The sequence below is a fragment of the Neoarius graeffei genome, chromosome 7 (assembly GCF_027579695.1).
Source record: "Neoarius graeffei isolate fNeoGra1 chromosome 7, fNeoGra1.pri, whole genome shotgun sequence".
Taxonomy (NCBI): Eukaryota; Metazoa; Chordata; class Actinopteri; order Siluriformes; family Ariidae; genus Neoarius; species Neoarius graeffei.
In genome coordinates, this window is record NC_083575.1 from 24,000,382 (window position 1) to 24,122,881 (window position 122,500).

At 42.2% G+C, this 122,500-nt stretch overlaps 2 protein-coding genes across 4 annotated transcripts; both read right to left on the bottom strand.

Annotated features, from left to right (window-relative positions):
• Positions 1 to 17,023: 17,023 nt before the first annotated feature.
• Positions 17,024 to 42,990, bottom strand: LOC132889176 (uncharacterized). Of its 3 annotated transcripts, none has more exons than XM_060925427.1 (5): positions 42,745 to 42,990; positions 37,810 to 37,964; positions 29,814 to 29,944; positions 25,898 to 25,972; positions 17,024 to 17,600 (listed from the first exon to the last, which is right to left on the bottom strand). In XM_060925427.1, the coding sequence occupies exons 2-5, from the start codon at positions 37,886 to 37,888 to the stop codon at positions 17,259 to 17,261; spliced, it is 627 nt and encodes a 208-aa protein (XP_060781410.1). In that variant the 5' UTR covers positions 37,889 to 37,964; positions 42,745 to 42,990; the 3' UTR covers positions 17,024 to 17,258. The 3 variants fall into 3 exon arrangements, with proteins under 3 accessions (XP_060781410.1, XP_060781409.1, XP_060781411.1); XM_060925426.1 differs by having other exon boundaries at positions 42,709 to 42,990; XM_060925428.1 differs by lacking the exon at positions 25,898 to 25,972 and having other exon boundaries at positions 42,709 to 42,990.
• Positions 42,991 to 59,483: 16,493 nt separating this feature from the next.
• On the bottom strand, positions 59,484 to 117,276 carry LOC132889175 (interferon gamma receptor 1-like). Its single transcript, XM_060925424.1, has 7 exons — positions 116,766 to 117,276; positions 75,964 to 76,096; positions 74,200 to 74,375; positions 73,777 to 73,910; positions 67,159 to 67,330; positions 65,007 to 65,137; positions 59,484 to 62,072 (listed from the first exon to the last, which is right to left on the bottom strand). The coding sequence occupies exons 1-7, from the start codon at positions 116,806 to 116,808 to the stop codon at positions 61,731 to 61,733; spliced, it is 1,131 nt and encodes a 376-aa protein (XP_060781407.1). The 5' UTR covers positions 116,809 to 117,276; the 3' UTR covers positions 59,484 to 61,730.
• Between the last annotated feature and the right edge of the window lie 5,224 nt (positions 117,277 to 122,500).

Genomic DNA, 122,500 nt, shown 5'->3' on the forward strand with positions numbered 1-122,500 from the left:
CCTCCTCTGACACGTCAAAGCATCCGCCATATTGGAAAAGACTCCCCATGGGTATTTCTCAAAGTTAAGGATGCTTCTTTCTTGGTAGGGCAGGTCCTTCAGAGGCTATTCCTTCAGAGGCTCAGCAAGACTCTTTTCGAGCATTTGGAGAACACATAATGGAAAAATGGAACAGTGTAGCGAGTGTGCATCATTGAAAAGGTCCCACCTTGTCCGTAGGATCATGGGTGCTTTAAGAGCGCCAAGGATACATACACACAGGCAAACTTGAACATTTTCTGAACAAAGAACTCACTCCTTTGTAGAATTCAAAGGATCCTAGATATCAGAAACGTTCTTCGGTGGGATTCAATGATGTGTGGTCATTGAAACACAGCTGTTGAGGATCCTTCCTTGGCATTGAGAAGCACCCAGAGTCACATAAGTCCAACCCCTGTCCTACTCGAGTCAAGTCAAGTCATTTGATTTATACAGCACATTTAAAACAACTTACAGATTGACCAAGGTGCTTTACAGAGTTAAAACATACAACGAAAGTCACCAATAAAATTTCACCTCCATTTGTTTGTTCCCAATGTAACTCAAAGTAGTGAACAGATTTTTATGAAATTTTGAGGAAAGGTGGGCCATGGAACCATTTTTTCAGGAATTTTAAACCTTTATTCTTCATATATACATGACAGCACAGTGAAATTCTTTCTTGCATTTAACCTGGGGGGGGGGGGGGGGGGGGGGTAGCACACATACCCAATAGGTGCCTTGCTCAAGCCGAAAGAAGAAGAAGGTGTTCATCACAAGAACAGTTTCTTCCCTCAGGCTGTCTCTGTGATGAACTGCTAAAATACAGATTCACATATCAGTAATATCACTTGCAAAATATCTGCACACTCATACTGTCATTCTGTGCTCACTGTTACTTATATTTATATTTATTTAAATTTACTATTCATCTTTGCACTATGCACCATATTGCACCAAAAGGGAAATCCTTTCTGTGATGAACAGCTAAAATCCAGATTCATATATCAGTAATATCACTTGTAAAATATCTGAATACTTATACCGTCATTCTGTGCACACTGTATACTTTATATTTATTTAACTATTCCATACGTGACTTACCTGGCTTACTTTGCACTATGTACCTATTTTTGTTGTTGTTGTTTGTTTGTTTGTTTGATTTTGTGTCTACGCTTTTTTTTAATCTGTTTTGTACTATGAGAGCTAAGTGAACCGGAGTCAAATTCCTCGTGTGTGTCCACATACCTGGCAATTAAAGTGTTTCTGAGTACAGTTCCAGAGTCTTGTAAAATTGTTGTCAAGGTGCATTGAAGCTGCTGATTCTTTTGTCACCTGTCTGGATTTGAGTTATAATAAGAATCATTAAGCAAACTCAGTCAGTAGTACTCAGTCAGTAGACGTTGGAGCGGCTCTTCCTCAGCCTCCTCAGACCCCAGGTACAACATGCCCAGGACTGTCTGCAGTTTGTGTACCGGGCAGGTGTTGGTGTGGAAGACGCCATCCTCTACCTGCTACACCGAGCCCACTCGCATCTGGATAAGGGAAATGGCACAGTGAGGATCCTCTTCTTGGACTTCTTGAGTGCCTTCAACACCATCCAGCCCCTATTGCTTCAGGACAAACTGAACAGGATGCGAGTGGACCCCTGCCTGGTCACCTGGATCTCCAGCTACCTCACTGACAGGCCGCAGTACGTCAGGCTGAAGGACATCACGTCTGACACTGTGATTAGCAGCACCGGAGCACCCCAGGGCATGGTGCTGGCCCCTCTTCTCTTCACGCTGTACACCGCGGACTTCTGCTACAACTCGGAGCTGTGTCACATTCAGAAGTTTGCCAATGACACAGCCATCGTTGGGTGCGTCAGGGACGACAGAGAGGAGGAGTATAGGAGCCTGGTGAGGGACTTTGCTGTGTGGTGCAACAGGAACCATCTGCAGCTCAACACCTCGAAGACCAAGGAGCTGGTCATTGACTTTGGGAGGTCCAGACCAAGATCACGACCAGTTCTGATCGAGGGAGTCGAGGTGGAGGCTGTGGATTCCTACAGGTACCTCGGGCTGTGGCTGGACAGCAAGCTGGACTGGACTTGCAACACCAAACACTTATACAGGAAGGGACAGAGTAGGCTATACTTCCTTAGGAGGCTGCGGTCCTTTAACATCTACAGGAAACTCCTGTGGATGTTCTATCAGTCTGTGGTCGCCAGTGTCCTGTTTTATACCGTGGTGTGCTGGGGGGGGGCAGCACATCCAAGAAGGACACATCCAGGCTGGACAAACTGATCAGGCGGGCCGGCTCTGAGGTCGGCATGAAGCTGGACTCTCTGGTGATGGTGGCAGAGAAGAGGTCTATGGACAAACTATTGAACATCATGGACGATGTTCAGCAACCAGAGGAGCCTGTTCAGTGACAGAATGCTCCTTCCCAAGTGCAGGATGAACAGACTCAAAAACTCCTTTGTCCCTCACGCCATCAGACTGTACAACTCCTCTCTGAGGGGGAGGAGGGGTAACAGGAGGACAGAGGACAGGAAGGAGCAGTAGCCTAGCCTAACAATAAGCAATACCAGACAATGTGCAATATAAAGTGCAATATAAAATGCAATATCTCTCCTGCTGCCCCCCCTTTCCTTACCCCCTCCTCTCTCTCTCCCCTTCCTCTCTTCCCCATATCTTATTCTTTTTATATTTGTATGTGTAAATACTTAACTTATTTTAATTTATCTAGAAGTTTTTCTCTATTTCTTTTCTCTGTTTATCTGTAATGATGCTGCTGGAATCTTAATTTCCCTGAGGGAACCCTCCCAACGGGATCAATAAAGTTTTATCTAATCTAATCTAATCTAATCTAATCTAATCTAATCTAATCTAATCTATTACAGTAGTACAGCCTAATACAACCTAAAAAAATGAATAAACATTACTCAATGACATTATGATATAGTCCTGCCTTAAAGCAGCATTATGCAATTTTTTTTTTTGCTCATGGACTCCCCCTACAGTTTTGGAGTGTAATTCACTTTTACACCACCACTGTAAATAAAAATCGTGTTTTGAGCTCCGCTCATGGATTTTACACAAATATGACTGCATAATTTTACTTACTGTGACATCAGAGATCAACAACAACATACCACAAATAATAAAAAAAGAAAGACAAACTTTTGCTGATATAATGTGGAGTTTGTGTGTAATCGATGTGATACAGGCAAATACTGCCCATGATGGGCAGTGTAATTTATTACAATCCAGTGTTGTAGTCGAGTCACTAAACCTCGAGTCTGAGTTCCCAGCGTTCAAGTCCAAGTCATTAAAAAAACTGAGTCGAGTCCACTATTGATCCAAGAACAAGACTCCAACTGCACCATTTGACGGTGGCTGTTTCAGCACCATTAACATTAGCTTGTTCCTGAACATGACGTATGAACAGGTGAATGTGCTTCTCTTTGTCAGGGAGTGTGAAGTATTCTGTCAGAGATGGTCGGGAAACGGATGTAAGTGTAGAAGGTGTGTTTATTAATACAAGTGAAGAAGGTAAACAATCCAGAACGGCAGGCAAAATCGTAAAACGGTGAAACAGGCAATAGGTCGAGCGAGGCATGAACAGGCTATCGTAGACTCGGCAGAATCAAAGACGAGAAAAAGGAAATCGGGGATCAGGAAACCAAACAAGGAAATACGGCTCAGTAATGTGTCAGCAACGCAACTCAATACTTCGCAAAGTAAGTGTGTTTTCACAGTTTTTATATAGGCATGCTGATTGCGCCTTAATCCTGTGCAAGTCGTTTACGGTGCACATGCTGTCCGGAGCGCGCCCAAGAGTCTATCTGATGCATGCACCAAGGTGTGCAGGTGTGACACTCTTGCACGAAATTAGTACAAAATTAATGTGGATATAAATATCTTATGCCAAATTATTATGGCATGTTACAAAAAATAAAGAAAAAAATCTGAGTCCTCGTCTGCAATTTACGAGTCCGAATCCAAGTCATCAATGCTCAAGTCCAAGTCAAATCACGAGTCCTGGACTCAAGTACTACAAGCCTGTTACAATCTAGCTGAGACAGGTTTGCAAAGCTGCAAGCTTTCAAGGTTTATTTAGCACTGGAATGGCGCCAGATGAATTTATTTATTTGCATACTAGCCTGAGACAAGACTGAGGTTTTGTCATCTGGAAAAATTAAAAATCTCCATGAGACAGGGATAAACACTGGTAAGGTTATAGCCTACGTTGTAATCTTTCATAAATAATACTGGGAAAGATGGACACTCTGCTGTTGGATTGTCATTGTTTTCACGTTAGCTTTGAGACAGATCACTACGCATGTCTTGAAGTAAATGCCTGCTCAGATTTTTTATTTTGTTTTTACCATGCGGCATATTTTGCACAATTATTGCACACAACTTGGAATAGATACATGCTAAAGTAACCAGACCCATTGACAATATGCTGCTAACAATGACATATCTAATGCTAGGGGATGCTAATGTACAAAGACAGCTAGTTCTTCTTTTGGCTGCTCCCAATTAGGGGTCACCACAGCGGATCTTTTGTCTCCATTGCTCCCTGTCTTCCGCATCCTTCTCTACCACACCTGCCACTTTCATGTCCTCTCTCACCACATCCATGTATCTCCTCTTTGGCCTTCCTCATTTTCATTTGCCTGGAAGCTCCATCCTCAACATTCTCCTTCCGACATGCTCTGCATCTCTTCTCAGGATGTGCCCATACCATCTTAGTCTCATCTCTCTAAGCTTAATTCCCAAGCTCTCTACATGTGCTGTCCCTCTGATGTGCTCGTTCCTTATCCTGTCCAACCTCCCATCGCAAACCTTAACATACTCAACTCCACCACCTCCAACTTTGCCTCCTGTCTCTTCGTTAAGGGTACGGTCTCCAATCCATACACCACAGCTGGTCTCACTACTGTCTTATACATCTTACCTTTCACTTTTGCTGGGACTTTCCGATCACAAATGACTCCCGAAATCCTTCTCCAACTGCTCCACCCTGCCTGCACTCGCTTTCTCACCTCACTATCGGAACCCCCATTTTCCTGCACAGTTGACCCCAGGTACTTGAATTCACCAACTTTCTTTACGTCTATCCAGCCACTGGAGGTCAAGCATACTCTTGATGCAGGTCCCAAGCCTGGATAAATGGAGAGGGTTACGTCAGGAAGGGCACCCGGCGTAAAACTGTGCCAAATCTAACATGCGGATACAAAGACAACTAGTGAATTAAATTAACCTTACAAATCTTGAATGGCCTGACATAAAATGATGCAAACGTGGGTGGCAAGCTAGCTAACAAAGCTAGACAGCAACCGATGCAAGAACACTCATTACTCGTATTGATGTGTGAGTTATCTAGCGAATGCCCATAAAGTGTTACACAGTTATTACGGTGCCATAAAGCATAATGTAGTTCTCTGGAAAGGTCTCTGTGACACGCCACAAGAGTTCCATCATGTTATACCTGCCAAACTGAGTGCAGAGGCAAAATGAAAGACAAGCCAATGTGGCCTCAAAATAATTTTGAAGCCGATAAAGTAAAATTTCTACATAATGCTGCTTTAATGTCATGTACAACAAAATCACTCTTAAATAAAAACACACACGGTGCCAGAACGTTCGCTTTTGAAAAGTAATTATTTTTCATCCAAACGTGCTAGAACTATTTGAAGAAAACTTTAGTTGCTATGCGACACTCAATTAAAATCAATGAATTTTGCTCTCTCCAAGATGGCGACGCTATTGACGTATTTTGACGCTCCGACAGTATTTCCTGTGTGAAGCAGTAAGCTGGATAGACGTCCAATCGGTGAGCTGTTTGTGGAAGAACCAGTAACCAATCCGAGCAAAAGGGAGGCGGGACTTGTCGTAAAACGGGCAGGCAACATAACGCCTACCTTCAGTCGTACTTGTCTTGGTTTGCAACGCGCATGCGTACCATTTTCACGCATGCGCACTCCGTGCTATCTGAGGCAGCAGGATTTCTCTGCTTCATGAAGTGAAAGGAGTTGCTTTTAAATTATGTTTGGGAAGTAAAAATTAGGATAAAGTGTATGAATATTAACATGTACAAAAAATATTCGCACCACAAAATTAGCATGAACACAATGTGGAGGGGAAAAACCACCTTCAGTTTGATGGGTGATGGAAGTAACCTGATTTAGAAATAATTTTACTGCCTTTTTTTTTAAACCTTTGACAGTAAAGCTGGTTAGAATGCAAGATAAGCCAGTGTCTATGTTTTTTTTTAAATAATCAGTGAATTAATGGCATTGTGTGATAAAAGTCCAAATCTATACATTATAAACCCTTACAATCTGAGATCCCTAGGGGAGAGCGAGGACAGGGGACACTTGGGACAGTTTGTATCATCTCATTATCTCATCTCATCTCATTATCTCTAGCCGCTTTATCCTGTTCTACAGGGTCGCAGGCAAGCTGGAGCCTATCCCAGCTGACTATGGGCGAAAGGCGGGGTACACCCTGCACCAGAGGTGGGTAGTAACGCGCTACATTTACTCCGTTACATTTACTTGAGTAACTTTTTGGATGAATTGTACTTGTAAGAGTAATTTTAATGCAGCATACTTTTTACTTTTACTTGAGTATATTTGTGAAGAAGAAGCGGTACTTTTACTCCGTTACATTGGGCTATATTCTTCTCATTACTCGTTACTTTATTTTTATTGATCCGTGCGATGCGTGGTCTGTTTGTTTATGTTTTGTCGAGACTTCCAGCAGAGGCTCTGTCACATGACGGCATCTCACCGATCAAATGTAGCAGCCAGAGCCATAGTGGGAGGAGCTATGGTTTAACTCCATTTCACCAATCAAACAGACCCAAGCCGCCGCGCGTGCCCGCACACAAAATTCCCGCGGCAAGACCAGTCCAGGTGGAAAGAGCCTGGAAGCAGAAGAAAAATGGCAGAGACAATGGCCAGCGTTTCTCATCAAGCTGAAGAGGCACACTAGCGCCCTGCACTCCCGCGGGAGTCCCACAGGACCCGCCGCAAAGCAGTGCGGCGCGGGACAAATTTTGAAAGCTCATTGCGGGCGCGGGTGGGAGGGGGAGTGCACAATGCGGGTGCGGGCGGGAGAGGTGATAAGCTGCAGTCCTGCTAACTAAAAATGTGTTTAAAATAAAATTTATAAATTATTAATTTATGTCTATCGTATATAATTTGTGATGGATATTTTATTTGGCATTAATAAAAACATTTTAAGATGCCTATGGTCTAATCTCGCGTACGTTTCCGATTCCTTTCCGCTCTTCCGTGTTTGAGATCTCCGATCATGGCAGAAGAGCAGAGCTCCTCTAGTGAAGCTCACAGTGCTTCAGAAGTAAGTGCTGCTTTAAAAAGAGGTACATTTACCATTAAAAAGTCAAGAGTATTAGTCCTAAGTATTAAAATGTATTTAAAAAAAGTATTAAAAAGTATTAACTAATATTAAAAAGGACTGTGTATCGCACAGATTGTTCAATTTAAAGCTAGAAATAGACAGTGTATAATCTGAGGAGCTGGTTGTGGTTGCGCAGCACTTCATATGAGAGGAGAATGAAATCGCGGTTGGAATCATAACGCCACAGACTCGGAAGTGGGAGTGCGAGTGCGCAAAGCGAGAGCTGTTAATCATGAGCGCATGCAGCGCTCAACTTGGAATGTGTCAGCAGAATGTCAGAGTCTAAACAATAAACTTACAATAAATGAAGGATCGGTCAGTGGAGAGCTCAGCTAAGCTCAGCATGTTTAATTCCCCAAGCCAATGACAAGAACTTTCGTGAGAAATAACGCGAACGTTTGCATCATGCGGGATTTGCGGGCGGGAGCGGGACAAAATATGGCAGGCGCGGGCGGGACTGAAAATCATAATTCTTTGCGGGAGTGGGCGGGAGCGGGACTGAAAATTCTGTCCCGCGCAGACCTCTACCGTGTCCTCTGCGTAGTCCAAGTTGTCCAATTGTTGCCAAAGGGACCATTATATCCCATTCCTTTTTCCTTCTGTTGCCATATATAGGATTATTTATTAAAAACTTACATTCTGGGGGAAAAAAATTTAAGGATTTTTTCCCCCGAAATGGTCAGATGGAGAGAGTTGGGACAGTTCATCATGTTACAGGCTTTTTTTCTTGTGGTTTACAAATAGAAAATTGTTTAAAATGTTTTTTAAATGTGGGCGTGTCTCTGCCTGAGGATTAAGCTTATTTCATTCCTTCTTGAGCGTGGAACGGTTTAGTCTCGTCAGGTTTTGGGTAAATTGCTGTATCAGCACTGTATGTTCATACAGTTCATATGGTACAAGTTTTGAGAATAAATTAAACATGCAGGCCGATATTTATTAGTTTGGTCCTGTGTTTCCTTTCCTTCGCAACATAACGTCTTTTCTTCTCGCTTTCCATTACCGTACTCAGTCTTTCACGTTTCATTCGCACACTCACGTCGTCCATTTTTCTCTCCTGTTTCAGATTTGTATCCCACAAAGCCTTGGCAACCAGGGAAAGCCCACCACGTCATGCATGACGTATCTTGAATTGGGTCATGGTGAAGCAGGAAAAAATAATGGAGAATTTAGGGCCACGTGGCCTTAAATTCATTAATAGTTCTATTTAAAAAAACTAATAAAATTGGAAGTCTGTGATTCGAATTCAGTAGCTTTTGGTCCACTAAACAAAAATAATTGGGTGTCAGGGAAAATTCTTTTTAGGACCTAAAGCTGGAAAATCTGAAAGGCAGTCGAGCTTTAACTGAATTTTATTCCTTTTAAAGAGTAGATCCATCATCGCCATTCTACTCAGTACTTTTGAAGGGTGGGCTTTAACAACAAAAATTAAGTGATTCATTTAGTGAAAATGTTACATCAAGAGGTAAGTCAATTTAAAAGACTAAACATGATGCCATGGGGGGGAGGGGGGAAGACGACAACAAACCCAAAATTAATTGTCTATTCATCTATGCACAGATACAATTTTTATTTATTTAAAACAACAACAACAACAACAACAACAACAGGGAAATGTCATACAGGAACACACATGAGCTAAGCAGGATATAAAAAAGTGTAGCAACAGTTTAGTTAAACGATAAAGAAATCAGCAAATTATACAAAAACATTAGGGCATAATGACAATACTCAGTGTCTGTTTAAGCAAATCATAGAGGATTGTTTATCAGGCTTGAGCAAATAATACAGAACTGCAAAAGAGACCTTGAGGCACACGCAAAGAAGCCTTCAAAAATAATAAAATGAACATGTTTCTACATTAAAATAATAAATGGAAAATGATAAAGCCAATATTTGGTGTGGTGACGCTTTACTTAAACAAAAACACAAAAAAACACACAAACAAACCCCCCCACAAATTTAAAACATAGATCAGGTACAAATTGCGCAGTTTATAGAGACTTGTAGGTTTTACTGAGCATCTTACAGAACCAGTGATATTTCTTCTGGAAACTGTCACGCTCCCCTTTTTTTTTTGTGGGGGGCAAAAAAAAACACAAAAAAACCCCCAGCAGCCTTCATTAATGTTTTTCCATCTGAAAAGTGGTTTCTTCTGTAATGTGCTGCTTTCTTTACTGAAGTGCAAACATTTCTCTGTAACATTTAATTTTTGTGATGGAAAACTAATGTTTGGAAATCTAAAATGTTTTTGTACTGATGTGATAAAAATGTAGAAATAAATCTACAAAAACTTTGTACTTTAAAAAGAAAAAAAAAAGTTACCTAAAAGTTTTGCACTGCACTAATACATATACACACACAATTATAATTAATATATATTACACACATATATAAAATGTTTTTTTAGCATCACTTTTATCGAAGGTACACAGCGCCCTCCACAATTATTGGCACCCCTGGTTAAGACGTGTTAAAAGCCTTAAAATGAATTCAATTTTTATTGCAGAAGCATAATCTCACACTGAAAATTGTAGAAAAATTTAACCTTTAACTCAAGTGAATAAAATCCCTGACCAAGAAATAATTTTCATAAAATCACCTGTTCCACAATTATTGGCACTCATAATTCCTAGAAAATAAATGTAATTGAAGCATTTCTGTCATTTCTACTGTAGTTTATAAAGTTGATCAGAGTATCTAGGAACCTTTAATTAGTAATTAATCACATCCTGTTTCCCTGGGGTATAAATATGATGTGACACAGAGGCCTATTTCTCTTATCCACTCTTCAACATGGGAAAGACAAGAGAACACACCGTTCAAGTAAGACAGATGTGCGTCGACCTTCATAAGTCAGGAAAATAGCCGCTCGCCTACACCTGCACATATCTACAGTCAGAGGAATCATCAAGAAGTTTAAAACAACTGGAACAGTGGCAAACAAGCCTGGACGAGGATGCAAGTTTATCTTATCTTGCCACCACGCACAGTGAGGAGGATGGGAAGGGAAGTAAAAAGTTCTCCAAAGCTCACTGTTAGAGAATTGCATCAAAGAGTAGCATCTTGGGGTCACAAAGTCTCCATAACAACCATCAGGCGCTATCTACATGCCAACAAGCTGTTTGGGAGGCATGCACGGAAAAAGCCTTTTCTCACAAGCATAAACGTAAACGTCTGGAGTTCGCTAAGCGATACTGGGACTTCAACTGGGACCGTGTGCTTTGGTCAGATGAGACCAAGATAGAGCTTTTGGGCAACAAACACTAATACGTCACAAAGGATGAGTATGCAGAAAAGCACCTCATGCCCACTGTGAAGTATGGGGGAGGATTGGTGATGCTGTGGGCCTGTTTCTCTTCCTAAGGCCCCGGGAACCTTGTTAGGGTGCATGGCATCATGAACTCTCTGAAATACCAGGACATTTTAAATCAAAATCTGGTGGCCTCTGCCCAAAAGCTGAAGATGGGTCGTCACTGGGTCTTTCAGCAAGATAATGACCCTAAACATGTGGCCAAATCGACACACACATGGTTCACCAGACACAAAATCAAGCTCCTCCCATAGCCATCTCAGTCCCCAGACCTCAACCCAATTGAAAACCTGTGGGGTGAGCTGAAGGAGAGTGCATAGGAGAGGATCAAGGACGATTTAGAGAGATTGTGCAAAGAGGAATGGTCGAAGATCCCTCTCTCTGTATTCTCCCATCTTGTGAAATGTTGTTATAGAAGATTAAGTGCTGTCTTGTTGGCAAAAGTGGGTTGTACAAAGTATTAACATCAGGGGTGCCAATAATTGTGGCACACGATTTCATGTAAAATAATTATTTTTTAAATTGGGAATTTTTTTCCCCACTGAATTAAAGGTTGGATGTTTCTCTTTTTTTTGCATTGTTGTCCTATATTATTTAAAAAAAAATGAATTTATTAGAAGCCTAACAACACATCTTAACGAGGGGTGCCAATAATTGTGGAGGGCGCTGTAGCACTGGTCAACAGCAATACTGGATCACAAAGAAATGATTATATGTACGCTACTTAATCAGTCTCTACTCTAATATTATATGTAGTGAATATTTTGAAATGTACATAGAAACCTGTAAATGCTGATTTTGTTTCGACGACGAGGCAAATGCACGGTGCACCAAGCAGAAGAGACTTTACTACTTTATAAACTTGATACAATGACAGTCATTGCATTGGATGTTGCTTTCCTCCTAATGCGTGCAAGTAATTGTTTTTTTGTGCTACTGTTCAGCAGAATGAAGCAGCTCGATTGCTACGACTCATAATCAGGTAAAAACATTTTGTGTCATGCAGAGTTAGGAACATTGTTCATCACGTGCTCTAACAAATAATAGGATGTTAGAGCAAAAAAAAAAAACCCCACACACAACTTGAAACACTCACTGAAACTAAAAATGTCAGAAAAGCCCACAAACAATCCTAGACACAGTTTCATTTACAGTGAGTAAAAAGTATTTGATCCCTTGCTGATTTTGTTGGTTTGCCCACTAATAAAGACATGATCATTCTATACTTTTAATGGTAGATGTATTCTAACATGGAGAGATAGAATATCAAAACGAAAATCCAGAAAATAACTTTAAAGAATATATTTTAATTGATTTGTATTTGATCCCTCTAGCCAAAAGCACTTAATACTTGGTGACAAAGCCTTTGTTTGCAAGCACAGCGGACAGACGTTTGTTGTAGTTAACCACAAGGTTAGCACACATATCGGGGGAATTTTGGCCCACTCTTCTTTGCGGATCCTCTCTAAATCATTAAGGTTGGTGGGCTGTCCAATCGAAAATCTATGGAGGGAGCTGAAGGTCCGAGTTGCCAAGCGACAGCCCACCAACCTTAATTATTTAGAGAGGATCTGCAAAGAAGGCAACTCGGACCTTCAGTTCCCTCCATAGATTTTCGATTGGATTGAGGTCCGGAGACTGGCTAGGCCATTCCATGACCTTAAATGTGGTTCTTCTTGAGCCATTCCTTTGTTGCCTTTGCTGTATGCTTCGGGTCGTTGTCATGTTGGAAGACCCAACCACGGCCCATTTTCAACTTCCTGGCAGAGGGGAGGAGGTTGTCCCTCAGGACTGCACGGTACATGGCTCCATCCATCTTCCCACTGATGCGGTGAAGTAGCCCTGTGCCCTTGGCAGAGAAACACCCCCAAAACATAATGCTTCCACCTCCATGCTTGACGGTGGGCACAGTGTTCCTGGGGTCATAGGCAGCATTTTTCTTCCTCCACACATGACGAGTAGAGTTTAGGCCAAATAGTTCAATTTTGGTCTCGTCTGACCACAGAACCTTCTCCAGATTACTTTGTACATCTTTGAGGTGATCATTGGCATACTTCAGGCGGGCCTCCACATGTGCCTTCTTAAGCAGGGGTACCTTTCGGGCACTGCAGGATTTTAATCCATTGCGGCGCAAAGTGTTGCCAATTGTTTTCCTGGTGACTGTGGTCCCAGCTGCCTTGAGGTCATTCACTAACTCCCACTGTGTGGTTGCAGGCCGATTTCTCACAGTTCTCATGATCATTGCCACCCCACGAGGTGAAATCTTCTGTGGAGCACCAGACCGAGGTCTATTGATGGTCATGTTATACTTCTTAAATTTTCTCACGATTGCACCAATGGTTGTTACTTTAATACCTAGCATCTTGCTAATGTTTTTGTAGTCCATTCCAGATTTGTGCAGGTCAACAATCCTGTCTCTGAGGTCCTGAGAGAGTTCTTTGGTCTTACCCATGTTGGAGAGTTTGGAATCTGTCTGATTGTCTGATTCTGTGAACAGGTGTCTTTCATACAGGTGATTAGTTAGAACAGGTGTCTTCAATTCAGGTAACAAGTTGATTGGGAGTGTCTAACTGGTCTGTGAAAGCCAGAACTCCTAATGCATACTAGGGGATCAAATACTTATTTCCCTCAATGAAATACAAATCAATTAATATATATTCTTTAAAGTTATTTTCTGGTTGATATTCTATCTCTCCATGTTAGAATACATTTACCATTAAAAGTATAGAATGATCATGTCTTTATTAGTGGGCAAAACAACAAAATCAGCAAGGGATCAAATACTTTTTACTCTCACTGCATGTTAAAAAACCCAACAGCTTTTTCAGATCTCAGATTCGTTCTAGTAACGGTCACATGCGTTTCTTCCCAAAAGGGGGGAGGAAAAAACAAACAAACAAACAAACAAACAAACAAACAAACAAAACCAGCTTCATTTGAACAGAACCTCAACCCGTAATCTCAAATCACCCCATGCTTCATTTTCACAACACAACAATCAGAAGGTTCTGTTCACATCGTGAAGCATAATCGAAATTTACAATTCCACAACAGCAGGTGAAACTGTTCACCTGAACGTTTTTGCATTTCTCCTTGATTTTAAACCCTTTTCCAGCACGGTGTGTAATGGTGCGTTCAGACTCGGACTGCCCCGCTCACGACGCTGCTGAAGTTCGGGGAAGTCCTGTGATGGAGATGAAACGGGCGAGTACAAGGTTGTGTGGAATGCTTAGGCTTGTAAACTTTATTTAAAAGTGCTGCAAAGCAAACCAGTATCTTTGGGAGGGGAGAATATATTGTCAGAAGTCACTGTTCTCATTTTAACATATCCAACAAACACCTCGTCTCATAACTCCTGTTTGACAGCATCGGACTGAAGTCACATGCAAGTTAATAGCCGTATGAAGTTTGTTCTAGTTGTGTATTGAATTGTTAAGACAAACACTAATGTTAATGTTCTTGACTGATTCGCATCAAATGGTCAAGCAAAACTGTTTTAAATGCTATGCTGCTAGTTAGCACGTAATTCCCTCCGAATTTCACCAACTAGAGTTTCAGGCACCTTCGTCCACGCTTTGGTTTGAACAGAACCAAAATTTACACGACCGTGTTCTTGACGAACCATATCATTGCTCATCATTATAAAGTTGCCTGGACTTCAGCTTTATTCGGACACCCTCACCGCCAAAGTTCGTGCTGCTACTTGCTAATGAGGGAGACGCTGGCTCCAGGCTTGTAGTACTTGAGTCTGACTCGTGCGTTAACTGCATTCCAACTCAAATTGGAGACGAGGACTTTGATTTTTTTTCTTTATTTTTTTGTAACGTCCCATAATAATTTGGCAAAAGATATTTATATCTATCCACGTTAATTTTGTACTAATTTCGTGTAAGAGAGTGTCACACCTGCGCACCTTGGCATGTGCACCAGATAGACTCTCAGGTGCGCTCCAGACAGCACGCGCACCAAGCGGACTCTTGCGCACGCACAGTAAATGACTCACACCTGCACAGGATTAAGGTGCAATCAGCATGCCGATATAAAAACACACTTGCTTTGCGAAGTATTGAGTTGCATTGCTGACACATTACCAAACCTCATTTCCTTGTTTGGTTTCCTGATCCCTGATTTCCTGTTTCTTGTCTTTGATTCTGCCGAGTCTACGATAGCCCGTTCCATTGTTTTATGATTTTGCCTGCCGTTCTGGATTGTTTACCGTCTTCACTTGCATTAATAAGCACACCTTCTGCACTTACATCCGTCTCCCAACCATCTCTGACAGAATACTTCACACTCCCTTAGAAAGAGAAGCACATTCACCTGTTCAGGAACAAACTAACGTTAATGGCACTGAAACAGCTACCATCAAATGGTGCGGCTGGAGTCTTGGACTCGACATTTTCATTAATGACTCGGACTTGAACACTGGTGACTCGACGACAACACTGGCTGGCTCACATGGAAAACGAAAGCCTTCCGGTCGCTTCAGGGCTCTACGTTAACTTTGAGACATGGTTGCCCATTCGGGCAACCATTTGTAGAAATCTGGTTGCCCGAACTCAGAACATGGTTGCCCAAATATTACATATTTTTTTTTATTTATTATTCAACCTTCTCAGATGCTGTCTGTATCAACAAGCATTGACACTAGCGCCCCGTGCGAGTAATGAGGTAATTAGTCATGTAGTGAAGGACATACCAATATACAGTCCCCCAGGATTTCACGGGCCTTTTTTGTGATTGTTGCGGGCTAAAATGTCTGATATTGCGGGGTTTTTCCAAAAAATTGCGATGAAAGTTGCGATGTTTAGGTTTTTGTTGCGATTACATTGCGGGAGGAAGTGAAAGTTGCGAGAAATTGTTGCGATTTTCTCTTTTCGTGATTAAAATTGAGTGATATGTTAAATATTAAGTTATTACTGAAAAACTATTGATTAAAAAACCAAAGACACTGAGAAATGGTCCTATAAACAACTTTGCCAATATAAAAGGTTACCAAAACTACAAAAATGCAGAAAAATAGGCTTTACTTATCCAAATGCACCTGTTGGTTCAAAAGTTAAAGTACATAGAACCTCACAGCACAACATGAAGTTACCTTAAAATATAATATAAATGCCTCAGCTTTCATGTAAGAAAAAAACTATTAATATTAGTACTGTGTGCAGGCAGTCTCTTCTGAAGACTAAATTAAACAATAATTATAAACTAATAAAATAAATGGCTCAGGCTTCATAGAAGAAAAAAAACAATTTGAACAGAATCTCACAGTATGCTGCTGAAGCTGCCTAAACAATGGAAAATAAAATACCATTTTGGCAAAAATGTTGGCATCCATTAATTTCTTGTATTAAGTAAAAAAAAAATAATGTAAAGTGCACACAGTCCTTCACTGTAAACATAACACACTTTCAGTAACAGAATTTAAGTCTACATAAACACTGACTCGCACAGGCTGCTTCTCTTGAACGGAAACACGGAAGTAAGGCGGAAGGTAGTTTGTCGACATCACCTCAAGACGACGCCAACGATTGGTCAAATTTGCGGGAAAGTTGCGGTGATTGGATATAATTGCAACACCGCCCTGAATTCGTGGGGATTGGTTGAATTTGCGTTGAAGTTGCAAATCGCAACATCGCGAAATCCTGGAGGGTCTGAATAGAACGCTGAATATGCACTACGCGATAATTATTAGCAATGGGAAACTGCATTGCGAGCCCGCGATGTGCAAATGTGAATCCCACTAGTTGTTGAACATCCCGTAATGATAACATGGACGCGGTCTTTCCGAGTCAAACAATCTCAAATCGTGATGGAATTTCATCATAATATGAATGAATAAACATCGTTTTTCATGCAAGTTGACATATTTGGGTAGTTGCCCGATCGGGCAAGCATTTGTGAGAGTCTGGTTGTCCGAATCTATTGAATGGTTGCCCCGGGCAATCGGGCTACTGTTAATGTCGAGCCCTGCGCTTTGAGACGCCATCGCTGCTTCTGGTCTGAACGCACCATAACAGCATTTGCTGTTGAAACATTAAGGTCACGGCGAAGCCAAGCTCACTAGCTGGAACTGAATGGTGGCAAGAAGCTCCCAATCTCCCCAATTCAATGAAATGTCTATTATACAGCATTTCCTGAAACTTTCAAGCAAAGAAAGTCAAGTCATTGGCTGAAACATGACTAATATGAGATGGCGAGAAAGCGGGTGGAGCTTAATAAGAGAGCATTCAAAAACACAAATATGTTTGTATTTCAATCGTATCAGCTAAAGTTTTTATTGGGGGTGGGGTGGGGGGACTGCTGTATTTTTGAGAAATAACTGACTCAGTGTACACCAAAGTAAAGAGAGACACAAAAGGTAACTGTCTAAAAGGTTTGCAGATCTGTGAAATGTCCAATATATGACTGTATTGTTGGTTATTCTCAGGTAAAGCTGCTTCCTAAACATTTCAATTCGAAACAAGCTTGTTTTCTAATTTTTAGCTGAAGGCCCAAGGTGGTGCACTTTAAGGCTGACGTGGCCCGTAGGCGTCTACCTTGTCTCCTTGTCCCATATCAACAGGGGACTTTTGGCTGTCATAGCCTGAGAAGCTGTTACCGCTGTTAAAGCCTCCAGAATCAGAGTCCTCCATCTCTCCAGTGTCTTCCTCATCCAATACCTTTCCATCAGTACTGGTGTGAATGGGAAGGTGAGTGGGGAAGAGAGACTCTTCTGTCACCGTTGGGCTGAAGGTGTCTAAACAAGACGGATCGCTGGTCTCCAGCAGAGGGGTGTGACCTAAAGACGCCACCACGGACAGATGAGGCTGCTCGGGTTCGTTAATGATGCGATCAGAGTTCACCATTCCCTGTAGGACACACATTGGGGTATCAAATTACTGTCTCTTCATCACATAATACTTCTGCAGCCCCACTGATACAGAAGTCTAAAACAGTCAGAGTGCTGAATGAGTTAGTAAGGCCCGATATTGCACACCATCAACAAAACAGCATTATTTTACCCAGAATTCCAGTATTACAATTGAACATTACTATTTGAGTTTACAGAGGATGTGCTTCAAACACTTCTGCTTCAATACTAGTTACAACACTATTATATACAGTTGTGGTCAGCAGTTTACATCCAGTGACGTGAATGTCATCTTGGATATGAATGTCATGGCAATATTTGGGCTTTCAGTCATTTCTTTGAATTGTTCTTTTTCTGTGGCAGAATGTACAGCTTACATCTACAACCCCGATTCCAAAAAAGTTGGGACAAAGTACAAATTGTAAATAAAAACGGAATGCAATAATTTACAAATCTCAAAAACTGATATTGTATTCACAATAGAACATAGACAACATATCAAATGTCGAAAGTGAGACATTTTGAAATTTCATGCCAAATATTGGCTCATTTGAAATTTCATGACAGCAACACATCTCAAAAAAGTTGGGACAGGGGCAATAAGAGGCTGGAAAAGTTAAAGGTACAAAAAAGGAACAGCTGGAGGACCAAATTGCAACTCATTAGGTCAATTGGCAATAGGTCATTAACATGACTGGGTATAAAAAGAGCATCTTGGAGTGGCAGCGGCTCTCAGAAGTAAAGATGGGAAAGGATTACCAATCCCCCTAATTCTGCGCCGACAAATAGTGGAGCAATATCAGAAAGGAGTTCGACAGTGTAAAATTGCAAACAGTTGGAACATATCATCATCTACAGTGCATAATATCAAAAGATTCAGAGAATCTGGAAGAATCTCTGTGCGTAAGGGTCAAGGCCGGAAAACCATACTGGGTGCCCGTGATCTTCGGGCCCTTAGACGGCACTGCATCACATACAGGCATGCTTCTGTATTGGAAATCACAAAATGGGCTCAGGAACATTTCCAGAGAACATTATCTGTGAACACAATTCACCGTGCCATCCGCCGTTGCCAGCTAAAACTCTATAGTTCAAAGAAGAAGCTGTATCTAAACATGATCCAGAAGTGCAGACGTCTTCTCTGGGCCAAGGCTCATTTAAAATGGACTGTGGCAAAGTGGAAAACTGTTCTGTGGTCAGACGAATCAAAATTTGAAGTTCTTTATGGAAATCAGGGACGCCATGTCATTCGGACTAAAGAGGAGAAGGACGACCCAAGTTGTTATCAGCGCTCAGTTCAGAAGCCTGCATCTCTGATGGTATGGGGTTGCATTAGTGCAGTGTTTCTCAAACTTTTTCAGACCAAGGACCACTTTGTCCCAAAAAAAAATTTCAGGGACCACCTGTCAACACCCCCCCCACACACACACCATACAGAGATGTGGCATTTAAGTTCCTTGTATTTTCTCTTGAAAAATGCTAACGGTTTGCCAAGGCATTCTTTGTGTTTCGTCTCAATGTGGCGCTTGAGTTTTGCTGGCTTCATTGCCTCGTTGGCTAAAATCTCATAGCACAGGACACAGTGGGGATTGGGATCTTCAGAATCCCCAGTCCAAAAAAATCCCAACTTTAGATATTCATTGTGGTATTTTCTTTTACACCTTTGCAGGGTTTCCCATACATAGACCATTGTGTGGCGCAGTGCCACACAATGGATTCCTAGCGCCACACAATCAGACTCGCGATTTTTGAAAAAAAAAAAAAATCCGTTGTGCTAATTAAAAATAACGCAGCCTTCCCGATTCGCCTTCCGACCGCTTATTTTAAAAGGTAGCCTACGTCGTGCTCGTGATGAGCTTTATCATAGCCTTCTTGGCTTACAGGAAACGGACATCCCTGAGTCAGGCTATAAACCAATTTTGATGCATACAGTAGCAGCTTTACGTGAGGAACCGGCCTTATTGCATTATCCCGTTTATCCCGCTTCAGCAATGACTTCCCTTACAATAGGGCACTGGAGTTTTTTTTCAGGAAGCCACGCAGAATTAAATGTTCTGATAGGGCATGCAGGCTTTGCACCAATTAGGATAATGCTTTTTCATTATTGTTAGTTGCCTTGGTGTTACCTTAAGTGGTTTCTTACATCTAATTATGATATTTTATTATTATTTTGTTACATTATACTATTTATTTCATTTTAGTATTGGCTGAGGTAAGTGTTGAGTTCAATTTAAAATAAAAACCTCCAGCTTGTTTTTTGCAATTTATTCCTTGAATGTCAACTAAAGAATGATTGAAAGATTGCCACCAAAAAGGCAAAAAACTAAGGTAAAAACCAGAGATGCACCGATTGACCGGCTGCCGATCGGAATCGGGCGATTTTCACGTGATTGGCCATGACCGGCGACCGGCCGGGCAAAATTAAAATATGCCGATTTTCTGCCAATCAAAACTTGTGTATCACAGTGGAAATACTCGTAATTCGCAACTAAAAGACTGCAGCTACACTGGCAGCTTGAACATGCTTTCTAGTGCGATTGTGTTGTGCTTGCGCAGAACAGTGTCAGTCCTGCGCGCCTAACGAGCTCCGGCGCGCGCCGTTAACAACAACAACAAAAAAATCACTATATTTGGATATCCAAATATAGTGAATTTTTTTTGTGCCAGATATTGGATGTGAAAAGAAGAAAATGTTTGTGGTTGTGTGAATTTCCCATTACAGGAATTAATACGTTAGCCTATTACCAAACATCTAGTTAGATTTGTACAAAGAGAGAAAGAAAAAAAATGTCTTTTTGTTTGTTTTACAACCTTGGTTGCACTTGATTCCATTGGAAATTACTCTACAAATACACATTTGACAAAGATAATAGAATGGCTATGGTATAAGTATGACTGGAAATTATTTTTGTATTTTGATACTGAATGAAGAAATGGGTTGTTCTATAAGGCATAAGTTTTCAGATCTAAATAGGCTTATGAAAGTGTGTTCCATAGCAGTAGGCAAATAATATATGAGGGGGAGGTTGTTTTTGTGCCAGATATTGGATGGGAAAAGAAAAAATGTTTGTGTGAATTTCCTATTTCAGGAATTATGTTAATACCAAACATGAAGAAAGATTTTACAAAGAACAATGTCTTTTTGTTTGTTTTCAACCTTTGAGGTGTTTTTATTACTGAATTATATACTGAATTTATTACTGAAAATCTGGCAGAATGTTCTATTAAAGAAAAGATAAAAAGAAAATAGTCTTTGTGTGTGCTGTGAAGTGGTTTGAAAAAATGAAATCGGAATCGGCCAAAATCGGTATCGGCAGGTCACACTCCATGGAAAATCAGAAATCGGAATCGGCCCAAAAAATTGCAATCGGTGCATCTCCAGTAAAAACTAAACTTTAACTTCAATGTTGGTGAGTAATTTTCATAAATTTAAAAGACAGGTTTTCCACCAACATCAAGCCCAGCAAACTAATGGCCTGCCCTGTAATGTAAAGTTGGGTTGAGGAATGAAACCAGCCAGGGTTCTGGGAAAAATTGTTTTAGCTGTCTTCTCTTAAAGAACTTAAAATAATTTAAATTGAACTGAATGGATAAATTTAACTTTCTAATAATGTTAAAGCATACGCTAGCTTATCTTGAAAACGCTGACTAATGGCCCTTTTCCACTACCCTTTTTCAGCTCACTTCAGCCCGACACGGCTCGCGTTTCGACTACCAAAAACCAGCACGACTCGGCTCGCTTCAGCCCTGCTTAGCCCCTAAAACTCGCACGGTTTTGGAGTGGGGCTGAAGCGAGCCAAAGCGAGCCGAGTGAGGCTGGGGGCGTGAGCAGACACTCCCCTGTGCACTGATTGGTGAGGAGGAGTGTCCTCACATGCCCACACACGCCCCGCGAGCACGCTGGGATCTGTAAACACCGCAAACCCGGAAGAAGAATAATTACGAGAATTTCTGAAGCCTTATGCGCCTCGCCTCATCTATACGCTCTTGCCAGTATCTGTTGGCGTTGTTGGTGACAACAAGCCACAGCACCAAGACCAGCAACACTAACGACTCCATGTCCTCCATGTTTATTGTTTACTATTCGGGTCGTGAGACTACCGCTTAAAAGATCACTGATGTCACTGTTTGCGCCGCTTAACGACATCACGTGACGTCCACCCACTTTCGCTAACTCCACCCAATGTGTCCACCCACTTCCAGCCAGCACGGTTCAGCGCGGTTGTAGTCGAAATGCAACTCCAACAGCCCCGCTCAGCCCGACTCAGCACGGCACGGCTCAGCCGCGTTTGTAGTGGAAAAGCGGCATACATTTGTAGATCACCTCGCGGACCACTTGAGGTCTCTCACGGACCACCAGTGGTCCGTGGACCACACTTTGCGAAACACTGCATTAGTGCATGTGGCATGGACAGCTTACACATCTGGAAAGACATCATCAATGCTGAAAGGTATATCCAGGTTCTAGAGCAACATATGCTCCCATCCAGACGACGTCTCTTTCAGGGAAGACCTTGCATTTTCCAACATGACAATGCCAAACCACATACTGCATCAATTACAGCATCATGGCTGCGTAGAAGAAGGGTCCGGGTACTGAACTGGCCAGCCTGCAGTCCAGATCTTTCACCCATAGAAAACATTTGGCGCATCATAAAACTGAAGATACGATAAAAAGACAGTTAAGCAACTAGAATCCTACATTAGACAAGAATGGGTTAACATTCCTATCCCTAAACTTGAGCAACTTGTCTCCTCAGTCCCCAGACGTTTACAGACTGTTGCAAAGAGAAAAGGGGATGTCTCACAGTGGTAAACATGGCCTTGTCCCAACTTTTTTGAGATGTGTTGTTGTCATGAAATTTAAAATCACCTAATTTTTCTCTTTAAATGATACATTTTCTCAGTTTAAACATTTGATATGTCATCTATGTTCTATTCTGAATAAAATATGGAATTTTGAAACTTCCACATCACTGCATTCCGTTTTTATTTACAATTTGTACTTTGTCCCAACTTTTTTGGAATTGGGGTTGTACAATAAAAAAAAAAAATAGAATTTGGTGCACAAGATTTAATTTTCTTTAGGTTTTCTGAAATCAACACAGGGTCAAAAATATACATACAGCACACCTAATATTTTACAGATAATAAAGAAACAAAAACGGATAATAAAGAAACAAAAATCTCTCCATATTATTTGGGTAAAATGTCTCTTTGCAAGATTCACCTTGACCAAACATTTTTGTTTACCATGAACAAGCTTCTGGCAGAATTCTGGTTGGATATTTCACAACTCTTCATGGTAGAATTGGGAGAGTTCAATTAAATTTTTTTTTCTTGGCATGGACTCGACTTATAAGCACGGTCCATATATTTTCAATAGGGTTGAAGTCAGGACTTGTTTTAAAGCATATACGCAGAGCCATGGCCTCACTTTCATTTATAAATGCCTTGAGACCTCAAGAATGGCACAGACATAATTTTAAACGTTAACAATAAATCTAATATAGTACGGTAAGTTTTATGATTAAAATGATTAATATGGGTAGCGGTCTGAGCGAATGACCTTGATGTCCGTAACGTCACAACAGGAAGTCTATCGGTCTCATCGCCATTTGCGCTATACTAAAACACAGTGCTGACTGCAACTCCGATCCTCCATTTTGAGCTAATTTATCGCCATGCCATGTAGATGTGTTGCTGGCTGGTGCAGCAACACGACAGAAGGTGGATTTACGTTGCATTCATAGCCCAAGAATGTTCAAACTGCAAAGATTTGAACGCGTTTTGCGAGAAGTTCACGGGCACATTGGGCGCCTACGAAGTGGTCTCTCCTCTGCTCTGCACATTTTACTGAAGACTCATACGAGACCTCTGATCTGTTGAGGAGCGTTGGCTATAAGCCAGTATTGAAAGAGGGTGCAGTACCAATAATTAAAGGAAAAAAAAATACACAAAAAAGTAAATTTACTTATTTATTTTTTTAAAACGAAAGTGAGTTCAGTTGCACCAGTCCTCCCGGAGTGAGCCAATCGTTGTTGCTAAAACCCGGGACGGAACGGGACATATCGCTCAGGCAGTGACCTCCCCACAGTTGTTGCTAAAACCGGTGACATCCTGTTCCGTCCTGGGTTTTTGTAATTGCCTGAGCCGAGCAGTAATGGCGGAATACACAGTATGAAGAAAAGTGAACGAGTGGACCAGCCGTCTGATTTCTAAACTGGATATCGCTGCCATCTCTCCCTTACATGGAAGAAGTGAATGAACAGAGAACCGAACGAGCAACTGAAAGTCAGACTGTTTCAAAAACAAATCGGCCTTCAAGAAGCAAGAACACAGAAGGGCAAACTCCGACTCTCGTTTGGATTAAAAATAAATAAAACACACACACAAAACACGTTGTTTACCAGCATTGAGATGAATACATGTAACTTGTATTGTGTGTTTAAGTTACCAGTATAAGATTATTTAATTTGCTTCAGAATGTGATTGTCTCAGTTCATCTGATTATTTAATGAGCCTTTTACGTTTTATCAGTGAAAATGCATGCATGTACATGTCTGTTGCACAAGTTATAACACCCATCCTGTTTTAATGAGAGTCAACCCACAACCAATGAAGTCAAATCCGTCTTAGTGGGGCAAGTCGGTGACGGCATTTCTTACTTTCACCATACATTTTTATTTATAGGACTTTGGTCTATAGCTGTAAAAGGCCTTGGCCTTAAAACTGGTTCCTGCTGTGACGTCACGCACTCAGGGCTGGCTGGCTCAGCTCGAATGTCAACTTTGCGGTCAATTTTAACTCTTAAAAATATATATATTTTCCCCATTTATGCAGTATACAAGAGTCAAGGAAGGAGATACTTTCCACTCAGAAATGTATTTAAAAATAAAAAGGTTCTGTGCATCTCCTTTAAACCCTTTTGAGGATTTGTGCCTGTACTTTGTCCCACCCCCCACCTTCTAAATCAAAACTCTGACCCCGCCTGAATAGAACACGACCAGCTCTCCTGCTGAATCAAATGCCGCTTTTCCACTACAAACGCGGCTGAGTTGGGCTGAGCCGTGCCGTGCTGAGTCGAGCTGAGTGGGGCTGTTGGAGTTGCATTTCGACTACAACCGCGCTGAACCGTGCTGGCTGGAAGTGGGTGGACACATTGGGTGGAGTTAGCGAAAGTGGGTGGACGTCAGGTGATGTGAAGCAGCGCAAACAGTGACATCAGTGAGCTTTTAAGCGGTAGTCTCACAACCCAGATAGTAAACAATAAACATGGAGGACATGGAGTCGTTAGTGTTGCTGGTCTTGGTGCTGTGGCTTGTTGTCACCGACAACACCAACAGATACTGGCAAGAGCATATAGATGAGGCGAGGCGCATAAGGCTCCAGAAATTCTCGTAATTCGTAATTCTTCTTCTTCCGGGTTTGCGGTGTTTACAGATCCCAGCGCGCTCGCGGGGCGTGTGTGGGCATGTGAGGACACTCCTCCTCACCAATCAGTGCACAGGGGAGTGTCTGCTCACGCCCCCAGCCTCACTCGGCTCGGTTTGGCTCGCTTCAGCCCCACTCCAAAACCGTGCGAGTTTTAGGAGCTGAGCAGGGCTGAAGCAAGCCGAGTCGTGCTGGTTTTTGGTAGTCGAAACGCGAGCCGTGTCGGGCTGAAGTGAGCTGAAAAAGGGTAGTGGAAAAGGGCCAAAAGACGAGAAACAGGAAATCAGGGACCAGAAAACCAAACAAGGAAATAAGGCTCAGTAATGTGTCAGCAACGCAACTCAATACTTCGTAAAGTGCATTTTCACATAGGCACGCTGATTACACCTTAATCCTGTGCAGGTGTGACACATGCATGAAATTAGTAAAAAATTAATGCAGATATCAATATCCTGTGCCAAATTATTATGGCATGTTACAAAAAAAAAAAACTAGATAGAACTCGACGCCAACAACGTCGATGGGGATGCCTCCGCCTGGTAGACTACACGCCTTATTAAGTTGTGATTTGGGGATGGACATTTGACCTCACAGTAATCTTGACCTGTGACCTTTTAACCTCAAGATCTAATCAGTTAAAGGAAAACTCCGGAGTGAAATGCTTTTTCGGTCTGTTTTCGCATTATTGGGAGTGCATACATTGAGTTGCTACCACAATCACGTCAATCGGATGTGTTTTGAAAAAATTAGTTTTTGTGATTTCAACCGGAAAGCGCTAACACGGCAGTGCCCGGGGCATGTCGATACAAAACGCTAGTTTTAAAACCATTGCAAAGCTCAAAACAACCCAAGTGACCTTACCTGAAGTCGGGCTTCCTCAGACGCCATCTTCAGTGGACAGTCCGTAGAAGTCGAGCGCCGAGTGCAGAGCCTAATCTAGGAATTTGAAAATAGGGGACAGATCCAGAAACAGGGGACAGAAAATATTAACATGGGTAAACATATCCCTCATTTGTTCCAGTTAGTGGGGACAGAAAAATAAGTAATACATTGGTAGATATTTTCAAGAGTACATCTATAAACAGAACAGTTTTATTAATAAAACTAAATACATGTAACAAACATTCATATCAGATGTTAATCTATGTAATATCATAATTATGGCACTATACATATCCTTGAATACAGTGATATGAAAACCATATCAGCAAACACTTATCCACAGTTTATAGTATTGCACAAACATTATGATCAGATCTGAACTTTAAAAATGTAAAGATTTTAGATCAAAAACTATATGAAGAATTATATACTGCAAAACCTTACAAATATGACTAGTTTTCTGTTATATGACTAGGTTACTGTTTTACTATAAATCATGTGACTAGCAGATTTTTACCAATTTGACCACCAGTAGGGGGCGGCACGGTGGTGTAGTGGTTAGCGCTGTCGCCTCACAGCAAGAAGGTCCTGGGTTCGAGCCCCGGGTCCGGCGGGGGCCTTTCTGTGTGGAGTTTGCATGTTCTCCCCGTGTCCGCGTGGGTTTCCTCCGGGTGCTCCGGTTTCCCCCACAGTCCAAAGACATGCAGGTTAGGTTAACTGGTGACTCTAAATTGACCGTAGGTGTGAATGTGAGTGTGAATGGTTGTCTGTGTCTATGTGTCAGCCCTGTGATGACCTGGCGACTTGTCCAGGGTGTACCCCGCCTTTCGCCCGTAGTCAGCTGGGATAGGCTCCAGCTTGCCTGCGACCCTGTAGAAGGATAGAGCGGCTAGAGATAATGAGATGAGATGAGACCACCAGTAGTATAATGTTGCATTTCAAATATGACTAGGTTAATATTGCATATCAAATATGACTAGGTTAATATTACATCATTTGATATAGTTAAGTCTAAAATCCATGTAGTCTTGCCACTATTAATTAATAATAAGATGAAAAATCTGACTTTCTGAATAAAATAAAATCACTATCAAATATTTAAAAATGCTATCATATTTGTTTTGTTCAGACCACCTTTCATGAAAGTGAAAAACATTAAACAATCTACCTATGCTTAAACTAGATTTTGACATAAATGACTGGAGATAATCTCAAAATTCAGACTTCCTAAAAAGTATATAATCTCTATCATTTACAATCTTACAGTACCTACAATTACACAAGAACAGATTAAATATATTTCATAATATTTTTAAATAAAACTTACATAATACCAAACATTATCAAACTAATTGTATATTGGCATTAGGAAAATATCAAATTCAAACTTCAAAAACCATTATCAATCAGAATCAAATGACGTAGTATGTCATCACACTGTCATATAATTACTCTAAGATCATATTTGTACACAAACTTATTGTTATGTTTGGATGAGACAGAACGGTATGCCATGTGCTTTTGGGTATTTTTAAAACACTTCACACGATTGGTTGAGATACACGCCCTAGATTAGGCTCTGCGAGTGCAGAGCCCAACCCGCTGGAAATGCACAATGGGCTCTGCACTCGGCGCTCGACTTTTACGGACTGTCCACTGAAGATGGCGTCTGAGGAAGCCCAACTTCAGGTAAGGTCACTGGCTTTGTATTAACTCTTCTACACACTATCCGTGCACTTGCAGAGCTAGAGACACCTCGTTTTGTTTGGAGGAGCCCTCTACTCACTTCCACAGAACTGTCATGTTGTTTTGAGCTTTGCAATGGTTTTAAAACTAGCGTTTTGTATCGGCAAAAAGACATACCCCGGGCACTGCCGTGTTGGCGCTTTCCGGTTAAAATCACAAAAAACTAATTTTCTCAAAACACATCCGATTGACGTGATTGTGGTAGCAACTCAAAGTATGCACTCCCAATAATGCGAAAATAGACCGAAAAAGCATTTCACTCCGGAGTTTTCCTTTAATGTTTGTCCCCAAATGCACAAATGGTGAAAGTTTGGTGAAATTCCTTTCATTGGCCTTGGAGACAGTGTTCATGAGATTTTCGGACAGACATTTGACCTCACAGTGACCTTGACCTTAGACCTTTTGATCTCAAAATGTAATCATTTCGTCTCTGTCCCAAAGTGCACAAATGGTGCAAGTTTGGTGAAATTCCTTTCATTAGTCTTTGAGATATGGCGTTCACAAGGTTTGGGGATGGACATGATCTCACAGCAATCCTGACCTGTGACCTTTTAACCTCAAAATCTAATCAGTTCATGTTTGTCCCAAAGCGCACAAATGGTGAAAGTTTGGTGAAATTCCTTTCATTAGCCTTTGAGATATCGTGTTCACAAGGTTTCGGGATGCACGGACGCACGGACAACCCGAAAACATAATGCCTCCTGCACCTTAAGGTGGCAGAGGAATAAAAAAAAAAATCAGGAGTCCTCGTCTCCAATTTATGAGTTCGAATGCAGTTAATGCACGAGTAATCAGTGCTCAAGTCCAAGTCAAGTCACGAGTCTGTAAAATTAGGGCACGAGTTGAACTCGAGTCCTGGAGTTGAGTACTACAAGCCTGGCACAGACTCACCTAAACTGGACAGTTGAAAACTGGGGGGGGGGATCAGGTCTTTTTTTTTTTTTTGGTCCACTGCCAAGTTTGGGCAAATCCATGCCTCAGATTCTTGTTCTTGGCTGACAGGAATGGAAACCAGTGTGGTCTTCTATTGTTGCAGCCCATCCACATCAAGGTTCGATGTTTTGTGCATACCCAGATGCTTTCATGTTCACCATGGTTACAGAGTTATTATTTGAGTTATTAGCAGCTCGAACCAATCTGGCCATTTTTCCTCTGACCTCTTATTAACAAGCCATTTTCATCTACAGAACTATTGCTCACTCAAGGTTTTTGCACCACTCTATGTGAACTCTTGAGACTGTGTCCCCAAATTCCCCCCATTGGGAACTTTATTACCCCCCCAATTTCTTCCCTATTTGGTCATTTGCCAATTCCCACCCACCAGCCAGACAGCCAGCTTTCCCAATCATCAACTGACTGGGGAGAGTGAAGCTGGCAATCCCCAACTGCTCATGCTGCATCAGAGAATACTGCAACACACTAGCTCCCCTTTTCCTAGATTGTCTAGTATTGCTGTGACTGATGAGAGAGAGAGAGAGAGAGCGAGCGAGAGAATGCCATCTCTCCCAACCACCCAAAAATCACGACTAACTTTGCTCTCTTGACTCCTGTGGCTTTGTTCGGATTCAAATTCATGCCTTCTTATCAGTAGAACAAATGCTTTTCTGTTGCGAAAGAGAAATGTGCCTGATGGTCGTGTAGTGGTTAGCACGGTCACCTTACAGCAAGAAGGTTCTGGGTTCGAGCCCAGCAGCCGACGAGGATCTTTGTGTGGAGTTTGCATGTTCTCCCCGTGTCTGCGTGGGTTTCCTCCGGGTGCTCCGGTTTCCCTCACAGTCCAAAGACATGCAGGTTAGGTTAACTGGTGACTCTAAATTGACCGTAGGTGTGAATGTGAGTGTGAATGGTTGTTTGTCTCTATGTGTCAGCCCTGTGATGACCTGGCGACTTGTCCAGGGTGTACCCCGCCTTTCGCCCGTAGTCAGCTGGGATAGGCTCCAGCTTGCCTGCGACCCTGTACAGGAAAAGCGGCCACAGATAATGGATGGATGGATGGATGGATGGATGGATGGATGTTTCATACGTTTAACTACGCAACATTTTACAGTCATACTCACCAGTGAGAATACAGAAATTGACAAATACACAAACATTTGCATAAATAAACTGAAGGTTTAAACAAACTAACAAACAGTTAAGAGCCGGTTACCAGGAGTTTGGAGAAGATTGTGCTTTGAGAGTCAGGCTGAATCAGTTTCTTGAAAATCTTTACTCCAATTATGATTAAGGACAGAACGCCAACCATGGAGCATATCACAATGATTAAAATCGCTGCCCAAACTGTAAAAACACACACAAAAAAAATACAATAATAATAATAATAGGCTCCAGCTTGCCTGCGACCCTGTAGAACAGGATAAAGCGGCTAGAGATGATGAGATAATAATAATAATAATAATAATAATAATATTAACAACAACAACAATCAGCTTAGTCTAATAAAATAAAGATCTTTAAAATTATACTACAACAACAATAATAATAATTAAAGCTGCGAGCAGCCTTGACGGGCCCTCGCACGTGTGGTTCTGCAACCCAGGACATCCCGCCACCCAACAAAACAGTCACATGTCATATATTCATCAAATGTTCAAAGGTGATGTGCATGTTGCAAATGCCATGATTGCTTGACAGATGAGAGCTAGTCAGACAAAGACTGTGTGTGTGTGTTTCTGTGGTATGAAAATGTACATTTATATATGTACAAAACTATACATGTGTCGCCTCCTTATCTCTATCTCGTTCTGTAATCTTAAGTCATCTTAGCTTTCCTGTATCTGTAGTGTGTGTGTGTGTGTGTGTGTGTACGTACATGCAGAGTTTTCATATGTCTGCAACAAAATGCACAATGATGGCAGGTCACTAATATATAGATTTAGGCACTGCCTAAAAGCGGAGCTCCCATCTGTTTCTGGGTTGTAGAATTTTCTTATATCCTAGCCAGTCTCTTTTGTTTTATTTCTTTACTGGGTAGGACTGGCCACTAGGCGGTGTGTATGGCTGGTAATTACTAACACTGGCCACTAGGCGGTGTATGACTGGTAATTACTAACACTGGCCACTAGGCGGTGTATGACTGAAAATTACTAACTGGCTACGAAACAGTGTGTATGGCTGGTAATTACCAACACTGGCCACTAGGCGGTGTGTATGGCTGGTAATTACTAACACTGGCCACTAGGCAGTGTGTATGACCGGTAATTACTAACACTGGCCACTAGGCAGTGTGTATGACCGGTAATTACTAACACTGGCCACTAGGCGGTGTGTATGACTGGTAATTACTAACACTGGCCACTAGGCGGTGTGTATGACTGGTGGTACACGTACAAACCACGAAAAATCGACTCGATGGGTTTACCATTTTTTCTTAGGTATGGTGCTCCGCTGGATCTCCACTATTATTGTGTGTGTGTGTGTCTGTCAGAGGGAGAGAAAGTGTGTGAGAGTGTGCTCAGAGATGTTGCGTGTGCATGTGAGTGCATACTTGTGTGTGTGTGTATGCATAAATATGCATATGACTGTGAGTGTATGAGTGTGCACAGAATTGTATATGTTATATCATCAGACTCATCCAATATTTTGTAAAGTTTCAGATCAATCCATCAATGAATTGAACATTTTTTCCCCATTTCCTGCTTGGCCAGATGGTGGCGCTGTGCTAGGCATCTGAATTACACGTGAATATCATCACAATCATAATACACAATATTTTGTAAAGTGTCAGATCAATCAGTTAAGGCATTGCCAATTTCTGGCACATTTCCTGCTTGGCCAGGTGGTGGCGCTATAACAGGCAGGCCCATTGGGCGTCAGGTTATCATAATAATCATATCTATTGAAGTAAGAAATGCCCGACCATACAGTCAATGCACTGTGGCTTTCTGACACGTTTCCTGTTTATGTGGCAAGATATTAAAATCATAAGGCCATTTCAACATATTACAAGATATCAAAAATCCCTTCACAATTTAATATCAGCGACATCTTGGCATCACGCATAAATTTCACATGAATCTCATGAACCGTCTAGGAGGAGCATGTTAAAATTCATCATGTGTCAAAACACACATATTCAAAACCCTATTCTTTCCTTGGCCAGTTGGTGGCGCTATACCAGACAGGCCCATAACGGCGAAAGAATATCAGAATCAGAATCATATTACAAGATATCAAGTTCAACATTCAGCAATATCTTGGCATGCTGTAATATTTCAACATATTACAACATCAAAAATCCCTTAGCAATTCAACTTCAGCAATATCTTGGCATCATGTTCGGCAAGTTTGACATGAATAAGATGAACCGTCTCGGAGGAGTACGTTAAAAATGACCATGTGTAATTTCACTCCAAATGGCCTTATGACATCATTCCAAAGTTCTACCCATTCATTTCAATGGGAAATGGAAAAAGGGGCGCTGTGAAGTCCCTGAGCCATGCCCGGGGCCAAAAGTCTGTGGCTGAGTAGCGAGGACAATGACTGATGTGTGTATCAAATTTCATGAGTTTTCATGCATGGGAAATGCCTCAAATAAGGCCAAACACGGCATAATAATAATCATCATCATCATCATCATCCTGCGAAAAACAATAGGGTCTTCACACCGAACGGTGCTCGGGCCCTAATAATAATGATAATAATAATAATAATAATAATAATCCTTCGAAAAACAATAGGGTCTCGCACCGAACGGTGCTCGGGCCCTAATAATAATAATAATAATAACAACAACAATGGCGGCACGGTGGTGTAGTGGTTAGCGCTGTCGCCTCACAGCAAGAAGGTCCTGGGTTCGAGCCCCGGGGCCGGCGAGGGCCTTTCTGTGCGGAGTTTGCATGTTCTCCCCGTGTCCGCGTGGGTTTCCTCCGGGTGCTCCGGTTTCCCCCACAGTCCAAAGACATGCAGGTTAGGTTAACTGGTGACTCTAAATTGACCGTAGGTGTGAATGTGAGTGTGAATGGTTGTCTGTGTCTATGTGTCAGCCCTGTGATGACCTGGCGACTCGTCCAGGGTGTACCCCGCCTTTCGCCCGTAGTCAGCTGGGATAGGCTCCAGCTTGCCTGCGACCCTGTAGAAGGATAAAGCGGCTAGAGATAATGTGATGTGTGATGTGTGACAACAACAATCGGCTTAGTCTAATAAAATAAAGATCTTTAAAATTATGCTGACCCTTGATACAAGCAGGTCAATTCATAGGTTTAATTTGCAATCTGTGTAACAGTCACAACAGATACAGCAACTAAGTGTAAAAATATGAGGATCACTGAGAACTGCAAGTGGGAAAGAAACTTTTACTCACAAAATGAACTGTAAAGGACTTATAATCCTCATAATCTATTCAATTCAAAGGTGTTGGTCAATAAAACAACTTGCACCACAGCACAGCTAAATTCTCAAATTTGATTGGTCAGAAGTTGTTGATTAATCTTCTATAAAGAGCATAGCTCCAATATATAACCCCCAATTCCAAAAAAGTTGGGACGCTGTGTAAACTGTAAATAAAAACTGAATGCGATGATTTGCAAATCGTGGAAACCCTATATTTCATTGAAAATAGTACAAAAGACAACATATCAAAAGTTGAAACAGAAATTTTGTTGTTTTCTGAAAAATATATGCTCATTTTGAATTTGATGTCAGCAACACGTTTCAAAAAAGTTAGGACGGGTCATGTTTACCACTGTGTTGCATCACCTTTACTGTTAACACCACTCTGTAAATGTTTGGGAACTGAGGAGACCAATTGCTGTAGTTTTGAAAGAGAAATGTTGTCCCATTCTTGCCTGATATACAATTTCAGTTGCACAACAGTTCAGGGTCTCCTTTGTAGTATTTTGCGCTTCATAATGCACCAAATGTTTTAAATGGGAGACAGGTCTGGACTGCAGGCAGGCCAGTTTAGCACCGGGACTCTTTTACTATGGAGCCATACAGTTTTAATATGTGCAGAAAGCAGTTTGGCATTGTCTTGCTGAAAGAAGGAAGGCCTTCCCTGAAAAAGATTGTGTGGATGGCAGCATATTGCTCTAAAGCGTGTATATATCATTCAGTATGAATGATGCCTTCCCAGATGTACAAGCTACCCATGTCATGTGCACTAATGCACCCTCATACCATCACATACCCCTTTTCCACCAAATCAGTTCCAGGGCTGGTTCGGGGCCAGTGCTGGTGCTGGTTCACAACTCGTTCAATTTGCGAGCCAGCTGAGAACCAGTTTGCTTTTCCATAGCTCGCGGTGCTAAGCGGAGCCACGTCATTACGTCGCTGTATACGTCAGTTACGGCGCTACGTTTACATAAACCTTGGCGTGAATATCAAAGCAAAAACAACACAGAAGAAGCAACAACAACAACAATAATAATAATAATGGCCGACTTCGCGTTTGTACAGCTGCTGCTTCTCGTCGCTTAAAAATGGCGATCTTTCACGGTCTTGTTATTGTTGTTGGTCTTAACAACTCCGCCCCCCCCCGCCGCTGACGTAAGCGGTTCTTTCCTCTGGCCCAGCAGAGAGTTGGTGCTAGCCTGGAACCGGTTTTTCTGGCCCCAGAGCCAGTTCTTTGTCAGTGGAAACAGAAAACCCGGTTCCAAACTAAGCACTGGCCCATAACCAGCCCTGGAACTGCTTTGGTGGAAAAGGGGCAACAGATGCTGGCTTTTGAACTGTGCACTGATTAACAAGCCGGATGGTCCCTCTCCTCTTTAGCCTGGAGGACGTGGTGTCCATGATTTTTAAAAAGAATTTCTACTTTTGATTCGTCAGACCTCGGGACAATTTTCCACTTCGCCTCAGTCCATCGTAAAAGAGCTCGGGCCCAGAGAAGGTGGCAGAGTTTCTGGATATTGTTTATATCTGGTTGTAACTTGCATTTGTGGATTCTGCTTTTATTTACAGTTTACACAGCATCCCAACTTATTTGGAATTGGGGGTTGTAAACAAACCAGTTTATATTAATGCTGACATTCCACACTGACTTAGTAATAACCAAATGACAGTAAAATGAGCGGACTATACTTGATGGCTGATGGACGAATAGGTTTTTCAGATTTCCCCGAGTGTTTCTTATTCAAAGAATACTGTTGTGCGATTGGATGTCACAGGTTTGTAACGCCATTTTAGCACAGTTGGAGAAAAAAAATATGTTTCTTACGCAGCTAGAAAGTGAGTTACAAGGTTATGGAGCCAGTCACGCAGCGTTTCTCGAGAAAATATGCTAGCTGAGCCTCTCATGCCCCGGGGGTGGGGTTCACACATTCAGAATGTTTGATTACCCTCTTAATTAGAACTATACAAAGCCGACAGATTTTATAATTGCCCCATTGTGGTTTCCGAATGCTATTATTCCAGACGACATTAAAGAAAGGCCAACTGAATGAATTGGAAAGCACACATATTAGGCATTCAGTTTAAATACTGGCTAATTTGAATATATCAAGGCCACAAAAACATATTGATAAAATAAACACACTGAACAATAATAGGCCCAAACATCGGCATGGATGATGCGCTCATCTACATGCTACATAGAATCTGTGTTCACCTCGACTCTGTGGACGCCTCAGTTGGGATCATGTTCTTTGACTTCTCAAGTGCCTTCAACACAATTCAACTTAGGCTGCTTGGTGAGATGATGAGGGTTGAGCCAGGGCTAGTCTCCTGGGTCACTCGTTATCCAACCTGCAGACCACAGTATGTGCAGCTCCCAAACGGTTTGTAGGGATGGACTGCCATGCCATAACCATCTTCCCCCTTTCACTGTACAGCATTGAACACACCAATCCCTGCACTCGATGCCATGTTCCATCTCCGCCCATTCTTCTGACTCCCTGTAATGGTACCGGATACCAAATACAGTGACGTCACGACTGTGCTTAAAACCCGTGGCAAAATCAAAATTCTCTCTCTGGTGGTGGGTTTCCACACGTGAGAGAGAGACGTCGTTGCATCTGTACTACAGGAGGACAACGGACAAAGAACGAGCTATTGATCCCGGACCTTTAGCCAAAGTTCAATATATTTGATCTTCGCAAAGTTGCAATAATAACTGAACCAGTTAGTTACTGCAGCCCACGCAGTATTTTAAAAGAGGAAAGGTGACCAGATCCCTTTTCCCTTTCGCAACGTCGACAAACTACAAACAAGATTCCTTCCAGATCATCGGACGACCAATGGGACACCGAAGATCTTCAGCTGACGAGCTGTAAAAGTGAAAGGAACAGAACTGTTTTCTCCCTGGACCTGCGCTCCACGCTGTCTTCGGATAACAGACGGTGCACTTTCAGTCGCCAAGCAAGAGCAATCTCAAGTAAGGCTGGCATCTGGGCAATTGTTGGTCTTAGTTGTGGCTAGTTAATGTGAAGAGAGTGTTGTTTATTTGAATTAATTTATGGTTTAAATGTTTACTATCTGTATTTAGTTCGATCGTGCATACGTTCTCTCTCACTCCCCTCCTCCTTGTCTTGCGCCTGCGCACGCCCTCTTTCCCCAGCTCCTCCTCATCTCGTTAGTGCGCAGCTGCGTGTACACACACACACACACACACACACGTGATTTCCCTCTCACATTTTAACATCCACTCGCCCCTACACTGTAAACTTGCATATAGCTATTACTTCTGATCACCATTAGTGCCTTAGTTATCACATACACGACTGATTATTACCTGTACACACTATCAGCATTTACATTGAATTATTCCTTGGCTTCTAATGTTGCTATATCTGATCAGTATTTGTGTCAGCTATTTCAATAAATGGTATCTTTGGAATAAACTGTGTCCTGTCTATTGCTACAACATTCACTGAGTGCCAACCTTTGCCAAACAAGTATTCTAATTACCTTCGCCCATTTGGTTGTTATATGAATGTTGTAGATCTAGAATAAACGTATTACATTAGAGCTACAATACTCACTAAAACTATAGCAACATCACTAAGTCATTCCATTGATTTTAATAGTTTAGCTATAAACTATTAGACACTTGAATTAATTAATTTATGAGACTGATCCCTTTTTACATGAGACTGATTTGATAAGCCTATTGCACCTACAGGTGTCTCTGAAAAACTTGTGAGCAGCACAGGTGCCCCACAAGAAACAGTCCTGTCCCCTTTCCTGTTCACATTATATACATCAGACTTCCAGTACAACTCCAGCAGCTGTTTTCTCCAGAAGTTCTCTGATGATACAGCAGTGGTTGGGTGTTGTCAGGGAAGTAGTGAGCAGGAATGTAGGGGCCTCATCGAGGACTCTGTGGACTGGTACAGCCTCAACTATCTACAGCTCATTGTCCAGAAAACAAAGGAAATGACTGTAGATTTCAGGAGAAAGAGATCTTCTTGAGACCCAGTCACCATTCAAGGAGCAGTGGTGGACCAGGTCTCCAGCTACAGATATATGGGAGTTGTGCTAGACAACAAGCTGGACTGGTCCACCCACACGGACGCCTTATATAAGAAAGGACAAAGCAGGCTGTACTTTCTAAGAAAACTACAGTCTTTTAATATTTGTAAGTTCAAGTTAAGTTCAAGTCAACTTTATTGTCAATAATGCCATATGTGCAGGACATACAGAGAATTGAAATTGCGTTTCCCTCTTATCCACGGTCCAAACAGTAATAAACATGAAATATAAAATATAGGTACAAGATATAAACTTAAAAAAAAAAATGGGGGGGGGTTATTTACACACACAAGCTAAAGCTATCTAAGAAAAGACAGTGGCAATCCAGAAAGTGCAAATGTGGCAGTGTGAACAGAATTAACGATATAAATTTAAATGTGACGAATGACAATATAAACAGAATGAACAATGTAAACGGGAACAGCAGTCTGACAGTATAGTAATTATCAGTATAAATATAAAGAAATAAATATGGCAGTATGAGCAGAATTTTCAGTGTAAGTATAAATATGGCAGATGACAGTATAAACAGTGAAGCAGTGAAGTCTATCAAAGATAAAAGATGTATAAAGTGTAAACAGTGTTGTAAACAGTTTTTATATAGTGCAATTAACTTAAAAAAAAAACATGTAGACAGTATTGTAAACAGTTTTTACATAGTGCAATTGAATTTCGTTACAGTTCGTTTAAGTGGCTGGTGACATTTGGTTTGTGTATTAAGGGAAGGGGGTACTGGCCTGGGAGGGAGTTCAGCAGCCTGGCGGCATGGCGGATTACGCTGCCTCCCTGTCTGCTGGTTCCCGCCCGGAGTCCCATTCAGACTTTCGACCAGGTAGAGCTCTCCTGTGCACGGGCCCTCGCCAAAATCACAATAATTGAGCTTCTCTGATTGCTGGAAAAAAATAAAGATTAAAAAAAGAAAGATCCTTTACAAATAATGATGCAACCAATATGACTAAATGAATACTCAGCTGTGGATTAATATGCTAAATAATGGCTTTAATTTTCAGAAAAATAAACATTTTAAGGCTGTACAGACAAGTAGAATTGATATTAAAATAGTCCTATTATGGATAAATAAAATTCATGCTTAAAGAGCACTTCTATTATTCTCATCACCACAGAGGGCAGCAGAGGACTCTTAAAGCTTTAATCACACACAGAAGTGTCCCGTCCCCCGTCTAAAAACATGACAAACTCTTAAAGGGCATATCCTGGATCAATTTCGTGTTTTTTTTTTTTTTATACGAAAGTATGTCTCTTTACACACTCATCCAGAAGGGTAATTTTGCACAAGGCCATCTGTCTACAGCAGAAAAAAATAAAATAAAACGCGTCCGGAAAAATCCCAAGGGAGTCTGGAGCCAGATTCGTGACGTTACCTGCGGAAGCACCAGCAGGCTGCGCGAGCTTTGCACGGTTTCAGTGCACAGCCTGTGTAGACCAAGCGCTCCCATTTCTCTCATTGTCAAACCCCTCCCCTCTGCGTCACGCTCCGTGCGTCTGTGCAAACCCCTCCCCTCTGTGTCACGCTCCATGCGTATGTGCAAACCAAACCCCTCTGCGTCACGCTCCGTGCGTCTGTGCAAACCCCTCCCCTCTGCGTCACGCTCCGTGCAAACCCCTCCCCTCTGCGTCACGCTCCGTGCAAACCCCTACCCTCTGCGTCACGCTCCGTGCAAACCCCTACCCTCTGCGTCACGCTCCGTGCAAACCCCTACCCTCTGCGTCACGCTCCGTGCGTCTGTGCGAACCCCTCGCCTCTGCGTCACGCTCCGTGCGTCTGTGCGAACCCCTCCCCTCTGCGTCACGCTCCGTGCGTCTGTGCGAACCCCTCCCCTCTGCGTCACGCTCCGTGCGTCTGTGCGAACCCCTCCCCTCTGCGTCACGCTCCGTGCGTCTGTGCGAACCCCTCCCCTCTGCGTCACGCTCCGTGCGTCTGTGCGAACCCCTCCCCTCTGCGTCACGCTCCGTGCGTCTGTGCGAACCCCTCCCCTCTGCGTCACGCTCCGTGCGTCTGTGCGAACCCCTCCCCTCTGCGTCACGCTCCGTGCGTCTGTGCGAACCCCTCCCCTCTGCGTCACGCTCCGTGCAAACCCTTCCCCTCTGCGTCACGCTCCGTGCGTCTGTGCAAACCCCTCCCCTCACAGTCACGCTCTGTGCGTCTGTGCAAACCCCTCCCCTCTGCGTCACGCTCCGTGCGTCTGTGCAAACCCCTCCCCTCATAGTCACGCTCTGTGCGTCTGTGCAAACCCCTCCCCTCACAGTCCCGCTCTGTGCGTCTGTGCAAACCCCTCCCCTCTGTGTCCCGCTCTGTGCGTCTGTGCAAACCCCTCCCCTCTGCGTCACGCTCTGTGCGTCTGTGCCTGGCTGCCTGCGTCACTGCGTGTGGCGCTGTCACGGTTGCCTAGAGACAGACAACACAGCGGCGCTGCTCAAAAAACCCGGGCCTTTTAAAAATGTCTGCTGCACCCGGGACTCCAGCACGTCCTCAAAAGCGCAAACGCTTACAGAAATACAGACGTGAGTGGGAAGAGGCACATCCTTGGCTGGACAGCGTGAGTGGAGACGACTACAGAGCAAACTGTAAATAGACTACAGAGCAAACTGTAAAGTCTGTCGGCGAGTGTTTTCAGTGGCGTACGGTATATTATAATACACTAAGTAACTTTAAAAACGCACATTGATAAAACTTGCTGAATTCGTGCTGAGTTTATCTCAAGAAGAAAAGAAATATATCACAATGGAAAAATAACTTCGTTCCGCCTGAATAAGTTCCAAATCTGTGCTCAAATCAGAATTTAAGGGAGTTGTACTCAATAACGTACAATATGACTCGGGTAGTCAATGACATGGACAGGCTTTAATTTTCAAACAAATTTTGCATACACTGTACACACACAATCTTGCCTATAAATACCCGGGGGAAATGATGGGAAAATTGTCATTATTGAAGATGCCACGCCTAAGCCAAAATCAACGTGAACAGGCCATCGGGATGTTGCGTGCCGGAAGCACACAGACAAGAGGTCGCCCGGCACTTCGGTGTTCATCATTCGACCATTTCCCGTTTGAGGGCCCGTTTACACGAGGACGCTGTCGGGTAAAAACGACTAAATATTTTATCAGAAGTGCCTTTCGTTTACACGAGGACAGGGTTTCCGAGGCTGAAAAACGGATAAAATTGAAAACGCCTTCCAAAGTGGATAAGTTTAAAAACGGCCCCCATTGCGTATCCGTCTAAACTACCCAATACGCAAAACTCTGCTCGGATCTGCTCACGTCGGGTACGCGTTTACGTCATACATGTGTCATATACTGTACATGACAGCCCGGGAAGTAAGAAAGTAAGTGGGGGTGTCGTGGCTCAGATGGCTAAGGCATCATACCATAAAATCCGGGGACCCAGGTTCGGTTCCGACCCGAGGTCATTTCCCGATCCCTCCCTGTCTCTTTCTCCCACTCATTTCCTGTCTCTCTACACTGTCCTATCCAAAAAAAAAAAAGTAAGTGCATGTCTGATTACATCGATCCAACAGACCTTCAAGCTGCTCTGTGTTTTAATGCAGTAGATGTGTTTTCCTGCTCACCCGCCCAGCTGGAGCTCCTCAGGCTACGTTTACATTACGTCGAATCAGCGGATCATCAGATTAACGTTCTTAAAACGATTCGCGTTGACACTAAAACCGTTAGCCGTGCACACAGCAACACCAATACGCGGATACGCTCGGCTCCGCAGGCATCCTGCGCTCCAAATCACTCCGCCCTGAACAGCGAGTGCCCTCTGGAGGGTGCGCACTCCGGCCCTGCGCAGCTCACACAGCGCGCGAGTGAAGTGAACAAGCCACGATTCGGGACTGAGCCGCTGTGTGTGAGATCCCAGCGCACATCACTTATTACTTGCAAGTGGAAGGATGGCAAGCCTAAAGACAATCATAACTACACAATGGGCAGTATTTGCATCAGTATTTGCAGTATTTTCATACTTTTATACTCTTTAATGAAAGGTGATACAAGGCGGAAGTCTGCGCCGTTTTTCAGCAGTCGCGTCACATGACCAACGCCAGCGAATCAGGAAGGTGGATGTCACAGTGACGTTGTCCAATGAGACGCCAGCTAGAGCTCAGCACAGCGTATTCGCGTATTCTCAATGTTTACACAGCACCGGAGCTGATACGATCTAGATTGAATACGTGGACGCTGGCGGATTCCCGTTTCCCCGCTTTTTCAGGGGGGTTAATGTAAACGGACAGTGCGTCCGCGAAGAAAACGAGACAGATACGGTCTAGTGTAAACGTAGCCTCAGTTTGGTGTCGCCAAGTTACACGCGCGCACACGCCGCCTATTCAAGCCGCTCGTGAAACCATAAACCCGAGACTGAAAACAAAACTAGCAGCCGAACGGGTTTATTTTGCTGAGATGGACAATGCCTTTTCTCTTCTTCACCGAAACAAGAGTGAGTGTTACTTAATAAAGGCAGATTAAAAGTTTCGGTTTGCTCCTGCTCCTCCCTCGAGCACTACAGTACCTCAGCCGGACCGGTGTTCTGTAAAGTTATCCTAGCAAGTTCTCATACAGACCGTTTTATTATTCAAAACAAGTCATTACAAATTATTTGACTCAGCCAAAGACTCGACCAATACGCACAAAACATAAAAATCGGCAAATGCGTGAAATTCTCACCGATTTTCTATCAGCCCAGCTGATCGGTGGGACAAAACTACTGTTGAATTTTCCTACCCTCCTGGATTTCGCGCATGCGTAGTAGGCTTGGTAGGATAACTTGACAGAACAGCGGCGCAGATGTGCAGATCAGACAAGACAGAAGACGTTGCGCATGCGTGCAGACATAGCGGAGACATTTATGCGTCACCGTATAGACGCAGATTTCCTCCTTGAAAACGGTCGTGTAGACGCGGAAAAAAGTGAGAACAAAAACGGACTTTTGCGTTTTTGTTTTATACCGTCCCCGTGTAAAGTGGGCCTGAGTCAGCGTTACAGACAGACAGGGAGCACCAGGGATCGTCCACGCCCTGGTCAGCCTCGAGTCAAGACGCCAGTTCAGGATCAGCACATCAGGCTAGCTCACCTCCGTGACAGACTCCTGACCCCCTCAGTCACTGCTGCTGAGACCCCTGGACGACACAGACCCAGAATCTCCAGCATGACGGTCCGAACATGGACCAACTGTCACTTTGGATTTTTTTATTGTGAATTAATTCTTGAGTTTGACAATAAATGTCCTTTATCGATGTTTCAAGATGTGTGTGCATTACATACAATATCAAATTTCAAATATATGCATGGATCTAAAGTGATATCGTGTTGAATTCCATTGTGCGTTTTTAAAGTTACTTAGTATAGTAACAAATAAACAAATAAAATTTCCTAGATTAAAAATGTTATTTTATTAGTGTGTTATATTATTAGCTTTCTTGATCACCCCTTTACTAAAAACACCTACAAAATAAAACATACCACTGCTGCGGGCACCGCACCCCAGGGGAGTCGTGCCCGTGGTGGGCGACCTTTATTTTCATTTCTGAATGGTGGCAACCCGAGGCGGAGTGTGAGACGCGGAGGATAAACACACCGATTCATCACAAACCGTCTCCAGTGTTCGCTCGCTTACTCACCTCCAGTGACTCGCAGCACGCGGCGCCTCGGCTTACCTGCTCTCGCCGCTCGCGCGCTCTCTTCCCGCTACATTCTCCAGTTTGGAGCGAAGCGCGAGCCGCCTTCCTGAACCTGCCGGAACTCCGGTGTCGCAAAACGTCGCAAATCTCCACAAGTCTATAATTTTCCCAGCTCTCCCCGGACTCACTACTCTCGCTAACCATCTACATGTAATAGTTTCAGTATTCTCAAAGAGGCGCTTGTCTCCAGCCGATGTCTTTCTTTCCACACCCGTGTTCTAGGAAAATCCCACCTCCTCCTTCTGCATTGGCTATAATTCACGCACAAACATTGGCTACTGTTGATGCCTCCTCTGACACGTCAAAGCATCCGCCATATTGGAAAAGACTCCCCATGGGTATTTCTCAAAGTTAAGGATGCTTCTTTCTTGGTAGGGCAGGTCCTTCAGAGGCTATTCCTTCAGAGGCTCAGCAAGACTCTTTTCGAGCATTTGGAGAACACATAATGGAAAAATGGAACAGTGTAGCGAGTGTGCATCATTGAAAAGGTCCCACCTTGTCCGTAGGATCATGGGTGCTTTAAGAGCGCCAAGGATACATACACACAGGCAAACTTGAACATTTTCTGAACAAAGAACTCACTCCTTTGTAGAATTCAAAGGATCCTAGATATCAGAAACGTTCTTCGGTGGGATTCGATGATGTGTGGTCATTGAAACACAGCTGTTGAGGATCCTTCCTTGGCATTGAGAAGCACCCAGAGTCACATAAGTCCAACCCCTGTCCTACTCAAGTCAAGTCAAGTCATTTGATTTATACAGCACATTTAAAACAACTTACAGATTGACCAAGGTGCTTTACAGAGTTAAAACATACAACGAAAGTCACCAATAAAATTTCACCTCCATTTGTTTGTTCCCAATGTAACTCAAAGTAGTGAACAGATTTTTATGAAATTTTGAGGAAAGGTGGGCCATGGAACCATTTTTTCAGGAATTTTAAACCTTTATTCTTCATATATACATGACAGCACAGTGAAATTCTTTCTTGCATTTAACCTGGGGGGGGGTAGCACACATACCCAATAGGTGCCTTGCTCAAGCCGAAAGAAGAAGAAGGTGTTCATCACAAGAGCAGTTTCTTCCCTCAGGCTGTCTCTGTGATGAACTGCTAAAATACAGATTCACATATCAGTAATATCACTTGCAAAATATCTGCACACTCGTACTGTCATTCTGTGCTCACTGTTACTTATATTTATACTTATTTAAATTTACTATTCATCTTTGCACTATGCACCATATTGCACCAAAAGGGAAATCCTTTCTGTGATGAACAGCTAAAATCCAGATTCATATATCAGTAATATCACTTGTAAAATATCTGAACACTTATACCATCATTCTGTGCACACTGTATACTTTATATTTATTTAACTATTCCATACTTGACTTACCTGGCTTACTTTGCACTGTGTACCTATTTTTGTTGTTGTTGTTTGCTTGTTTGTTTGATTTTGTGTCTACGCTTTTTTTTTTAATCTGTTTTGTACTATGAGAGCTAAGTGAACCGGAGTCAAATTCCTCGTGTGTGTCCACATACCTGGCAATTAAAGTCTTTCTGATTTCTGATTAAAGTGTTTCTGAGTACAGTTCCAGAGTCTTGTAAAATTGTTGTCAAGGTGCATTGAAGCTGCTGATTCTTTTGTCACCTGTCTGGATTTGAGTTATAATAAGAATCATTAAGCAAACTCAGTCAGTAGTACTCAGTCAGTAGACGTTGGAGCGGCTCTTCCTCAGCCTCCTCAGACCCCAGGTACAACATGCCCAGGACTGTCTGCAGTTTGTGTACCGGGCAGGTGTTGGTGTGGAAGACGCCATCCTCTACCTGCTACACCGAGCCCACTCGCATCTGGATAAGGGAAATGGAACAGTGAGGATCCTCTTCTTGGACTTCTTGAGTGCCTTCAACACCATCCAGCCCCTATTGCTTCAGGACAAACTGAACAGGATGCGAGTGGACCCCTGCCTGGTCACCTGGATCTCCAGCTACCTCACTGACAGGCCGCAGTATGTCAGGCTGAAGGAAATCACGTCTGACACTGTGATTAGCAGCACCGGAGCACCCCAGGGCATGGTGCTGGCCCCTCTTCTCTTCACCCTGTACACCGCGGACTTCTGCTACAACTCGGAGCTGTGTCACATTCAGAAGTTTGCCAATGACACAGCCATCGTTGGGTGCATCAGGGACGACAGAGAGGAGGAGTATAGGAGCCTGATGAGGGACTTTGCTGTGTGGTGCAACAGGAACCATCTGCAGCTCAACACCTCGAAGACCAAGGAGTTGGTCATTGACTTTGGGAGGTCCAGACCAAGGTCACGACCAGTTCTGATCGAGGGAGTCGAGGTGGAGGCTGTGGATTCCTACAGGTACCTCGGGCTGTGGCTGGACAGCAAGCTGGACTGGACTTGCAACACCAAACACTTATACAGGAAGGGACAGAGCAGGCTATACTTCCTTAGGAGGCTGCGGTCCTTTAACATCTACAGGAAACTCCTGTGGATGTTCTATCAGTCCGTGGTCGCCAGTGTCCTGTTTTATACCGTGGTGTGCTGGGGGGGCAGCACATCCAAGAAGGACACATCCAGGCTGGACAAACTGATCAGGCGGGCCGGTTCTGTGGTCGGCATGAAGCTGGACTCTCTGGTGACGGTGGCAGAGAAGAGGTCTATGGACAAACTATTGAACATCATGGACGATGCCAGTCACCCTCTGCACACCGTCATCAGCAACCAGAGGAGCCTGTTCAGTGACAGAATGCTCCTTCCCAAGTGCAGGACGAACAGACTCAAAAACTCCTTTGTCCCTCATGCCATCAGACTGTACAACTCCTCTCTGAGGGGGAGGAGGGATAACAGGAGGACAGGAAGGAGCAGTAGCCTAGCCTAACAATAAGCAATACCAGACAATGTGCAATATAAAGTGCAATATCTCTCCTGCTGCCCCCCTTTCCTTACCCCCTCCTCTCTCTCTCCCGTTCCTCTCTTCCCCATATCTTATTCTTTTTATATTTGTATGTGTAAATACTTAACTTATTTTAATTTATCTAGAAGTTTTTCTCTATTTCTTTTCTCTGTTTATCTGTAATGATGCTGCTGGAATCTTAATTTCCCTGAGGGAACCCTCCCAAAGGGATCAATAAAGTTTTATCTAATCTAATCTAATCTAATCTAATCTAATCTAATCTAATCTATTACAGTAGTACAGCCTAATACAACCTAAAAAAATGAATAAACATTACTCAATGACATTATGATATAGTCCTGCCTTAAAGCAGCATTATGCAATTTTTTTTTTTGCTCATGGACTCCCCCTACAGTTTTGGAGTGTAATTCACTTTTACACCACCACTGTAAATAAAAATCGTGTTTTGAGCTCCGCTCATGGATTTTACACAAATATGACTGCATAATTTTACTTACTGTGACATCAGAGATCAACAACAACATACCACAAATAATAAAAAAAGACAAACTTTTGCTGATATAATGTGGAGTTTGTGTGTAATCGATGTGATACAGGCAAATACTGCCCATGATGGGCAGTGTAATTTATTACAATCCAGTGTTGTAGTCGAGTCACTAAACCTCAAGTCTGAGTTCCCAGCGTTCAAGTCCAAGTCATTAAAAAAAACTGAGTCGAGTCCACTATTGATCCAAGAACAAGACTCCAACTGCACCATTTGACGGTGGCTGTTTCAGCACCATTAACATTAGCTTGTTCCTGAACATGACGTATGAACAGGTGAATGTGCTTCTCTTTCTCAGGGAGTGTGAAGTATTCTGTCAGAGATGGTCGGGAAACGGATGTAAGTGCAGAAGGTGTGTTTATTAATACAAGTGAAGAAGGTAAACAATCCAGAACGGCAGGCAAAATCGTAAAACGGTGAAACAGGCAATAGGTCAAGCGAGGCATGAACAGGCTATCGTAGACTCGGCAGAATCAAAGACGAGAAAAAGGAAATCGGGGATCAGGAAACCAAACAAGGAAATACGGCTCAGTAATGTGTCAGCAACGCAACTCAATACTTCGCAAAGTAAGTGTGTTTTCACAGTTTTTATATAGGCATGCTGATTGCGCCTTAATCCTGTGCAAGTCGTTTACGGTGCACATGCTGTCCGGAGCGCGCCCAAGAGTCTATCTGATGCATGCACCAAGGTGTGCAGGTGTGACACTCTTGCACGAAATTAGTACAAAATTAACGTGGATATAAATATCTTATGCCAAATTATTATGGCATGTTACAAAAAATAAAGAAAAAAATCTGAGTCCTCGTCTGCAATTTACGAGTCCGAATGCAGTCAATGCACGAGTCCAAGTCATCAATGCTCAAGTCCAAGTCAAGTCACGAGTCCTGGACTCAAGTACTACAAGCCTGTTACAATCTAGCTGAGACAGGTTTGCAAAGCTGCAAGCTTTCAAGGTTTATTTAGCACTGGAATGGCGCCAGATGAATTTATTTATTTGCATACTAGCCTGAGACAAGACTGAGGTTTTGTCATCTGGAAAAATTAAAAATCTCCATGAGACAGGGATAAACACTGGTAAGGTTATAGCCTACGTTGTAATCTTTCATAAATAATACTGGCAAAGATGGACACTCTGCTGTCGGATTGTCATTGTTTTCACATTAGCTTTGAGACAGATCACTACGCATGTCTTGAAGTAAATGCCTGCTCAGATTTTTTATTTTGTTTTTACCATGCGGCATATTTTGCACAATTATTGCACACAACTTGGAATAGATACATGCTAAAGTAACCAGACCCATTGACAATATGCTGCTAACAATGACATATCTAATGCTAGGGGATGCTAATGTACAAAGACAGCTAGTTCTTCTTTTGGCTGCTCCCAATTAGGGGTCGCCACAGCGGATCTTTTGTCTCCATTGCTCCCTGTCTTCCGCATCCTTCTCTACCACACCTGCCACTTTCATGTCCTCTCTCACCACATCCATGTATCTCCTCTTTGGCCTTCCTCATTTTCATTTGCCTGGAAGCTCCATCCTCAACATTCTCCTTCCGACATGCTCTGCATCTCTTCTCAGGATGTGCCCATACCATCTTAGTCTCATCTCTCTAAGCTTAATTCCCAAGCTCTCTACATGTGCTGTCCCTCTGATGTGCTCGTTCCTTATCCTGTCCAACCTCCCATCGCAAACCTTAACATCCTCAACTCCACCACCTCCAACTTTGCCTCCTGTCTCTTCGTTAAGGGTACGGTCTCCAATCCATACACCACAGCTGGTCTCACTACTGTCTTATACATCTTACCTTTCACTTTTGCTGGGACTTTCCGATCACAAATGACTCCCGAAATCCTTCTCCAACTGCTCCACCCTGCCTGCACTCGCTTTCTCACCTCACTATCGGAACCCCCATTTTCCTGCACAGTTGACCCCAGGTACTTGAATTCACCAACTTTCTTTACGTCTATCCAGCCACTGGAGGTCAAGCATACTCTTGATGCAGGTCCCAAGCCTGGATAAATGGAGAGGGTTACGTCAGGAAGGGCATTCGGCGTAAAACTGTGCCAAATCTAACATGCGGATACAAAGACAACTAGTGAATTAAATTAACCTTACAAATCTTGAATGGCCTGACATAAAATGATGCAAACGTGGGTGGCAAGCTAGCTAACAAAGCTAGACAGCAACCGATGCAAGAACACTCATTACTCGTATTGATGTGTGAGTTATCTAGCGAATGCCCATAAAGTGTTACACAGTTATTACGGTGCCATAAAGCATAATGTAGTTCTCTGGAAAGGTCTCTGTGACACGCCACAAGAGTTCCATCATGTTATACCTGCCAAACTGAGTGCAGAGGCAAAATGAAAGACAAGCCAATGTGGCCTCAAAATAATTTTGAAGCCAATAAAGTAAAATTTCTACATAATGCTGCTTTAATGTCAATTACAACAAAATCACTCTTAAATAAAAACACACACGGTGCCAGAACGTTCGCTTTTGAAAAGTAATTATTTTTCATCCAAACGTGCTAGCTCCTTGTGCTAGAACTGTTTGAAGAAAAGTCTAGTTGCTATGCTACACTCAATTAAAATCAATGAATTTTGCTCTCTCCAAGATGGCGACGCTATTGACGTATTTTGACGCTCCGACAGTATTTCCTGTGTGAAGCAGTAAGCTGGATAGACGTCCAATCGGTGAGCTGTTTGTGGAAGAACCAGTAACCAATCCGAGCAAAAGGGAGGCGGGACTTGTCGTAAAACGGGCAGGCAACATAACGCCTACCTTCAGTCGTACTCGTCTTGGTTTGCAACGCGCATGCGTACCATTTTCACGCATGCGCACTCCGTGCTATCTGAGGCAGCAGGATTTCTCTGCTTCATGAAGTGAAAGGAGTTGCTTTTAAATTATGTTTGGGAAGTAAAAATTAGGATAAAGTGTATGAATATTAACATGTACAAAAAATATTCGCACCACAAAATTAGCATGAACACAATGTGGAGGGGAAAAACCACCTTCAGTTTGATGGGTGATGGAAGTAACCTGATTTAGAAATAATTTTACTGCCTTTTTTTTAAACCTTTGACAGTAAAGCTGGTTAGAATGCAAGATAAGCCAGTGTCTATGTTTTTTTTTAAATCATCAGTGAATTAATGGCATTGTGTGATAAAAGTCCAAATCTATACATTATAAACCCTTACAATCTGAGATCCCTAGGGGAGAGCGGGGACAGGGGACACTTGGGACAGTTTGTCTCATCTCATTATCTCTAGCCGCTTTATCCTGTTCTACAGGGTCGCAGGCAAGCTGGAGCCTATCCCAGCTGACTATAGGTGAAAGGCGGGGTACACCCTGGACAAGTCGCCAGGTCATCACAGGGCTGACACATAGACAACCATTCACACTCACATTCACACCTACGGTCAATTTAGAGTCACCAGTTAACCTAACCTGCATGTCTTTGGACTGTGGGGGAAACCCACGCGGACACGGGGAGAACATGCAAACTCCACACAGAAAGGCCCTCGCCGGCCACGGGGCTCGAACCCAGACCTTCTTGCTGTGAGGCGACAGCGCTAACCACTACACCACCGTGCCGCCGGGCAGTTTGTATTCCCATAAATTAATTTCAACCAATCAGGTTTTAGATTACATCAGAAGTTACATGTTGCCCTTTTCAGTAACCTGGTTCCTTTGGAGCCACGAAGCTGGACACTGCAGTAAGGTTTGTGCAGTTCAATATTTCGGTCAACCAAAACTAGGGTAACGTACACTGGTGAATTCGAGATTTGTTATAAAATTAAGCCCTTGGCTCCCTTGGAGCATAGGCCACCAACAAGAGCTTTCCATCTAGTTCTATTTTGTGCAGTTTTCTCTAATCATGACCAAAAATAGCCCTTGGCTCCCATTTCACCTTCAACGCCGCTACTCCAGGTGTTTTTGGGACGACCTCTTTTCCTTTTTCCTTGTGGTTTCTATTTTAAAGCTTACCTACTATTGTTATTTGGCAGCTTCCTGAGTGTATGTTCTATCCAGCTCCATGTCTTCTTCTGGATTTGTGTCTCTACTGGTTATCGGTTGGTTATTTCACATAGTCCTTTGTTCTTCATTCTATCTGTCCATCTAACATTCATTATTCTCCTCAGACAGTAATTAAAGTGTGTTTGCATTTTCCTTAGCATAGCTTTAGTGGTCCTCCAAGTCTCTGCTCCATACAGAAGGATGGGTTTAACATTCAATTCAAAGATCTTTAAAGGAGAACTGAAGTCATTTTTAAACTTGCTTTATTTCTTAATTAACGTGTTATTTAATTCCGTTTGCGGTTTTAGTAACCTTATATCGTGACTCGTATTGGCAACTAATTGCAATTAAATATTATACTTATCGGCCTGTTCGGTTTTTAGCCGTGTTGAATTGAGTTTGTTTGGTCCACAGCGGGCGTCGCTTATCCACGCGATCTTCACGAGACTTGTGCGAGACTTTGAAACATGAAGTGTCAGCGCCGCCATTTTGAAAACTGTTTTGCAAACGAAATATTGCACAAAAATGAGTTTAAATGATGATTACTGCCTACTTTTTCAAACTTTCCCGATTGCTATCAAAACAAACAAAACTTCCGGCTTGATTACATCAGCATTCGAAAGAGGGCGCGCGCGTCTTTTGACAATATTGACAGATGTTGGTCATTTTCCCTGTGTCCAAAATTGCTCCCTACTCACTATATAGTAGGGACGCCATTTTGTAGTGCTGTCCGAAACCTTAGTGAGGATGATCTACACCCTATATAGTGCACTCAAAGTATCCCACAATGCATTATGAAAAGTAGTGTACAACGATGGTCCCTAACCAAAGTAATATATCCCATCATGCATTGTGGTTGCACTGAAAGAAAGCAAATTAAAGGTCTCAAATTTGATTTAATAAAAGGCAGCGGTGGCGGCACGGTGGTGTAGTGGTTAGCACTGTCGCCTCACAGCAAGAAGGTCCTGGGTTCGAGCCCCGGGGCCGGCGAGGGCCTTTCTGTGCGGAGTTTGCATGTTCTCCCCGTGTCCGCGTGGGTTTCCTCCGGGTGCTCCGGTTTCCCCCACAGTCCAAAGACATGCAGGTTAGGTTAACTGGTGACTCTAAATTGACCGTAGGTGTGAATGTGAGTGTGAATGGTTGTCTGTGTCTATGTGTCAGCCCTGTGATGACCTGGCGACTTGTCCAGGGTGTACCCCACCTCTCACCCATAGTCAACTGGGATAGGCTCCAGCTTGCCTGCGACCCTGTAGAAGGATAAAGCGGCTACAGATAATGAGATGAGATGAGAAAAGGCAGCAGCAAAGAAGAAAGTATTCAGCCTTGATTTAAAAAGACCTGAAAGATGCAGGTACTTTGTACTTATTAATGTGAGAAATACGCTCAGTATAATATGGATTTACCATAAAAACACATGCATTTATTATTTTGAAATCCCACAAGCCGACTGATCGGGTACATTTTAATTGTGCGACAGTAATGACGTAATACCAGCGCGATGGACTAGTGACCAAAAGTGGGGTTTTTTTCTTCATTTTACCAATGAGCTCACTATATAGTCCTCTATATAGTAATTCCTTATATTGGGAGTAGTGAACGAGTAAGCGATTTCGGACACAAGGTTTGATTTCCGCTGTAAGTTTTACTTCCGTCCTACGATGTCTCGCACAGGTCTCAACGAATCTCGTTTACGCCCATTGCTTTGACATATGGACTGATATATTACAGAGCATATTTCAAACACTCATAACTTGCTATAGCAGCGACAAGATAGCGATCAAAAATGCATTCCTATATTTAATAAAATGAGATAAATAGCATTTTGATAATACAAAAAATTTACCTTCAGTTTTCCTTTAACTTAGTAATCTTAGATTGCACCTTCAGTGCCCAGATCTTCCCGAGATTGTTGAGGACTATTCTGGCTTTGTTAATCCTTGTTTTAAAGTGCATATCACGGGTAAATTCAGGAGCAAGATCAATGTCTCATCTCATCTCATTATCTCAAGCCGCTTTATCCTTCTACAGGGTCGCAGGCAAGCTGGAGCCTATCCCAGCTGACTACATGCTTCCATCTGCTGACGAGCTTTTTGGAGATGCTGATTTCCTTTTCCAGCAGGACTTAGCACCTACCCACAGTGCCAAAACTACTACCAAATGGTTTGCTGACCATGATATTACTGTGTTTGATTGGTCAGCCAACTTGCCTGACCTGAACCCCATAGAGAATCTATGGGGTATTGTCAAGAGGAAGATGAGAAACACCCGACCCAAAAATACAGATACGCTGAAAGCCACTATCAAAGCAACCTGGACTTCAATAACACCTCAGCAGTGCCACAGACTGATCACCTCCATGCCACACCGCATTGATACAGTAATTCATGGTAAAGGAGCCCCAACCAAGTATTGAGTGTATAAATGAATATACTTTTCAGAAGTTGGACATTTCTGGATTGTAAATCCTTTTTTTTGATTGATCTTAGGGAATATTCTAATAATTTGAGATACTGGACTTCTGATTTTCATGAGCTATAAGCCATAATCATCAAAATTAAAACAAAAAAGGCTTTAAATATTTCACTTTACATATAATGAATATAGAATATATGAAAGTTTACCTTTTTGAATTAAATTATGAAAAAAAAGGAACTTTTTAATGGTATTCTAATTTTTTGAGATGCACTAGTATAGTATTATTTATTAAAAACTTGCATTCTGGGGGAAAAAAATTTAAGGATTTTTTCCCCCGAAATGGTCAGATGGAGAGAGTTGGGACAGTTCATCATGTTACAGGCTTTTTTTCTTGTGGTTTACAAATAGAATTTTTAAAAAAATGTTTTTAAAATGTGGGCGTGTCCCTGCCTGAGGATTAAGCTTATTTCATTCCTTCTTGAGCGTGGAACGGTTTAGTCTCGTCAGGTTTTGGGTAAATTGCTGTATCAGCACTGTATGTTCATACAGTTCATATGGTACAAGTTGAGAATAAATTAAACATGCAGGCCAAGATATTTTATTTTTGTCCCATGTCTCCTGGCAAAAATTAATGACCGAGAAAGTGAAGCCTGAAGGTCAGTAGGTGGGATAAGCTGAGAAACTAATGTGTTAAGAGGATATAATAAACACATACTAATGCAACATAAAACGTGATGCTGCCTGAAAAGAATTTCACACAATGCACAACAGCTGAAAACATGTCCCAAGTCTCCCTGCTCTCCCCTACCAATAACTGTATTTCACCAATGGAATAGTGACATCACGAAAGCAAATACACAATTCTATTCAGTTCTTATTAAAGCTAGATGGCCTTTCGATTTCATAAAACCGGTGAAATTTAGTTCCCTCTGAAATTTGGTCAGTGTGATGTCCATTTATTTCTTTAAAATCTTTTAAAACCCCAACCCATTCTGTGGCTGGGAAGTTATTTAATTTGAGGGGAGTCCCGAGCAAATAATGTGCATAAAATCACTCGCTTTGAGCAGTCAAGCAGAGAGAGGAAGTCCGTGTGCACATGCACAGGTTTACCTTTTGCCATTGGCATCATCTTGTGTTTTACAGCTGCTGGCATCCATCAGTGTTGTATTACTGTCATCTACAGGTTTACCTTTGACTGTGCACTAACTGTTACATCATTCCGTCACTAAACGAACAGCTGATCACACCGAGGTGCTCGCTGACCGCCGATATTTATTAGTTTGGTCCTGTGTTTCCTTTCCTTCGCAACATAACGCCTTTTCTTCTCACTTTCCATTACTGTACTCAGTCTTTCATGTTTCATTCGCACACTCATGTCGCCCATTTTTCTCTCCCGTTTCAGATTTGTATCCCACAAAGCCTTGGCAACCAGGGAAAGCCCACCACGTCATGCATGACACATCTTGAATTGGGCCATGGTGAAGCAGGAAAAAATAGTGGAGAATTTAGGGCCACGTGGCCTTAAATTCATTCATAGTTCTATTTAAAAAAAAACTAATAAAATTGGAAGTCTGTGATTCGAATTCAGTAGCTTTTGGTCCACTAAACAAAAATTGGGTGTCAGGGAAAATTCTTTTTAGGACTTAAAGCTGGAAAATCTGAAAGGCAGTCGAGCTTTAACTGAATTTTATTCCTTTTAAAGAGTAGATCCATCATCGCCATTCTACTCAGTACTTTTGAAGGGTGGGCTTTAACAACAAAAATTAAGTGATTCATTTAGTGAAAATGTTACATCAAGAGGTAAGTCAATTTAAAAGACTAAACATGATGCCATGGGGGGGGGGACGACAACAAACCCAAAATTAATTCTGTCTATCCATCCATGCACAGATACAATTTTTATTTATTTAAAACAACAACAACAACAAGGAAATGTCATACAGGAACACACACGAGCTAAGCAGGATATAAAAAAAGTGTAGCAACAGTTTAGTTAAACGATAAAGAAATCAGCAAATTATACAAAAACATTAGGGCATAATGACAATACTCAGTGTCTGTTTAAGCAAATCATAGAGGATTGTTTATCAGGCTTGAGCAAATAATACAGAACTGCAAAAGAGACCTTGAGGCACATGCAAAGAAGCCTTCAAAAATAATAAAATGAACATGTTTCTACATTAAAATAATAAATGGAAAACGATAAAGGAAATATTTGGTGTGATGACGCTTTACTTAAACAAAAACAAACAAACAAACAAACAAACAAAAAACACACACAAAAAACACACAAACAAACCCCCCACAAATTTAAAACATAGATCAGGTACAAATTGCGCAGTTTATAGAGACTTGTAGGTTTTACTGAGCATCTTACAGAACCAGTGATATTTCTTCTGGAAACTGTCACGCTCCCTTTTTTTTTTTTGTGGGGGGCAAAAAAAAAACCCCAAAAAACCCCCAGCAGCCTTCATTAATGTTTTTCCATCTGAAAAGTGGTTTCTTCTGTAATGTGCTGCTTTCTTTACTGAAGTGCAAACATTTCTCTGTAATATTAGTTTTCCATCACAAAATTAAATGTTTGGAAATCTAAAATGTTTTTGTACTGATGTGATAATGTAGAAATAAATCTACAAAAACTTTGTACTTTAAAAAGAAAAAAAAAAAAAAAAAAAAGTTACCTAAAAGTTTTGCACTGCACTAATACATATACACACACACACACAATTATAATTAATATATATTACACACATATATAAAATGTTTTTTTAGCATCACTTTTATCGAAGGTACACAGCGCCCTCCACAATTATTGGCACCCCTGGTTAAGACGTGTTAAAAGCCTTAAAATAAATTCAATTTTTATTGCAGAAGCATAATCTCGCACTGAAAATTGTAGAAAAATTTAACCTTTAACTCAAGTGAATAAAATCCCTGACCAAGAAATAATTTTCATAAAATCACCTGTTCCACAATTATTGGCACTCATAATTCCTAGAAAATAAATGTAATTGAAGCATTTGTCATTTCTACTGTAGTTTATAAAGTTGATCAGAGTATCTAGGAACCTTTAATTAGTAATTAATCACATCCTGTTTCCCTGGGGTATAAATATGATGTGACACAGAGGCCTATTTCTCTTATCCACTCTTCAACATGGGAAAGACAAGAGAACACACCGTTCAAGTAAGGCAGATGTGTGTCGACCTTCATAAGGTCAGGCAATGGCTACAAGAAAATAGCCGTTCGCCTACACCTGCCCATAACTACAGTCAGAGGAATCATCAGGAAGTTTAAAACAACTGGAACAGTGGCAAACAAGCCTGGACGAGGATGCAAGTTTATCTTATCTTGCCACCATGCACAGTGAGGAGGATGGGAAGAGAAGTAAAAAGTTCTCCAAAGCTCACTGTTAGAGAATCGCATCAAAGAGTAGCATCTTAGGATCACAAAGTCTCCATAACGACCATCAGGCGCCATCTACATGCCAACAAGCTGTTTGGGAGGCATGCACGGAAAAAGCCTTTTCTCACTTACAAGCATAAACGTCTGGAGTTCGCCAAGCGGTACTGGGACCATGTGCTTTGGTCAGATGAGACCAAGATGGAGCTTTTTGGCAACAAACACTAATACGTCACAAAAGATGAGTATGCGGAAAAGCACTTCATGCCCACTGTGAAGTATGGGGGAGGATCGGTGATGCTGTGGGCCTGTTTCTCTTCCAAAGGCCCCGGGAACCTTGTTAGGGTGCATGGCATCATGAACTCTCTGAAATACCAGGACATTTTAAATCAAAATCTGGTGGCCTCTGCCCGAAATCTGAAGATGGGTCGTCACTGGGTCTTTGAGCAAGATAATGACCCTAAACATGTGGCCAAATCAACACAAAAATGGTTCACCAGACACAAAATCAAGCTCCTCCCATGGCCATCTCAGTCCCCAGACCTCAACCCAATTGAAAACCTGTGGGGTGAGCTGAAGGAGAGCGCATAGGAGAGGACCCAGGACGACTTAGAGAGATTGTGCAAAGAGGAATGGTCAAAGATCCCTCTCTCTGTATTCTCCCATCTTGTGAAATGTTGTTATAGGAGAAGATTAAGTGCTGTCTTGTTGGCAAAAGTGGGTTGTACAAAGTATTAATATCAGGGGTGCCAATAATTGTGGCACACGATTTCATGTAAAATAATTATTTTTTAAATTGGGAATTTTTTTTCCCACTGAATTAAAGGTTGGATGTTTCTCTTTTTTTTTGCATTGTTGTCCTATATTATTTTAAAAAAATGAATTTATTAGAAGCCTAACAACACATCTTAACGAGGGGTGCCAATAATTGTGGAGGGCGCTGTAGCACTGGTCAACAGCAATACTGGATCACAAAGAAATGATTATATGTACGCTACTTAATCAGTCTCTACTCTAATATTATATGTAGTGAATATTTTGAAATGTACATAGAAACCTGTAAATGCTGATTTTGTTTCGACGACGAGGCAAATGCACGGTGCACCAAGCAGAAGAGACTTTACTACTTTATAAACTTGATACAATGACAGTCATTGCATTGGATGTTGCTTTCCTCCTAATGCGTGCAAGTAATTGTTTTTTTGTGCTACTGTTCAGCAGAATGAAGCAGCTCGATTGTTACGACTCATAAATCAGGTAAAAACATTTTGTGTCATGCTGAGTTAGGAACATTGTTCATCACGTGCTTTAACAAATAATAGGATGTCTGGAGTACAACTGAAAAGCAGGCTGGAAAAAAAATCCTGCTTTTTTTTCTGAATACAAGACAACAGCATATTTTATTTATTAAATGGCTCAAGCTCTCTTACAGCACTTCGGCAACGGGGTTTGAAGGACACTGATCAAACCCAGTCCGTCTAATTCAACATATACGCATAAAGTGCCTAAAAGGCTCGCTGCTGTTGAACAATTCGAGGCATCAGATATAAAAAGGCTCATCTTCACATTGCCAGTAACTGACTCAGTGTTTTACTTGGCACATGCTGAGATATCGCAGTTTTCATGCAACTCTAATTTAAAGCGATTATTCAAATCATTACAAGACAGACAGCAAGTTGTCTTTAATGATATTTAAAAAAAAAAACCCACACACAACTTGAAACACACTCACTGAAACTAAAAATGTCAGAAAAGCCCACAAACAACCCTAGACACAGTTTCATTTACAGTGAGTAAAAAGTATTTGATCCCTTGCTGATTTTGTTGGTTTGCCCACTAATAAAGACATGATCATTCTATACTTTTAATGGTAGATGTATTCTAACATGGAGAGATAGAATATCAAAGAAAATCCAGAAAATAACTTTAAAGAATATATTTTAATTGATTTGTATTTCATTGAGGGAAATAAGTATTTGATCCCTCTAGCCAAAAGCACTTAATACTTGGTGACAAAGCCTTTGTTTGCAAGCACAGCGGACAGACGTTTGTTGTAGTTAACCGCAAGGTTAGCACACATATCGGGGGAATTTTGGCCCACTCTTCTTTGTGGATCCTCTCTAAATCATTAAGGTTGGTGTGCTGTCCAATCGAAAATCTATGGAGGGAGCTGAAGGTCCGAGTTGCCAAGCGACAGCCCACCAACCTTAATGATTTAGAGAGGATCTGCAAAGAAGGCAACTCGGACCTTCAGTTCCCTCCATAGATTTTCGATTGGATTGAGGTCCGGAGACTGGCTGGGCCATTCCATGACCTTAAATGTGGTTCTTCTTGAGCCATTCCTTTGTTGCCTTTGCTGTATGATTCGGGTCGTTGTCATGTTGGAAGACCTAACCATGGCCCATTTTCAACTTCCTGGCAGAGGGGAGGAGGTTGTCCCTCAGGACTGCACGGTACATGGCTCCATCCATCTTCCCAGTGATGCGGTGAAGTAGCCCTGTGCCCTTGGCAGAGAAACACCCCCAAAACATAATGCTTCCACCTCCATGCTTGACGGTGGGCACAGTGTTCCTGGGGTCATAGGTAGCATTTTTCTTCCACCACACATGACGAGTAGAGTTTAGGCCAAATAGTTCAATTTTGGTCTTGTCTGACCACAGAACCTTCTCCAGATTACTTTGTACATCTTTGAGGTGATCATTGGCATACTTCAGGCGGGCCTCCACATGTGCCTTCTTAAGCAGGGGTACCTTTCGGGCACTGCAGGATTTTAATCCATTGCGGCGCAAACTGTTGCCAATTGTTTTCCTGGTGACTGTGGTCCCAGCTGCCTTGAGGTCATTCACTAACTCCCGCTGTGTGGTTGCAGGCCGATTTCTCACAGTTCTCATGATCATTGCCACCCCACGAGGTGAAATCTTCTGTGGAGCACCAGACTGAGGTCTATTGATGGTCATGTTATACTTCTTAAATTTTCTCACAATTGCACCAATGGTTGTTACTTTAATACCCAGCATCTTGCTAATGTTTTTGTAGCCCATTCCAGATTTGTGCAGGTCAACAATCCTGTCTCTGAGGTCCTGAGAGAGTTCTTTGGTCTTACCCATGTTGGAGAGTTTGGAATCTGTCTGATTGTCTGATTCTGTGAACAGGTGTCTTTCATACAGGTGATTAGTTAGAACAGGTGTCTTCAATTCAGGTACCAAGTTGATTGGGAGTGTCTAACTGGTCTGTGAAAGCCAGAACTCCTAATGCATACTAGGGGATCAAATACTTATTTCCCTCAATGAAATACAAATCAATTAATATATATTCTTTAAAGTTATTTTCTGGTTGATATTCTATCTCTCCATGTTAGAATACATTTACCATTAAAAGTATAGAATGATCATGTCTTTATTAGTGGGCAAACCAACAAAATCAGCAAGGGATCAAATACTTTTTACTCTCACTGCATGTTAAAAAACTTAACAGCTTTTTCAGATCTCAGATTCGTCCTAGTAACAGTCACATGCGTTTCTTCCCAAAAGGGGGGAGGAAAACAAACAAACAAACAAACAAACAAACAAACAAACAAAACCAGCTTCATTTGAACAGAACCTCAACCCGTAATCTCAAATCACCCCATGCTTCATTTTCACAACACAACAATCAGAAGGTTCTGTTCACATCGTGAAGCATAATCGAAATTTACAATTCCACAACAGCAGGTGAAACTGTTCACCTGAACGTTTTTGCATTTCTCCTTGATTTTAAACCCTTTTCCAGCACGGTGTGTAATGGTGCGTTCAGACTCGGACTGCCCCGCTCACGACGCTGCTGAAGTTCGGGGAAGTCCTGTGATGGAGATGAAACGGGCGAGTACAAGGTTGTGTGGAATGCTTAGGCTTGTAAACTTTATTTAAAAGTGCTGCAAAGCAAACCAGTATCTTTGGGAGGGGAGAATATATTGTCAGAAGTCACTGTTCTCATTTTAACATATCCAACAAACACCTCGCCTCATAACTCCTGTTTGACAGCATCGGACTGAAGTCACATGCAAGTTAATAGCCGTATGAAGTTTGTTCTAGTTGTGTATTGAATTGTTAAGACAAACACTAATGTTAATGTTCTTGACTGATTCGCATCAAATGGTCAAGCAAAACTGTTTTAAATGCTATGCTGCTAGTTAGCACGTAATTCCCTCCGAATTTCACCAACTAGAGTTTCAGGCACCTTCGTCCACGCTTTGGTTTGAACAGAACCAAAATTTACACGACCGTGTTCTTGACGAACCATATCATTGCTCATCATTATAAAGTTGCCTGGACTTCAGCTTTATTCGGACACCCTCACCGCCAAAGTTCGTGCTGCTACTTGCTAATGAGGGAGACGCTGGCTCCAGGCTTGTAGTACTCGAGTCTGACTCGTGCATTAACTGCATTCCAACTCAAATTGGAGACGAGGACTTTGATTTTTTTTCTTTATTTTTTTGTCACATGCCATAATAATTTGGCAAAAGATATTTATATCTATCTATCTACGTTAATTTTGTACTAATTTCGTGTAAGAGAGTGTCACACCTGCGCACCTTGGCTTGTGCACCAGATAGACTCTCAGGTGCGCTCCAGACAGCACGCGCACCAAGCGGACTCTCGCGCATGCACAGTAAATGACTCACTGCACAGGATTAAGGTGCAATCAGCATGCCGATATAAAAACACACTTGCTTTGCGAAGTATTGAGTTGCATTGCTGACACATTACCAAACCTCATTTCCTTGTTTGGTTTCCTGATCCCTGATTTCCCGTTTCTCGTCTTTGATTCTGCCGAGTCTACGATAGCCCGTTCCATTGTTTTATGATTTTGCCTGCCGTTCTGGATTGTTTACCGTCTTCACTTGCATTAATAAACACACCTTCTGCCCTTACATCTGTCTCCCAACTATCTGACAGAATACTTCACACTGCCTGACAAAGAGAAGCACATTCACCTGTTCAGGAACAAACTAACGTTAATGGCACTGAAACAGCTACCGTCAAATGGTGAGGCTGGAGTCTTGGACTCGACTCGAAATTTTCATTAATGACTCTGACTTGACGACAACACTGGCTGGCTCACATGGAAAACGAAAGTCTTCCGGTCGCTTTGAGACGCCGTCGCTGCTTCCGGTCTGAACGCACCATAACAGCATTTGCTGTTGAAACATTAAGGTCACGGCGAAGCCAAGCTCACTAGCTGGAACTGAATGGTGGCAAGAAGCTCCCAATTTTCCCAATTCAATGAAATGTCTATTATACAGCATTTCCTGAAACTTTCAAGCAAAGAAAGTCAAGTCATTGGCTGAAACATGACTAATATGAGATGGCGAGAAAGTGGGTGGCGCTTAATAAGAGAGCATTCAAAAACACATATGTCTGTATTTCAATCGTATCAGTTGAAGTTTTTATTGGGGTGGGGGGACTGCTGTATTTTTGAGAAATAACTGACGCAGTGTACACCAAAGTAAAGAGAGACACAAAAGGTAACTGTCTAAAAAAGGTTTGCAGATCTGTGAAATGTCCAATATATGACTGTATTGTTGGTTATTCTCAGGTAAAGCTGCTTCCTAAACATTTCAATTCGAAACGAGCTTGTTTTCTAATTTTTAGCTGAAGGCCCAAGGTGGTGCACTTTAATGCTGACGTGGCCCATAGGCATCTACCATGTCTCCTTGTCCCATATCAACAGGGAACTTTTGGCTGTCATAGCCTGAGAAGCTGTTACCGCTGTTAAAGCCTCCAGAATCAGAGTCCTCCATCTCTCCAGTGTCTTCCTCATCCAATACCTTTCCATCAGTACTGCTGTGAATGGGAAGGTGAGTGGGGAAGAGAGACTCTTCTGTCACCGTTGGGCTGAAGGTGTCTAAAAAAGCCGGATCGCTGGTCTCCAGCAGAGGGGTGTGACCTAAAGACGCCACCACGGACAGATGAGGCTGCTCGGGTTCGTTAATGATGCGATCAGAGTTCACCATTCCCTGTAGGACACACATTGGGGTATCAAATTACTGTCTCTTCATCACATAATACTTCTGCAGCCCCACTGATACAGAAGTCTAAAACAGTCAGAGTGCTGAATGAGTTAGTAAGGCCCGATATTGCACACCATCAACAAAACAGCATTATTTTACCCAGAATTCCAGTATTACAATTGAACATTACTATTTGAGTTTACAGAGGATGTGCTACAAACACTTCTGCTTCAATACTAGTTACAACACTATTATATACAGTTGTGGTCAGAAGTTTACATCCAGGTAACGTGAATGTCATCTTGGATATGAATGTCATGGCAATATTTGGGCTTTCAGTCATTTCTTTGAATTGTTCTTTTTCTGTGGCAGAATGTACAGCTTACATCTACAATAAAAAAAAATTGAATTTGGTGCACAAGATTTAATTTTCTTCAGGTTTTCTGAAATTGACACAGGGTCAAAAATATACATACAGCACACCTAATATTTGGGTAAAATGTCTCTTCGCAAGATTCACCTTGACCAAACATTTTTGTTTACCATGAACAAGCTTCTGGCAGAATTCTGGTTGGATATTTCACAACTCTTCATGGTAAAATTGGGAGAGTTCAATTAAATTTTTTTTTTTTTCTTGGCATGGACCCGACTTATAAGCACGGTCCATATATTTTCAATAGGGTTGAAGTCAGGACTTGTTTTAAAGCATATACGCAGAGCCATGGCCTCACTTTCATTTATAAATGCCTTGAGACCTCAAGAATGGCACAGGAATGTCAAATATTGCCATGACATTCATATCACTGTATGTAAACTTCTGACTACAACTGTATATACACAGTTCATTTTATTAGGAATACCTGTATACTTGTGCAGTTATCTAAATCCGCCAATTATGTGGCAAGAGTGCAATGCAAAAATCATGCAGCTACAGCTCAAGAGCTTCAGTTAAAGTTCACATCAAACATCAGAATGAAGAAAAAGTATGATCTCTGATGTTAACTGTGGCATGGATGTTTGAACCAGATGGACTGGTTCGAGTATTTCAGAAACTGTTCATCTCCAGGGATGATGGTGCAAAAACATCTTGTGAGCAGACGGTCTGCAAGTGGATGGGCTACAACAGCAAAAGATGCCACTCCTGTCAGCCAAAAACAAGAATCTGAGGCCATCATGGGCACAGACCAGTGCTTTAGTCGAGTCACTAAACCTCGAGTCTGGAGTTCAGTCTTGAACGAGGTGTCTCTAGCTCTGCAAGTGCACGGATAGTGTGTGTAGAAGAGTAAATACAAAGCAATTTACTCTTCTACGAGTAAATTGCTTTGTATTAACTCTTCTACACACTATCCGTGCACTTGCAGAGCTAGAGACACCTCGTTTTGTTTGGAGGAACCCTCTACTCACTTCCACAGAACTGTCATGTTGTTTTGAGCTTTGCAATGGTTTTAAAACTAGCGTTTTGTATCGGCAAAAAGACATAACCCGGGCACTGCCGTGTTGGCGCTTTCCGGTTGAAATCACAAAATACTCATTTTCTCAAAACACATCCGATTGACGTGATTGTGGTAGCAACTCAACGTATGCACTCCCAATAATGCGAAAATAGACCGAAAAAGCATTTCACTCCGGAGTTTTCCTTTAATGTTTGTCCCCAAATGCACAAATGGTGAAAGTTTGGTGAAATTCCTTTCATTAGCCTTTGAGATATCGTGTTCACAAGGTTTCGGGACGGACCTGAAAAAAAAAAAAAATCAGGTCTCTTTTTTTTGGTCCACTGCCAAGTTTGGGCAAATCCATGCCTCAGATTCTTGTTCTTGGCTGACAGGAGTGGAAATCAGTGTGGTCTTCTATTGTTGCAGCCCATCCACATCAAGGTTCGATGTTTTGTGCATACCGAGATGCTTTCATGTTCACCATGGTTACAGAGTTATTATTTGAGTTATTGGCAGCTCGAACCAATCTGGCCATTTTTCCTCTGACCTCTTATTAACAAGCCATTTTCATCTACAGAACTATTGCTCACTCAAGGTTTTTGCACCACTCTATGTGAACTCTTGAGACTGTGTCCCCAAATTCCCCCCATTGGGAACTTTATTACCCCCCCAATTTCTTCCCTATTTGGTCATTTGCCAATTCCCACCCACCAGCCAGACAGCCAGCTTTCCCCATCATCAACTGACTGGGGAGAGTGAAGCTGGCAATCCCCAACTGCTCATGCTGCATCAGAGAATACTGCAACACACTAGCTCCCCTTTTCCTAGATTGTCTAGTATTGCTGTGACTGATGAGAGAGAGAGAGAGAGAGAGAATGCCATCTCTCCCAACCACCCAAAAATCACAACTAACTTTGCTCTCTTGACTCCTGTGGCTTTGTTCGGATTCAAATTCATGCCTTCTTGTCAGGAGAACAAATGCTTTTCTGTTGCGAAAGAGAAATGTGCCTGATGGTCGTGTAGTGGTTAGCACGATCACCTTACAGCAAGAAGGTTCTGGGTTCGAGCCCAGCAGCCGATGAGGATCTTTGTGTGGAGTTTGCATGTTCTCCCCGTGTCTGCGTGGGTTTCCTCCGGGTGCTCCGGTTTCCCCCACAGTCCAAAGACATGCAGGTTAGGTTAACTGGTGACTCTAAATTGACTGTAGGTGTGAATGTGAGTGTGAATGGTTGTCTGTGTCTATGTGTCAGCCCTGTGATGACCTGGCGACTTGTCCAGGGTGTACCCTGCCTTTCACCCATAGTCGGCTGGGATAGGCTCCAGCTTGCCTGCGACCCTGTACAGGAAAAGCGGCTACAGATAATGGATGGATGTTTCATATGTTTAACTACGCAACATTTTACAGTCATACTCACCAGTGAGAATACAGAAATTGACAAATACACAAACATTTGCATAAATAAACTGAAGGTTTAAACAAACTAACAAACAGTTAAGAGCCGGTTACCAGGAGTTTGGAGAAGATTGTGCTTTGAGAGTCAGGCTGAATCAGTTTCTTGAAAATCTTGACTCCAATTATGATTAAGAACAGAAGGCCAACCATGGAGCACATCACAATGGTTAAAATCACTGTCCAATCTGTAAACACACAAAAAAAATACAACAACAACAACAATAATAATAATAATAATAATAAGGCTCCAGCTTGCCTGCGACCCTGTAGAACAGGATAAAGTGGCTAGAGATAATGAGATGAGATAATAATAATTAAAGCCGTGAGCGGCCTTGACGGGCCCTCGCACGTGTGGTTCCGCAACCCAGGACATCCCGCCACCCAACAAAACAGTCACATGTCATATATTCATCAAATGTTCAAAGGTGATGTGCATGTTGCAAATGCCATGACTGCTTGACAGATGAGAGATAGTCAGACAAAGACTGTGTGTGTTTCTCTGTGGTGTGAAAATGTACATTTATATATGTACAAAACTATATATGCGTCTCCTCCTTATCTCTATCTCACGCTGTAATCTTAAGTCATCTTCGCTTTCCTGTGTCTGTAGTGTGTGTACGTACATGCAGAGTTTTCATATGTCTGCAACAAAATTCACAATGATGGCAGGTCACTAATATATAGATTTAGCACTGCCTAAAAGCGGAGCTCCCATCTGTTTCTGGGTTGTAGAATTTTCTTATATCCTAGCCAGTCTCTTTTGTTTTATTTCTTTACTGGCTAGGACTGGCCACTAGGCAGTGTGTATGACTGGCAATTACCAGCACTGGCCACTAGGCGGTGTGTATGACTGGTAATTACCAGCACTGGCCACTAGGCGGTGTGTATGACTGGTAATTACTAGCACTGGCCACTAGGCGGTGTGTATGACTGGTGGTACACGTACGAACCACGAAAAATCGACTCGATGGGTTTACCATTTTTTCTTAGGTATGGTGCTCCGCTGGAGCGCCACTATTATTGTGTGTGTCTGTCCGGGGGGGGGGCGGAGTGTGCTCATAGATGTTGCGTGTGCATGTGAGTGCATACTTGTGAGAGAGTGTGTGTATGCATAAATATGCATATGACAGTGTATGAGTGTGCACAGAATTGTATATGTTATATCATCAGACTCATGATATCCAATATTTTGTAAAGTTTCAGATCAATCCATCAATGAATTGAACATTTTTCCCCATTTCCTGCTTGGCCAGATAGTGGCGCTGTGCTAGGCATCTGAATTACACATGTGAATATCATCACAATCATAATACACAATATTTTGTAAAGTGTCAGATCAATTAGTTAAGGCATTGCCAATTTCTGGCACATTTCCTGCTTGGCCAGGTGGTGGCGCTATAACAGGCAGGCCCATTGGGCGTCAGGTTATCATAATAATCATAATATCTATTGAAGTAAGAAATGCCCGACCATACAGTCAATGCACTGTGGCTTTCTGACACGTTTCCTGTTTATGTGGCAAGATATTAAAATCATAAGGCCATTTCAACATATTACAAGATATCAAAAATCCCTTCGCAATTTAATATCAGCGACATATTGGCATCACGCAAAACAAATTTCACATGAATCTTATGAACCGTCTAGGAGGAGCATGTTAAAATTCATGTGTCAAAACACACATTCAAAACCCTATTCTTTCCTTGGCCAGTTGGTGGCGCTATACCAGACAGGCCCATAACGGCGAAAGAGTATCAGAATCATATTATATCAAGTTCAACATTCAGCAATATCTTGGCATGTTATAGAATTTCAACAGATTACAACACATCAAAAATCCCTTAGCAATTCAACTTCAGCAATATCTTGGCATCATGTTTGGCAAGTTCGACATGAATAAGATGAACCGTCTCGGAGGAGTACGTTAAAAATGACCATGTGTAATTTCACTCCAAATGGCCTTATGACATCATTCCAAAGTTCTACCCATTCATTTCAATGGGAAATGGAAAAAGGGGCGCTGTGAAGTCCCTGAGCCATGCCCGGGGCCAAAAGTCTGTGGCTGAGTAGTGAGGACAATGACTGATGTGTGAATCACATCACATCACATCACACACACACACACACACACACACGTCCATATGACATTCCCTATTACATGTCCATGTGGGGTTTTGTTCTGTCAGGAATGACAGATGAATCTTACCCATTTCATTAGGAGCTACACCACACACGATTCTGGACGTTTCAGTTGATATGCCATTCACATCTCCTTTGATGGATATATTAATGCAGCTCCCATTCAGACTTTCGACCAGGTAGAGCTCTCCTGTGCACGGGCCCTCGCCAGAATCACAATAATTGAGCTTCTCTGATTGCTGGAAAAAAATAAAAAAAAAGATTTAAAAAAAGAAAGATCCTTTACAAATAATGATGCAACCAATATGACTAAATGAATACTCAGCTGTGGATTAATATGCTAAATAATGGCTTTAATTTTCAGAAAAATAAACATTTTAAGGCTGTACAGACAAGTAGAACTGATATTAAAATAGTCCTATTATGGATAAATAAAATACGATCTTGGAAAAAAAAAAATTCATGCTTAAAGAGCACTTCTATTATTCTCATCACCACAGAGGGCAGCAGAGGACTCTTAAAGCTTTAATCACACACACACACACACGTGTGTGTGTGTGTGTGTCCCCCTCTTGTCCAAAAACATGACAAACTCTTAAAGGGCATATCCTGGATCAATTTCGTGTTTTTTTTTTTTATATGAAAGTATGTCCCTTTACACACTCATCCAGAAGGGTAGTTTTGCACAAGGCCATGTGTCTACAGGGAGTGCAGAATTATTAGGCAAATGAGTATGTTGACCACATTACCTTCTCTATGCATGTTGGCCTACTCCAAGCTGCATAGGCTTGAAAGCCTCCTATCAATTAAGCATACCAGGTGATGTGCATCTCTGTAATGAAAAGGGGTGTGGTCTAATGACATCAACACCCTATATCAGGTGTGCAAAATTATTAGGCAACTTCCTTTCCTTTGGCAAAATGGGTCAGAAGAGGGATTTGACGGACTCAGAAAAGTAAAAAATAGTGACATATTGCAAAAGGATGGAGCACTCTTAAAATTGCCCAGCTTTTGAAGCGTGACCATCGAACAATCAAGCGCTTCATTCAAAATAGTCAACAGGGTCGCAAGAAGCGCGTTGAAAAAAAAAGGCGCAAACTAACTGCCCGTGAACTGAGGAAAGTCAAGCGTGAAGCTGCCAAGATGCCACTCGCCACCAGTTTTGCCATATTTCAGAGCTGCAACATCACTGGAGTGTCAAAAAGCACAAGGTGTGCAATACTCAGGGACACGGCCAAGGTAACAAAGGCTGAAAAACGACCACCACTGAACAAGACACACAAGATGAAACGTCAAGACTGGGCCAAGAAGTATCACAAGACTGATTTTTCTAAGGTCTTATGGACAAATGAAATGAGAGTGAGTCTTGATGGGCCAGATGGATGGGCTCGTGGCTGGATCAGCAAAGGGCAGAGAGCTCCAGTCCGACTCAGACGCCAGCAAGGTGGAGGTGGGGTACTGGTATGGGCTGGTATCATCAAAGATGAGCTTGTGGGACCTTTTCGGGTTGAGGATGGCGTCAAGCTCAACTCCCAGTCCTATTGTCAGTTTTTGGAAGACACCTTCTTCAAGCAGTGGTACAGGAAGAAGTCAGCATCCTTCAAGAAAAACATGATTTTCATGCAGGACAATGCTCCATCACACGCATCCAAGTACTCCACAGCATGGCTGGCCAGAAAGGGTCTAAAGGAAGAAAGATTAATGACGTGGCCTCCTTGTTCACCTGATCTGAACCCCATAGAAAACCTGTGGTCCCTCATCAAATGTGAGATCTACAAGGAGGGGAAACAGTACACATCTCTGAACAGTGTCTGGGAGGCTGTGGTTGCTGCTGCACACAATGTTGATCGCAAACAGATCAAAACACTGACCGAATCCATGGATGGTAGGCTTTTGAGTGTCCTTGTAAAGAAAGGCGGCTATATTAGTCACTGATTTGTTTTTGTTTTTTTTTGAATGCCAGCAATGTATATTAGTGAATGTTGAGTTGTTATATTGGTTTCCCTGGTGAAAATAAATGAGTGAAATGGGTACATGTTTGTTTTTTGTTAAGTTGCCTAATAATTATGCACAGTTATAGTCACCTGCACACACAGATATCCTCTTAAGATAGCTAAAACTAAGAAAGCCCTACTCCAACTTCCAAAAATACTCAGCTTTGATATTTATGAGTCTTTTGGGTTCATCAAGAACATAGTTGTTTTTCAATAATAAAACTAATCCTCAAAAATACAACTTGCCTAATAATTCTGCACTCCCTGTACAGCAGAAAAAAATAAAATAAAACGCGTCTGGAAAAATCCCAAGGGAGTCTGAAGCCAGATTCGTGACGTTACCTGCGGAAGCACCAGCAGGCTGCGCGAGCTTTGCACGGTTTCAGTGCACAGCCTGTGTAGACCAAGCGCTCCCATTTCTCTCTCATTGTCCGGTCTTTTGGGAAACGAGGAGTACTAATCCCATCAAGATTGGTGTTGCTACACCCTCCTACGATACATCTCTGTTAACCATTTTAATAATTACGCGATAACGTTGAAGAAATTTGCAGAAAACCACCAGGTCATTTCCTCATAAACAAACCAGCGCTGACGTAGGATTCAGAAGGAGGCGTCCCGCAGATGACGCCACGAAAATCAATGTTTGCCGGGAAATCCAAATGCCGAGTTTTTTCAGAGGCGGACCAATTCGCCTCAAATGGCTTGATTTCAACTGAATTTTTCTGGTATTGCGCAAGGTAAAAAAATTGCACAAAATGTGACAGATATTTGACCAAAGTTTAATATAAAATAGGAGAATTACACTGATCTTGCCCCTGGATTTACCCGTGATATGCACTTTACGAGTTTAAAAACACAGCATGTCATGACATATAAATCAACACAATGAAACAGATGCTGCAAATACAAAAAACAGCTTTAAACAGATTTTCTTTGGGATCTGCTCAACTTTACAGCACCTTTGCAGGACAGAGAAATACATTAGAAGCAGCTACCGGTAGGAGAGAAACAAGTTTCAGAATCATTCATCCAAGAGCTGATCTTGTTTAACCGGGTTTTTTTTTTAAATTGATGCATACAAGAAGCTGGTTTACATTTTGCACGTTTCCATTTCCCAGATCCGGGGCGTCAGAACTCACATCCTCCTGAGGCCACAGCAGTATTTTTTGAAGAGCCATAAACTAATCAGATTAAAAAAAAAAAAAAATTACAAAATTACCTGTTGACCTCACCCATCTCAAATCGCATGATTATTTTCTTGTTTTACCTCATGACTAGCCCTAAACTGCCCCAGTCCCACCCTTTTTTTTTTTTTTTTTTTTAAATGTTGCAGGCCTGAAACACACTGGATGTCTGCATATTGTCTAATGAAACACAAGTCAATTTATTGCTCAGTACACACACACACACACACACACACACACACCATCTGTTTTGTCTTCAAGCTGCTTGGACTTCTTTAATAGATGTAGATCTCCACACTGGATGATACATTTGAGAATTGAGTCAATCAGTGAATCGCACTCAACGCCGAAAGTCAACATCATTCTGAGTCATTTTAAGACCGACTTCAACCACAGTGTCTGTGTGTATATAATATATAAAAATGTATATACGCAGTGGGTTTAACCCCCGTTTGTGTGATACAAGACCACTCGCTCTGTACAGTGATGCATGTGGGATGCTACGGTCGCTGTTAACAGTTTCAGACAGGTCTTGTGCAAATCCTAGATATTGCTAAGTTGTAGTTGCTACAGGACGTTTTCACTACTGGTTTTTTTATCTATCATTTTTATTTTTTATGCTCCAAGTAAAATCAAATTTGGTGTCCGTATCAGATAGTTTGAAGAAAAATTTGAGGTGTTTAAAGGGGAACAGAGGGCAATATATAGAGTAAATATAACAATAACACACACATTGATGAACCTTATTCAAGACTTACAAAAGTTTTTTGTTCTAAGGTTGGAAAGTTAGTGTTTTGAAAGTAGCTCGAGCAAACCATTTCCGCAGTTTGAACAGCCCGCCATGATATTAATTTTATCCAATCAGAATGCACGTTCATTTTCTCTGCGTAACACTCATGACGTATGTATGTGCCCGGTTGTGTTGGCTCATTGAGGTTGGGAATAGCACGTGTGAAATACCTGTTTCTGCCTCTTGCGACGATTTCGCAAGTCCACGGGTGGCGCCTATCTCATTGCAGCAAATAAATTCTGCTGGACTCGTGAGCAACTCCACGTTACATTTTCCGCACGAGCACCACACCGTGTCACCTGCACGCAGACGCTCTGCCTAGAGCTGTGCAATATATCGTATTTTTATCGCGATATCGATATTGGTGTCAAACGATATCAAAATTCATAATATCGATATGAAACGATTTTTTGTCATTTGTCGAAAGGGACGTGCACAATATTTCTACAATGGCAATAAAATAACATTGACGTGACAGTAAGGTAAAACGAACCCTTCTGTCCCCTAAGGCACACCGTAGCCTTGCATACGTCATCCATTCTACTCCCGCGATATCTCCGCAACAGTAAAAAATCAGTTCTTCTGTTTTCATACGTGTCGGGTGATTTGATATATTGATTTGTTAATATGTTGTTTGATTTGCTTGCTAATAGTTATAATAATACAATTAACATATTTACGTCATATTTTTGGATGTGGGACTGGGTAATGTAAAAATGGCATCTACGGAAGAAAACAAGCACAACAATATTAGCACATATCCAGCTTGCTAGCTGTGTTAGATGTGTTAAACCGTGTGGATTTAAGTGGAATAACTGCGAGTCGTCCTGTGGTCAAGGCAGCGTTTTAAGGTAAGGCAATTTGGTTATTAATGTTGCCCGCCGCGGCATGTTTACTTGGGTTCATTTGATTTTGACTTGTGCATCTGCAGCTAGCATCATGCTTTGAAGTAGGTTCTGCTAAGGACGGGTTTATTGCGCGATGTAGACGGACTCAGATGTAATTACATTGTTATTAAAATTCCGTGCGCTTAAAACGGTGTCCCCCTGCTAATCATGTAGCCCTAATCATGTGTTGCTTTTACTTTTCGAGTGAAATATCTCTGCAAATGGTATTTCAATGCTGACATGCCAAAAAGATAGCGGAGTCCACATTTGGAAGATGAAGGAAGAGAAGCCTGATGCTTGAAAATAGATCGCTTAATCCACAACGCATATCTGTATTTGAGACATAACCTGCAACTAGTGGGGATGTTTTGGAATGACTGTGCGTAGGGTGTTTTTGGCCACAGAACACTAACCCACAGTAGTAGGAGGACTACTGGGTTCGTGGATTTTGTCTGTTGACTGAGCGACGCATGGTGTTTGCCTTGTGCCATTTCACGTAGCATCTAGCCACAGTGCCACCTACACTTTCAGGGAATGTTTACATGCCGCTGAGCTATTTTCATGTATGTTAATTCTTAAGGACTTGTCTCTATATTGTGCGTGTTCACACGGACTGGCCATCGGGAGTAGCGGGAGTTTTCCCGGTGGTTCAGTGTGGGCCGGCGGAGAAAAAAACAAAACAGTTGCGCGCTGGCCTTTAATATGATAAGCAATGTTAAAAGTTTCTTTAAGAAACTGTTAACATTGTTTATTACAGTTGCGCGCTGGCCTTTAATATGATAAGCAATGTTAACAGTTTCTTAAAGAAACTGTTAACATTGCTTATCATATTAAAGGCCAGCGCGCAACTTTTTTTTTTCTCCGCCGGCCCACAAACTCCTGCTACTCCCAATGGCCAGTCCGTGTGTGTGCGTGTTTAATGTTGGTGTCTTAACAACACACAAGCTTACGTTGTAGTGTGTGTGTGTGTGTGTGTGTGTGTGTGAGAGAGAGAGAGATTTTATCCTTGGCTGGCTACGAGCCAGTGTGGACGTTACGCAGTAATCACTGGTAATACCAGCGCTGGCTCCATCCTCTGTGATCGGAAATGTTGAGTGAGGAGAACGTGAGCCTTGTGCAGGCTATAGGACCTATCCAAAGTACGCGCTTGCACAGTAAATAGTTTAAGTAAAAGGCGTTTCAGGGTACAACGGGAAGGGTTGACAGGTAGCCTATGAGGCCTGTACTATAAAAATGTGGCCCGGTGCCTCAGGTGTTGATGATCAGGGCTTTAAAAAAAGGTGTATAAATATCGTTTTAAAAATCGCGATATCGATATTTACTGAAAAAATCGTGATATTGATTTTTTCCAATATCGAGCAGCCCTAGCTCTGCCCCACGCTCGCCACGTCCATGGTCAGCATCAGTCTCATCCTCGCCGTCATCCGAGCTTTCTTCTCTTATTTCATCACCGGAGTCGAGAGTACCTCTCCTAGGTTCAAACTGGTACCCTTCTAAGCCATAGCCTGCTTGCAGTGTGTCTTGCGGGATCTCTTCGTATGATTCGACAGAGCTGTCGCTTTCACTTGATGTGCCCGACGCCATGATTACACGCTCATCTCCTCTATTTCGGAGAGTTCCGCTAGTGCAGTGGGTAGCGCTGACGTCACGGTCTTTTAAAAATGGCGACTCTTGTGCGGTTTAGCGTATAAAGTATTATATTTACAATTACCAAGATATTTCGTTGTTTTCTAGTACATAAATTTGATAGAATACTTAATACGTTACTTTGTCACATCAGCAACCATATATATTATATTTTGTACCCCTTTAAAAACATTGGGATCTTACCAGGTCACCGAAAACAGTGTAGGAAAAAGCATCTTCAAGTGAGTCTACTTGATAGACGTCAAAGGGATGAAGAAAGGAGAGTTTGATTGCTTGAGGGAACACAGAAATGTTTAACGCTGGGAAGTCCACCACACCTAAACAAAAGATATCCAAAAACAATATATACAGTAGGTTAAGAAATGAGAGGAAAAGGAAAAGCAGCGCGCGCGCACGCACACACACACCTAACTTCAAACTTTAAAAGTAATACAATGCAACCAACTGATTTTAAATACAGGTCTTTTAAATAATAATAATAATAATAATAATAATAATAATAATAATAATACACCAGCTCATTTGGGCTTTAGCTGTAGTGTTGGTGTGTTTATAAGAGCCAGTGTAAGAGTCATTTATTTGTTGCGTCGATTGTTTTTCACCTACATGGGATCATAGAAGGAAGGTCTTTCCTGTAGCTGAAGGTGATGTCTTCAGATGAAGCATTAAGTTCTGTTCCTCTCAGTTGAGCTTCCACTGTTATGTAGTAAGCATCCTCAGAGTCCTGCGTGTATTCACTGATATCCAGGTAGGTCTGAGTGGTGCGCACGGACTTGGGCTTACTGTAGTTAATCAGACAAGTCAGCCATATTATAAGCAAAGGGCATTTTTTCATAATAAATTATATCCTAATTAACTGAATTTTTAATTTTACTTTATGAAATTTGCCTTGCGTATATTTATTAGATCATGATAGATATTATAAAAACTACTACGACTACTACTACTAATAAAAAAAAAAAGTTAGATTGTGTGAATGAACTTTAAAATATTTCTAACATAATACAAGGCTGAGTCAAATAACCTTTTTTGTACCGCTGATTGCAAATAGGTACCACAAAAGTGCATTAGTTTTCTATATTACCACCATTTTGCTGAATTTGAGTGAAAACATCTCTATTTTGCCATGTTAAGGTAAAAAAAAAAAAAAGTTTAGCCAAAAAAAAGGGAAAAAAAAAAAAAGTGGTTTTGTTTGAGCTTTAAATGAAATGTTACTAACACGGGCGGCACGGTGGTGGTGTGGTTAGCGCTGTCGCCTCACAGCAAGAAGGTCCGGGTTCGAGCCCCGTGGCCGGCGAGGGCCTTTCTGTGTGGAGTTTGTATGTTCTCCCTGTGTCCGCGTGGGTTTCCTCCGGGTGCTCCGGTTTCCCCCACAGTCCAAAGACATGCAGGTTAGGTTAACTGGTGACTCTAAATTGACCGTAGGTGTGAATGTGAGTGTGAATGGTTGTCTGTGTCTATGTGTCAGCCCTGTGATGACCTGGCGACTTGTCCAGGGTGTACCCCGCCTTTCGCCCGTAGTCAGCTGGGATAGGCTCCAGCTTGCCCGCGACCCTGTACAGGATAAGCGGTTACGCATTATGGATGGATGGAACTAACTCCTTAATCACCATGCTTGCTCGGTCTTTATAGGAAAATATCACACCGAGGTCCGTACAAAAATACCAAGGTCTGATATTTCCCTGTAAAGCCTGAGCGAGCGAGCGAGGTGAATAAGGAGTTTATTATATGGCTTTTTTTATTTCTAAGATTAAAAACAAACGGTCATTATAATGAGGCATGACTCTGCTTTCAGCCACGTCATATTTGTAACGTAGTTGAGTCACGCATGCAGAATAAAACGGCTAGCGGTTTCAAAACTGAATTTCTGTTCACAGGTAGCGGTTTCTGAATGCTCTTTGTTGCTCAGGTCTTGAATAACTCGGTGACTCTTGTTTGTCTTGGCTGTTTTTGATTGCTTCAATTTCCAATTAAGCTTTTTTTTTTTTCCTTTTTGCGACACTGAAAGCCGGCACCTTGGAACGAAAATCTGTAATCGATCACGGGCATTACGGGAAAATATTGCCTGCTAAGGAACCAATCAGAGTGCACGATTTTACCAGAAGTAGCTCATGCCATATAATTAATTTTTTTTGGAATAATAATTAAAAAAAAAAAAAAAAAAAAAAGTCACTTTAGTACCCATTTTCCTGTCCATGTTTCTTTGGTTTTAGTGGTTTTCACACTAAAGGAATTAGCTGGGTTTTTAATATTGTTATACCCCACTTCATTGGCCACAGATTAAATGTCTTACATGCTACATTAACTTTCAATAATTTAGTGTGATGTCATCCAATTCATCCCAGATTTAGGCTTTATTAACCAACGTACCTCATATAACCACGGATTTTTATGTTGAATTCAGGCTGTAGTTCGGGTTTGCTGTAGTTCCAGTACAGCACATTTGTAAAATTATGGCATGTCAGGCTGACATTGGTTGGGGCAGGAACTGTGGAAGAATCAACTGTGAAAAGAAAAGGGGGGGAAAGAAAGGATATAAACATTACTGGCATCGGTTAAATTACTGCCCTCCCCCAAAAAAAGGTACCACACTCAAATATTTGGCTTTTTACAATGATTTCATTATTAAAACGAGTTAAAGATGCTTTATCACCTTACTCAGAAGTTTTATGGTCTAATTTGTCCCATGTATACATGTATGTATAACATCTTCACAACATGGAATTGTATGATTGCACAAGCAAAGGAGATTTGTGAGAACTTTTTTTTTTTAATTTAAAAAAAAAAAAAAAAAAGTGTTGATGCTCATCAGGCTGGAAAAGGTTAACCATTCCATCTCTATAGAGTTTGGACTCCCCCAATCCACAGACAGACGGATGGAAGAAATTCAAGACCACTGTTACCCTCCCCAAGAGTGGTCGACAAACAAAGATCACTCCAAGAGCAAGGTGTACATTAGTCCACAAGGTCCTAAAGGACCCCAGGGTAACTTCTAAGCAACTGAAGGCCTCTCTCACATTGGCTAATGTTCATATTCATGAGTCCACCATCAGGAGAACACTGAACAATTGTGTGCATGGCAGGGTTGCAAAGGGAAAGCCACTGCTCTCCACATTGCTGCTCATCTGCAGTTTGCTAAAGATCACATGGACACACCAGAAGGCTACTGGAAACATTTTGTAGCTGGATCATTAGACCAATTTAGGACATTTTGGTTTAAAGGAGATGCATTATTTTTTGGAGAAGAGAAAAAAAAAGAAAAAAGAACCCCCCCACTGCATTCCTGCATAAGAACCATCTCATCTGTGAAACATGGTAGTGGTATCACGGTTTGGATCCGTTTTGGATGAATTGCCATCCTTCATGGAACAATGAATTCTGAATAACTGCAAAGGAAAATTATTCGAAAGGAAAACAGACAGATGTCTTCTTGTTAACAGAGTTTCAAAAGAAAGTGGGTCATGCAGCAAGACAACGACCCTAAGCACACAAGTCATTCTACCTAAGAATAGTTACAGAAGAATAAAATTTATGTTTTGGAATGCACTGAAACCTGCGGAAGCGCCAGCAGGCTGCACGAGCTTTTCACGGTTTCAGTTCACAGTCTGTGTAGGCCAAATTTAGCAGCTAGCGATTTTGCATTGAAATATGGAAGTGTCACCTGAGCACAACGTGGGAAACGAGGAGTACTAATCAAGACTGGTGTTGCTACACCCTCCTACAATACATCTGTTAACCATTTTAATAATTACGTGATAACGTTGAAGAAATTTGCAGAAAACCACCAGGTCGTTTTCTCATAAACAAACCAGCGCTGACGTAGGATTCAGAAGGAGGCGTCCCGCACCTGACGTCATGAAAATCAATGTTTCCCGGGAAATCCAAATGCCAAGTTTTTTCAGAGGCGGACCAATTCGCCTCAAATGGCTTGATTTCAACTGAATTTTTCTGGTATTGCACAAGGTAAAAAAATTGCACAAAATGCGACAGATATTTGACCCAAGTTGAATATAAAATAGGAGAATTATATTGATCTTGCTCCTGAATTTACCCGTGATATGCACTTTAATTCGTTTGGAATGTTGTGCGAGCAGTTCATGTGAGGAAACCCACCAGCATCCCACAGCTGAAGCGGTTCTGTACGGAGGAATGGGCTAAAATTCCTCCAAGCCGATGTGCAGCACTGATCCACAGTTACTGGAAACGTTCAGTATCGCAACGAATACCGAAAGCTAACGTTCACATATTGTTTGTCACTCAAATACAAGAAATGGATTTATTGGTAAAGCTTGATCAGCAAAATGTTTTTCAGTTTCGTTATGCGTGTCAACTATTGAGAAATAGGTCACGTTAACCTGGTACAGCATTGCGCTTTAAAAAAAAAAAAGGGGGGGCTTTCACTTCTGCATCAGGCTTTGTGTTCCGTGTGCAGCAGTAAACAACAAAGCCATTCAACCTTCTTTCAAGCTGCACTGTTAAACAGCCAGAAGGAGGAAATGGGGTGGAGAACAGTCACTGGAATGCAAAAGCATCCGTATTGGCACATTTATTAAAAAAAAAAAAAAACCCGCAAGACATTGCGCTATTCATGATTGTTAATTGTGTAAAATATACTGCGATACCTTCTCTAAAATCTCCACCCAGAGTGGTCAGTGTCATACTGGAAGGATTTAACTCTAAGCTTAGCCATCAGTTGAAATATGAAAAAGAACGACACAGGATGCTGGACTGAAAAAAAAAAAAAAAAACAGGAACTTGATGTTCACTGCAGAGAGCAATGATTTAAACACAATTTAACAAACTGTCCTTTAGTATCGTGTTTATTTTTTAGCATTCGGGCTGCCACCAAATTAAATTTCTAATTATCCACACTGCATTCAATCAAAAAGTTAAGAGAGCAAGAGAAAGACACACACACACACACAGAGAGAAACAGAGAGATGTAATTTTTATATCCACAGGTGGTTTTGTAGGTGAGGCCCTTGAATCAGGATGTGCCAATAATTCATAACTCTGAGTATTGTGCAGAGACTGTAGTGGGAAAGCAATAAACTTGTTTTGGATACCAGGACAAGATCCTACACCTCTCCGATTTGAAGTTCTTGCATTTCTGATCCCAATTTATTTTACTTCGAATGCCATCCCGGGGCGGCACGGTGGTGTAGCGGTTAGCGCTGTCGCCTCACAGCAAGAAGGTCCTGGGTTCGAGCCCCGTGGCCGGCGAGGGCCTTTCTGTGTGGAGTTTGCATGTTCTCCCCGTGTCCGCGTGGGTTTCCTCCGGGTGCTCCGGTTTCCCCCACAGTCCAAAGACATGCAGGTTAGGTTAACTGGTGACTCTAAATTGACCGTAGGTGTGAATGGTTGTCTGTGTCTATGTGTCAGCCCTGTGATGACCTGGCGACTTGTCCAGGGTGTACCCCGCCTTTCGCCCGTAGTCAGCTGGGATAGGATCCAGCTTGCCTGCGACCCTGTAGAACAGGATAAAGCGGCTAGAGATAACGAGATGAGATGTCATCCCTTCATACTATAAGGACAATTAAGATTGGGTTAGGACAGAGATAATAAACACAAAACAAAAACCCGAGACACATTTTAAACAGAACAGGAGGTCAGATACTCGTCTCGTATCCAAGTTTTAGATACAGCCTTCTCAACCGCATTCGACTGCCACAACCGTCTTATGTAATTGTGAGATAATGGACACGCGCATTAAGGCTGGGCGTAAAGATCTGGTTAACTCAAAACCTCTGATGTCTCTGGAAAAGTACTTTCTTCTCAGCAAAATGTTTCATTACTGCTGAGACTTCTTTAAAAAGGAAGGAAGTGTGTGTGTGTGTGTGTGTAATTTTTTTTTGGTGCTACACAATTCTTTACCTCAAAGAAGAGGAAGTCTTAGAGCATGGCAAGTCTTATGAAAGACTTTTTTTCCCCATTTTTCAGCAGTTTTTGCCCATTCCGGATGTATGCAGAAGCCAGCACATACACCGATGACGACAGCAAACCTACAGCTGAACTGCCAGCAACAACTATTCAGATCTCTTCTGGTTAATCAGTGTATGACGGTAATGGAAAACGTATTTACGTATCTTACCACCTGCTCATTGCTCGGACCCCTTTGGCATCTGGCTTTGACCGTCCAAAAATGTAGACTGGATTTTGCCACCCCTCCCTCTTAACTACAGCCACCTTTATTTCTCTTTACAGGAGCCATCACCTACAGGTTAGAGAAGCAGCCTTGGGCCCAAAGGGTCACCGGTTTGATTCCCTGGACTAGCAGGAAAACCCATGGCTGAAGTGCCTTTGAGCGAGACACCTAACCCCCAACTACTCCCCAGGCACTCTGTGTGTTTGTTGTCCATCACTCTGCATAACAGCATCTGCTAAATACCTGTAATGTAAAATAATGACTACAATAAAAACCCTTTGGCTTTGAAATCCAATACTGCTATAAACATGTTGCAGTGACACCTCTGCTGCCACAGCTAGCATTTTCAGAACTTAAATAAACGATGATTGTGGCATTGCTGACCAGAACTCATTATATTAGTTCTTATTTTATATATTATTTATATTTAGGGGGCGGCACGGTGGTGTAGTGGTTAGCGCTGTCGCCTCACAGCAAGAAGGTCCAGGTTCGAGCCCCGTGGCCGGCGAGGCCCTTTCTGTGCAGAGTTTGCATGTTCTCCCCGTGTCCGCGTGGGTTTCCTCCGGTTTCCCCCACAGTCCAAAGACATGCAGGTTAGGTTAACTGGTGACTCTAAATTGACCGTAGGTGTGAATGGGAATGGTTGTCCAGGGGCTTCAAAGTTTGGGAGAATCGCAGGGTACAAATAATTTACAGCAGGGTGCAAAATGGTAAAATGTCTGCCAGTGGCAGACATAATGCAAGCAAAGCATGCAGGGAGATTTTTTATATATGTATGAGAGACAGAGAGAGAGAGAGAGAGATATGAAAGTACGAATTTTTCATGGGGCGGGATGGTTTGGAACAGGCCATCTAAAATTGGGATAACATTTACCCGGGACGGGTATTTGAGGCCGGTCATCTAGCTTAAGCTTGATTAGCGTTGTTACGCACGCCAGTGTTTCCCACAGAAATTTTGGAGACTATGGGGGCAAGCCATGGGGGAGGCGTGGGGGTTGTTTAAAATTGAATGATATGTTAAATATTAAGTTATTACTGAAAAACTATTGATTAAAAAAAACAGACACTGAGAAATGGTCCTATAAACAACTTTACCAATATAAAAGATTACCAGGACTACAAAAATGCAGAAAAATAGGCTTTACTTATCCAAATGCATCTGTTGGTTCAAAAGTTAAAGTGCATAGAACCTCACAGCACAACATGAAGTTACCTTAAAATATAATATAAATGCCTCAGCTTTCATGTAAGAAAAAAAAAAAAAAACACTATTAATATTAGTACTGTGTGCAGGCAGTCTCTCCTGAAGACTAAATTAAACAATAATTATAAACTAATAAAATAAATGGCTCAGGCTTCATAGAAGAAAAAAAAAAACAATTTGAACAGAATCTCACAGTATGATGCTGAAGTCTGCCTAAACAATGGAAAATAAAATACCATTTTGGCAAAAACGTTGGCATCCATTAATTTCTTGTATTAAGTAAAAAAATATGTTGCCAGATACTGCTGACATTTTACAGCCCAAAATATGTTCAAAACCCACTGAAATGCACTTAAAACCGCCCAAATTGGGCGGGAAACCGCTCAATCTGGCAACACAGGCAGCAGTAATGGCTGCACTCGTGTCGAGGATGTAAACACAGTTGACGCAGCAACGGACATACATGACATAGTGGATGTAATTTACGTTCACAACTTTTTTTGCTGTCAGAAATATTTAATATTAAATTTTGTGACTCGACTGACAATAGCCGGCGGCATAACAAGCCATAGCCGGCGATTTGCCGCTGGTGACCGGCGACTTTTGAGACCGCTGGTTGTCTGTGTCTATGTGTCAGCCCTGTGATGACCTGGTGACTTGTCCAGGGTGTACCCTGCCTTTTCGCCCGTAGTCAGCTGGGATAGGCTCCAGCTTGCCTGCGACCCTGTAGAACAGGATAAAGCGGCTACAGATAATGAGATGAGATTTATATTTAGTCTTTCTGGCTAAAAAAAATAAATCTATACTTCGCTTTTGTCGACCTTGAAAAGGCCTTTGATCGTGTGCCACGCGAAGTCCTGTGGTGGGCCTTGAGGTGAGTGCGAGTCCCAGTGTGGATCATGAGAACAGTCCAGGCAATGTATGCCAATGCCAAGAGCAAGGTCAGGATCAACCAGACTTTCAGTGACTACTTCGACATAAAACTGGGTGTCCACCAAGGCCCTGTTCTGAGCCCCTTGTTATTTATCATTGTTCTTGAGGCTCTGTCGCGAGACTTTGCTTCTGGTGCTCCCTGGGAGCTTCTATATGCGGATGACCTTGTGATTATAGCAGAGACCTTAGATGAGCTCAAGGAAAAGTTCCTGCTATGGAAGAATGGTTTAGAATCCAAAAGGACTGAGAGTAAACATGGATAAGACCAAGGTTATGATATTTGGCTTAAATCTGAATACCTTAAAGGACTCTGGTCAATACCCATGCGCTGTGTATAGGAAATACATGGGTTGCAACTCAATCCTTTGTACTGGCTGTCAACACTGGGGACATAAGAAGTATACAAGTATTCGAGGCGGACTCTCCACAGACCTGTCTTTCAGACGCGACAGATGCCTTGGTCTAGCACGCCCAATAGACACCAGGCCCTATAACCAAGTTTTTGTTGGGGAGTATGTCATAGATGCAGTTGACGTCTTCTGTTATCTTGGTGATACTGTATGCCCTGGTGGGGGATGTGAGCTTGCGACAAATCACAAGAACCAGAGCAGCTTGGGGTAAGTTTAGAGAACTACTACCAGTCATGCTGGAGCCTTGGTTTTTGTACTCGTGGTCATATCTACAGCTCATGTGTCAGAAGTGCAATGCTATACACTAGTGAGAACTGGCCTCTGAGAAGAGAGGATATGAAGCACCTGGAGAGGAACGAGAGCGTTCTGCTCAGGTGGATGTGTAATGTGAAACCCAAAGCTGAGGTCAGCACCAGTAGTCTTCGCCAGAGACTAGGTCTGGGGGAGCTTGATGCTGACTTCAGGTCATGTCCACCAAAGCACATCGAGCATTGGGAAGGTGGTGTCCTTGCAGGGAGTGCAGAAAAAGGGCCACCCACACAAGACATGAAAGGAGGTGGTCACCCAGGACTTGAGGGAGTGGTGCTTCACGCCCAGGGACGCACTGGACAGGGTTTACTGGAAAAGAAGCCTATGAACACACCATGCAGCGTCCAACCCACTGATGGTGGATGACAGACATTAAACCAGATAGTGAGCGAGTTCGTTTGCTCAGCATGTTAACTTCCCTCACAGCCACACTCTCTTTCATCTTATAACAATTTGGTAAGAAATTTAACAGGAAACCCACTCAAAAATAAAGAGCCTGCGGGGGCATCGTGGCTCAGGTGGATAAGGCGCCACACCATAAATCCGGGGACCCAGGTTCGATTCCGACCAGAGGTCATTTCCCGATCCCTCCCAGTCTCTCTCTCTCCTGCTCATTTCCTGTCTCTACACTGTCCTATCCAATAAAGGTGAAAAAAAGCCCAAAAAAATCTAAAAAGAAATAAAGAACCTGCCAATCCCCACCAACCAGCCAGCTCTCGTGGTTCTTTCAGCAACAGTGTCAAAATAATCTTGGTCCGATCTTACACAGAACTGAAATCTGCGTTGCAGTTCAGTCCACTAGATACCATTCGCACAGGATTGTATGGTCTTACTGGCACTGGAGTCTCAGTACCCAACCCTAGTATGGAACTACATTCATCACACACTGCATCCTCACAGTCCTTCATTAAAAGAGCAGCTTTTTGCTACAATAATATTTCAGGCGTGAACACCAACCGCTTCTCTCAGCGACTCTCGGTAAAGCCTCGGTCACAACCGGCCGTACGTGCTCCTACGGCCGGTCTACGTGCAAAAAACGCAAGAAACGCACGGAGGGCGCGTGTGAAACGCACGGAGGGCACGCATGTGATGTGCTGATTTTCCAGCCGTAGACTGGCCGCAGAGGTTCTGTCATGTCAAACAAACTCTACGGGCGCTCACGTTTTTTTCAGGTTGCAAGACAAACTTATGGCCAACGTGTCTTTCTCCATGAACAAAACAAAACAAAAAAAAAAGGCAGCGATTTGGGAAACGCCAAAAATCGCACGGCCAAAAAATAAATAAATAAATAAATAAATCATACGTCCGGTTGTGACCTAGGCTTAAACGACGCAGAAGTTGGTTACTTACGAACGGACTCCGAAGATACATGCGACTCAATCACTGCTTGCAAGTTCAACGTTGTTTTCACTGAAATGGGACCATCGTGAGATGATTTCCTGGCTGAGAGCAGAACAGCAGTCATGGAAGTAGATGGTATAACGTTTACTTAATTTATTAAGTTCAATAATATTTGACGGAGGGACACGGACATGAAATGACAACTTTAACTAACCTACCTACCTCTGTCTCTGTCCGTCTCCCCATCTGGCTCTCTCTCTGCCTGTCTCTCTCCGGCTTGCTCTCTCCCAGTCTCACTCACCATCTATCTGTCTCACTCACCGTCTGTCTGTCTCTTGCCCTGTCTCGCTCACTGCCTGTCCCCCCCCCCCCTATTTCTCGCCCCGTCTCTTGCTCACTGTTTGTCTTCCTGTCTCTCTCTCCGCGTCTCTCCCCAGTCTCTCTCACTGTCCGTCTCTCCATCTGTCTGTCCTTGTCTTGCTCTCTGCTTGTCTGTCTCCCTCACTGTCTGTCCCCCTCCATCTCTCACTCTGCATCTCTTCCCCCTTTGTCTGTCTCTCACCCCGTCTCTCCATCCCTGTCCACATCTTGCTCTCTGCTTCTCTCTCTCTCTCCCCCTCCCTCACACTGTCCCTGTCTGTCTCTCCCTGTCTCCCCCCCAATCTCTGTCTGTCTGTCCAACTATCCAAAAATGATGGTGAGCTAGATCTGAGAACAAACACAGCAGATACATATACCACATAACAGAACATCTGTCGATTCGCTCACTGCTTGCGAGTTAAGGATAGCTAGACTGAAATTTGGCTTGCTAGACTCCTCATGCACGCACATCTCAACAACAGGACTCAGTCAATGAGTGATGCCTTTACTAGGCCACAAAAAAAAAAAAAAAAAGTGGGTTTTTTTTTTAAATATTTCGCCAATTAACTGACATTTTTCATCTTCATCTACACAAATGTGTGTGAGATACAATACACTCCAAGAAACTAATGTTATCTTCGACCACGTACAGCAAGCTACTCTGTGATTTCATTGCCAAAGCAGCACCATAACACAATTTGTGCAACATTGCTAAAAATGCCAGCGGCCTACAATGTGGTATACAAGTGTGTGTGGGAAAATGTCTATTGAACGATCGCACATAACACTCCAGAGACCTCACAATCCTTCAGTGGCATCTCATTATCTCTAGCCGCTTTATCCTACCCTACAGGTTCGCAGGCAAGCTGGAGCCTATCCCAGCTGACTACGGGCGAAAGGCTGGGTACACCCTGGACAAGTCGCCAGGTCATCACAGGGCTGACACATAGACACAGACAACCATTCACACTCACACCTACGCTCAATTTAGAGTCACCAGTTAACCTAACCTGCATGTCTTTGGACTGTGGGGGAAACCGGAGCACCCGGAGGAAACCCACGCGGACACGGGGAGAACATGCAAACTCCACACAGAAAGGCCCTCGCCGGCCACGGGGCTCGAACCCGGACCTTCTTGCTGTGAGGCGACAGCGCTAACCACTACACCACCGTGCCGCCCCCTTCAGTGGCAGATGGAGAAAAAAAAAAAAAAAAATACTACTAACTGATGAGAATTACAATAACACTTAAGTTGATATATCTGTACCGTGCTTTTAACAAGACCTTGTTGCAAAGCAGCCTGACAGTAAAATAAACATTTTAAAAACATATGAACTACAATTTATCCCTAATGAGCAAGCCTGTGGCGATGGTGGTAGGGATGGGTATCACGAGAATTCACACGATCAGCGATATCGTGATATTTTAATCTAAGAATGGCATTTCTTTTCTTTTAGCAAAACAATTATGTAAGGAAACAAATGTAATTAACTAAATGTAATTTAACTATTATTAAAAATTAAACAAAATGTGATTATTTAACTAGCTACATGTACTAGTAGTTTGCTAAGTAGCTTGTGTGTAAAAGAAATTACAATGTCAATCTACACAAATTTGAATAAAAAAAAGTAAGACCAACACTAACGTTTGAGCACAGAAGAAGAAAAAAATTATATATATATATAAAAAAATCTTAACACATCGGGCAACCTTTTGTAAAGAATGGAAAAACACGAGTAAAAGGCCGTCATTTCCAGCCAGATCTAAGATTGTCCAACATCAATAACGCCCTACCCTAGATAAAGTCAACTTCACACTGGGCTTCAGCATACTTAAGTTACTGATTTTATTTTGATTTATATCTTCTACCACATAATGAAATGCAATGTTGTGCTGTTTAAAAAACAACTTAAAACAAGTTTTATTCCAGTTACCTATTGACGGTCAAATTAACCCTTTGGTGACTGACCCCTTGAAAATGGTTCCTCCAGGAACGATGACGTTTCAGTTGTCAAGACAACGGAAAAACTAAAATACAAAAACAAAGATACGTCACAATGCTCTTGTGCACAAAACAAAATGCTCTTGTATTTGTATTTTAGTTTTTCCGTTGTCTTGACAACTGAAACGTCATGGTTCCTGGAGGAACCATTTTCAAGGGGTCAGTCACCAAAGGGTTAATTCAAGAAAATAAATCAGAATCAGATAAAATAAGTAATTTATGCATACATGCGTTACTGTGATTAACAGATTGTGCTTGCAGTAAAACAAATTCCTTACCAATTCAGCATGTTGTAAGCTGCTTTTAACTTCATAAACTTGGGAATACATTTTAGGAATGACGACCTCTGAGAAAGTTTTTCTAGATGGCACTTGATACCGGGGCTCACGTTCAGCCAGCATTTCCCTGAACTCCTTGGATTCCACCATGCTGTATGGCCTCATGTTTTTCACGATGAATCTTGCTATTTTAGAAGTGATTCGTTGCGCTTTTTCAGATGTACTCTGGTATTTCTTGGTACTAGAAAATGCATTATTTATAGTTTGTTGTTTTGGCGCAGAATGTGAAACACGTAGAGCGCTCGTCTGTCGCACGGTCTGTTGTAATTCCATGGGGGCTTTGCCATTAACAGCGCTGCACGACGAAACAGCCGAAATACTCGGATGTTGGCGTCTCAAACGTGTCGTTAGATTAGCTGTTCCCCAACTACACTTAACTATAGCTTTACAAATTTTGGACCCAGCAGCGTTTTCTTCGCTCCCGCTTTCCCCCTTCCGAATAATTAAGCCGAAGTGCTGCCAAACAGCAGCCTTTCCCTTAGGATTTTTCACAATGTTGAACTTGTAGTCGTCGGTGCCGACGAAGGCCGCCATTTTGAAAGTGTGACCAAGCAACTATTTTTTGCATTCGAGCAAGGGATTCTGGAACCTTCTATTTATTTATCGTCTCAAAAACAATAAATATGCTAGTGAATGAATATATTATTCGAGATTTATAAATTGAAATTAAAAAATGAAAGCAGTTGACCAAATATTTGACATTTCCATGATTAGACAAACTATTTACGGAAACTTACAAAGATTCCCGAGTGAGCCGATATGTCAAAATCGTACCGCGATACGCATCTTTTTCAAGCTGCACCGCAATACATCAAGTATACCGATAATACCGCGCACCACTAGATGGTGGCAAGGAAAAACTCCCTGAGACGACATGAGGAAGAAACCGAGAGGAATCAGACTCAAAAGGAAACCCATCCTCATCTGGATGACAACAGACAGCGTGATTAGAAATAACTCGCTTCAACAACTGTGTCCTATTGAGGTATTTCACTCACGTGACCAAGTCATGTGATGCTGCCATTTTGGACGGCACGGCTCGAATCAGTTTGAATGCGAGGAAGGCGACAAACGAAAAACATAAAAGAAAAAGGAGCGAGATGCAGAAAACATCTTCACTATCCAGCGACGTAGGGCATTTACAGGGCGAGCAGAGGGAGAGGTATTTGCAAAAATTGAGGTTAGCAGGCTTAGAGAACGACGTTTACCTGCTTCCACCAGGATTGTTCACTGACAGCTAAGGTTTGTTCACATTTTCATTTACTTTCGGTCCTCAGGATAAACAAAATGTTATTAAATATGGTCACTGAAATAACTTTAGTCTGTTGAGACATGGCCCGTTATAAGTTTTTCCTTTACTGTATTTACTAGCTAGCTAGCGCGCTCCGGGGCTGGCTGGCTGGCTGGCGCTAGCTAGCTAGCGCGCTCCGGGGCTGGCTGGCTCGCTCAGTAAACTAGTAAATACAGTAAAGGAAAAACTCGAGACTGAAAGGTTTTAACAGTCATCCAAATGACTGAACGTAAACGTTGCTACAGTAACATACTAGGTACTATGATGTTGACATTAGCTAGCTTGCCGTTCAAAATGGCGGACACCGGGGCGTCACGTGACCCTGTGACGTCAGGTGAAATACCTCAATAGAGTCCCAGAGTATAACTGTGTAACCAGGAAAATCATTATCATTTTCACATGAAAATCAGTTTTGTTGAAGTTATAAACTGTTCACTGATGGAGACTTGAATGCGAAACTGTTCATGACGACTGCAATCCTAAAGTTACAGTTTGGTCAGAGGTTTACATACACCAGACATCCCGACCTGACAAAATTCATTTCAGGGAGGTGCGTCTCCTCCTCCCCCAGAAAATCTTGGATTTGGTTGATGTGATTTCCTGCATTCTGGTGGATTTTGGGGTGGGCTTTTGGAGATGAACAATACCTGAATTCACTCAAATTCATAGCCAACACCCTGACTTGGGGACTTGGCTGCCCCCAACCCAGAAACTATGGTAACTACAATGTGCCATATATTAAGCTCCTTACTGATTGAATCTGGACACCCCACGACCTCAGATTAACAAGTGTTTGGTGAGACATCTGACTCCTAAATTCGGTCTTGATGTGACGCACCATGCTGAAAGCCCTTCCCACATCACACTTAGAATTTGGCAGCACAAACAGCAGCTTCATCAGCTGACAGAGCTCCCTGAATCTCAACTGCCCTGAGCTCAAAGATGTGACTTTGGACAGCTTCCCCCACAACTCATCAACTGGTAAATTCTTATAATTTAGCACCAGTGCTTCCAGGTTAGATGAGACATAATCCAGGACTTCTAAATGGAGTTGTTCTCTGGCATCTGCCTTCATTACATTTGGAAATCTCTCTGCCAAAGTCAAAATCTGCTCTGGTTTCACACCATGGTTCTGAGGATTGACCACTGACAGATTCGTCAAGATTTGATCTCTCACTGGGAATTTTTCCCTTTATTTTTTGAAAGCTTCTGACATAGAATGCTCTCGCATCTCTGCAGAATTGCTTTGTCTTGTGACTGGAGTGCGCTGATTTTCACATCGGAAAATTCCGTCAAAAATTAAATAAATAAATAATAATTTAAAAAAAAAAAAAAAAGTGTTATTTACCAGCTGGGAGGTCCGTATCGTGAAATACTGTGACCGAGATGAGACAAAGGCCCAATCCCAATTCTAATTTCTACCCCTACCCCTTCCCCTCCCCCTTCCCCTTGAAACTGAGCTACAAGGGATAGGGCTTGAAATTCAACCCCTACGTATTGGGATAGCCCTTCAACGATCGCATACGTCATCGCGTACCTCCGGCAGCGTTTACGTTAGCAAAACGCGACCAAATGCGTCACTGGCTGCGACCAGCCGCTACAGTCAGAGCCAGAGGCAGAAATCTCTGCTGGCAGGGTGTGATTTGTTAACTAACACCACTGAATGGGATATCTTTGGCGCTTCGTGCACCACATCCGACAGAATGAGGTGTCAGAACACTCATGTAAACAATAAAAGCGAGAATAAACAGAACAAAACGTACGCAGTCAAGCAACCGAAAACAATACTCACTCCCAAAGCTTTTTAGCAGCAGCTTGGATTTCAGAAATCGCTGCTCATTCTCAGCTCGAAAGCGAATCAAGTGGCGTGTTTCCTCTGGATAACAACTTAAAACACGTAAATAATGGAGAAAATACATTTATGACAATCTTTCGCCGCGGGAACCGCCATCTTTCTGAAATCCGCTTGAAATCTCGCTGAAATCCGCATGGCATTGTGGGAAATCACTCAAACCCCTTCGTTCGGAGTCAGCTCAAGGAAAATCTCCGTTTGGAGGGGTACAGAAGCCCTACCCCTTCCCCTACCCCTCCGCGTTAACTGGGATTGGGATACCCCTACCCCTTCACGTGAACGCGCAAAATGGAGGGGAAGGGCCAAGGGGTATGTCCAAGGGGTGAAATGGGATTGGGCCAAAGATTGAGCTATTTGACCACAATGACCAGAGGTATGTTTGGAGGACTAAAAGGTGAGGCTTTCAAACCTAAGAACACTGTACCAACTGTCAAGCATGGTGCATCATGCTCTGGGGCTGTTTTGCTGCCAGTGGTACTGGTGCATTGCACAAAGTGGATGGAATAATGGAGGACTACCTCCAAATGCTTCAACTTCACCTCAATTCAACAGCTAGACAGTTGAAACTTGGACACAATTGGGTGTTCCAACAGGACAACGATCCCAAACATACATCAAAATTGATTTTGGAACGGATAAAGCAGGCTAACATTAAGCTTCTGGAATGGGTGCCAAGAAACCAACCAATTTAAATGAACTCTACCAATTCCGCCAAGAAGAGTGGTCAAATCAAATATCCAGCCAAAATGATGCCAGGAGCTTGTTGATGATGACCCAAAGCATGTGGTCAAGGTACAACTTGCTAAGGGAGATTGAACCAAATATGAGCCTGCATGTATAATTTTGACCCTGTGTGGATTAGAGAAAATCCAAACTTGTGCCCTCAATTCTTGTTTTTTGAAGTTGTTAAAGATGTATGCTGCACAATCATTCCACCCTGGAAAAAAAGAACAGTTCAAGGAAATCATTAACAGCCCCAAATTACCACAACATTCATGCCCATGATGGGTGTATGTAAACTTCTGACCACAACTGTATCAGGACAACTGTAGTCCTAAACCAGTGTAGCAAAACTAAGTGTCCAGAGCCATCTTCCAAGTGTATCTTTAGACTGTCTATAAGGCTACATCTGAGACGGAAAGCATTTTGAGAACACGGCAGTCTGATTTGAGATAAACGTTACCGCATCCGCTGCAGGTGTACACTAGTGAGAACACAATCTTACTGTTCACAGCGCAAGGCAACAACAGATGACATCAATGCAGAAGATCTTTGATAATGAACTTTAACTTTAGCAGGGTTAGGGAACGTTAACGTCAGCATGTCCGACTCTCGTCCCATTGCTTTATTAAAACAGTACGCTGCTGAATTTGCAGTTTTAGCTCGTTTCTGAGTTGGAAAAGGAACACATCTGGTAGCGCGTTTTCTTCCTTCAAAATACGACTCCAGGCTCTAACCAGAGCTACTCTGATATTTCTGAGATTAAATTCAAAATCATATCATGCAACAACGTAACTTCAGCCTATGCGGGGAAAGCTGGCTCTGCAAATAGCCCATTACATGAAATGAAGTTTGAAACAGGTCTGATTTGGAGGAAATTTTAATTATCCTGTGTATTCTCAGAAACTGGGTACTGTGGGGATACCCCGCTAAATATACTCAGTCAATAAATTATACGGTTTTGAATGGTGATGTTGGTTTGAATTTGAAATAAAATGAAAGAAATACAGATAAAACTAAATCTCTGATGTGAATATTCAGAATTTGGCAAAAATTCTGCAAATTTGTGGAAAATTTCATGGCAATATCATGGCAGCTTGACCTGGGACATGATAAATGGTTGATTACATCGCATTCCCTTAAAAAGGTTGTAGTCCACTGAAAAGTCTACAGTTACCACTAATTATAAGTTCTAACTTTATCCACCTAAGGATTGGTGCGCTCAAAGAATAATCATAACCGTAATAAAACACCATGCAAAATATTTGATCACCGTTGTAACTCCATTTTCCACAGACCCAAAACCAATACGATCGTGTGTTTTGATCTAAACGGAAAGCCTCAGGGTCAAGGTCACTACCTCACCAAAAGTAGTAACTTAATCACTACGCCATATAAAAATTTAGTTATAAATCTGCGATTTTGTTTTATAAAACGAAAGCTGAAAGTTCGGTATTGAATATGTTTATTACAGAATATGTTACGATGGTAGCTGGTCTTGTATGAATTTCTGAGCTATAAAATGAGTTGTGGTCTATTTTTTACCGTAGCGTGTTATTTGTGTGCGGGGAAGGACACACATTAACAATTTGCATGTGTAGAATGGAATTTTCCACTCCAACAGTTAGAAGTTGATCGTGCTCCCATTTGCGGTCTCTGTTACGCGGGTGATCTGTTCGGACGTTATCACTGAAAAGGTGAGTTTTGACAGATTTATTTTATTTTAGTCTTGAAGTATAAGGCAATAGAATGTTTTTCATCTTGCTTTCATACTTCGTAGTGTTCGCGTATTTTTGGCTAATTTTTGCAACCATGGTCAATTTAGATCGAACTTTTGATAGAATCTACGGCCAGTCATTTTGCCCCGCCCCCGCTCCGTCCGGCGCGGTAATGATGTCCCGTTGCTCGCGCGCCGCAGCAGAGACCCACGCGACCTTCAGCCGATACAGTCGCTGTTCTTTTAATCACCGCCGTTATTCTCATCTTTCCGGTGTGTTCTTGATTTTTCCATTGTGTCCCATTTCGCCATATCAAATACCCAAAATATATAATATTATTCATATTTAAGTGAATAATCAATTCAGTCATCATAACTTGGCATTTTTAACCCAATCAATCAAAAAGAGGCAATTTATTCAATATTTTCACTCATCTGTGAAGGAGGGGCTTTAATTCTTCATGTAGTTATTTTATATGTAAATCAATTTTACAAAAGCATTTGAATTGTAATCATAAAATTTTCCACAGTGGAGGCCAGATAAAGCAAGATACCATCTTTATTGAACTCCGATACAAAAGATAATTGCTAAAAAGTTTTGGCGTTAGGGCTAGAGAAATGCCTCCCATCTCTAATAGATATTGATCAGAATGGATTCATAAACTGTCAGGCATAATATAATATTAGAAGAATTTTAAATATAATTCATGAAAAAAAAAAAGACAAGATTCATGCATTTTGTCAGTGGACGCTGAAAAAGCGTTCGACAGAGTCGAATGGCCATATCTATTTGAAGTACTCTCCTGCTTTGGTTTCGGTGTTTACTTTAGGCAATGGATCAGGACCATGCACAGAGATTATGACCAATAATATTTCCAAACCATTCAATCTCCATCGTGGGACCCGTCAGGGTTGCCCCTTGTCCCCCCTGCTTTTTATTTTAGCGCCAGAACCCTTTGCCATCTCCATTAGAAATCACCCTATTATTAAAAGGAATTCAGATTGCAGATGTAGAGCATTGCATAGCTTTGTTCGCAGATGATGCATTACTTTTTCTGACGAACTTGGAACAGTCTTTCTCAGCCCTTGCTGACGATCAGTAGGTTTGGGAAGTTCTCAGGATACAGAGTTAACAAAAGTAAATCCTCTGTTCTCTTCCTCAATGAGCGGGAAAGACTCCATCCCACAGTCCGGCACCCGTTTACGGACACACCAAGGATTCAGGTATCTTTATTATTATTTTTTTTAAACATATATTTATTGTTTGTGTTAATACAACATCTAACATTTAAAACATCAACACATGGCAGTGAGGGAAAAATAATGAAAAAATAAATAAATAAATGAAAATACACCCAAAAAAAAAAAAAGTAGGATACGGCAAATATTCCCAACAACAAATTAGATATTTTTCATTATACTTATTCTCCCCACGCCTCCCCCATATCTCCACTCCTTAACAGTTCCAGAAATAGCTTCCAAATGTTATAAAATTCAGAAGCCCTCTTTTTAACAATATAGGTCAGTTTCTCGAGAGCCAAACTCGAGATCAAGTTATTTAACCAGTGTTAAGAGGGGCAACCAACATTCTTCCAACACAATGAAATACAACGTCTGGCCTGTAGTAAACAAAGGTCAACCATTTTTCTTTCCTTACATGATAAAGTACAGTTCAGGGCTCGACATTAACGCTTGTCCGGGACAAGTGATACTTTATGTCGGACAAGTTCATCGTCTCAGTTACTTGTCCGATTGGACAAGTGCCAAAATACGCCAATAATCGGGTTACATATCAAAATGATCAGTTTATTCACATGATTTCCGAAGCATCTCACTCGACATATTGTTTTGATGAATCGCCGGATGTTTCTACTCGGAAAAAGCAATGTGCGCATGCGCAATATTCCACTTGCGAAACTGGCCAATACCGCTTAGTGTATTTGAGCTGAAAAGTAAAACGGTCGTTTATGATTGGTTTTAATCGTGTCATAGACGTGGATTTGTTGACATTTCTGTTGGTGGGATCATTATTCAACTGTATATTTACGTTGAGTGTGTGGTAATTTCCAAGTCTTTGAACTGTTGTTGATGGTTGATTGACAGAATTATGCTAAAACATTTCTGAAAGCACTTCAGAAAAGTTAAATGTTATTCATGTTAGCGCAACTCTGTTTTTACATGCTAACTAACCGTGTCAAAGTTAACTAGCTATGTGTTAACAGTAGCTGTGGACAAGGCTGTGGCAACTTGGCAGGCAAATCTATAGAAAGTCATTTGACTAACCAGACTGCATAGCTATTGCAACGTTATCGCTAGCTCTAAAAGCACAGACAACTTTGTTGCAAGCTTTCTCTTGGAATAAAACGTTTATATACCTCAATATGCTCCCGCAGGTTGGACGGTGAGTTTTTGTAGGCCGTGACATGGTTCATTTTAGGTAAATAAAGCAAACATTTAAAATGAAATGAATCTTTAATCCTTTCAGAAAATTGAAACATGGGTTCATGGGCCATGTGTGCGTGCATTCTCCAGAAAAACCGCCTCCTTCCATTCTGCCATCAACTGATCGAGTTCAAATAACGCTGCTGAGAAATCACTGAACTTGATTTTATACAGTCTATGGACGTGACGTGACCCTAGTGATTACTGGTAGGCTCCCAGTGTCACCTGCGAAAAAAAAATTCACTTTCAAAGCTGCTTCATAGTAACGAGGACGTTGATAGAAATGTAGTGGAGTAAAAAGTACGATATTTGTCTTTCAAATATAGTGAAGTTAAAGTCAGAAGTTTCAAAAAAAAAAAAAGTACAGATACTCAAAAAGTGTACTTAAAGCATATACGCAGAACCATGGCCTCACTTTCATTTATAAATGCCTTGAGACCTCAAGAATGGCACAGGAATAGTTTTAAGCGTTAATAATAAATCTAATATAGTAAGTTTTACGATTAAAGTGATTTATATACGTAGCAGTCTGAGCGAATGACCTTGTTGTCCGTAACGTTACAGCAGGATGTCTATCGGTCTCATCGCCATTTCCACTATACTAAAACACACAGCTAACTGCAACTTCAATCCTCCATTTTGAGCCAATTTATTGCCATGCCACGTAGATGTGTTGCTGGCTGGTGCAGCAACACGACAGAAGGTGGATTTACGTTGCATTCATGGTAGAGGTCTGCGCGGGTCGGATTTTTCAGTCCCGCTCCCGCCTGCGCCCGCATTGTGCAGTCCCACTCCCGCAAAGAATTATGATTTTTCAGTCCTGATCCCACCCGCAAAAAATTATGATTTTCAGTCCCGCTCCCGCCTGCCATATTTTGTCCTGCTCCCGCCCGCAAATCCCGCATGATGCAGACGTTCGCGTTATTTCTCAGGAAAGTTCTTGTCTTGACACAGCGTGATGGTGCCCCGCCCCCTACTTTGAGTGGATTTGAGCATAAATATCTACAGCTCACATTCACGTTTGTTATTATTTACCTTGTTTCTGAATTCGGAATGTTGAAATGGCAGCATGTAGACCTAATAATAATAATAATAATAATAATAATAAATAATAATTTAAGTTGGCTAATCATTTAAGTATGCGCTCTCCCGTGGTGTGTCTCCTATGAATAATTAGTGTGAAAGGAGAGATGGATCGCACTCTTGAACTTATTCTTTTAGTTACATTTCTTTTCAGTTGTTTTTAGCAGCAGAAGGAGACAAACGTTTCGGCTGTTGCCTTCGTCAGTGTCTCTAATAATAATAATAATAAAAAACTGGGTGTGAACGGCGAGTCATTAGAGTGATCAAAGGATTGCCCGTTAGGGTGATCAATGGCAAATTTAAGATGTCATTCCTCACTCAATCTGGCAATCTGACTCTCTGCAAATTTAGGCATCTTAAAATGTTTTTATTAATGCCAAATAAAATATCCAGCACAAATTATATATGATAGACAAATTAATTTATAAATTTTATTTTAACACGTTTTTAGTTAGCGGGACTGCAGCTTATCACCGCTCCCGCCCGCGCCCGCATATGTGCACTCCCGCTCGTGCCCGCAATGAGCTTTCAAAATTTGTCCCGCGTCGCACTGCTTTGCGGCGGGTCCCGCGGGATTCCCGCGGGATTGCAGGGCTCTAATTCATGGCCCAAGAAATGTTCAAACTGCAAACATTTAGATGCGTTTTGCGAGAAGTTCACAGGCACATTGGGCAGCTACAAAGTGGTCTCTCCTCTGCTCTGCACATTTTACTGAAGACTCGTACAAGACCTCTGATCTGTTGAGGAGTGTTGGCTATAAGCCCATATTGAAAGGGCACCTCAGCCCATATTAACCTAACCGCATGTCTTTGGACTGTGGAAGAAACCGGAGCACCCGGAGGAAACCCACGTGAACACGGGGAGAACATGCAAACTCCACACTGAAAGGCCCTCGCTGGCCACTGGGTTCGAACACAGAACATTCTTGCTGTGAGGCGACCGTGCTAACCACTACACCACCGTGCCGCCCTTGTATCAGTGCTTGTATTCATTTTTTCAACATTGCTCACGTGTGAAAGTGTAACTGCTGCAGAAGGCTTCTGCGTAACTGCCGCTAACGCCCTAGCAGACACGCCTTTCCGGTCAAGGCAGCTTTGTCGGTGATTGTGATTGGCTTGTGGCACACCTAGCCAGCCAATGAGTTGCTCGTTTACAGATTCGCTCCCCGCGTCGCAACCAGAATGGCGACCGTGAAAAAGAAATGAATGCATCCTATCAGCAGAGTTACGGCTTCTGAGCGCCTGAAGCAAATTTCCAGACGATTTCTCCGCTGACAATGACATTTTATTTTGTAAGTTTTGTGACCACAGCATTGATTTTGTCAGGGTTGACACGTGCAAGGAACACCTGAAATCCAAAAAACACGCGCTTCATAAACATCTTCTAAAATGACAGAAGATTCAGTATCAAGGAGACCAACACTAAACAACTTATGATGCTCTATCATAATGGCGATATCGAGCAGCGTTTCTAGGTACTCCGAGAGCGCTCAATGATTTATCTGCAAGGAATATTCAGGACTGTCATTACAATCCAAGTTAAACTATTCTAGTCTGTTTGAGAGTGTGTTCTGTGTTTTGTTAGGAAACATCGTTTCATGAGTTTGTGGTGTACTAAAAAAAATGGATGTGTTATTTACCAGCTGGGAGGTCCGTATCGTGAAATACCATTATTACCATAAATACCAGTATTCAAGGCCGAGGTCACAGTATTTCACCATACGGACCAACCTTAAGCTGGTAAATAATATATTTATTTTTTTCTTTACCAAATTCTAACAGAAAATGAGAGCGCCCGAAAGGGAAAACCGAGCCGAGGTGAGCTACCATTTTGAATCCTCATTCACAGCTGTAATGCAGATGGCTTCCTCTTCGGTATACAAGTGCACTTCCACAGCAGGGGGGGAAAAAAAAAAAACCCCAAAAACTACATTTTGCCGCTTATGTAGTCCCCTATTTATACAAATAGGAGTCATTCAGGATTCAGCCATGTTTTTGCTCAGCGTTAGCAACAGTTAGAGGTTTTTAGCTTTCTCCTGAAATGTTTTCTTTTATTTCTTCTTCCTCAGGGTAGTAAAACTCGCTTTCGCTGTGAACACTGTCGTTATCGCTAGCCATGATGTAAAATTAATGCTACTTTCCTGAGAAATGCTGGCAAAAATTTATAAGATTGATAATCTTATAAATCTTATTAAAAAAAAAAAGTTGACGACAAATGCTACTATGTTTATTGTTGTGAACGAGCGAGTCGCCAGAGGTCCGTAACTGGGGTCTGTACCGTAGGATACGGACCCGCTCGCCAGCCAATCAGAGCGCAGGATTTGGACCGCAAAAAAATAGAGTAATATTTTTAAACAGTCAGTTATGAGTTGGTCATTACAGACTCAGTATTACTGAATATTAATTTATCAGTACTCTCAATTATATTGAGATATTATATATGCTATTATATTGCATATATGAGATGGGTTTTTAGTTAACTGTGATCCTAGTTTCTTGATTTATCTGTTATCAGTATGTCAAGTAATTTGAGTTGTCTCAACCTGTGATCCCACTTTAATTTTTTTATTAATGCAATTTATCAGCTTACTGTCAGTGTAATTGTTTTATTATATTTTTTTAATGAATGACTTCATCATGCAAAGGACCATTTGTGTCTAGAGATGCAATACTTTGAAACCCAAGTAAAATTACGCCAGCCAGAATTACTAAATTGGAGCCAAACAGAACAATTTTGAACTGAAATTGTGAAACGGAATTTCTCATTGTCTGAAACGGAAAAAGCCAGATTCTGAAATGGAAAATCATTGGCTCTACACATGTATATCTGCTATATTTACTGTATGGACATGGGATAAGAAAACTTTTATTTATAAGCAGGAGCCACATGGACCCATAGGGGACCTCATTCGCCCCCCATGCTAATCATGGTTGTTTTTTTTTTTTGCTGCGTTATCCCCATTCATACCCACCCAGGCTATACACCAAGCTTCTTTAAGATTAAACTCTTAAGAGCAAACCCAAGAGGTTAGAGCTTAGAAGTGCACCAGACTGCATTTAACTCAAACATTTTCCTTAAAGTCCGAGTGAGGTCCACCCACCATAACCTCACAAATTCCTGCAGGAAATGCCATTAGAGTCCCAGCTCAGGAAAGAAAAAGGGTCTGCTCTCGTAGTGGACTGAATGCCGTTACATTTTTAATTAAGCTTCCTTCGTTTTTAACCTTCAACCTCATTGGGTTAAACAGAGTTACAGGAATATATCCTCCACAGATACACACGGGGTTCCTACAAGTCCATCCAGTATAATGCAGCATAAATTCTCTAACAGAGACAGGGCCAGATTAGGATCAAAGACGTCATGTCCCCATGCTTACTGAAGAGCACGCCTTATACAGCGATTTAAAAGTGCCCGCAAAAAGCACCTGCTGTATAACTACATGGAAAAACATTAAGAAAATCAAATGTTACTTAACTGAGGCCCACTTTACACGGGGACGGTCCGAAACAAAAACGCAAAAGTCCGTTTTCGTTCTCACTTTTTTCTGCGTCTACACGACCGTTTTCAAGGAGGAAATCTGCATCTATACGGTGACGCATAAATGTGTGGAATTCAATTGATGTGCATGCCAGGCGGCTAGGTGGTGCTGTCAAAGACCTCCGCTATGTCTGCACGCATGCGCAACGTCTTCCGTCTTGTCTGATCTGCACATCTGCGCCGCGAAAACTTTGACTACTCTGGCTATGGTAAGTAAGAAAGTAAGTAAAAAAGTAAGAGCATACTATACCCGCCTCTGTTCATTAACGGTATAGATGTTCGAAGGACTCCTGGACGTTTATTAAAGCTGCCAGAGCAGCTTGAAGGTCCGTTGGATCGATGTAATCAGACATGCTCTTACTTTTTTACTTACTTATGGCCCTTTTCCACTACCCTTTTTCAGCTCACTTCAGCTCGCTTCAGCTCACTTCAGCCCGACACGGCTCGCGTTTCGACTACCAAAAACCAGCACGACTCAGCTCGCTTCAGCCCTGCTTAGCCCCTAAAACTCGCACCGTTTTGGAGTGGGGCTGAAGCGAGCCAAGCCGTGCCGAGTGAGGTTGGGGGCGTGAGCAGACACTCCCCTGTGCACTGATTGGTGAGGAGGAGTGTCCTCACATGCCCACACACGCCCCGCGAGCACGCTGGGATCTGTAAACACCGCAAACCCGGAAGAAGAATAATTACGAATTACGAGAATCTCTGAAGCCTTATGCGCCTCGCCTCATCTATACGCTCTTGCCAGTATCTGTCCACGTTGTCGGTGACAACAAGCCACAGCACCAAGACCAGCAACACTAACGACTCCATGTCCTCCATGTTTGTTTACTATCCGGGTCGTGAGACTACCGCTTAAAAGCTCACTGATGTCACTGTTTGCGCTGCTTAACGACATCATATGACGTCCACCCACTTTCGCTAACTCCACCCAATGCGTCCACCCACTTCCAGCCAGCACGGTTCAGCGCGGTTGTAGTCGAAATGCAACTCCAACAGCCCCGCTCAGCTCGACTCAGCACGGCACGGCTCAGCCCGACTCAGCCGCGTTTGTAGTGGAAAAGCGGCATTTCTTACTTCCCGGGCTGGCATGTACAGTATATGACATATGTATGACGTAAACGCGTACCCGATGTGAGCAGATCCGAGCAGAGTTTGGCGTATTGGGTAGTTTAGACGGATATGCAACAGGGGCTGTTTTTAACTTATCCACTCTGGAAGGCGTTTTCAATTTTTTCCGTTTTTCAGCCTCGGAAACGCCGTCCCCGTGTAGACGAAAGGCACTTCCGATAAAATATTTAGTCGTTTTTACCCGACAGCGTCCTCGTGTAAACGGGCCCTGAAGATCAGTTTACACAATATAATGAAAAGCAGAAGCAAGCAAGAAGGCTCCGGGTTTGAACCACACGGCCGACGGGGACCTTTCTGTATGGAGTTTGCATGTCGTCCCCGTGTGGGTTTCTTCCCAAAGTTTAAAAGACATGCAGATGAGGTAAAATACCCAGACACTGGGGCTGCACAAGCCAGTGCATACTTGGTACTGGTCCCAAGCCTGGACAGATAGGAAAGGGTTGTCTCAGGAAGGGCGTCCGGTGTAAAATCCATGCCAAATCAGATATGCAGAACAGATCCTAATGAGAGCAGCTGAAAAAAAAAAATGATTTTTTTTTTTTTTGCACTTCGTGAATGTAACGCCCCTAAAACCCCACTTTTTTCCTTGTACAAAGCAACAATCATTAGGTTGATTGACCATGTGTTTTTGAACCATAGCAGATCCAAAAGGCCATAAATTAATGGAAAATCAATAAAAATCAGCCGATTTTCACGGAATCTCCCAAGACTCATCCGGAAGATCCCGAAGGGGTGCGTGACATCACACGTGTAACAATCAAGGTATCAATTTCGTTCATGTGCGCAGCAGCGGTTAGACTGGTCTCGAATCACGTTTTGGAGAGAATTCTGATCGTGATTCTTATATGTCGGATGAAGGGGCAGATGATTATCAAGGATATTCCGGAGTAAATGGTTATCTTTTCGAGCCCCTAAGACGAGAAATTGCCAGTTCATGACAGCCTTCCTCACGCATGTTGGGGGCTGCTACTGCAAAATGAAACCGGAAATGACGGGAATCAGCGAGTGTCCACTGTGTGCGTGTTCGGCTGGGGCTGCTTGTGGGGAGAGATTGTTTATATTAGACCGAATTACATAAAAAATCTATACCTTCCACGACTCGCACTTGCCAGATACCCTTTTTTGAGGCCCCAGCTATTACGTGGGAGGTACATATAGGTTATTAGGTATATAAATTGTGATTTAAGGATGAGTTTATCATGGTAGACCCTTATTATTATTATTTTTATCATCCCATCTGGGACCCCTGTCCTGAAGATTTTCAGCATCCAAGCAGGGCTCGACATTAACTATTTTTTTCGCAGTGCGGTTTCCATCAAATCCTGCGCTCTGATTAGCTGGCAAGCAGGTCCGTATCCTACGGTACGGATGCCAGTTATGGACCTCTGGCGACTTGCTCGTTTACAACAAACAACTTAGTAGAATTTTGTCAACATTTATCTTTTTTTTTTCTAAATAAGATTTATTTATAAAATTATCAAAAATCTTATAAATTTTTGCCAGCATTTCTCAGGAGAATGGCATTAATTTTACATCATGGATAGCGATAATGACAGTCTTCACAGTGAAAGCGAGTTTTACTACCCTGAGGAAGAAGAAATAAAAGAACATTTCAGGAGAAAGCTAAAAACCTCTAACCTGCTAACGCCGAGCAAAAACATGGCTGAATCCTGAATGACTCAATTTTGTATAAATAGGGGACGACATAGGCGGCAAAATGTAGTTTTTTTCCTGCCATGGAGGTGCACTTGTATACTGAGGAGGAAGCCATTTGCATTACAGCCGCGAATGAGGATTCAAAATGGCGGCTCGGCTCGGTTTTCCCTTTCGGGCGCTCTCGTTTTCTGTTAGAATTTGGTAAAGAAAAAAATAAATGTATTATTTACCAGCTTAAGGTCGGTCCGTATGGTGAAATACCGTGACCTCAGCCTTGAATACTGACCTCAGCCCAGAGGGCCTCGCTCAGTACTTTACAAGACCTCGGTCACGGTATTTCACCATATGGACCTCCCAGCTGGTAAATAACATATATATATTGGGGTAAATTTCCGCTTGCCCGCCCCCAATATGATCACTTGACCCCTATTTTGCAAGTAGTTTTTTTCTTTTTCTTTTAGGAAAACCATAGAATAGTTGTGAATTGCAACATAAAATGAAGATCACACACTGAGTTGAAGTTTGGTTATTGATTAAGTTTATTATTACAGTTTGGTTAATGGTTACTTTTTACTTGTAACGGACAATAACAATTTTATCCAAAATAGCTTTTCCTGCCTTAGTCGATTTATTTCCACTTCACATGCATGCAGCTGTTGTAAAGATCGGTGTGTTTGTGTAGAACTCTCTCAGACCGTAGGTTCATTACTCCATAATGTAGAAATCATAAAATAGAAATCTTTAACAAATTTTGTATGAAGAAAACAATAGGGTGCCAAGACTTTAACAGTAATGTGTTTGAGAATATTTATATCTCGTTTTTTTGTGATATCTACCTCTAGGTATTTATTTAAAAACAAAAAAAAAGCCACCAACTGCGTCGATGGGGATGCCTCCGCCCGGTAGACTACACGCCTTATTAAGTTGTGATTTGGGGATGGACATTTGACCTCACAGTAACCTTGACCTGGTGAAATTACTTATCAGCCTTGGAGATATTGTGTTCGTAAGGTTTTTGGACAGACATTTGACCTCACAGTGACCTTGACCTTAGACCTTTCGATCTTAAAATCTAATCAGTTCATGTTTGTCCCAAAGCGCACAAATGGTGAAAGTTTGGTGAAATTCCTTTCATTAGTCTTTGAGATATGGCGTTCACAAGGTTTCGGGATGCACAGACGGACAACCCGAAAACAATGCCTTCTGCACCTTATGGTGGCAGAGGCATATATATTTTAAAAAAAAAAAAAAAAAACCAAACCATGCTGTGTCATGACAGACAGGTTAACGTTTGAGTTTAAATTTGTTTAGTGTACACGTTGTGGGCGTTTTATACAGACCTGGCAACCTGTAACTGAATGAGCACACAAATATTTTGCACAGGACTGTTCCTCTGATAACAGAAACAAAGCTCCAGCTCTCTGCTCTTAATCTGTTCTGTTCTTTCAGGATTTATCGCGCATGTCGCTCTTTGTTGAGTTTTTTTATGCCCGAGTTGTTTGAAACCAATCTGGGTTTTCTGTATCAAATAAGGAAGCAGCTTCACCTTTAATAAAATCAAAACACTTTCATGAAGGCATTAACTCAAATACAAGCAGAAAAAAAAAAAGACTCTTAAGCAAACTCTTCCATCCTCACTTCCGACTTTCTGTTTTTGTAAAATACATTTTAAATACGATCGTGAATTTCTCTGGAGTTTCCAGGCTGAGCTCCTCTCCTTGTATTCTTTAACCACTCATTTCCTCATTGTTCTTGAAGCATTTGCTTCCATTTGTTAACATTTTTCTTGATAGCGGGGAGACGGTAATGCCTTTTATCCATTTCTCTGTTTGAACAAGCAAAAACAGCGCAAAAATTAAACGTACTGAAGACCGATTAAGCCTTGCTTGCATGAAAGACGGTGTCTGTCTGACCCTGGCTGTAATTATCACGTGATGCGTGACGTCATGCACAAGGGGGTTTATAAACCGTATGTGTACCATAGTACAACAGCGGGGGGATATAAAATAACTTGCAAAGCAGTAAATGAACCCAAGACTAAGACCCCGTCCACACGTAGCCGGGTATCTGCTAAATCGAAGATATTTTTCTACGTTTTGGCCTGTCATCCACATGAAAACACATCAAAAACGAATATTTAAAAAAACTCCGGGCAAAGTGAAGATTTTTGAAAACTCCGTGTATGCCTTTTCGTGTAGACAGAGATAACCGGAGGTTTGCGTTTTAGAATGTCACAATCTGCGCCAAAAAAATGACAACAAATCTGCCCTGACGTCAAACGTGCGACCTTTGTTTACTGCAGAGGCCAGATTAAGCATGGACTTAAGCTAGCCGCACACTACGGCGAGCCACGCGGTACCGAACCGACCCATTTCAGAGCCGACTCTCGACAGGGCACGCACATATCCCCCGACTGTTGACGAGTGCAGTCGCGATTGAAGCGACACGTGACAACTTAATAGCTTTGTGATTGGCTATTGGATATAGTTACTGTTAAATCCAACACTTGAAGATGCTACAGGCTGAATTACAAATGACACAACATGGAATATGTAGCACACTATCTAGGCTGCATGAGCTATTATTCCCAACCTTAAATAGTGCACTTATATAGGGGAGTTAAAGCGATTTGGAATTCAGCCACACAATTTGAGCAGAGTGGCTTTCCAGCCCACTGTGTCTATGGATAAAGCTTCAGTCTATGGAATTACAGTATATACTGCATTAGGTGCTACCAACACGTATTTCTCGCGCTAGAAATTGTGTGTTTAATGATGTCATGTGTTATATGCGAAAGATATGATTGGCTATTGCTAGCGACTCTCGCCGATCAGTCTGGCTCCCGATTAGTTTTTCGAATCGGCACCATCGAAAACTAGTCTTTACGCCTGACTCGCGACTTCAGTTGGCTCGGTACGCTGAAAATCGGCATAGTGTGCAGCTAGCTAAAGAGTAATGGATCGGAGTAGTGCCTTGAAAGCGTTAATTATTGTGCAGGTGCTATTTACATGTTTAATTTTAGAAGCCCAACTACTGCTCCAAGAGCACAAGCGATGTGATTAGGGGGTAGGATTTGGGGAAATAACCATCTACAGGTTTGGAATGCTTATGAATGTGATTGAAAACGCAGATGTTCGGTTATGTGTGGAAGGGATTTTTTTCGAAGACGAGGTGGTGTGGATAAAACATTTGTTATAAACGGGGGGGGGGATGTTCGGTTTTAAAAATACCCGGCTACGTGTGTACATGGCATAAGAAAAACAGCCAAGACATGGTGGATACGTAGTGAAGGACGCTTTTAGGAACTGAAATAAAAGATCAAAAAGCCTCATTTTTGTGGTGCTAGTCCATAATATATGCGCATTCCAACTTGCCCAGTCGGGCATGTCCGGGACGTATCCCACTCAATTGGGCAGTGGTTAAATGTTGAACCCTGCCAAGGTCAGTGTGTCAGTCATGTCAAAACAAAAGGATAAGTCAACAGAGAAATAAAATTATGAATGGAAATATATTCTTATTGGATTGAAAAAAAAAATCAAGATGTGTAAAACAAGTATTGGAGACGATACGTGAGCAGTTTATCAGTTAATTTGAATAATTTTTAAAAAATGATTAAGAATGAACACAGTGCTATTGAATGACATTGAAATATACAGAATCCATGCATCAGAGAGCTTTTTAAATGGACTCACTGACAGATCCAGAAATTTTCTAGGAGGGGGCCTCAGTGCCGCTTTGCACATATCGCGGGCCTGTAGAGTCCATTATTGGGGCCCCTCGCAGGTGTCCCAACGGGATAAATGCTAGGCATTTTCAGAAATATTCCCAGGGAGTGGGGGGGCAGGTACAGTATCCTGAGCCCCCTTGAGCCACCAATGTGGGTCAGAATTTGGTAATTATGGATAAACTTTTATACAGGGCTATAAAAAAAAAATGCTTTTACATGCATTTTAATTAGAACAGGTATCTCCAATTGTGTGTGTGTGTGTGTGTGTGTGTGTGTGCCGTACAAAGTGGGGGTTCAGAAAAGTTTGTATAAAAGCACCGGGGGGGGTTCATCTACAAAAATGCCCCCAAAAAAACCCTCCGGGGATCTCATGGAGCTATTCGTTTGTTCTAACACTCATTTAGTTAATACATAAAGGAGTTAAATTATACGAGACTTAAGAATACTTTATCAACAATTGTCAAAATGACCCCCCAAAAAAAAGTCATGTACGGGCCCGATACATGTGGCGAGTGCTTCCTGAGAGGTAAAAAAGTTTGCCAATGCACTGGCTGAACAAAACTAAACAAATCCAGCCTTGCAACGTTGTACTCCAAAAGCATTTAAACGCCTTTCCATTAATAATTAATGATGGCTGCATGCACGCATTTTTTTTTCCTGTTAAAGTGCATCAGATATGATGGGATCGGATGTCGAGAGCGTGTAAATGTTGCTCATGATCCGGCATCTGGTGCACTGCGTCTGTGAGAGATAATAGAGGAAATTGATGAACTGTCCAAATGTCAGATCAAATGTCATTTATTTAAATCAGCGGGTTTCTTTTTTGCTCCAGCATTTCCCCATGTGGTCGTTCTGGTGGTGGTGAACACTTGATGAATCAGATTTATTATAAGTAGGCGGCAAGAAATCTGCCTGCTTTGTTTGCACAAACTTCACCCGCTGTCGCTTTAGGTTAGTGTCATTTCTTGGAAATTGGTGAACTGAATGTCCTGCTGTATATGGATTTGAACATCCAAACACAAACAGCGCTTTCCCATCGTTATTTTTGTAAGATTCCAACATTATCCAGTCTCGGTGAGTAAACAAGCACAGAGTCAGATAAACTGAAACGACCCAGATAACCAGACATCATGCAGAACGTCATGCGAGATTAGCCCTGGGGCAAGGCTGCTTTTTTCCGGGATCCGGATGCCACGATTTACCAATAGTTTTTGGGCTTGATGATAAAATAACATTATTCCCCCCCACTTTATTAATTCATTTTGGTCGTTACATGGTGTGTGTATATATCATCTCATTATCTCTAGCCGCTTTATCCTGTTCTACAGGGTCGCAGGCAAGCTGGAGCCTATCCCAGCTGACTACGGGCGAAAGGCGGGGTACACCCTGGACAAGTCGCCAGGTCATCACAGGGCTGACACATAGACACAGACAACCATTCACACTCACATTCACACCTACGGTCAATTTAGAGTCACCAGTTAACCTAACCTGCATGTCTTTGGACTGTGGGGGAAACCAGAGCACCCGGAGGAAACCCACGCGGACACGGGGAGAACATGCAAACTCCACACAGAAAGGCCCTCGCCGGCCACGGGGCTCGAACCCAGACCGTCTTGCTGTGAGGCGACAGCGCTAACCACTACGCCACCGTGTATATATATATATATATAAAAAAAAAAAAAATATATATATATATATATATATATATATATATATATATATATAAAAATTTGACTTGCGTTGTCAAGCAGTGCATATTAAAAAAAAAAAAAAAAAAAACTACGAATGGAATGTAAACAACTAGGCCATTTCGCTTCGTCATGATAAAACAGGTACCATGAATATATTAAGGTTTGTGATTGCGGTCCACAAACTTTCCAGACATAACAGTAGACCGGCGTTACAGTTATAGCACTATTACAAGTCATATCCTCATAATAATAATAAAAATAATAAACAATCACAGGAAGACGGTGGTTTAACCTACAGTTGCTTTCTGTTTCTAACCACAAGCACCTCTGGTGCATTTTCTCATAACCTTACAGATCAGGCTTCGCTGTGGTTTAAAAGTGTGAAAATAAAAAACCATGGTGTGTTTGTGTGTGTGTGTGTGTGTGTGTGTGTGTGTGTGTGTGTGAGTGAGAGAGTGAGACACAACTGGCAGCAGCATCGCCAACACTTACCGTAGGTGCACTGTATTGGTGGTGTCACGAATACATATGTAAATGTGTAATGCACAAGTCCACAACTGCAGATATAATAAAATTTAAGAACACAGAATAAGATTTAAGAATAAATACAGTATGAGAAATGACTTAAAACTTCAGCAAGGGGTGAATCACATACTGTCATTTCTGAACAAACATCTTTTGTTCATTTGGAAGATGATTTCATACACAATGAAAATATTGTGCAATTTTAAATCGTTCACTTTAACCTACTCAAACACCATCCATGTCCAAATATTAGGCAAGACCAAACGGAAGTCATTTCAGAGGAAGAGGTTTCACCATCACAGAAACACCACCGCACCACCCACACAAGGAAACGCTTAGTGCTTTTAATGCGCTGTCGCTTTGAAAACTTTTGCACCCTGTAGTTGAAGCTGACGATTACACCTCCCCCCCCCAAAAAAAAGCATACATTGATGTCGGGTCATTCCTGAGTCACTGATGCCAGCACAAAGATAGCGTTAGAATATAGATAGATATTCAAAGATAGAATGTCAGGAGATTAAACATGTTTGTTCATGCTAAGCGTTACAAGTTCAGAATGTCAGCGCTCTAATTCTGCCATCTGCCAAGATAGCAAATGATCTACCCGTACTCGAATGGCTGTTTCCTCTTCCTGTAAACCATGGATTTCAGAGGTGCTTGTTGATCTTGTGATCTGAACAATCCACAACTGTGGAGAAACTGACATTTAAAAGTGCATATTCTGGACCAATTTCGTGTTTTTCTGGTATTGCGCAAGGTAAAAAAAATTGCACAAAATGCAGAATGTTACAGATATTTGACCAAAGTTTAATATAAAATAGGAGAATTACATTGATCTTGCTCCTGAATTTACCCGTGATATGCAGTTTAAAGAACTGCAAATATTACAGATGTTACACGGCATCCAACAGGACTGACATACAGTACAATCAGTGCTGTCAACCATGTAGGTCAGGGGTGGGCAATTATTTTTTCCATGGGGCCACATGAGAAACAGAAAATTTTGTGGAGGGCCGGACCAAAAGGCTGAACTAAATTCTGCATAATATTAATTGTATTTCTTTATATAAAGCAGTAAATAACATTGTTTTTACAAGCTGCTAAGACTGGTAAGAGTATGGAAAAAACGAGGTTGCCTTACAAAAAATGTCATTTATTCAATCAAATTTCCCAAAACAATGGTTAACAAAATATGAATGTTTGTACTTTTTTTTTCAGTCACATTCACCCCAAAACACAATAAAGACATCACAATATTGTCTTTCTACTCCAAATATCAAGCAAGATACATCATATTATAATAATGATGCCCACATTTGTAGTTTAATCACCTCATTTGGTGTTTTTTATTTGTTCAGTGAGAGAAATCTCGTCTCTGTTGGTCTTTAACGAGTGCATCAGAGTCAGGTTGAATGTCTGAGGTGGAGATGCGAAGCACAGCTGACAGATGATCATCAGTCGATTCGGTGTAGGAATCAGATCTACAGATTGGCTCGGGCTCCGGCGCCTGCTGGTGACGTCACACTATGTGATCGGCTGGACCGTTTGAAGGATGCTGTACAAGTTTGTGGTTGGTCTGGACAAATTACGGAAGTAGTTATCGCGGGATTAGGTTTCGTGGGATTTCATGTCATCTTCATATCACGCGCATTGCGTTTTTGTTGAACACAACTTCAAAATAAAAGCAATGCATATTCAGTCCATGCATGAGGTAAAATTAGAAAACACGTTTATTTTGTAATTTCTAATTAACCTTACGCGGGCCGGTCAGGATGAACCAAAGGGTCGGATGCGGCCCGTGGGCCGTAAAATGCCCAGGTCTGATGTAGGTAGATTTGACAACTTTTTAATATCCTGTTAATTCTTTATTTAAAAAAATAAAAGCCAAGGGACACACCTAGCAATTTGGTCTCCTCAGGGATTAAAGCAAAAAAAAATCCTGAGCCTGAACTTTGTCGACACAGGCAAGAAACTATATATATATATATATATATATATATATATATATATATATATATATATATATATATATATGTGTGTGTGTGTGTGTGTGTGTGTGTGTGCGCGTGCGTGCACGTGTTTTGGATTGTGTGTTTATTTTCAAGCCATACCAGGGGGTTTGTGGGGGCATGGGATCAGAGATTGCATGAATGGAAAATTAAATTTCCATTCGCTTTGTCTCCCGCAACCTTTTTGCATAGGTCGACCAGGGGTTGAGCAAGGGTGAATGACAGGTCGTGTTCTGCGAGGAAAGCACACACCCTTATTTTTAATTCGCACACTCGGTCAGTTATTGATGTTGGCACTGCAGCTGTTGCCGTAGCTCCCGGCAAGCGTGTGGTGTGTGGGACCGCACGGACAGCAGCTTGATGGCCAAGGTCTAATTCGTGTGTACGTAGCACCTTTTTGCCACTGGATCCGTAAATTATCTTCCTGGAACATAGCGTGCAGTAGCAAGCGCCTGGTATGCCCAACTTCTTGCACCAATTTCTAAATGGCTTGCCATCTCGCCCAGTCTCCTCCAGCCATGCCCAGCGCCATTTATTTTTAACACCTTTCTCTAGGGTCGTCACATCTGCCCCAGAGTTCACGAACTGCATTTTGCCCACGCCACCATGCAATTCCGTTTTCTCTCTCTCTCCCTTCTCTCCAACACAAAAGTTCATTTATTTTATTTTTTTTACTTTTTACCCTCTCTCCGTTGAATGGAGCCGTAACGGCGCGAGGTGACTTTCCGTGTCGATCTTCAGCACTGCACCGCATCGAAGCAAGGAAGAAATGAGAGGAGGGGGTAAAGGCTTTCCTTAGACCCGCCCCATTCTTCTTCTGATTGGCTAATACTGTCAGTTTCAGAGCGCTCCTTTACTACCATTGGCTGACAAACACAAGAGGGATTTCGACGGTCATTTTTTTTTTTTTTTAATTGCCGTCAATTTATTTTCGATTTATTATTTTTTTAAATCCACGGGCAATCACTACAAACCGGAAATCCGGCATGGTGCCGGAGAACTTTAATCCCTGTCTCCTGCTCATTCCTCCTGACCACCCAGCTCTTCACGATCACACGACAGCTACTACCCAGTGACGGCGAAGACGAACATGCTTCCTCTGAGACACGTGAAGCCAGCCATCCTTATCTTTTTCAAACTGCCGTGTTACAGGGAAGCAGAACACACTTGGAGGAAAATGCTATCTACCCTCTTCCACATACGAGGTCACAGACACTCGCGATTGTCAAGTGTCACTGTGATTGCCGATAAAGAGAGACAGTATGCCCCTCCTCCCATCCAGACAGCACAAGCAGTTTTGCTCCAACAACCAAACACTAGCTACGAACAAAGGGGAGAGAGAGAAAAAAAAACCCACCCACCCAGGACCCTAATAATCCATTATTAATAAATGAACTCAAGCTCAATCGAAATCAAATTTCTTCATGAGACTTGACTGCACCTGTAAACTTGTATGTATATTCAGTACGCCTTTGAGACATTTTATGGACAGGAGAAACACGGCGGCATATGATAAGAGAAAATGGTTCATAGAAGAAATGAAGTCTTTAAAAATATATACACTGAAAAGGCAGCAAAGCCCGTGGCGGGGGGGGGGATAATACTGGTGAAAATACTCACCACGCCCATCTTTCCAGAGCAGAGTACGCCAGCTAAGCAAGATTGTGTGTCCATGTCAGAAAGTCTATTCCGATTGTACGTTTGGGACGCATGAACACGCACATCAACCAATCACTGATCGCTATCATTTGTCTTTGCTGCCAATATTTACAAGAAACGAAGTGAGTTATCCCATCACATCTATTCACCGCCTCATTACCACTGCTTTTTTTTTTTTTTTTAATTGTTCTTCATACAAATTATAGTATTTTGGAAATACGTAAATAGCCTGTGGTGTATATAAATATGTAACGTCGGCTTCTTTTTTAATAAGAAACGTGTTGTTTTTATCCTGATGAAGTTCTACTCCGCTCTAAAGCTGTGTCCGAAATCACCCACTCGTTCACTACTCACCATCTAGGGAATTACTATATAGAGGACTATATAGTGAGCACATTGATAAAATGAAATAATGCTTTCGGACGCTACTCCGCTGTGCCGTTATTTACATCATTACTGTCGCACGATTAAAACGTGCCAGATCGGTCGGCTGGTGGGTTTTCAAAATAATAAATACATGCATGTACAGTATCTTTGTAATAAATCCATATTATATACTCAGCGTATTTCCCACAATAATCAATACAAAGTACTTTGTGTCAGCTGCATCTTTCAGGTCTTTTAAACCAAGGCTGAATCCTCTCTTTCTTTCCCGCTGCCTTTTATTAAATCAAATTTGAAGCTTTTGATTAATTCCTTGCTCTGCACGGTCACTTTTATTCTTGTACTTTATCTGCCATTCTATTTTAGCTCATTTTCTATTCTCTTACCATTTTTAATTGTACTTGAATGTTTATAATGCGTTTCTTCCTCCCAACACACTAACATTATTGCCATTTTCACACCACAGCTTACAAGTTTGTCTCGTGCCCGTCGTCATAAGGAAAACCAAATCACTGCTATATTTAACGGTCCTTAGGAAACAGCTTTTCTTTCAGCACGACCACAATGCACTGGTTAGTGACCATCGGTTGCACAATACTTTTCATGATGCACTGTGGGACACAAATGGCGAGCTTACTATATAGTCCACGATATAAGATAATAAAGGTTTTATCCTGATGCATAAGGGTAGGAGCAGGCTTCACTCAATGTGTTTTTATTCATTCTGAGAATGCGGACCTAAGGGTAGCATCTCACTGGGCTGTGACAGCTTGCGAACGTCATTCGCGAGAGAGTTTCAAAAGTGTCTCGAAACATTCGTGGGGCTTCTCAATTTCCTCGCATGAGTCGCAAAGTGCCGCTCCTTCATCGCTGAGATTTTGAACACGTTCAAAAAATTTGTGCGACAAAATTTCTCTCAAAATAGCCACAAACACGTCGCTGGTGTCGCAAAGCAGCCACGAACCCTTCACAAGTCAATTTCCGTGAGACAGGAAGTGCGAGCCAGTATCTCACTGGGCTGCGACAGCCTGCGACTAGTTAGAGACAACAATTGCGGTAAAATATGCAAATATCAATTCAGTGTGATTCCAAGTGAAAATTGTCGCTATTTTGCATATTTTATCGCAATTGTGTCTCCAACTAGTCACGGGCTGTCACAGCCCAGTGAGAGATTGGCTTAACATATAGCTAATTCAAAAAAAAAAAAGGGAAAGAGGCCACACTACACATACAAATATTTATTCACACAAATGCGTAATGCATAGTGCAGCCTCTTGCCTTTTTTTCTGACCTTTATCATCTTGCAATGGGGAAATTTCCTGTTTGCAGCAGCACAGTCGACAGCAGCAGAAGCCGACACATCAAAACACACTTATTGCACGTACCAGGTGGTCATAATTGCAAAATATCTCATCATCTCATATCTCCTCTAGCCACTTTATCCTGTTCTACAGGGTCACAGGCAAGCTGGAGTCTATCCCAGCTGACTACGTGTGAAAGGCGGGGTACACCCTGGACAAGTCACCAGGTCATCACAGGGCTGACACATAGACACAGACAACCATTCACACTCCCATTCACACCTACGGTCAATTTAGGCTACATTTACATTACGTCGAATCAGCGGATCATCAGATTAACGTTCTTAAAACGATTCGCGTTTACACTAAAACCGTTAGCCGTGCACACAGCAACACCAATACGCGGATACGCTCGGCTCCGCAGGCATCCTGCGCTCCAAATCACTCCGCCCTGAACAGCGAGTGCCCTCTGGAGGGTGTGCACTCCGGCCCTGCGCAGCTCACAGAGCGCGCGAGTGAAGTGAACAAGCCACGATTCGGGACTGAGCCGCTGTGTGCGAGATCCCAGCGCATATCACTTATTACTTGCAAGTGGAAGGATGGCAAGCCTAAAGACAATCATAACTACACAATGGGCAGTATTTGCATCAGTATTTGCAGTATTTTCATACTTTTATACTCTTTAATGAAAGGTGATACAAGGCGGAAGTCTGCGCCGTTTTTCAGCAGTCGCGTCACATGACCAACGCCAGCGAATCAGGAAGGTGGATGTCACAGTGACGTTGTCCAATGAGACGCCAGCTAGAGCTCAGCACAGCGTATTCGCGTATTCTCAATGTTTACACAGCACCGGAGCTGATACGATCTAGATTGAATACGTGGACGCTGGCGGATTCCCGTTTCCCCGCTTTTTCAGGGGGGTTAATGTAAACGGACAGTGCATCCGCGAAGAAAACGAGACAGATACGGTCTAGTGTAAACGTAGCCTTAGAGTCACCAGTTAACCTAACCTGCATGTCTTTGGACTGTGGGGGAAACCGGAGCACCCGGAGGAAACCCACGCGGACACGGGGAGAACATGCAAACTCCACATAGACTGGCCACGGGGCTCGAACCCAGAACCTTCTTGCTGTGAAGCGACAACCGCCATTGCAAAAGATAATACAGGAAGGAATGAAAAAAAAAAAAAGGGAGTAGCAGTGAGTGATTTCAGACATAGGACCGGGGTCTTCAGAAATATGGAATCAATTTTGTGCCAAAATGTTCATACGATACTTTTGAAATATCAAACAAAAACGATCAAAATTCAAAAAAAAAAATTAAAAAGTTTTTTTAAACTGGCAAACAAATTGTGTGTAATCGTGCAAAATATCAGTCTATTACTCTTCAGAAACCTTTTATTTTTGTTCCATGTCTTTCTGTTTTGTTTGACATAATTTATTTTGGTTGCGATTCCAGCTTTCTCGTTTGCGCTCCCTGACTTTTTGCTTGCAGTTTTGGCACAAACTTTACGTGTGGGTGGGCTGTCCAGGAACGCATTCCCATTGGCTAACTTGTGTTTGACTGACAGCTACGCTCAGCCATTCCCTACTCGGATTCTGGCGGACTGTTTGACGAATGACCGATCCATTGACGGTAAACAAGGATCGAGTGGACTTCAGTGGCGACTATGATATTGAATTAAATTCAACAAAGTGTAAAGGCCTCTGCATGCTCTTGCGACAAGGCTTTCGCAGATAGCTTTTCGCAGACAGTTGTAATTTATTGTTGAGCGGGGCAATAGGCGTGCGCGATGTTATTCACCGGCACAACGCAAGGGGGCGCGAAGTCGCTAGGAGTAGTTGGTGGGTGTGGTTAGTGGAGTGTTTATCCTCCGGTTACTTATAATGACTAGAACTTTTTTTTTTTATAATGACTAGAACTGGAGTCGTATAGATGTCCGTACTTCCTCAATCAACCGCTCTTCATGCTGCTCCATCTTCGCTCGTGTTTTTAAAAATGCCGGTCGTGAAAACAAAACAAACCGGGAAAGTAGGGAAGCGGAAGTGCGTGTACAGCGGGTAGAGTGGACCAATCAGAGCCCTCTTGTCTGCGACGCTGTCTGCGAGGCTTCTGCGGTGGTCACAATTTTTGGGAGGTGCGCGCAGAGCGTCTGCGAAGGTGGGGGGGCTACGCAGACACTGTCTGCGAGGACTGGGTTGTCAGCATAAATTGGCCTTAAGTGCGGGACAAATGTGTTGTATGTATTGCAGTAGTACACAAGTCCACTCGATGCTTGTTTACCGTCAATGGATCAGTCACTCGTCAAACAGTCCCCCAGAATCCGAGTAGGGAATGGCTGAGCGTAGCTGTCAGTCAAACACAAGTTAGCCAATGGGAATACGTTCCTGGACAGCCCACCCACACGTGAAGTTTGTGCCAAAACTGCGAGCAAAAAGTCAGGGAGCGCAAACGAGAAAGCTGGAATCGCAACCAAAATAAATTCCGTCAAACAAAACTGAGAAACAAAAATAAAAGGCTTCTGAAGAGTAACAGACTGATATTTTGCACGATTACACAAATTTGTTTGCCAGTCTAAAAAAAAAATAATTTTTTTTTGAATTTTGATTTATCGTTTTTGTTTGATATTTCAAAAGTATTGTATGAACATTTTGGCACAAAATTGATTCCGTACAGAAACCCTTTTCTTTTAGAACACAAATTTATTTATGCAAATGAGCGTGAACATTGTAACGAATATGTAAATCAGCCTGTGACGTCATCATACTTTTTCGGAGCATTCATTAGAAACTTTCTCCTGAAAAAACAACAATTCTTCTTCTTCTTCTTATTATTATTAACAGTACATGACTGTGTAAATCCTGACATTACAGAATTATTAATATTTTAGCACAGGCTTTCTAAGAGGACTAACAAATCTTTAGAGTTTATGTCTCAGGCCTCTCAGCCATTTTCACACACACACAGCAATTCAACCAAAAATATCAAGTTTCATGCATTCATGTTGGTGATTTATAGAAATATTTAACGACATGTTAGTTTCCAGGACAAGACAATATTGTATTACTGTCAGTATCGACAGCTGTTATTTCTATCTATCCACACACAGCTCTTCACCAATCCATAGGCCTCTTTTATATCGATCATATTTACCCTTTATATCCTTCTGGAATAAACCAGCTGGTGATCCAGTAACTATGACAACAAATCCAGTTACTATTTATTAAAAAATAGCTGCCTTGTTGTTATTGTTGTTATGGCTGCTAACGTAAACAGCTCATTCGAACGACAACTAAACAAGAGGAAAACATATAGATGTGTTAGAAATGATATACACTGCTAGGCAGTGAACTCCCCGAGTGTAGAGTGTTTTTAGGATCACCCCAGCTCGCCATGTTTACTTACCCGAGCAGAAGGCGAGGCTCACAAACACCAAACTCAACAGCATTGTGACTCGGAAATTTATAACAAAGGAAAAAAAATATCAGATATTCTCAGGCAGTTCGTTTCACAACACGTTTATCCACTCCTGGGAAACATCTTTCCTTGTATGAAGTTGGTTAATGCTAGCCTGCTAACACAATAACAGTCCTAGCGTGTTAAACTCGCTTCTCCCCACGCGCTTCCTTTAACAGCAAACTCGCCGAATTTCCCTTAAACTCCACGGACTTCCCGAAGCTTTGTGGTTCCATCACGAATGAGTTAGTCGGACACTATATAGGGCCCCTAGATAGAGTCTAAAACAAAGGTGTTTGCAGCCTAGGCAGCACACTACATCCAGCACAGGCGTTTAGGACAGAGCCGGTTCTTTTTCTTTCTCTCTTTCTGCCTTTCTTTCTCTCTCTTTTTTTAAGTGTGTGTGTTAGTTATTAACCGTTTCTGTCACACTAGTCCACGCACAGGGAAAAAAAATATCCTTGTGGTGTTGGTATTCCGAGTTTGAGAAATTACTCACAATACAGAGCGCCAGGCTCAGAGTGGGCGGAGTTTCTGAAAACAGAATGTGATGTGTCACGTGTTTAACAGTGGTTAGTGGTTAGCGCTGTCGCCTCACAGCAAGGTCCTGGGTTCGAGCCCCGGGGCCGGCGAGGGCCTTTCTGTGTGGAGTTTGCATGTTCTCCCCGTGTCCGTGTTGGTTTCCTCCGGGTGCTCCGGTTTCCTCCACAGTCCAAAGACATGCAGGTTAGGTTAACTGGTGACTCTAAATTGACCGTAGGTGTGAATGTGAATGGTTGTCTGTGTCTATGGGTGTTTTCACACTTGGTCCCTTTCAGCCATCTGACCGAACTCCGATCGATGACTCAGCATTTTTTGCGCATATGCGAACACCAACCAGAGTGCGAATTACCCCACCATAATTGGGGGGCATAGGCGGTCTTTCCATTGGGCAAAGTCGGGCAATTGCCCTGAGCCTCGTCCAATCAGGGGCCTCGTCGTCGCGTTACGGTATTCCTGTTTTCCTGCATGCTATGGACCCTTTTCAGTCACGTGACCTTCGTAAACGCGACCGCCATTTTGGACATGTAGTGGGCTTCGGCTCGAATCGGTTTGAATGCGAGGAAGGCGACAAACATAAAAGAAAAAGGAGCGAGATGCAGAAAACTGTATTTACTAGTTTACTGTAATTATGATCTGGCAGCTATTTACACCGGATCCAGTGTAAATAGCTGCCGGAGCCAACGTCCGGCCGGGCCGCAAGCGAGCGCGCTGGCTCCGGAACCTCGGACGTTGGCTCCGGCGGCTATTTACACTGGATCCGGTGTAAATAGCTGCCAGATCATAATTACAGTAAACTAGAATGGAATGTTAACAGCAATGTAATGCCTTTTCTGGCTAATTTTATTCGTCTTACCTCCAACAAAGTGGTCACTACACAAGCGCTGGTATGCTGCTATTCATCTTCTCCGTCGGTCAGCATCTACCGGGATCCGATAAAATGATAACCCTTGCCTTGTTTGTTGATGGTTACTACATCCAGGTGCACAACAACATAGTGGCATGATGGAAGTCTTGCTGAAAATAAACACTTTCTTTGCTGCCGTTCCTCAATGTTGGCTGTGGTAAACTACTGGTAGTACATGTCCAAAATGGCGGCCGCGTTTGTCGTGACGTCACGTGAAAAGGGTCCATACATCATCATTTACTATGTAATAATTCATTGTGATTATACATATTTTCCACTCGACATGAACCACATTGCTACGAAAATAATAAAAGCAATAAAGCATGATTCACGTGTAATCCTACAGCTAGATTCACAAGCAAAACCACCAGTATGTGACGTGATGTCACGCACAGCTATCCGGCTTCGCTCTTTCTCAGAGCCGTAGTGTCTGAAGTAACCTAGGCAACGACGCGAGCGGGCTGAAGACATGCACCGGCACCATCTAGCTCTAGCTGCAGAGCCCTCGTACATTTTTTTGTTAAAGTAAAATCAGAATGAAACGATGTATAAGTGGCAGTGAGAAAAGGAAGAGGAAAAAGGATAGCGAACAGTTTGTTGAAAAGCTACCGAAATTAACAACCTTCTTCCACACAAGATAACGGCTGCAGTTAAAGGCTTCCCTGATTGCATTTCCTCTCCAACAGACAATGCAATAAATATACTAAGTAACTTTAAAAACGCACAATGGAATTCAACACGATATCACTTTAGATCCATGCATATATTTGAAATTTATGATATTGTATGTAATGCACACACATCTTGAAACATCGATAAAGGACATTTATTGTCAAACTCAAGAATTAATTCACAATAAAAAAAATTCAAAGTGACAGTTGGTCCATGTTCGGACCGTCATGCTGGAGATTCTGGGTCTGTGTCGTCCAGGGGTCTCAGCAGCAGTGACTGAGGGTGTCAGGAATCTGTCACGGAGGTGAGCTAGCCTGATGTGCTGATCCTGAACTGGCGTCGTGACTCGAGGCTGACCAGGGCGTGGACGATCCCTGGTGCTCAGAGTGCGAATTACCCCACCATAATTGGGGGGTACCATCATTGTCCACTATCATATCAATCGCCCCCCCCGGTCCCGTCCCGTCTCCTCTATGGAAGTCGGTGTCAGTAACTCAACACAATAACTCTGAAAAATTATTTTTAATGTCATTAAGAAGCATTAAAAACCATACAGTACTACCACAGAAGAAAAACAGCAGTACAACCTGATAACCTTCTTTGTCAGAACAAACTGGGTATCAACACTACAAATGAGTCACATACAGTATATACACACATGCAGAACAGTCCTGCTGAATGTCTTGCTCTCTTTCGTCCTGCTGTGCCTCTCCTGTCTGCTGGGAACCCATTTTCTTTATTCACATGAACAGTGTATAAAACCTAACTGCACCTACACTTGTGCTGTAATTGTCTGTAGATCTTAGTGCTAATATTTACTACTTACTCTTTTAGCACCAAAAAAAAAAAAAAAAAAAATGCCTGATGTCTGGCCCTTTTCTTTTCCTCATGTTTGGCCTACTGTCTCTGTGAATAAACTCAAACAGGGTACTCATTTGAAACTATGAATATCTTAAAAATAATACAAAAGGAATGTAAGTAAAAACAATAGAAAACAAATTCAAATACTAGCATATGCACTAGGCTATTTTGCCTAGGCTCGCCTACTACCTGGCTCTTTTTATGTTGCCCCCAGTCCCCAGAGGTTCTGATTGTAATTTTACATAGGCTTAGCTAGGCCTACATCAGAACTTCTTGTGCCTAATCACACACACAGGATGGGCCTATGTGCCAAATGAATTTCAGAAGGGCACAATTTATTCATGATAAAATGAGAATGGAAACATATGGAGTTCTTCTCCTTTGAAATGAGAATCGTTTCTATACCACACTGTAATAAGCTTGATTTAAATAGAGACTTAGCTTATCTTGCTAACTAACGTTGGTAACTAACGTTAACGTCTGCCCACTGGCCTCAGTGGGTAAGTAATTCAACGTATAAAGACGTGACATGAGCTGCAAAAGCAAAGGGGAGTCCCATATACGATTCGTACATTGGGGGAGTGCCTGTTGAGCGCACTTGTCCTGGGCCATCGGCATAGTGAGGTAGGGTGGCCAGTTCCTTTCCTCGCCGCCTTTAACTTCCCCAGTGTTTCCACCAGGTCCCCATTCACTGCTGGGTGGACAGGGAGTGAGCCCCAGATCCCCGTCGAGCCGAGGCTCGAACCAGGGACCGTTCGCTTAGCGGTCAAGCGCTCTAACCACTTGGCCACCTGCGGACATGAGCTGAAAGAAGAGCAAATCACTTTAATAAATGAAAGTTGTAAAATAACACATTTTCAACAGGCTAAAAGTTGGTTAGCAACTAACATTACCAATGCACATCTTCTGCTGCAAACCCATGGACTGTATCTGATGAATCAACTGAATACGGTGTGGAGTAGAAGCTGGTGCTTCAAGCACGTTCTCGCGCTGCGGTGACTAAAAATGGTATGGTCCACAATAGGGGTGTCTGTCTGAAATCGATTTACATTAAAATGTTCCTACAATAAGAATGCCGAATGGGAGTTGGTTTGAATTATATATTCCTTTTCACAATATCAGAAAAAATATCGGACCCCCCCAAAACTTGTATTTTTGTCTCTTTGGGGGGTACTGGGTCTTCATTGGGGGGTATAGTACCCCCCAGTACCCCCCGTAATTCGAACTATGCTGGTGCTCCCTGTCTGTCTGTAACGCTGACTCAAACGGGAAATGGTCGAATGATGAACACCGAAGTGCCGGGCGACCTCTGTCTGTGTGCTTCCGGCACGCAACATCCCGATGGCCTGTTCACGTTGATTTTGGCTTAGGTGTGGCATCTTCAATAATGACAATTTTCCCATCATTTCCCCCGGGTATTTATAGGCAAGATTGTGTGTGTACAGTGTATGCAAAATTTGTTTGAAAATTAAAGCCTGTCCATGTCATTGACTACCCGAGTCATATTGTACGTTATTGAGTACAACTCCCTTAAATTCTGATTTGAGCACAGATTTGGAACTTATTCGGGCAGAACGAAGTTATTTTTCCATTGTGATATATTTCTTTTCTTCTTGAGATAAACTCAGCACGAATTCAGCAAGTTTTATCAATGTGCGATTTTAAAGTTACTTAGTGTATATATTCAGAGAAAACCTGCTGGATTGTTACCCAAATCTAAGTATTGCACTTCGAGTACTCCTCACACTTCCTGTCACAGTGGCTTCTGGGGAAAGGAGTTTTTCTGCCTTGAAATTAATCAAGACATATCTCAGGTCCACCATGTGTCAGGAGAGACTGTCAGATCTGGCGGTAATATCCATTGAGCAAGCTGTGAGAAGGAAACTGGACATGGAAGATGTCATCACTGCATTTGCCAATGCTAAAGCAAGAAAAATCAAGTTTTAAGCACACAGTAAGTAAAATTATAATAATTAATAACTAATAATTTCATTTATTTAAATCTTACACTGTATATTAATCCACGTTTGGTTTTTCTCTCTCCCTGTCTTTCTGTGCAGGTCTCATCCACTATAGCCACCACCACCCATGAGACTGATAGATAGGCACACCGACAGCAGCGCACATAGACAGACAGGCAGACACACACACACACAGCTTATATTCAGATATTCAGTGATCTTTATTGTTTTTTTTCAATCATTTCCATGTGTTCACAATAAATATTGTTTGTCAGAACGTATGATTCATCATCTCATTATTATTACAGATGTATGGGTTGGGGTTGAGGGGGGCCTCCAAATTGTCCTTTGCCCAGAGCCTCAGATTTCCTAAAACCGCCCCTGTTGGGGGGTACCATCATGGTCCACTATCATATCAATCGCCCCCCCCCGGTCCTGTCCCGTCTCGTCTATGGAAGTCGGTGTCAGTAACTCAACACAATAACTCTGAACAATAATTTTTAATGTCATTAAGAAGCATGACAAACCATACAGTACTACCACAGAAGAAAAACAGCAGTACAACCTGATAACCTTCTTTGTCAGAACAAACTGGGTATCAACACTACAAATGAGTCACATACAGTATATACACACATGCAGAACAGTCCTGCTGAATGTCTTGCTCTCTTTCGTCCTGCTGTGCCTCTCCTGTCTGCTGGGAACCCATTTTCTTTATTCACATGAACAGTGTATAAAACCTA

Bases quoted from the DNA above. Each gene is read 5' to 3' on its own strand.
- LOC132889176 (XM_060925427.1), bottom strand. From the start codon at position 37,888: ATGGGACTCCGGGCGGGAACCAGCAGACAGGGAGGCAGCGTAATCCGC. The intron at 29,945-37,809 runs GCCAGTACCCCC...GTGTTTTTACAG, and splicing joins GCTGCTGAACTCCCTCCCAG to TTTGGGCAGCGATTTTAATC. The intron at 25,973-29,813 runs GTAACCGGCTCT...TCAAATTCCTAG, and splicing joins CAATCTTCTCCAAACTCCTG to ATTAGGCTCTGCACTCGGCG.
- LOC132889175 (XM_060925424.1), bottom strand. From the start codon at position 116,808: ATGCTGTTGAGTTTGGTGTTTGTGAGCCTCGCCTTCTGCTCGG. The intron at 76,097-116,765 runs GTAAGTAAACAT...TTCTTTTCACAG, and splicing joins GAGCCTCGCCTTCTGCTCGG to TTGATTCTTCCACAGTTCCT. The intron at 65,138-67,158 runs GTAAGATTCATC...GTGTGTTTACAG, and splicing joins TGTAGCTCCTAATGAAATGG to ATTGGACAGTGATTTTAACC.